The sequence below is a fragment of the Hypomesus transpacificus genome, unplaced genomic scaffold (assembly GCF_021917145.1).
Source record: "Hypomesus transpacificus isolate Combined female unplaced genomic scaffold, fHypTra1 scaffold_111, whole genome shotgun sequence".
Classification (NCBI taxonomy): Eukaryota; Metazoa; Chordata; class Actinopteri; order Osmeriformes; family Osmeridae; genus Hypomesus; species Hypomesus transpacificus.
The window spans coordinates 237497-381675 of NW_025813699.1; the positions used below are offsets into that span (position 1 = coordinate 237497).

Sequence of the window (144179 nt, forward strand, 5' to 3'; positions counted from 1 at the left end):
ATATGCTGTTCTATTTACCAAACTCCTTTCTTGTCTTAAATTGAGCAGTTGCTGGTGTGCTTGCTATGTAGATTAGATTCAACTTGCATCAAGTAGGCTACTACAAATATAAATGCTCAAGTTCAAGTCTTTTATTGTCAGGTGCACAGAACAACATAGGGTCCGACTGGGCATGGACATTTTTAGGACAAGATTCAAAGCAACACATGTTGTTAACGTGGTAAATTGCAAGTGGGCTGATGTATAAAAAACGTGTTCAACAAGTCCCATTTACTTCAATAGTCGAAAGTTAAATGTTCAGTAGAACAATAGTCCTCAATCATTAGGCTACAGTACGCAGCTAGCATACCCTTACAAAAAAGAAGTATATTAAAGTATACTATAAGTATACTAAAATATGGATAGTACACTTTTAGTTCACTTTTGATATACTTTTAAGAAGTATACTTAGAAAATAGTTCACTTTTAATATACTTTTAAGTATGCTTGGAAAATAGTTCACTTTTAATATACTTTTAAGAAGTATACTTAGAAAATAGTTCACTTTTAATATACTTTTAAGTATGCTTGGAAAATAGTTCACTTTTAATGTACTTTTAAGAAGTATACTTAAAAAATAGTTCACTTTTGATATACTTTCAAGAAGTATGCATAGAAACAGAAAATTGTATACATTTCTTCTGGAGTAAGATGTACGTTTTTTTGCTATTATACAGCAAAAGCAGTCAAAATAATTTTAAAGTACATTACAGGTTACATGTTTTAGATCCATCTCATTCTAATTATTCATGTCTATGAAAATCTATTATGCATTGCACATTGAATCTTTTTCTGTTACTGAAGCTGTAACCTTAATTACTGCCAAAACATTCTGAAGCCCTATACTCTTATACTAATAATTATCTATTGGAGTATTAATGGAAAAAAAACGAAAAAGCTACTTGAGAATTTGAAGGTTATACTGTCAAACTGACTGAAGAACGAAATGACGACGTGAAATAATGAAGATCGTGTGGCTCATTGGCTAGTCAATTCCCATGATGCAAGGCAGTAAATAGTGTAAAAAATTGCTGATAAGTTTGCTGTTTGTGTGAAATACAAATGTAAATTCATGAATTTCGTTTTTAAAATGTGTCTGCTTAGAATGTAGTGTTTTGTTGCGTGGTAATTGTCATTGTTGTGCTGCTTTACCATTATAACCATGAGTTAAATGACTGTTACGTCTCATGAGAACAACTGGATTCATAAGACATTGATGCCTATGCAGTAAGTAGCGTTGTGTAGCGTAGTTGTGTTTTCCTATTTGCCGTTGGTGTGTCACCAACCAGTGCTTGTTTAAAGCTGTCATATTTTGTGTGGACACTACACTAACAGTGGGTTCACACTGCAGCGATGCGATGCGTGCGATAACATGTTTTCGATTCATTCTCTATGGAGCCAGGTGAATCACTTGCGTGGTGTATTGTGGGTAGCGACGCGATCGAGTTGAGATTTTCTCAACTTTATGCAAATGAGGAGCGATTTTCGCTAGCGATGGCCAATCGCAGTGTTCTCTTGTTTCTCGTAACGTAGCAACCATGGTAAACATTTCTAGCTTTCAGTTTTTAAGATGGAGGAGAAGCTAATCGCCTGTGTGGCTGCATATCCAGTCCTGTACGATACGTCCCTGTATTTGTACAAAGATATTAATAAAAAGAATGAGGCCTGGCGCAGGTTTGCCGACGTTGTCATGCTCCTGGTGGGTTTTTTGTACTTTCAAATTCAGTCTCTCGTCACATTACGTAACTTTGATCTAGCTAGTTACAGTAGTAGCCCGGCTGGAACTCCCTGGTCGTATCGACACGATTAGCAGAGACTTAATATATAATAAACATTTTTACACGTGTCAACGTGTATGTTTATTAAACAGTTTAGTATTTTGTATATAAGTTGTATTTTGATCGATGTTGCGAGTACGTAAACCCAAGTCTGCACACTTGGCCATGACAACTACAACAGTGACTTAAGAGAACTACATTCTACATAATCTGTTTGAAACGCCCCCCAGTGTGGTGAACTGTGGGAAGGCGAGCGATGGCAATACATTTGCGTCGCTGCAGTGTGAACTACGGTGGCCCTGAAGTGCAAAACACATCGGCAAATAGCAAAACACAACGGCGAGTAGGAAAACACAACTGCAAATAGGAAAATCCTCATGTCGGACAGATGTGTATATTGGCACTTTAAAGGTTTGAAATGTTATTTCCACATATCAATGTAAAATTGTTAAATCCACTGCAACAATAGGACAAAGGAACACCAACAAAATGTAAATAGCCTTCAAACAATTAGCATACAACAGGCTAGAGGCGATTCTAGGTTTTAAAACTGGGGGTGCAAAAACATGCTAAAAATCAACACTGTATCTTAAAATGTTGGTTAATCATTAGAGTACAACAAACCATGATAGAGCATACAACTCTGACTGACATCACTTTAACATCTTCTAAAAACATTTAATAGTTTTTTTACATTCATTTGAAAAAAAAAAAAAAATCCTTTATGCTACAGATTGTGCACAGTTGGCTACTGTTACAAATTTTCACATATGAAACAGGGCCGGTCCTTTTACAGTCGACATAGGCAGTCGCCTAGGGCTGCATGAAGAGGGGGGCAGCATTTTCCCAAGTGCATCCATTAATTAACCCTCCCGCAAAACCAGCAGAGGGTGCCAACCGCCCCACGTCATATCTCCATGTTGCGTTTGGGGGGGGGGGGGGCGGCACTACTATTTGCCTTTACTGATATGAATCATGTAGCCTATGGGGCCATTATCGTAGCAAAACAATTCACAAATGCACTGCACGATCCACAAATGCTCAGCACGATTCAGGGGCCCGGGAGTTATACTGTCAGAACGGCCCACTCAATACAACGGCGCGTTGCCCAATCAAAGCATCGCACACATTTACCAGTCATTGGCCTAAATACCCATACACTTAACATTATTTTGGATGATTACAAAGAAATGACATCATATATGTTTCATTTCTTACGTTGGAATTCCGAAGTCCGTAACAACTCATTTCAGAGGACAGAATATTTTCAAAAAATATGCACCATTAGTGTGAATACAGATCGCGAGGATGAGTATAAATCTCAGTCAGTGATTGGAGCCTACTAAAGGTCTTAGAGCAATTTATAAGTTAACAAGTTGTGTAGTATGGCATAGAGAGTCAGATGGCTGAGCGGTTAGGAAGTTGGGCTATTAATCATAAGGTTGTTGGTTCGATTCCTGGCTCTGCTAAATGACGTTGTATCCTTGGGTAAGGCACTTCACCCTACTTGCCTTGGGGGGAATGTCCCTGTAGTTACTTTAAGTCGCTCTGGATAAGAGCGTCTACTAAATGTAAATGTATGAGATGCTAGCGATGTCAGAGGGAAGGCCGGTTGGTGATGGCAGTGGGCTGATATTTTGGACCATCCCAACCCCGTCGGCCCACCGGGGATTCCCCTGGTATCCCCGATGGCCAGTCCGCCCCTGCACACAGGTTGTGGATTTGTGCCACGGCAGAAGTGTAGCAAAAGTCACCTGTAAAAACACAGCCAAGTGAAAGGCCAACCTTTTTGACATATTTGAACAATGTTTTACACAAACACAAATCTCAGTGCGCATTTGTAGATTGTGGTACGCATTTGTAGCCTGGCTCTGCCCTCCTACATAGTTCCGCTCAATTTTGATTTTGCTTCTGTACTGCGACTGGGCATGAGGTACATAAGTCAGCTGTCTCAGGTTAACTTTCTACCTGTCCAATCAGCGAACAGAGGGAGTGGCAGAGAACAATGATGTTGAGGTTGTGAGCTAGTTTGTGTTGTAGTTCCGTAATGGTGGCAGAGAACGATGTAAGTGAAGCCACATTCTGTCCGTTGTGGCAACGCTGCCGAATATGCATAAGTTAAAGCCGGAGCAAGAACAAGTTTTGCTGAGTTTTATTGGTGGCCATGATGTTGTGGCCCTCCTCCCCACGGGGTTCGGGAACAGTTAGATTTTCCAGCTACGGCAGCTAGTTCTGTTAGCCACCAGGGGGGTATTCCAGGTAGCGGGTTTAACAAACTCTGAGCCTAAACCTGAACTCTGAGTTGAGTTACTCTAAAATGGGAATTTCCGAAAACTCAGTTCCAGAAAAGATGATTTGAATTTGTTAACTCAACTCAGAGTACGTCAACTCTGTACACAGTAGTGGTGAAGGAATTGGCTAGGGCGAACGCTAGCGATTGGTTATGGCAGATTAGAGTGGCTCTAGGCAGATCCGATAGTTTTAAACTTCAACAGCAGTGTTTCCCACAGATTAGAAATCTAATTGTGGCGGGGAGGGGTGGGAGTTGTCAGACCGGGGGGGTCGTAATAATTCCTTCGTTAATAATTCGTTACATAGTTAATTTAATAATTTGTTACATTACATATTAATCCAAAATGATTCACACCTTCACAAAATTAACAACAACTAACATATCATTTCTGCATTATGCATGTAGCAACGCTAGTGCTAAACAACTATTAAACTGGTCGGCTCCATGACGCCGGGTAAGTAGCTAGCTCTTGAGACTTCTCACCAAAAGAACGAAGGGGAAACTTCGAGTACTGTAAGTCGCTCTGGATAAGAGCGTCTGCTAAATGACTAAATGTAAATGTGAGTAAGGTATCTAGCGAAAAGTAGCCTCAACTTTCCTCGACTTTTAGCTACGGCACTAATGATGAAGGCTCGCTGATATAGCTGTCGGTCTTAATAGAACGACATATGTATGCATTGTTGCTAACGTGTGCTGACGTTGTGACTGTGTGCATATGTGAGAAAGACGCATGAGTGACAGAGAGACGGAGGGAGAGCAGGGGAAAGGAAATGCAGCTGAACGAATACGCTGCGTGTTTTAACCTAAATAGCAAAAAAAAAAAAAAAAAGAATTACGAAACGCAATGTGTGGCGGCCGGTGTTGATTCTGTGGCGCACCGCCACAAATTAGTCTATGTGTGGGAAACACTGAACAGAGTACCCACCTACAAGGAAGTCAACGCTTGTCAATGGAGCAAGCCCAGACTCTGTACAAATGAAATGTATGAGAGTAAGTAAGTAAGTAAGACTTTATTTATATAGCACATTTCATACAGGAATTGCAGCTCAAGGTGCTTTACATAAAATCAACAAAAACAATAATACAAGTGATAAAAGCAATAGATCTAAAACATATAACAAACCAGACTAGCTGCACTCTATCTGCGGTCTCTCGAATCCGTCTTGAATCCGAGCTGCCTCGTGCAGTTTCCACACATATAACAACCCAGACAAGCCGCACTCTTTCTGCGGTCTCTCGAATCCGTCTTGGATCCGAGCTGCCTCGTGCAGTTTCCAAACATATAACAAACCAGTCAAGCCGCACTCTATCTGCGGTCTCTCGAATCCGTCTTGGATCCGAGCTGCCACTTGCAGTTTCCACACATAAAACAACCCAGACAAGCCGAGAGTCTGGTTAGGACCAGGTTAACGCATTTGTGGATTTCGGTACGCATTTGTGGATCATACACATTTGTGGATCGTACACATTTGTGGATCGTGCTGTGCATTTGTGGATCGTGCTGTGGATTTGTAGATCGTGCTGTGCATTTGTGGATCGGGCTGTGCATTTGTGAATAGTTTTGCTACAATAATGGCCCATAGTAGCCTATTGCACGACTTGATTTCACTCAATAAGGTTTGAAAAAACAAGTCAGTGACTTTTATACTTTCGAACATGCGTCGCCGCAACGTTGCCGCCGGTAGACGTTCCTTACATGCCGTCACCGTCACGTCGCAGTCAGTCTCTAGTTTTGCAGTCCCATCCAGTCCCATTCAAATAATCCACACGGTCAGGCGGCAACGTATGGTTAGGCTGCTCCTTCTCCTGGTAAGCCTAGGAATGTCCCTTTCCGCTCGCCATATACAGGCCAACTGCGCCATCGAATTCCTAGCTTTTCGTTGGCGTAGCTGTTAGTGGTCAGACTTGGGTTGTCGGCCACGTCTGTTACTACATATGTACCTATGTTTTATTTTTCAAGCTCAACTGGAGGCAGACATTTTGTTGATTTGATTTTGTGACAGCTATGTGCCTTTGTATGATTGTAAATTTTGGTAACATTCTAAATAAAAAAGGAAATATAATTTCAAATTTGACAGGTTTTGTCATTTTAGCATTTCAGTCATCTTTTGAGTTTATTTTTACAGGGACAGTGCACATTAATCAACATTTCAGTCAAAGTGCCGGTTTTAGCCAGCCGGCTAATTTTCTGCAGTCCCTGGGCAGGTTATTAAAAACATTTAAATACAGACAATCATTGAGCAGTGAGCACACAAGCAAGACGTAGCATACAGATAGAGCAACATAGAACAAAAATCAACAAGACACAATCCATAAAAGCAACAAAGTGCTTTTACACCTCACAAGCTACAGACAACATGGAAAGCGGCAATATACAGCTAGGGATTATTTTCACAAATCTGATTGACCTTTAGCCATTACTTGATGTTTTTTGTGAAAGTGTGATAGGTGATGAAGTTATGTGTGTTTGATGGCAGTGTATTCCAGACATGGGAAGCTCTCACAGAGAAAGCGGATTGACTAAAGGTGCTTTTCCTTAGGGGAACTATACAGTCACCTCTCATGGCAGACCTTGTGGATCTGCTGCCATATGTTTGGGTTTTCTGTTTAACAAAAATACTGAGTGGAGGCGGAGCCAGGCCATGTAGGATCTTGAATACAAGACATGCGTCGGTGTATTGCACAAGATTTTCCCAACTCAGGAACTCATGCTTTCTGAGCAGTAATTTTAAGCATTTTATATATGGCCAATCCTTTGAACTTTTTCTTTTTAAAATTGACATAGTGCGTCGACTATTCGGTCATGGAAATAATGTAGACCATACATGCTACGACTTATGTATAACCAGGACTACTGAAAAAGGACTACAACAATATTTATTCATCATTTGATCATTTCATTTATTGTTTGAGCATTTCATTTCTCATTTGAAGGACGAAAACTTCCATACTGGTCTCTCCTAAAATGTTGTTATTTTATGGCGTATTACCCCATATCCATACATAACATATAATAATGTGTAGGCTACCCATCTTTTACACCAACTATTGCACAGTGCCTGGGATGCAGCCAGTGATTAATATGTCAGTGAAACACACATATGGGCAATTCCAGCGTTATGGATGTGACATTTGTACTCAAAATGACAAGAAGAATTTCTCAGTAAAACAAAACTTCTTACAATATTTAAATCAGTCATGCATGTTCTGAAAGTACGACACAAAATTATTACAAAAACACCTGCGTTATGGATGTGACGAGAAATGACAGTCATTTTCTGAACACTATACTTTTTTCTGTAACTCTGTGAACCCTTAAGTCTAATGTAGAAAGTTTGATATTGACACGATCATGGAGTCTTTGGTGAACATTTTTTAATTTTTTTAAAACATGTAGTCTTTTATGCAGAATTTTATGAGGAAAAACCTCATGGATGTGACATTATTCTGTTATGGATGTGGAGTGTCTGAAATACACACAGAATCTGTTGGGAAATCAAGAATCAAACTTTCACAGCGCTTTTCTCAACATCTAAAATAACTTGTGAATTAGTTTTAACATTAAGAAAACCATCTGAAATGTCACTGGAGATTTTCAAGATGGCCACCAAAATAGCATTGATAATGGCATTTTGGGCACTATTTTAACAATCTGAAACGTAAGTATCAAAAATTGAAACGCAAGTGACTTTGTGGGCGGGACTCTGGCGCTGTTGCTATTATACCGGCGGGATAAATGACTCTTCGTCTGGTGCAAATCTAAAATGGGTTGGTCTAAAGTAGCTACATTACTCATAGGTGTGGTTTGGGCGTAACGTGCAATAAACCAATCAGAGCAACATCTCACATTCCCTTTAAGAGCAGGCGCGATTGCGGATCCGCAATCTTGCGGATTGCTATTACAACGGAATTTGCCACAATTGTTACAAATCAAGTTCCCATACAGAGACTCATGAAACTCTTTTCAATCATTGACATGGAAGAAATGTAACGTAGCTTGCAGGAAAAGGAGCCTGGCCTCGCCAGTAGTGCGCACAGGCTAAGCATGCACCCTTAAAATAGCATCTGAATAACGCGCCATTGACTTAAGACTAACTTTTTACTGGTCTGTGGCGGAATTGTTTTTTGCAAACTGCAAAATAACACCAAGGAACATTTGCGCCGGAACACGCCCCCTCTTTTCGCTGAACTGCCCTGGGAGCGCAAGTTCATTCCCTAATTTACCGACGTGCGTCTGTGAAGGGAAAGGTCTGCTTTCCATTCGTGCAAAATAGGAATGATACTTGCGTCAGTGTACAAAGTCAATTGCGCTGGGTACAAGAAAAGGACCCCTTATCTTTTTTTAGATGGAGTTGTTGCCAAATTACTATTATAAAAGTTCAGAATGGTCACCAATCATCTTTAGCTGTGAATACTCTCACACAGTCCATTCTTCTCCTCCCCGCATATGAACAAAAGCTCAAACAGGTCAGACCGGTTGAGAGGTCAGTTCACCTATGGAGTGACGAGTGTGTGGCGACCCTCCAGGACTGCTTTGACACAACTGACTGGCTGATGTTTAAGGAGGCAGCAAATGGGGACATTAATGAATACTCAGACACTGTTTCCAGCTACATCCAGCACTGCATTGACGATGTTGTCCCCAAGAAGGTTGTCCGGTCTTTCCCAAATCAGAAGCCCTGGGTTGATGCCGCGGTCCGGGCCAAGCTGAGAGCCCGTACTGTCGCCTTTAATTCTGGGGACCCTGATGAGTACAGGAAGGCCAGATACGACCTTCTGAAGGCCATCAAAGCAGCGAAAAGGGCTTACAGGACCAAGGTGGAGTCCAGCTACCATGGCTCTGACCCGAGGTGCATGTGGAGTGGACTTAAAGCCATTACAGACTACAAAGGGAGAGGCTACAATGAGACCCAGTCCTCTGTCCTACTGCCAGACGAGCTGAACTCCTTCTACGCTCGCTTTGAGAGGGACAGTGACCCCCCTGCAGTGGAGCTACCTGAAGGCCAAGCCAGTGGTGTGCCTACACTAACTGTAGCCGAGGTGAGGCTATGCTTTAAGAAGATCAACCCTCACAAGGCACCTGGCCCAGACCGCATATCAGGTGGGGCCCTTAGGGGCTGCGCTGACCAGCTGGCAGGGGTCTTCAGTGACATCTTCAACCTCTCCCTTAACCTGTCTGTACTCCCCACCTGCTTCAAGAGGACCACTATCATCCCTGTGCCCAAGAACACCAAGGTCACATGTCTGAACGACTATCGCCCGATAGCACTGACCTCTGTCATCATGAAGTGCTTCGAGCGGCTAGTCAAATCATTCATCTGCTCCTCGCTGCCCCCCACACTGGACCCTATGCAGTTTGCATACCGGTCCAACAGGTCTACAGACGATGCCATCGCTCTGACTATGCACACCACTCTCTCCCACCTGGACAAGGGGAATACATATGTGAGGATGCTGTTCATTGACTACAGCTCTGCATTCAACACCATCATCCCCTCCAGACTGGTCTCCAAGCTTGTTGACCTGGGACTAAGCACCTCCCTCTGCAAGTGGATCTTCCACTTCCTGACGGGGAGGCCACAGGTGGTGAGAATCGGTGACCGCACCTCATCTGTACTGTACTGATTACCAACACAGGCACCCCCCAGGGCTGTGTGCTCAGCCCTCTCCTGTTCTCCTTGTTCACCCACGACTGTGCGGCAACGCACAGTTCCAACCTCCTCGTTAAGTTTGCTGACGACACAACCATCGTGGGCCTCATCTCTGACAGTGACGACTCAGCCTACAGAGAGGAGGTTGACACCCTGACATCATGGTGTCAGGACAACAACCTCTCTCTTAACATCAGCAAGACCAAGGAGATGATTGTGGACTATAGGAGGCGGCGGGAGGAGGAGCATGCACCCCTATTCATCAATGGATCGGAAGTGGAGAAGGTCAGCTGCTTCAAGTTCCTCGGGGTGAACATCAGCAATGACCTCACCTGGTCTGTTCACACGGACAAGGTGGTCAAAGCGGCCCGTAAGCGCCTCTTCTTCCTGAGGAGACTGAAGAAGTTTGGTATGGACTCATCATCCTCACTAACTTTTACAGATGCACTATAGAGAGCATTCTGACTGGTTGTATCACAGTGTGGTATGGGAGCTGCACAGACTGAGACCGCAAGGCCCTACGAAGTGTGGTCCGTTCTGCTGAGTTCATCATCGGCAGGAAGCTCCCAGCCCTACAGGACACCTACCACACACGTTGCCTAAGGAAAGCCAGCAGGATTCTAAGAGACTGTTCCCACCCATCCTTCAGTCTCTTTACCCCGTTGCCTTCTGGCAGGCGTTACCGCAGCATCCGGTCGCGCACACGCAGACTGGACAACAGTTTCTACCCAAGGGTCATCAGGCTTCTCAATGGACACTGATATGGACTTTTTTACTGCACACTAGTCACTTATACACCAGTGTTTCCCACACATAGACTAATTTGTGGCGGTGCGCCACAGAATCAACACCGGCCGCCACATATTGTGTTTCGTGAAACATTTTTTTTATCGCTATTTAGGTTAAAACACGCAGCGTATTCGTTCAGCTGCATTTCCTTTCCCTTGCCCTCCCTCCGTCTCTCTGTCACTCATGCGTCTTTCTCACATATGCACAGTCACGTCAGCACACGTGAGCAACAATGCATACATACGCCGTTCTAGTAAGACCGACAGCTATATCAGCGAGCTTTCAGCATTAGTGCCGTAGCTAAAAGTCGAGGAAAGTTGAGGCTACTTTTCGCTAGGGACCTTACTCGAAGGTTCCCCTTCGTTCTTTTGGTGTGAAGTCTCAGGAGTTAGCTACTCAGAGTCTCAGAAGTCTCAGGAGTTAGCTACTTACCCGGCGTCCTGGAGCCGACCAGTTAGGTTAAATAGTTGTTTAGCACTAGCGTGGCTACATGCATAATGCAGAAATGATATATTAGTTGTTGTTAATTTTGTGAAGGTGTGAATCATTTAGGATTAATGTTTAATGTAACAAATTATTAACAAATTAACTGTGTAACGAATTATTAACGAAGGAATTATTACGACTCCCCCCCCCCCCCGGTCTGACAGCCCCCACCCCCCTCCCCGCCACAACTAGATTTCTAATCTGTGGGAAACACTGTACACTGTCACTTTCAGCTACTGGTTGCTCTTCAGTAACATTGCACTACTGTACCTCACTGTACCTCGCCACCAGGCTCCTGTTTGGTCATTGACATAGTCACTGATCTGCAAATTTGCACTATTGCACTGTACTCCACTTAGGTTAGAATAGGTTATAGGGTTGAAACAGGTTTTTTGTGCATTAGGGTTAGTATAGCGTACTATTTATTGTTATCTGTAATTTAGGAAGTTTTAGTGTTAGGGTTAGTATAGTCGTTTATTTATTGCTATCTGTATATTTAGGAAGTTCACTTATCTAAGCTCAGCATAGATGTAAATTTGTTCTGTGTACTTATATGTTATGTTATGCCAGGTGCTTGCGTTGTCTTGTCTTAAGAATTTCAGTGCCCAGTCTAACCTTGTGTTGTTCTGTGCATCTGACAAATAAAATACTTGAAATTGAACAATCTTACAAATGATTGGGTAATGAACACAAAGTTTTTTTAAATATTTGTCTTGTTTGGGAAGCCAGCATTTCGGATATGACGTTTGAACGTCATGGATGTGACGCGTCTGGACCAGTCTTCTGCAAATAACATAAAACGCCTACATGAATAGTGATTATCAACATTAAACTATTAATCAAGTACTGAAATTAAAAACATTGAGTTACAAATAAACTGTGTGAAATACCCCCAAAACACAGTCAATGACCCCTTTAAGACATTCTTTATCGAAGCTGTCAACTCTACCTCAGCTTGATCCGACAGGTAGTGCGAGCAAATTACAGAGCGCCGCCTTAAATGCACTTTCGTGTTGCCTCTCTAGTAGGAAGTAAATATTACAAACATGGAGCGGGGATCGAGGTTTTGGCAAAGACAGTTACGGCAAGACAATTAGGCCACTTGAAATTTCAGTATCACTGTAGAAGATGTCGATCGTTGAAGATGTTTAGGCTATATCATGTTACCCATGATTCCGACTATAATCATGACTGGAATGTCTGTTTCACTGAAACACGTCGGTGAAAGGGGTTATAACAGCCGAAAACACAATTGTCAGCTTTGCCGTTTCATTCAAGAACATTTCCATTGTGTTGTGAACAGTGTATTGTGAAGATTTACATTGTGTAGCGTCCTATAACGTCACGTCCATAACACATCATTTAAGTTTTTAAAAGTAACAAAGGGGCAAGATTTGTTAATTAAACTAACCATTGGTATAAATAAGCTTTGCACAGAAACTTTGGATGTTGTAGCATCGGCACTGTTTGATAGGCATTTGATAGACTTATTCTACAAAACGTTACGGAACTCACTGACTCATAAACAAGAGGCTTAATGCATTTAAGGAGTTGTGCTTTTAACTCAAGCTGAGCATACACAATGCTCTATCATTCCCTTGTCAATCAGGAAAATGCTAAATGGTAACATTTTCAGAGTCCTTCTTGAAATGGTACAAAACGGCCATTTGACAAATGTTTTTTTGCACGAGTGCATAACTTGTATATTATGTAAAAGAGTGCAATTATCTATAAATTTAGATCAGAGTGGTTACATACAACAAAATATAGACCTATGTGAAAATTTTAACAACAGTTATATTTGTGTGGGCACAACTTTCTTTTTCCATGGTAAGGGTGACCTTTGCATGGAATTGCCCATATACAGATTCCTTGAACTATAGATAGTGCACAGTGGCCATGATAAAATTGGTGGCACACTGATTCCTGGAATAATAAATAGTGCAGAGCTTGAGATGCAGCTGGTGATGACAATTCTTCTAAGTGGTTTAGGTACCTATATTTCTCAGGTCACAATTGAAATTATCTGTGATCTCTGAAGTATTTGTTCAACCTCCACATCTTTTCTGGTCAAATTGCCAATGCTGTGGTAGCCTGCATTCATGCAAATGATTATGTAGCCTTCATTTGTCTGCTGTTTCCTATGTTATAAATTGCTTATGTTATGTTGATCCGAATGTTACATTTTGTTCTCTGTTAAATTGTCATTACATGCACAATGGTTGAGCCAGTTGCAACATAATTGTAGGCCTAATTCACAATACAGTGCTTGCACATTTGCAATGTGCAGGCAGTTTTAACATCAGTAAACACATTCATTTATGTAACAAAACATACTGATCCATACTGAAAGTATATCCACTTTATATTGTCGTTCTGTGCTAGCCAGCCCCTTTGAAAGAAGTTGATTATCGGTTGTAAAAGCAAATTCAATACTGAATAACAAAACAGAATTTTCCTATTTTCCTTACTAAGCTTAGTTTAATTTCATTGCAAATGCCTTTGTTAATCGCATTAGTTTAATCGCGGTAGGCTACTTAGGCAGTTTTGACATCAGTAAACACATTCATTTATGTAACAAATTCACTGATCTATACTGAAAGTATATCCACTTTATATTGTTAATCTGTTAGCTAGCCAGCCCCTTTGAAATCAGCTGAATATTGGTTGTAAAAGCGAATGCGCTTATAATTATTTTTATAATCACATGACACCTGCAAAATATTAAAGGGGTTCTTGAATGGGTTTTTGAAAAAAGAAATTGAGTTCCTTAGAACTCTGAATAGGGTATGTAACATTGGTTGGGCTGAAAATGGCCCGGGTGCTTTTCTATGAGCCCTGATGCATCCTGTGAAATAACCCCAGAATGAAACAAGAGGTTTTCTCCCTTTTATGGTATGCTCATGAATATATAGATGAGCTGCGCGCTGCTTGGTTGGTTTACAACGAGTGAACCTGCGGAGCAAAAACGCAACACAACCAACAGCACTCATTGAAACATCGAAGGTGGAGACTAGAAATAAAAACGTACAAATAAATCTATTGTGTGTACACAACTGTTTTCAACTGATTGACAACATATCATTTGAAATGATAACGTTAGTAGTTTCCACTTCTGTTGTCGAAGCAAACGGGATCGACTTAGGTGGCTAACGTTAGCACTACAGCTTAACAAACAAACTATCGTGATTCAACTCAGCTTCAGTTAGCTCTACCTATCTTGCTGAAAAATAGATCTGGACAAGAATGCATCTTCAATTGTAGATTTACATGACAACACAGGTTATTTATTTGAATCAGAATCAGAATCACAAGGGATTTTATTGGCCATGAATGTTTGCACAGACAAGGAATTTACTTAAACACAGTCATGAACATGAAATAACGTTAGCCCTATTGCCAATAAACTAAATCATCACACATTCTACCGATGCTAGATACAGGCAGGATACGTTAGCATTGCTAATAACTGTTAGCGACAACATCATACTACAGCTTGCGGTTGTGATGAACATAAGGTCGGAACAGCACCTCTTTTCAGCAACAGCTTCGTAGCAAATCCTGCTTTACATTGTCCCAGATTTTGAAAACCTTGTCCTCGGTGAAATGGTTTGAGCAAATGTGTAATTGAGGGTCGACCTGCACAGGGATCTTCTCATAGACAAACATCACAGCCCATCAGAGTGTTTGGTTCCTTAGGAAGACTCTGAAAAGTGTCAGCATTCCCTGTACAGCCTGGAACCATGCGCGCAGACGGCACTGGGGACGGGGGGACCCCGATCCGTCCCTACCACTCTTCATACGTAAGGCGACAAGCATCAGTTATAACAGCTGATTATATGCACAGCTGATGTTGGCGTGTGTAACGTTGGCCACACAAAAGTACTACAACACTTGAAAAGAAAAAGTGTATTATGCTTATTTAAAGTATTTTTGGGGCCGAAGTTTGTGCTTTTAGGCTTGGCGTTCCTGGTTGTCATGGAGATCACGTTAGTAGGCCCGTTCGTTTGGCTGCTTAAAATTGTAATGTTTGGCTCGCTATCTTTCATTCAGTGCTCGAATTACGTGGGAGCCAGAGGGAGCCAAGCTACCATAGAGTGGGGACTGGCTCCAGGGCCGGATTTTGAGGCCTGGGGCTAATTACCAGGATGAGGCCCCTATATCGCCCCAACGCACATCATGACACGCACACAAACCCACACCAGGTGCACTGACACATCAGTGCTTTAAAGTCCACAGAGCCACTCTATAAATATGATCAGTTTAAACATGTGACTCACCATCATCACATCAGTGATATTTAAAGGTCAGTTTTCTGCTCTTTCTCAATGCAAACTCATCAATGAGCTCTTCAAAGGAGAGAACAAGTTGAAAGAAAAGAAAGAAGTTGGCGCAGTATGTCATGCTCTATTGACTAGGGATGCACCGAATCCAGGATTCGGATTCGGTCGAATATTGGGCTTTCGGATGGGATTCGGTTTCGGCCGAACCTTACATTTTTTCCCACCGAACCCAAACCCTACGCTTGGGTTACGCCGGTTAAGCTGATCGAAATAATGACACCGCCGTTGAATTCGGGAATGTGTTACGTAGCTAGGTGGTCCGTTCAAGGTAGTAGGCTGAGAGAAAGTGAAAATGGAACTCAAAAGCAGAAAAAGTGTTGTGTGCAGTGGCGATTTCTTAATCACTGCAATGGAAGCTCAGCTTCCCTTAAAATATAAAAAAAACTGATTTACATTTGGTGCTTAACCCGAACCTAATAGCCTACCTAGTAGAAATTTTTACATACATTTCTGTGCAAAATAGTTTTTTTTAGCTTTATGTAGCCTTGCCTAATATGAACATTACGTTGGAGTGATATTCTTAGTTATATTTTCCGGAAATTACAACCCAAATGTTTACCTGAAAGATTCAGGGCTTTTGAGAAAACATATTGTTCCCACCCTTGCAGAAACCTAGATTTTTCAAGTGACATCTTTCTTTTTTTACCTGGCTTTTTCAGTTCCTCCTGGCATCTTTTTCCCTTCCATTTTATTCTTCTCTGGACGCTCACCGTCTCTGGGAGTGAATGGAGGAGTGGGCTGACCTGGACGCTGGGCTTCTGCTTGATGATTGGAGGGTGTGTCGAAAGACTGCATCTCCTTTTGATTGACAACGATTTTGTACTATAAAAAGTTGCCGAAGCTATTCGAGTTTAGTCCCATCACGAATTTTGCCACACTCTGCTTTCCTTGACCGGACATTTTCGCACATTTTGTTTTTGTTTTCACTCTGAATTTTTCTAATGTTATGCGCGGTGCCGTTGACTCGACATCGGGCAACCCAAGGCCCCCCTGGTGGCGAGGCCCGGGGCTGCAGCCCCTAAAGCCCATTGTCTTAATCCGGCCCTGACTGGCTCCCATGAAAGCAACAAAGTCAAAAATCTGAGGGGGTCTCTCATATCTAAGGTGTCTGCCATTTGTTGCATTGTAATTTTGATCAATGCTCATTATCCATCCCTGTGCGCCACGGTCTCTTGCCATTAAAATATAGGCTACTACGGGACGTACTAGACCTGAGCCTACGTTCATGAACGCAGCATGACTGCAGTTCACCACCCCACCACTAGGCTCTGTGTGAGCAAACCGCATGCGTCAGCTATGCCACCGAAAAAAGGCCACCTGCGTCAAATTCATATTCGGCCCTTAGAGGTTTTGGTTTTACCACCAAAAAACTACAAATAGTTGGAGATTTAGAATCAGAAAATACGGGACTTGCAACAGCTATTTCTATCCAGGCGACTAGCTCTACCGAGGCAGAGGAAGTGAAGAAGAATTTATGAAGGTAAATATCGCTGGTCTGGTTCAAATGAGTTACTTTATATTTCTATTAGAAATTGAGAATGTGTACTTTTTTGTTTTGCGAAATTGAAATTAAATATGGACTATTGCTATACTATATATCAATAATATGTTGCATGCATGCAAACTCCTCAGCTTTGGAGGGGGGACCAATCGTCACTCCTAATGCCTAAACCTCACAGCCAATCAGGGGCTGGTTAAAATAACATGATATTGCTTAGAAGAGCACAGATTCTACATTGATCTAGCCTCTTAATTTTGCTCTCAAAGTGCACTAGATTGATGCATTTAACTTTACATTTTAAGAAATGTTCTTCCAGGGGACCTACATGGTCTGGGGTTCGCCTTATCGTTCTCACTTTTGTTACCTCAGTATATATTTATTGCACTTCAGTAGGCTTATATATACTGAAGCTGCGATAAACATTGCATATATATTACACAAAATAACTAATGGAGTTGGAATCATTTGCTGACAGCTTGGTCGCCCCCAGTTCAAAAATTCCATCTGCACGCCTGCCTGGAACACTGTATTTACGACCGTAGTCCATTTTCAATGCCTTCAAAAACGTTCTTCTTTGTAATTCCGTGGATGTACACACAGAGCAGCGCGCAGCAGATTTTGGGGCGTGACAAAGGTACAGACCAGAGCCAAAAAACGTTTTACAGCTACATTTTTTTATTGTGAGATTTGCATAGGAAAGAGGTGTCAATGGCCTTTGAGGTTCACTGTATGTCCATTTTACCCACTGAACTGTCATTATTCAACTGTGACAAGGTAAATTCGGTTCTGCAATCAATGACCCCTTTAACTTTGCAGAGTGCCCGGTTCTCGAGGACCAGAGTGAAGGGGCTGGGACGGAAGAGAGCAAGCCAATGCTTATCCAAACAACATCAATCGTGGCACTACACTCTGGATTATAAAGTGGATATATGCAGAATATGAATTTTGCAGACTGCCCGGCTATTTTTATGATCATGGGAAACTAAACCCATTCTAATTTGTACACACACATACAGATTCCTGTCATTATTATAGAGAATAGCAATACACAAGAAAATACATGTAACATAGGCCTATGGCCAACCCAGGCCTTTATGGGGCCTTAAGCAGAATTGATTTGGGGGCCCCTCCCAATTTGTATAATTACCATTAACATAATATATATAATTTTTTAATTAATCTGTAATTTAATGTGCTCTTGGGGCCAAGGGGGCCACCAGAGGCCTGCTTAGTTCGCTTATGCCTTGGGCCGGCTCTGCCTATTACCATACTTGCATTAGACAAAAAAATAAAGCCAAATAATCATTGGCCTACATTATTAACGTTTATATTTACCAACAACAATATGGGGTAAATATGTGTTTGTCAGAAAAACGTCATTTGAGGTGAAGAAGACAAGAACATTTCATTTCGCACTGTCAACAACGCAAGGTGGGGTGTGGCTGCAGACATTTTGCAGTGACGTACGGTTCAACGTGTTTCTGACAATCTGCTCCATCTTTAGTTTTCTAAGCTTGGAGTTGAATGGGTGTCGCAGTTCCGTTGTCAACTTCATAGTTTAATAGAATTATATAGGACGAAACAGCAACCATGGCACATGGGTTAAAAGAAAGATTTGATACGTTTTTGCACGAAAAGAATTTTCTGACAGATACCTTGGCAAAGATCGAGGTAAAAACCGGAGTAAACAGGTCGTATATCGCAATTGGTAAGAATGTGTTTGTCCATTGGAAAAACTAAGAACGCACAAGGTTCCTTTTTTATTGAGAATGCTGACGGAATGGTGTTAACAGCCAGTTTCGGCCAGTGGTATATAATGTTTGATCTCAATTAAAAAGTTAAAGGTCTATAGGCCTACATGTGTTTAATTGGATCTGTCTGAATAAATGTGATTCGATGTGATCGTGATCTGTGACTCTATTTTGATTTGAAAACATTAATCTATAGGTTTCTTATTCGCAGTTATCATTGCCATCATCGCACTTTATCTGGTTATTGGCTATGGAGCCTCCCTATTGTGCAACCTTATTGGATTCGTCTATCCAGCCTACATATCGTGAGTTGGTCTATATTCTTGTGAAGCTATCGTGTTGTAGGGGCCTAGCGTATAATATTTTTTCTAAATCCAATATCGGACAAAGACGTACGTCATCCCAACCCACAGCTACCCTCTATTATCCAGTAGAGTTATTTATTGCAATTACTTAGGCAATTTGTAACATTGTAGCCTAGATATTAACCAATTTTATTACACATTTCTAAGCAGTTTTGTATGATGCACTGTCAGGTTTGTATAGGGCTACATTTCATGTTATATTGCAAAAGGAATGAAAAAGTAAAAGGTTGTTTATGTAACTATAGTGTAAACTAGTCGTTCTTACGAGTCGGAGGTCTTGGGATCGAGTAGGATAGTGAGGGGGAAGATCGGGAAGACTGATGAGCTGCGAGACTTGTCAGTCAACCTAGTAGGCTACATTATGCAGAATATGAGAAAGTCACTCATGTTACAGCATGTTACCATGGCGATAAATACTGACAAACGGAGCATTTGACTGTGGTTAATCATGTGATCCTGTTATGAGTCATGGCTTGCGTGTGGAGTGTTCTAGCGTCACTGCCCAAGTTAAAACAGTGTCACATATAGAGGATATCAAATTACCCTCTCTAATTTCTCCAAGTTTCTACCGAACACATTACAGCTCTGCAGATAAGAGTGCTTATATATTGATTTGAAACTTGTATGAATGGATGTTTCAACTTGAAACTACTCTTGCAGTGTCTGTTACAAGAAACTGAGCACGGATAAGAAAATGCTAATCAGACCATAGTCTACCCATGCCTAACCACAAAACCTTAAGTGACTTATTTTAATTGGAATTGTGGAGATGTGAAATATTTAAATTATCTGTAGAATTGTAACCAACAGAATACATTTCTGTTATTAATTAATTGATCAAATTAGTTCAGTTTTGGACTAGTTTGGACTAGTTCAGTCATGGACTTTTTGAGGACATTCTTATTACTGTTATTTTACCTTCAAAACATTGGCACTTTGCACCAGCATTTCCACAGATTTTCTTTTGCTTGGTTGGTCAAGGAATGTGGAAATTCTTTGTAACATAACTGTAGTAGTTTAATAGTGAAATAAATGTGTGTGTGTTTTGCTTGTGTTTCAAACTGAGGTTGATGTGTGACATGCTTATAAAGCATGTGGTTTTCTGTGTAATTGTGACAAACTTATATTTCAGGATCAAAGCCATCGAGAGTGCAACCAAAGACGACGACACAAAATGGCTGACTTACTGGGTGGTGTATGGAGTCTTCAGTGTGGCAGAGTTTTTTGCTGACATCTTCCTGTCCTGGTTCCCATTCTATTACATTGGAAAGGTAATGCAGGTGTTCAAACAAACTTGCAAAGTATCGCTGTCCCTTAATTCTTGATTATTTGATGCGTTAGCTTGGCCACACTCTTAAAATGTACTATTTATTTGTGTCTAAAGATGAGGTCAGCTTGAGTAATTTGTAGAGGAAAGTACCTGTTGCTGTCTATAAAGCTACTTTTACCACCCTTTACATAACATTCTGCTTAATAATTATAAAGCTGATTTTGCTTAAATTGTAGACGGCCACTGGAGAAAATATATAAATAAATAATCATGTTCCAGTACTTATAGTAGAAGCATACATAAAGCAATCACAGAATTACAGAGTACCTAGAATATATCAGTCACCTTGTTTCATATCTTGTGTTGGCATATCATCATTACATGTTGTTTAATTGTAACGTGTTTAACTGCATGCTCTTATGGTTCTTCCCTTTGGCACTTATTTGGTTTTCACAATGTATGCTTCATGTTTTGGCTGCTCGCAATGTTCGGGGCTATCTCGTTGTTATAATTAGTGACCTATGCACTTGTGTAAAGCTCTCTCTTGGAAGTCGCATTGGATAAAAGCGTCTGCTAAATGCATGAATGTAAATGTAAATATCAGCATCTCCTTAATCAGCCACATTAAATAATTAAATGGAGCTCTCACAGTCACAGTATTTTATGCTTAACTGCATTTCTGGAAAGGCAGGGTTGTTTTACTGGTTTTTGGTTCCCTTGCCTAGAGTGCTTTCCTGGTTTGGTGTATGGCCCCCACTCCCTCCAATGGGTCCATTCAGATCTACACACGGATCATACGCCCTGTCTTCCTCAAGAATGAGGCCAAGATTGACAACGTGGTGAAGGACCTCAAGGACAAGGCATCAGAGGCAGCTGATAAGTTCAAAGATGAAGGTAAAACCAACTGCCAGCATATGTTTTGACGAGTCTCAGAGACTTAACTGTATACAAATGTTTTTGAGTAACTTTGAATTACATACAAATATAACCTTTTTTGGAGGGGAAAAGCAATCTTCACACAATATATTCTGCATTCTGTCAGATAGAGAAAGGAAGAAGCTGATCTTGTTCTTTGCTTAACCTTATAAATATGCTGTATCTTCTATCACAAACTAGATAACATTTGCATAATGTTGGAGCTACTACTCCAAGTGTGTAAGATATACCAGGAAGGTTTTGATACTTACATACAGTATGTCCTGTCAAGTAATCCTGCCAAATCGGGATAAGAAGTGTTCTACCAACAAAACTGTTAAAAATTAATTTAAATTCATGGTTAGGTTGGCCTGTAGCATCTAAGTGTTATATTTTTGCCCTACAGCAAAGAAAGCTACAGCAAACATCATTTTTGAGGAGAAAAAGAGCTCCTAGATTCAACCGAAGGATAAAAGTAATCTTTTAACAGCACCATCTCTGAAGTGGACTGTGAAACAACCGAATAAATGTTGCCTTGGATTTTTTTAAATTATTTTATAAATTATATCAGAACGGAAGTATATTGATCTTGCACACTCTGTCTGTAAAAGCTTAAAACAATGGTAATGTTATTCTCAAGTGAACTATGCCATTTTCCTGACACAACTGAAAAGCCTTTAACTTCAAGTACCTTTAATCTAATCGAAGCCTGCAATGTGTTCCCTCCCTGCAATGCTTTATGTAACCAAATAAAGAAATGTGCTGTTACCTTGTCATTGTTCATGTCCATCCTTGGTAGGATGTAGCGCAAAGGCATTGTGAAAATTTGGTGACATTCTTTCTGTAGTTCCTTTAAAGGCAGGGTTGGTAAATTTTGCGAACCTAGCAATTTTTACTTGAGTTGGAAAGGATTCAAACCAAAATATCCACCCGTCAAAACCACTGCGCGAATACACATGCACGCGCTGCATGGCTACTGCAGGGAGACAGCCTGTCTAATTGTTTGATTCGGTCTGAATGTCGTCCAATCATTAATTTTGGTCTGAACTAAATGATTGGTCGTGTTTATTACAGTCCTGTAATGCCCACAGATAATGGATTTATTTAATTTTACTGGGAAACCTTTTGAGTTATTGGTTATTTGGATGTGAAGTTAATTTCAGCAAATATGACAAAAGGTAATCTCAGCAACATTACCTACCCTGCCTTTGAGGTGTGAGCTGATAGCTATATTATAAACACATGTTTTAGCCTCAGATTGGGCCCAGCCCCCATCCCTAGCTCCTCAACTTGAGGCTAAGGCCCTGGTGGTATTGCATTTCCCATTAGGTCCCCGACTTGTTCAGGCAATATTATTCTATTTGCTCCAGTCAAAATTACAATGCCGTATTATAAGGCCATTGTAGGTTAGAAAAAGATCTGACTTTATTCTCAAAAGTATGAGAAGTATTGTTCCTATCAAAGCTGAAATCAAACCTATGGCCTTGTCCACAAATATCACTCGAACCATGCCAAAATACAACAAATATACATTATTATATGAATGTGTTGTGGCCCTTGTGCTAATTACAGACGCATAAGCTTTTTTAGTTTGACGTAGCTTTAATTGTCCCCCCCCAAAATGCAGATTTTTCATAATCAATAAAGAACCCTTCCCCTCTGGCCCATCAGTAATTTGGCATGGCCCACATTACTACAAATTGCTGGAGCCTGGCCTCCCTCTGATGGCCCTATTGGCAAAAATGCTGTTGTACAAAATATCTACGATCATCTCCCCCAGTTTTTTTGTTCTGCTCTCAAATTACTAGCTTTTCAATAGAAGAATTTGTCGAGTTTGAAACTAATTCGAAATGGTTAAACTAGCTCCCCATTTGTGCTCAAATAAAATATCCATAGATTCAATTTACATTTATTCATTTAGCAGACGCTTTCATCCAAAGCGACTTCCAAGAGAGAGCTTTACAAAGTGCATAGGTCACTGATCAGCACACCGAGATATCCACAAACATCGTGGGCCGCCAAACATGAACCATACATTGTGAAAAACCTAAAATAAGTGCCAAAGGGAAGAACCGTAAGAGCATGTAGTCAAACAAGTTACAATTAAACAACATGAACCTAAAAAAAAAAGTGCAGGGGTGTACCTGTAGAAAAGCAAGCAAGAGTTTTAAATCAGTTACAGCTAACCAACAAGAGCAACAAGTCTCTAAGTAAGAGTCATTGTGATCCTGGAGGAAACTAATAACAGGTCCAGCAAATCATTCCTAGGTGCCGTTGTATTCCCGAAACAAGTGAGTCTTGAGCCTTTTCTTGAAGGTGGGGAGACTGTCAGTGTCTCTGATGGAGGTGGGGAGTTGATTCCACCACTGGGGGGTCAGACAGCAGAAGAGCTTGTGTTGGGACCATACCATTTTTAGACACTTTGCGAGCTTATATTCATTTAACTTGTTATTGTTATATCAATTTCATCTAGCCTATCCAAAGAACATGTAAATTAGGTTTTGTAGATTGAACATAAATATACAATATACAAGCCACATTTCTACACTTCCAAAAGCACCTATCAATGGGCATGTGAGCATCAGAACTGGACCATGGAGCAATGGAAGGTAGCCATGTCTGATGAATCACATTCTCTTTTACATCACGTGGATAATTTGGCATGTCGCTTATATGGCAAGAAGGCAAGCTGGTGGAAGCAGTGATGGTGTACTTAAACTTTGTTGCAGACCATGTACACCCTTTTCATGGAAACTGTCATCCCTGATAGCAGTGGCATCTTTCAGCAAGCTAATGTATCCTTCCACAAAGAAAGAAATGTTTCAGGAATGGTATGAGGAACACAACTAGTTCACGATTTTTACTTGGCCTTCAAATTCCCCAATCCAATCGAGCTTCTGTGGGATGTGCTGGACAAACAAGTCCAAAACCATGGAGGCTCCACCTCACAATTTACAGAACTTCAAGGATCTGCTGCTAACATATTGGTGCCAGATACCACAGCACACCTTTAGAGGTCAAGTGGAGTCCATATCTCGACAGGTCAGGGATGTTTTGATGGTAAAAAGGGAACCTACACAAGTCAGGTGGTCATAATGTTATAGCTGATCGGTGTATATATATAAAGATGGGTATGCAGCCATATTAAAAACCTGCAGATATGAGGACGTTGTGCATTCTGGGTCATCAGTTACTTCATTGTTAAAGTGTAAGGCCACATTTACAATTACCTTGGAAAGTTCTTTATACAACTTTATACAGCTTTTCCTTGAAAGCAAACTTACCTAAAAATGTAGACCAGTTACAAGTGAGTACAGTGATTGAGTTTAATGACTTTATAAACAACTATATAAAACAATTATTTAAAAATCCATGCATTTTCAGTGTAAATTCATTTTGAAATATAGAGGAAATCTATTTACAACAGTGTGAACTGTAACAGCATCATCACTCACTTGGGCTGTTTGCTAGACATACACTTGGCTGCATAGAAGATTTGACATTATTGCCTACATAGAAACAAGAATAATAATAAAAAAAGATTTCTGTAAAAGACTTGTTTATTAGACATCTATCAGGCGGCTCTATTGTATAGACCTTTCTCATGTCTACTTCATGATGTAGTAATGTGAGTGTTTTGTGACATCCCCCACTCCCCCAAAATTAAGAAAGAGACAGAAATCAAAGTACTACAAGTCCTGCTAGAGGAATAGACAAATGGAATTATCCCCCTCCCCCCCCCCCCCCCCCCAAGTATACCAAAAGTTACATTCTGAATAGCATTTGTTAAAACTAAGATACTGTTGTATGAAAACGAATTCATTTATTTATACCACTGACAAAAAAAGCCTGAGTTGATGGGGAAAGGTAGATTCACAATATAGCAAACCCAACAAAGCCTGAGAAGAAAAGCCCATTCATTTACTATTTTACAATAATTTACAGTAGTAATATGTGAAAACAATACATTTTCAGTTGCTCTCAAATGTCCAGGTTATTTTACAGCTGGGACAGAAATTAAATAATTCAAGCATGATGCAAAAAAAGAAAAAATAAATTGTCAAAGAAAAGAAACATGGCCATGAAGATGACCATGGGAAACACTGTAAACGAGGTACTTTGGAAGGTGAGCCCAAGACCTTCAGACTGCTTTAGACAAGACCCTTTTATAATGTCCACTCTTATTACATGATCACGAGACAAAATACTAACATGTTACTTTTCTTCTTGATTTAACACTTAAATACGTTTGAGGACCTCAGTAAGCTTGTGAGAGTGATGGAGAGACAACAGTCAATAGTTGGATCCAGTGTCATGGGTCGGTTAGTGAAAACACAGGGCAGCACTCAAGGTCATTCTGGGTCCAATTCAGTAAAAAAAAAAAAAAGGAAAAAAAAGAAAAATATTTTTATAAAAATAATCAAAACCTATGCTGCTCCACCTATGGTACAATGCAGCTTTTAACTCTTAAATACAAAAATATGTCATTTGTATGCACCCCCTCCTCACCACTAGTTCCTGGGATATGTGGTGCACCTTTGGGGAGTGGAGACCACAGTCGCACTGAGAAATCAGATGAACAGTGCGTAGTACAGCTTTTATTGTTATATCCAGTCCCCTATAAGGCATTTCCTGTGTTCATTGTGAGTCTATGGCTGATACCCTTGCCTCAGGTCTAGGCTAGACTAGTCTTAACCAGGCCAGTCCATGTTAGGCCAGACTAGGGTAGCCCAGCCTCCCGTTATGTCTTGCGGCTGCTCCAGATCTGCTCTGGCGTGCTCTTGTGGTCGGACGAGTACTCAAAGGGTGACCGGTGGCCCATGGGTGACCGTGAGTCGTAAGGGGAGCGCTGGTCTCTGGGTGAACGTGGCCCACTGGCCGACGCCCGGTGCTCCGACTGCCAGTCTGAGTGGTAGCGGTAGGAGTCCCGTGACGACGACTTGTGGTAGTCTGAGCCCGAACGGTGGTCAGAATGGGCGCGGTGGTCCGAGTGAGAACGCTCCTTGCTGTCCATCCGGTGCTCTCTGCTGGAGCGGTGCTCGTCCATCTTCCTGTGCTTGCTGTCACTGTAGTATCTGTCGGGGATTGGGAGGAACACAGTCAGAACACTGGGGATAAGAATGTTCATAACACTGATCCATTAAGATTTTTTGGATGTATAATCCCAAGAGTGAACTTGCATCTCTTGATGCTAGTATGTAACCTTAGTTGATATGTCATCATTCCGTACTGCCCAACAGTAATTAGGAACAATCTGGTTCACAGCTGAATTTGTATAAAAGATAGGGCTGTCAAGCCCTATCAAGTGATCAAAATATTTAATTGCAATTAATCACATTATTTCATATAGTTGATCGCGATTGATCGCAAATGTATTACATTTATTTAATGTTTAAATTTTACCCCAATAAAATATTTATTTGTGAAATAACATTAAAATGTAGCCTGACTTTGTCATACTCATAATTCTAGTCAGAATATGAGTCTGAAAACTCTCCGTTGGGCTGTGACTATGGGGCGTGTTTCAACCGAACTCGTAAAACAAATGCCTCTTCGCTCAATTGGATAGACCTACAACCAATCAGAGCAACGTAATATGTTGTTTGTTGAAAAAAATTCAACCCAAGTGCTCTTTGGTGACGTTGTTGATTACGTTACTGTTGATCATCTGTCCATCATCGTATAAAGCCCGCCCTGACAATTTAATTGCTCCGAACAGCTCCTGTTCGGACATAGTTGTTCCCCAAACGTGCCCCCCAGACCCAACTTCCCGACCAAATTTTTTTGTGGGCGGGGATAAGTTGGGCTGGCAGCCAAGCTAATTAAAATGGTGTACTTAACTCAAATAACTGGAGGATAAGAGGAAATTGTGAAGAGTTTTATTCACTCACACATAGGCTGTACAATATTGAACATACACACTGTTATTAGTGCTGTCAAACGATTAAAATATTTAATCGCGATTACTCGCATTAATGTCATAGTTAACTCGCGATTAATCGCACATTTTTATCTATTCTTCATGTCCCTTGATTTCCTTTTGTCCAATTATTTTTTCTCATTTTAATGCTCTTATCAACATGGAAAAGTGGATCGGATTGTTTGGTGTTAATGTTAATTGTTTTAATTGAAAACGACATCGCAATCGCCTGGCTTTGACGAGGGGGCGGATGATTCGCATCAGCTGTGTGCTTGGCCATCAAGTAGTATTTCAGACTGGAAGTGCTACGATGATAGCTCAGTACAACAACGACAACAACAACAACAAAACACACAGATTACTTTGATCTTGTCAATGGAACAATTTGGCAACTTTTTTAAAGTAAACTTTACATTCAGAATCTTATTGGCATCCATTTCGGCATCTCGCGCTCGCCATCCACTCAAAACGTAACGTTAGCCTACTACTCTTTAGCCGGCTCGCAAGCCCAAACAAGTGTGTGGCTGTTGTTTTGTTTACGGTGTAGCTAGATCCGGTGTGGTGTTGTAGTTTTTCTAACGTCATTAGTTTTTGCAACAGCATGTGGGAAAAAAACTACAACGTTTGCTAGGCCAAAAAGAACGTTAATCGTGCGATACAAAAATGTACGCTGTTAAAATGGGTTTGTGTTAACGCCGTTAATAACGCGTTAAACTGACAGCACTACTTGTTATATATTTAGGAAATGTAATTTCAAATTTAACATTGTCGAGTATTGTCTGCCGTATATTACCGGAGCTACCACTACCGCTGTTGCTGCTACTGCCGTTGCCGCTACCGCTGCCGCCGCCGCTAGCTGTGTGCTTTGTTTGCATGTGATATTTTAGGCTGGAAGTAGGCCTACTCCGGTGATAACTAAACTCAGCCTGACAATCAGTACACACAGCCTTGGTTTTGTCAACCGAGCCGTCTGGCCACTTTTTTAAATGGAACTTCCCATCTAAAAGGAGTCAGATGGCTGAGCGGTTAGGGAATTGGGCTATTAATCAGAAGGTTGCTGGTTCAATTCCCGGCCGTGCAAATGACGTTGTGTCCTTGGGCAAAGCACTTCACCCTACTTGCCTCGGGGGAATGTCCCTGTACTTACTGTAAGTCGCTCTGGATGAGAGCGTCGGCTGAATTACTCAATGTAATGTAACGTAATAGCCCTCTCTCATTCAGCTACCGTCGGCTGTCTAAATCATGTGACGACAGGTGATTCCCAGGGTCAAAAAGAAACCTGCGTTAACGGCACATTAAAGTGACATAACGTGTTACATAACGTAACACGTTATTATCGCGTTAACTTTGACAGCCTTAATAAAAGAACGTTAAAATGCTATGTGTTAGAAGTTTCCGCTTGAAAGAGAGGCAGCTGGTGGCCCAGCTCCGGGTATCTTATGATGATGGGTCACAGACTAGGTAGTACCTGACAACTCTATCGTATATTTAAGTATAGTGCATATTTGTGCATTTTATTTTGGATTTGGTTCAAATATACAAACGTTACAAAAAACTAATTGACACCAGTGTTTCCCATACATTGATTTATTTGTGGCAGCCCACCACAATAAAACCTGTTAACCTTTGTTTAGCATAGCAAAAAATATATATAATTTAGATTTGCGCGCAGCACATTGATTTTTTAGCCCCTTCTTGACCTGCTCGTATTCTCTCTCACTACAACAGACAAGTCTGTAAATAGCTCCCTGTCTCCGTCCACGCTCTGAATCTACCGTTTTTTTATTTTTTATAAGCCGCATTTTCTATAAACTGCACCCCACTAGAATGGGCGCTTTGGGTTTGTAAATCAGACTATAAGCCGCACTGGAATATATATTGCACTTGATATGGGAACACTGATACCAAGCAATGCACGAGTATTGCCCAGTGTCAACTGCCGTTCGTGGCTGCCATAACAGCTGGAGAAAACGGAATCAGACCCTGTATTATCATTGTTTTGACCATGGAAAGAAGAGGTCCGAGTGTTGTGGGCCGACATACTTTGCATCGACCTCCAACCAAAGTTGAGGATCCGCGTCCCTGGCTGAAGGCGCTGAATTTAAAAGACCCACCGAAGTTTCCTTTTGTCTGCTAGTATCACTTGCAACATCAAGTGTGTAATAAGAGAAACTAGCTAGGCAGGGCTCTACGCTAATGTTTCCACCAAGGAGTACATGTGCTCCTAAATGATTTTTTTTTGGAGCACACAGAAATTTAAGAGCACATTTTTTTTCTTTTTTTTGTATTTGTTTATTAAACATAACTTAACACAGGGGTGTTGTTAGACCCTTTTTACAGGGGCACGTGCCCAGTATATATCTGCTGTGCCCCAGTAAAATCTAAAGTTTGAGTTTTAACAAACTGAAAACACAAAGCTTGCATTAACTACAGATGTCCCTGCCAAAGCTGATATCAAACTTACGTCCCTAAACTGTTATATTGTGGGTTAAGCGAGGGGAGTTTCTATAGCCTAATTGTGCGCAACAAGCTTGTAAGAAGGGATATGAATAGGGGCCTCTGCCCCAGAGTTTTATGTCTAACAATGCCACTGACTTAACAGTTAATGCTAGACTTTCACTAGCAACTTTCACTCTGATTGAACTAGAACACTTAGTTTAAGAAACATGTATAGAGTTATAGTTATTATTTTCTTAAAATACTGGGACATTATAGACTATGAAAGCACACCACGGATTAAAAGGCTTAGTAGTCAAAGCTAGATAGACCCAGAGCCATATAAAAAGAGAGTTGGGACACTTCCATAGACTTCCATTGTAATCGAAGAGGGCAGAAGTGAAGCGTGTCATTTGCGACCTATAGTCCCCAACATTGTATTTTGCAACGTTCAACCCCATTCACGTTCAGTGTTACATATAAAGATAGCTGATTTTGAAAATAGTTTTAAAATAATGCAGGAATTTGATTAATTTACCAGCTAACTTGCTTCATAACACTGAACATGAATGGCATAATAGTTTGTGAAAGACCCAGAGAAACACATTTCCGACGAGGCATAATCCCGGACAATTTTAGAATCCCTGCCGGACTAATTTTTTGGGTTTCGAAAAGAGGACATGTCCGGGTAAAAGAGGATGTCTGGTTACCCACATTTTATATAGCCAGCTTTACTTCAAGTTTATTGTAAGATAAAGCTTGTTAGATTCTAAATGCACATCTGATTAGAGCTAGCAACAATGAATTGCAGATTAAGGGGTCCCCTATCGTCCAGCTAGCTGTCGACGCTCGGCAGGAATTTCAGGTCCACTCACTAAAAACAAACGACCCTCTCACTGGACATATTGCATAATAAAATGTTTTATTGAATGCAATTGGTTGCCTTGTATATTCTGTTTTATTTACCAAACTCCTTTCTTGTCTTAAATTGATCTAGTGTGAGCTACAGTATGGCAACTAGCATAGCCATTTCCAGCTCTGCTTGACAATATTTCTGCCAAGTGTTATAAGTTAATGTAATACATAAATGTTAATTAAGTATCAGACATATACATAATACAACCCGCCAGTAACCAATTGATATGTGTTAATATACTTAAAATGTCAGTAAATCGAGATGCTGCTACTGTCTGTCCCGTTGAAAACCGGTGTTTTTTTTGTGAGCTACTTGAACCAAGTGATCACGTGTCGGCGAGATCAGAGAGTGTCGTAACTCTTTTTATATGGCTCTGGCCCATTGGTTGAGAATCGTCGCTCGCGCGTCATTATGTTCACATCGTGCAGTCGCGACTGTCACTTGCTTTCCAAGTGAAATCAATGGTCAACTTCATCTCGCTGTTGTTCCGTGTATTGACAACAGCCCGTCACCCGCGCGCTGTGCTCGTAAATTATTCGCACGTACATATTTTTAGGCGCAAATGCGAGTGAAATACTCGCACTGTAGAGCCCTACTAGGTTATATTTAGTATGTTTTAGTATTCTCGATTCATGATATTAGTAGATACAAGATTATAACCAAATGTATGGGCATGGCTGTAAGCAAAACAACTGCTGCAGTGTATCTAAATGTAATGTAAAGCTTTTGAAACAACGCAGCATTAAAATGATTTAATAGTCTTTCTAATTGCCATTAGATAGGAGGGAATATTACTAGTGCACACCCCATATCGTGTAAGTTTTAACACGTTGCATAAAGCTTGTACCAAAGACCCTCGATGAAAAAGTTGCTACTATTTATTATTACAGCATCATTTGTGTAATTTGTCACTCATACATTTGCAGATTATGGCTCATAGCAGAGACATGATGAAAAAACTAGAGCCTCAAGTAGATAAACAAGAAGCTATCGTTCTACTGCTAACAATGTTAGCTGGTCGGTTTTAAGGGGAATCTCAAATACATGTACTGACTGTAAAATTAATCAAACGACTGAATTCTAGAGGACCTAAGCTTTCAAAAAAGTATAGCAAATGCATATGCCCTGCAGTGAAATTGCTAGAAAATCTTATGTTTGTGGCTGATGTAACTTATCACAGCACAGCAGAGCGCAGGGCAGCGATCTGACCAGCAAACAAATTATATAAACACTTAAAAGTTGTTTTCAAGCCATCCAATGAAAGGGTGTATTGCTGAATTGTTGTAGCACACAAACATAGCACATCTGGCATAAATCGACCTAATTATTAAATATTTTGCAGCGGGACTTCTCGGCAGTTCTCCATTAAACTGAATGATATCCCCGGTAAACAGGAAGTGCCAATACAACGGCAGTGCAAAAAGATGAAAAAAGTGAGCGGGGCAGAATAAGGTAAATAAGGCAGTACAGCATGCCGTAAGAGAATGTCTAATAAAGAGAGAACTCCCACTCTCGGGAAACTTCCGGGTTCTGAACCGGTTGCAGTTCCACTCAAGTTCCATATGAGGGCGCTAACGGTCGAGTGCAGAATGAATGGAGGTCTATGGAGCTATACCCCTCAAAATCCACTTTTCTCAGGATATTATTTTTTGTCCAGTAATTTGAATTCTGAATTCGAAAGGGGAGGCAAAAAAATACACACCGCTGGGTGTTAGATTTTTTTTAAGTCGCCTTTCCGTTCTAAAAAGCCTTTAAATGTCATTGACGTCATACACATCGTACGAACAGAGCTACTGCTTGATGGCAAGCTCTGGTTGCTTCCACTTTTCTCTTGAGGCATCGACAACACAGCTGACAGGTTAGGCTCTCCCAGTCAATACACATGCTAGAACGAGTTTTGGCTTGCTAGTGTTGCTAATGCTCTGACATTGTGCTCTGACATGCTAGCGTGTTAAGGGGCAACAACGACTTACCCTGTAAGAAATCGAAAGGACATAAGTACTCGTTTATTCAACTTTTGACCTGTAATCCATGTTGAACATGCAAAAACTACCATCATTTATCAACGACAATCAGGCGAAAGAGAAATTTAGGCAAATTTAGCCGTTTAGCTCCATAGACTCCCATTCATTTTGCACTCGACCGCAACCACTCCCATACCCCCTTTCCACCAAAGTGAACCGGGAGCTAGTTCGGAGCTGGTGCTAGAGCCAGTTCAGAGCTGGTTCAAGAACGGAGCTTACTAAGAACCGGTTTGCTTTTCCACGGGCGAGAGCCACCACAGAGCCACGTAATTACGTCACTGTATATGTCTCATATTTCCAAGCAACGCTAGCGCGGTAGCGCCAAACAACACCAACAATGGCGGACGTTTCGTTGCTGTTGTTGCTCATGGTTTTGCGAACCTATATCGGCATCCAAACACGGAGCATCCGACGTGTTTGTTCAATTCGCCATTTGTATAGACCAATTATTACCCTACGTCACACAACTGTCAAGCAGTCTCAACTGCACATTTCGGTTGTAAAAGACAAACTTCTCCCCGGTCTATTACACTTGGGAGTGTCGATCAGGTCATCATATATCTCTGGCCACTGGATTGCAGGGCTTGATATTAACTTTGAGGCTCTTGGCCTTTGGACAAATACATTTACGTTTCACTTGTCTATGCACAAAATTCACTTGACCCCGATACCCTTAAATAGCCTGACCAAGTGATCGGGCAAAACTAGCCAGGCTAACGAAGGTCGCTTTCTCAGGCAAATGACGAATTAAAAAGGCTTGGTTAAAGAAATCCGAGAAGCTGGCTATCTTCATCAGGCTCGTATCTACATTAGGCAGTCCGCCCTAACGTTTCTGGTGTAAAATTGAGTGAATCACAACATTGTGCACACTGCCAGTGAGCGAGTCTGACTGAGGCTAACGTCAAAACAGTGTAACGGGGACGCAGTCTCACTCTTGCATGGCCAGTTTGAACAAATCAGAAAAACAATCGGACCAGCTGGCTAAAAGCAGAATTCCCATATCTCTTGAAAGCTGTCCTTCACGACTTTTAAAATGTAATATTGACTGTTAAACTTTAAACTTAAGAACTGTTAAATTATGAACTTAGTGACATGACGAAGACATGGTTGCCACTCGACTATGCGGTCTGTACCGGGCAACATTCAAACTCAAATTTCAAGACTTTCGTGACCCAAATCAAAATTCTGATGCGACAGATCAATGGGTAATCGCTTTCTCTTTTAAAGACTGTCCTCCTAGACCTTTTTGGTATTTTAAAATTTAACTATTTGTATTATCTGTGTGGTCCTTTTGCCATAAAAAATTCTATCCTTTGCCGGTTTTCTGCAGCCACATTGCGCGCCCATCCCGAATGTTTACATTACAATCGAGAATAATAAAAGTCGGAGCAAATTTACAAATTAGCAGTTTCATCAATAAAATAAGCACATTTTCAGCAACTACACTGCCCACTTCTCGATACATTTTCATTCAGATTCTGATTTACAAGTACCGTTTAGCTGAAATATGAATTGTAAAAACTTTGCAATGGCGGCCAAAGCGTTTTGTTGGTCATGGTAACCCCGCCCCAAGCGGTTCTTTGTTGGTTCGTAAACTAGACCAGCTCCGAAGTGGTGCTCGTTGCGAACCACGTTTGAACCACGTACAAACCACTTTTCCGGTTCCCAGTCTGTCGAAAGAGGAAGAACTGGTTCGCGATTTGGCACCGGCTCCGAACCGGCTCCCAAAATGCGTTGGTGGAAAAGGGGTACCAGTGGAACTCTGGAACTGCAACAAAATTCTGTACAATGGGGCTTAATAGGGAGTGGGCAGGCTCTCCTTAAACAGGCTCTGATGCCGTTGTGCAACACACTTCGAAATCGAAAGTAAGTAAGTGCGTAATGTATGTTTTCTATTAACTAATATTAACTTAACCTCTAGTAAATTCTAAATTCTAAACCTCTAGTGAGTTCTAAATATTTCAGACGGTCCCCCAAAGCATGAGTTATCTTTCCGAAACGGTAGCTAGCTTCCGGGCTAAGTTAGCTAGCATAATACTATTAGCAATGCTACTACCATGTTAGCAGACATCCCAACCTGAAAAAACTAATTTCAGGGAAGTGGCTTCATTGGCTACGCTACACCTTAACGGGTTAAATAGCATTCACGAAAAAATTGTTTCTACTGTTTGTTATCAAAACATTCTATCGTCAAGTGCGCAAGGACTTTCACAGACATTTTGAGTCCTTTATGCACCCTTTTCATTAGTCTGCATTTTTGCAGACTTAAGCTTAGGGAAATGCCCACAATTCACAGCGTTGTGACATGAAACACAAGGGTTACCAGGGGAGCCCAGATGCGAGAAAAAAATCCCAGCAAACCCGCTTCATAAGACAAGAAAGAAGTAAACAAACAAGCATGCATGGAAGGAGCAACAAACGCTGACAAACATAGTTAGAAATAAAAGTTTACATTAGAGTTCACTAATGGTTAATATAACTAGAACTGTGTGTGGTTTGTCTTTTGATGATCAATTCCAAATATGCTTTCTAGGGCTGTCCCCGCTTGGTCGACTAGTCGATTTTCTGGTCGATATGCTCTTGGTCGACTAAGATTGTTTTAAGATTGTTTTAGTCAATCTTAGTGAGATCTGAGTCCCACTGATGTAATCATTGATGAATTAACGAAATGTTCAACAGAAATTGTAGATTATATTATTTAAGACAAATAAACCAAAAAATATATAATTTAAAAGAAAAGGTGTTACTGTTTTCCCTTTAGTTAATCTGCGCTTTGTTTTGGTATTTTGCACACGGCACAAGCACAATTGGCTGCAGAACTACAAGCTCTGCCATAGCCTACTTTGTCCGTGTTATCAGTCAAAAAGGCAAAGACATCTGTGGTATGGCGGCATTTCATTAAAGTAGAAAGAGGAAGAACAACATTACCATTTTGCAGATAATGCAGCCAAGTGCAGTACCATTACAATTTATAGCATTTTGAGCCCTTGCAGCCTCTTGCACTCAGTCACTTAGTAGGCAACGTCAAGTAAATCTGTGAGGGTTTAAGGGAATGGGGCCCTACATAGAGAAAAGTTTGCGCTTTAACCATGGGGGAAGTGCAAATTTAATGAAAACTGGTTGCATAGGCCTGGCCTAAGTTCCGGTGTCAATTCTGTAAGAACATTTTAAAACTGAACGATGGGGATCATAGCTTTCAGTGCAGTCACTGCTTAATGTTTAGTCAGTTTCTCAAAGGCTTATGTTGCAATTTATTTTTGTATATATATCAATAAACAATGTTCATACAGATGCAGTGTTTCCCACACATAGACTAATGTGTGGCGGTGCGCCACAGAATCAACACCGGCCGCCACACATTGCGTTTCGTAAAACATTTTTTTTTATCGCTATTTAGGTTAAAACACGCAGCGTATTCGTTCAACTGCATTTCCTTTCCCCTGCTCTCCCTCCGTCTCTCTGTCACTCATGCGTCTTTCTCACATATGCACAGTCACAACTTCAACACACGTTAGCAACAATGCATACATATGCCGTTCTAGTAAGACCGACAGCTATATCAGCTAGCCTTCAGCATTAGTGCCGTAGCTATAAGTCGAGGAAAGTTGAGGCTACTTTTCGCTAGGTACCTTACTCACATTTACATTTAGTCATTTAGCAGACGCTCTTATCCAGAGCGACTTGCAGTAGGCTACTCGAGGTTTCCCCTTCGGTCTTTTGGTGAGAAGTCTCAAGAGCTAGCTACTTACCCGGCGTCATGGAGCCGACCAGTTAAATAGTTGTTTAGCACTAGCGTTGCTACATGCATAATGCAGAAATTATATGTTAGTTGTTGTAAATTTTGTTAAGGTGTGAATCATTTTGGAGTAATATTTAATGTAACAAATTATTAACAAATTAACTGTGTAACGAATTGTTAACGAAGGAATTATTAAGCCCCCCCCCCCCCCCCCCCCCCCCCCCGGTCTGACAACCCCCACCCCTCCCCGCCACAATTAGATTTCTAATCTGTGGGAAACACTGAGATGGTAATTGGTGGTATTGTGTGCTCTTTGCTCTTTACAAACATTTTACAACTAAACTGGTCTCAAATTTCATTATGCGTAGTATTAAAAAGGTCTTCAAGTCTTAAAACCAACTGTCCTAAGCCTAACGACACCATAATGCATACAGTATTCACATAAAATTGGTTTTTATTACTAGTCTTCTCTCTCACCTGCTATCCTGTCGGTCGCTCCTGTAGTGGTCTCTGTCTCGGTGGTCTTTACCGTTGCTGAAGGAGGAGTAGGGCCTCTTCCTAGACTCTGACTTCCTGTAGGGGTCAGATGGTGTGTGTCGGTCCTTGCTGCTGCTGTGTTCACGCTCATGGTAGCGTGATGGGGGGTGGTGCCTCTCCGAGCTGTAGCTGTCTCTGCTGCTGTCGTCATGGTGAGAGTTGTCCTTAAGCCTCTCAATGTCTTGAGGCGACGAAGAGGAAGGACAAGAGTAGGTGATATGTACATGAAGACTTGGGGGTTTAGAATTATTATCTTTAACACTCATGGCCATACACACAAAAAAAGGAGTGAGCTGGCAAACAAACTAGTCGTACACAAAGTGATGGAAATTTACCTGAATGTTTAAAGCCGTGGGTATTTACAGTGCTAGTGTTCTGGTCAGCTGCCTACAAAATAGTATCTTGTCAGAAACCACAACAACAATAACCTCTTAGAGACATATGAAGAACTTAATTGTTTATAACTTGATTATATAAAAAAAAAAAGGAGTTTCCCATACCTGCGCATTTTCTTGCCTCTTCTTGATGGCGTGTTTATACAATTTATGCAATTTCCTCGCATCGAATTCCGTGAATTTTGAAACAAATATCCAAAGGTTTCTGTAAAGAAGTTTAAAATTTTGTGACACTATTTCACCTAAACATGTTTATGTTTGAAAACATACTTTTACTCAGGGTTCGTACAGATACTGTATTATGGAAAACAGGACTTTCAAGGACTTTTCAAGCCCTATTTGGGGGGTTTTCAAGGACTACAATAAGATATCTCATTTATCAAACATGTACTTTATTTACTTTAAATTAATTATTATTAAAGCTACAAATGCTATTCAATCAGTTTCTCTTTTTTTTTTTGTTCTTTGATTAACATTAATGAGACGGACAGCAGTGGGTTTAATAGACGGCAGTCTCTTTAAGACCTGACGCACCTGATGCACCATTAGCAGGAGGGGGGATGGGCTGAAGCAAATTTGAGCTAAAAGACTGTATTTATGTTTTATAGAAAAAGAATGAACACTTAAATTCACATATATTGTCTAAATAATTCAAGCACTTTTCAAGTACCTCGTCATTATATGACTGTTTTCAAGGGTTTTCCAGGAATTCAATTTCAAAAAGTCAAATTCAAGTACTTTAAGCACCTTGTACGAACCCTGTTTACTTCTCTACATGACAAATTAAATGTGCAAGAATTTGTGTAGGAGTGCAAAAACCCAAGTTACTCAAATACAATTATCTTAATTGACACTGACGCATTCTGGTCACCCCCACACAAGACTCATACTTTCCCCTTAGTGATGTTACCCTAATCTAGTTGAATCAAACAGGAGAATATATGCCTTGTAATAAAAAGTCAAGTGGGGATGGATACTTACTTCCTCCACTGTTTGATCTGCTCTGGGTTGGAGTACTCCTTCAGACACTCAGTGATGTGGTCGCCTATCTTGATGAGGCACTGGCGTGTGTGCTCCAGCTGCTCACGTTCCGACAGGCCCTTCTCTGGCCTGTCCAGCTGTTTCAGCGCTGCCTTCACTGGCCTCATCCTTTCCTTGCACTAGGAGAAGGACCACTGTCAGATATGGGTCTGAAACTGAGATATACAGTCCTTTCCGGGATTAAGGGTGTGACATTGCACTGTGCCTGGAAACCGTATTCACATTACAACTACAAAGGTTTTGAATATGGAGAGTGGGGTAGGGTTAAGAAAGCCTAATGACCAGGGCTGCATTTCCCGTTAACGATGGATTGTAGCAACGACCGAGCAAAAAAACGAAACCATCGATATTTCTTATGTGCGTTTCCCAAACATGCTCGTAAGGAGTAGGCTAATCTATGCGCTTTCAAGAGGTCCAAATTTTCAAGAGACACTTTAGCTACGATGTCTTTGGGAACGGCCCGTAAAACTAAGATTCGTCGTACGATGGATTCTACAATCAACTTAGGCTTACCATGCTTTCCGGAAACGCAGGCCTGGTTGAATACTACCACAACACTGGGATTTGAACTCTGACAGAACTCTTGCTAGACTAAATGCCTTCTCAAGACATATTGTAACAGTTTTAATTGTACTAGTGCCCGTGATTCAGTTGGTGATTAAGATGTCGGTGAGAGACAAATAGATTCCTGGAAACATAGACATAGTGCACGGTGCCTGTGATGATGTAGGTGACACACACGTAATTATAGCACAGTGCCCATGATGCAGTCGGTAAGCAAGATGACGGTGACACACACAGACTTCTGGAATTATAGATGTTGCATTGCCCCTGATAACTGCTGATGCCAGTTGTTCTCTGTGGCTTTGGTACCTACATTTCTCTGATCACAATTGAAATTCTCAACAGTACTTGTTCAACCTCCACATCATCTGGTTACTTATGCACATCATACAAGCAATTTCTCATTTTAAACAAACTGCCACTAAGTGACCCCAGTTGGATGAGTCTGCCATTTCTAAACATTCATTATGTCATTTTGGAATTCAACACTAGCCTGGGTACCAGACCAATCTACAAGCTCATGATTGATTTGCTCTGGCAGATGGGTCTGGCCACCCTCCCATTCAAACAATTATATTCCGGCATGAAAAGTGTTGGGCCAATCACAAAAATAATTTGTATATAGGGCAAGTTAAACCTTTCCTGCCGGACCATTCAAATATGGGTCGAAAAAGACCAATGGATCCCGCCTTAACTTTGCCAGATTTTTTGCCAGAACCAGATTTCTAAAAAACTTTGAAAAACAACATTAACTAGCTAGATTATGTACACTGTAAGCTAAATGTACATGCCTTGGTTGGCCAATTTGGTCGAGGAAATTCTGACGCTTTTTAGTTATCAAGAGGAGTATCCAGCCAAATCGCTAGCTACTTTTGGGGGAGGAGAATTCCGGTTTCCCCTATGTCTCCACTAGTCACTAGAATGGTCCTAACTTTTAATCAAAATATGATATTTCTAATCGGTCTTCTGTTTTACATAACCCACAGATTTGTGGATATTCCACCTACTCAAAGTATTTCTCCATCTTGTAATTAAAGTGGTTAAAAATTAAGTTGTCTGATGAGGTATGATGGATGAAGAAGTTTTTGTAAAAAATGGCTGCCTGAAACCAACTTGATAAAATATGATTTGCCTTAAGTATTCATATATTTATTCACATCATAAAAAATCCCCTAGTTCTCCTCTTCAATATGGTATAAACAGTTAAGGTGTATGATTTCATATGAAAATTCATAAAAGAGGAATATTAATAGGAATATCATATTTCAACAGCATATGGAGTGTTCAGAATTTTGGCTCAGGCAGTAAAGGGTGAAACATAAATAAAAATGCTAAAAAAAATATATCGACATCAAGGACACGGCACCCATGATCATCACCCTATGAATCCCATATCATTTTATACTTTCTTCCATTAAACTAAACATCAGCAACAACAAGCTTTTCAGTGTCAATGCAAAGACAAATGTTCAAGGATTAGAGGCCAACTGAGAACCTTTGAAGGACCTACCACACTGAAGGTCTTCTGGTCAAGTTCCTCCGATTCCTCTGTGATGAGCACAGTCTCCACCCCCCCAGGAGTGATGTGGACAGGAGTGTCTGAGGATTTCTTGGCCTTCTCTCGCACCTCCGCTTTTACTTCACTCAGCTGCAAGGAAAGGCACAGGAAGGATTACATAAGAACAGCTAAATGGACATGTTTAAATAGAAAAATGTATTTAAACCCAGATAAAAAGTGACAATTTGTAAACATTTCTCAACCATCTCCCCTTTTCACTGACCTCTTCCTGTATATTTACAGTCTCCACAGGCTTGATATCTTTTTTCTCTTTTAACTCCTTTTTCTCTTTTACATCCTGGTTCTCCTCTTTTTTCTCCTTTTTCACCTCTTTCTTGTTCTCCCTTTCTGTGGACTCCTTCTCCTCTAACGGTGAAGGCACGTCCTCTGCCTCGGGCTCCTCTTCCTGCTTCACCACCACTCGTTCGGCCCTGCCCCTTCTAGGTGGTGGCTTTACAGGGACCATCTCCTAGGATGGGACAGAAGAAAATAATTACACATATTAAAACATTCATATATCCATTTTAAGCCTATTGGTGAAAGCAGCTAACCTACTGGCATTCAACATGCATAGGAGGCAGGAAGAGAAACAACGTAGGTGTAAAGGACACAAGTCTGTATAGGTTCCCTTTTGTTGTATTCATTGAAGAGGCAGGCAACATGTTTTAAAGTTTTCAAATACCTTTTCCTCTATCTCCTCGTCCTCAGAGGTCTTGTCCGTAGGGGGTTCTGAGGATGGGCTCTTCACCACTTGGTCCACCTTGGCCGGTTTCACAGCTTTGTTTTTCTTATTCCTGGGTTTCCTCTTCCGCGAGTTTGCCTGCAATACACAACATTTCAGAAACTTCTGGAGTGAATAGTCTTTCTTTTGCTTAAAGCCATTAGAACAGAGCTACTGGATTGTAAATGTCCAGGCTACATCAAGTTTAGATTTCTGAAAGAGGTTTGTGTAGAAATAACTATTTTGATAAATCACCATAATACAACAAAAGTAGGTATTATAGCTATGTAAGCTCTGCTAATCTAACTTCAAAAAGGCAGAGCATGGCATTGTTCACAACCATACAAACGTGTGACAGTGTTTATTTTGCGAGGGTAAAGTGTTTACTTTGCAGGTGTAAACTTTTCAACTGCAGTTTCTTGTCCAAAAGCACAAACAAGTACACTACCTAAACTAAAAGTGGTTTGCAAATTCAGATTTGCAATCATGTTGTTTTTTAATGTGTAAGTGTAGTTTAAAAAAGGTATTCAAATCCAACAGCCAAACTCACCGTCCCCGCTTGCCTCTGCGCCTCTTTTTTGGCCAGGTCCTTGCTCAGTAATTTGATGAGGTAGTCGGCTCTTGTCTGCAGTTGTTTGGCCTGAGGCTTCTTATCTGGGTCGTCTGGTAAGAGCTGATTGACACGAATACGCCAAATAAACTAGCACCCACAACAAGAAATCTTTCCCCAATAATCTCATGTTTTCCTTCATAGAAAAACAAAGTAAGACAAAGGAACAATCATTTGGACTGACCTTGTGTGTGAGGTTGAGGTCGGGGTCCATCTTGATCATTTCCCAGCTGCCATACCCGTACTCGTAGATTCCAATAAGGAGGCTTGAGTCGTCGTCCTTCCCCCAATCTATGTCAAAGTGCGCTGCCTTTGAGTGGCATGGAATTGTATATCTGTGGTGAGAAAGGTTTGTCAAATAAATAGGCAGTTTATATCACATTCTGCCAGCTGGCTATACTTGTAGCAATAAAGTGATAATTATAAAATAGGTGATCTATGAAATCATCTCTTCTTACATGCTTACAAACTATTACAAATTAATCTTTGTGCTACTATTGGGCAACCATGTGACATGACTTGTTCACAATGTTTCCACAACATAACCGAGAGCAGCCTATTCAAAATACTTTCATCCATAAACTATGTGAACGTTAATATGATCCTGAACATAACAGCCTTTTCAGATTGCTAAGTTATCCATTTTGGGGATCTCTGAAAGAGGAAAACAGGAGAATGTTGAAATAGAATTCTGGGACATTTTACTTTTTCCATGTGTTTTCAATTACTAGGAAATGTGTCAACTGTTTTCCAGGATCCGTGGGACCTTGATTATGTAGGCTGGTGAGTTGGGTAAGAATACAGCCTCTAAAAGGTTTTGTATTTTGTTACATTACATTTTAATTGTGAACTGTACATGACACAATCCCGAGAAAACAGACAAAAAGAGAGGTGAAAGGAGCATTTGACACAAACCAGCTAATGGCCATACCTTTTCCTTTCCTCTGGGTCAGCGGGAATGGCCTTGTGGAGCGGCGCCAGCTCCTCCTCATGGGAGATGACCAGCTTGGCGTTCACCTGGACGCCGGAAATTCGGAACGTGGGTCCTTTCACTTTGCCTCTCCTACCCCCTGGTGGCAAGAACAGAGAATAGCATAGGGGTTTTACCTACTGTTATCTAATTGTACCATTAGTAAGCAGTCTCTCACTATTGAAACTGCAGTAAGGAGCTGCTGGCTGACGATGTGTATTTTCATGGCTGTCTGGAGAATGTATAAATGTGTGAGTAGTACTGATACTACTAGTTAGTAGGGGATGAAGACTTGTGTCCTACCTGAGGTTTTCTCCGGTCCACAGGGGTTCTCCTTGAGGGTCTTCAGACAGCCATTATGAACAGTCTCCGCCAGGCGCTTCAGGTCATACTCCGACTTGTCTACCAACTCTGCATCTCGGGCGATAGCATCCAACCTGAGAGAAGAAAGTGAGAGACCATTCAGAGGAGATGACACATTCAAACTGCCACATTCAATCCATTTCCATCCAGGACATTTTTGTAATTTCTTACCTTTCCAATGGTCCACCAAACTTCTTGTAGCTCTTGATAAATCTGTAAAAAAAATTATTGTGCATTGACAAATTGCTCATTACAAACTACCCCCCGCCCCCCCCCCCCCCCTCTTTCTGTAGAGAAAAAACTGATGTGTGGAGGTAACCTTCGGATTTCTGCATCGCTGAACCCCTTGATGTTCTCGCGCGGGATAGTCCGTGGTCGCCCTCTCTTTTTGGGCCTCTTGCGATCTGACACAGAATCGCTGTCCGACCCGGAGTACCTCCGGTTCCTGCTCCTCCGACCTTCGTTGCCGTTAAAGCTGATCTGTGAACACAGAGTAATAAAATAATCAACCGTGACTGCTTAGGTCGCTGCCCCCGCGACCCGATACCCGGACAAGCGGCAGATGACGGACGGACGGTGACTGATTTCGGGGTGGGGGGGGGCTGCAGAAGTTAACATGGGGCAGTCAAAGAAATTAAATGAGATTCATGACTATTCAAAAGAAACACAAAGGCTTTTTTGGGGGGGGGATCTTTTAATTCAGCTCTTGAAACACTGGACCACTGTTTTATTTATTTTTAGTGTATGCACACATTTCCAGAGTGTGTGAGTGAGTAAAGACACATAATTCCCTTACCTGTTTGGCACAGTTCCTCATGCGTGGCAGCAGGTAGATCTCCTGCAGCTCCTTCTGCCTCTCCTCCTCCTCCATCCTCCTCCGCTGTTCCTCAGGGATGATGTCATCCCAGCCCCGTGGATTTCGATCAGAGTCCATCTCGATTCCATCCTCCTCCATTACAGTGAAGTTAGCAACCTGAGAAAGTGTTTGTGAGAAAGAGATACAGAGGTGAATAAAGATGAGGCTTTAATTTAGGTCATACACAGGGCACACTGTTGGTCTGGACAAATATCTCCTTTTGCACGTTTTAAGAATGGAGGAAGAGATTGTAGAGAGATGGAGATGGGTACCTTGAACTGAGAGAGCAGCTCTTCACCCACTGTAGAGGGGCCTGGGTCGTTCTCTCGAGTCTCTGCTCTTTTTAGAATCTCGTCGATGTCCATCTCCTGTAGGTGGATGGGTAGATACGAGCAATGAGTTAAATATGTATTGTCAAATAACACAAGAGATGTGTACATTGATCTCACAAACCTGAGGTTCCTGCTCCTCTCCTTCTTGCTCTTTGAAAAGCTCTTCAGCACCAAACTTTAAGATGGCAGACAGCTCTTCCTTGTTGAATGGAGTGGAACTACAGGAGGGAAAATGCCAACGGTTAGATGATGAGTCTGTTTGTAAAAAAGTGCGTACCTGTGAACAGCGCTTATTGAACAAATCAATGTATGTTTGTATTGGTTAAAGAGTAAAAAAGGAAGATGAATGATGTCTTACCTTGAAGGTGCTGCGCCAGTGTGAAGGACAGTCTTTCCAGTAGTGTCCATCCTCTGGATGACCAGGTGGTCCAGCACCATTTTCTTTTTGGCCCTCTCTATGATCTCCTCCTCCACCGAGCTCTTTGTCACCAGACGATAGATATTCACCTGGAGCCCGCACATGGGCACACATGCACAACCAAGTTAAACTCTTAAGGATACCACACTGGCACTTAACACTAGAATTGCCAAGCAGGGGTAATTTGAAAAAAAAATCTCTCTTTGCACTCAAATTCCATGACCATGCTTTCTTGACTTTTCCTTGATGTGTTTTATCACTTAGTATTTTTACATTTTCAAAATCACACCGGGGAAATCTCAATTAAGGCTATTTTGCTCGTTTCATTTTAATTGCGCATTCTGGCGAGAGCTGTTATGATTCATATGATCAACAATAGTGTAACATGAAGGCTTGAAGTGTTCTTGAAGGCTTATTTTGCTCATGTTTTGTTTTAATTGTGCATTCTGCAATCTTTTTCCCTGCCATTCACGGATGGAATTTGCCTTTATCAGCAGATGTCACAAGGGTTTCCTTGCACAATTCTATCATTCAGACAAAGGTTATATAGCCTAAATAAGATATGTCTAGAAAAATATTTATAGTTTATATAGTCTATAAATTAAGTGCAAAATTATGAAAAGAAATTATGTGAATTCTATGAAGTGCATTAGCTTCACATGGGCTTTTGTGTGTTGACTGGTGAGCACAATTCTTAAGGCCGATTTATACTTCTGCGTCTCCGTTAACGGACAGACGCACGCACGGAGTCGGACGGATTGGTTGAATTTATTCTACTCCGACGGCTCTGCGTGCTGAAAGCAATTCACCGCCAGAACAGTAGATGGCTCTGCACTGCGATGCTAGCTAGGTTTTCGAAAAGTCGGAGCAAATTTACAAATGAACCGTTTCAATAAAATAAGCACATTTTCAGCAACTACACTGTCCATTTCTCGTCACATTTTAATTCAGATGCTGATTTACATGTACTGTTTAGCTGAAATATGAATTGTAAAAACTTACAACGGCGGTCAAAGGATTCTGTTCTCTTGTTGGTCACGGCAACCCCGCCCCCACCCCTGACGCAAGCGGTTCTTAATACGGACCAATCACAGCCAAGGGGTATCCGTAAAATGACGGACGGACAGACGGATAGTCAGGAAAATCAGGAGGTGCACGCAGAGCTCTGCGAGGGGCTCGGAGAGGACACGCAGAGGGCGTTTCTTGACGGAGAGGGCGTTCCCCGTGTGCGTAAAAACGCAGAAGTATAAATCGGCCTTTATGTCATGACATCGCAGAAACTATAATTTTAGTGATCGTAAAATGCAAGTATGTTTTGTATAGCGGATAAACACAACTAATAAATGAATTTTGCAAATTCAGACATGAGCGAAACAAATCCAATTATATGACTGATCATATGGTAAGCTAAACCATTGATTAATATAATAAGGCAGGCCTAATAAAAGGATATGACAGCATTGGCGAGAGCCGTTATGATTCATATGATCAACAATAGTGTAAGATGAAGGCTTGAAGTGTTCTTGAAGGCTTTATAATTTATAATAGAGACACGGATAGACTACAGGGCTCCGTGAGTCCTCGATTCGGCCAGCCACACTTTGTCTCCACTCGCTTCTCAAACAAATTCCTCCTTCACAAAAGTGCCCCTTTTCAAATTCCCGCCGAACATTATAACAGCCCACAAAATAAAATATTTTACAATAGCATTTCTGAAATATCAAGAGGTAAAAATGCGTGAGTGAGCATTTTACATCCTCTTACATTTGGTTGCAATTAATGCCCATATTTTGCACAAAGTACGTGAACAATACACTAACCTAAATTACATTTATTCTTGAGCTGTAAGTAGGCCTATCAGAATGGAATGCTTGGAATGTTGGGTAACTGGATTTGAGTAAGCAAGACAACATTGAAAAAACCTGTTGAGACCAAATCCGTTGATACATTATGCGATCGATCATTAGAGGGAGGGATATCGTACCTTTCAAAACAACCTGAAAGATTAGCCTGTTTATTCTATTTAGTCCATAGATGTTAAGTGAAACAAAACGTAGGCTATTCCAAATTGTCTGTTAGGCTAGTTGTAGTAGATAGGCCACCTACTTGATTAATCAAATGCAACTTTCGTTTTATATGCCTTTGCCCGCCATCCACACTTGAAACTGAAGTCCCAAATGTTACAGTAATAGCCTACATAAAACCAAAATACACATTCTCAACCAGTATGATATTATCCACTGCCTGTATAAGGTTACACTGCCTGTCTTTTCATTTTGAAAGTTGTTAAATTAGGCTAAGCATCAACATGTAGGCTAACATCAAATAAGTCTATAGCCTAGAATTTCCAAACAAATTACATTCACTTTTGTAATACTTGGACCGTGTCCAGAAAATAAATGAAGAACATTACTTGTTTTGCCAGTATAACTGGATCTAATTAGACCATTGAATGTTTATGATGTCCCAGGTGTGTTTATACTTTTGACGGGACAACAACCTGATCTTGTTGTCGACTATAAAATGTTGACAATGTAGGGCTACTATCAACCAACTGCAGTCAAACCCGCAACGCATTTAACATCCTTTAGCCTATAAATTACATTAGAGCTAGCAGGCATGCATCATGTCAGGGGTAAAAAAGCTGAGAAGGATACGGCGAACGCCCGACCCTCTAGGGGGGTCTGGGGGCATCCTCCCTGTTTCAAAAAGATGAGTGTCACCTAAAGGTGAGGAATTTGCATGCCTGAGCTAGACAACAAACGCTCTAATGAATTAATCACCGACTTTACACAGAAATAAATGACAGATTGAAAAAGGCAGGGCCATCTAGAGACCATTACGTGTCAGTAACAACATCCCTGTCTGAAGACCCTTAACCTCGCTTCTAGTAAGCACTCTGCACATCTAGTGTTAAGAGATCAGTTATCAGTTCATGAGAATGGACTTTTGCTGGAGCGATTACATATGAAAAGTAGCTTTCAATGGTTATGGAAAATCTGATAAAACGTACAAATCTTTAAACGTTTTTGGTTGCAATGCTTTTGACTTTGCAGTCGCATGATGTGAATATGTAAAAACTAAGGCTGTCAAGCGATTAAAATACCTGGATAAATAAAGGTCAAATAAAATAAATAAAATATTTAATTGCGATTAATTGCATTATTTCATATGATTATTCGCGATTAATCGCAAAATTATTCAATCTATTTAATTTGTTAATTTTACCCCAATAAATATTTTTTTTTGTGGAAATAACATTAAAAGGGTGCATTTAACTTCAGATAGGCCTAACTGGATAATAATGTCCATATAACAAGTTCAAATGGAACAACTTAAATTGTGAGGGAGTTTTATTCACTCACAAACTATACTGCTGTATAATAAACATCCACAAAATTAGACTTATTCTGGAATATAAAATTCATTAAAGAGATGTTGTCTCATAGCCTGCTATGATATCCTGCTCAATAATATTCAAATCTCACTCAAACATACTTCATATACTTAAGCAACCACAATTGTACCTTAATATTGAACAATTCAGTTTCAATCTTGTTGAACCCTGCTGCTCAAACCCAGCTGCTCGCTTCTATTGCGAGTGTTGTCTGCCATATATTACCGAAGCAAACGCTGCTGCTACTACCGCTAACGCTGCTAACAGCTGTGTGCTTTGCTTGCATGTGATAGTTTAGGCTGAGAGTACTCCGGTGATAACTAAACTCAGCCTGACAATCAGTGCACACAGCCTTAGTTTTGTCAACAGAGCCATCTCGCAACTTTTTAAAATGGAACTTCCCATCTAAAATCCCTCTCTCCGTCATTCAGCTACCGTCGGCAGTCAAAATCATGTGACGACAGGTGATTCCCAGGGTCAAAAAGAAACCTGCGTTAACGGCACCATTTTTTTGGTCGCGTTAAAGTGAGATTGTGTTAACGCGTTATTGACTTTGACAGCCCTAGTATAAACATAGCTGGGCAAGTGGTCATATTACCTGTCTCTTCTGGCCAATCCTGTGAGCCCTGGCCTGTGCCTGCAGATCGTTCTGGGGGTTCCAGTCAGAATCAAAAATAACTACCGTGTCGGCAGATGCCAAGTTGATGCCAAGACCTCCCGCTCGAGTTGACAACAGGAAGCAGAAGTCCTTAAAGACGAAGCAGGGTGGTTAATTATGTTTTTGTTTCATGATTCAACCATTGGTCCACAGAGGTATTTAAAACATGCAGCTAAAACCTACCTCAGAGCCTTCTGCATTGAAATGGTCCAGAGCCTGCTTTCTCATTTCTCCCTTGATGGAGCCGTCCAATCTCTACACCACAGTAAAATACAGTCATAACTAAATCAATAAAAACATTCCAAGGTCCAGTAAATACCAATGTTGATAGATGTAACATATGACTTGTTTATATTAATAAATACATGTGCATCGTAAGTTAAGAAACTAGATTGAGATAATAAGCGTAATTTTGGACATAACATTTGAGAGAGGGTGGGAATTGGAGTCTGCCTGTGGAATTGTGGGTAGTGTAGTGTGGACAATGACCTGGAAGAGGAACTGGCGGCTCTTCAGGTATTCAGCCAAGATGTCCAGCATCCGGACCATCTGGGAGAAGATGAGGACGCGGTGGCCACGCTCTCTCAGACGCAGCAGCAGCTTGTCCAGCAGCAGCAACTTCCCGCTGCTACGGATGAGGTGCTGTAAAGGAGGGATAGCAAGGGAAGAGTTTGAAGTCGGGAGAGAAAGAAGCAATGGCAAGAGGGGTGAGACAGAAGGAAAGAGTAAGAGTAGAACAGAAAGAAGGGGATTTAAGAGGAAAGAAAGAGTAGCAAGTATTCCTGTCAAATCACATGTATCAACAGAGTTCCTGGTGATAACATTTAGTTTGATGTTTTGTAAAACTTCCCCACACTGCTAGTTCGGCTTTGTTTGCACTCCAACATTCTCATAAGCACTGTGTCGAGTCTTCTATTGGATGGCATACGGGAGCGAGTCTAGCGCAAAATCGCCGCACTGATCAAATCGCGTTATTGAAGGCCCTTAAAATGGATCATGAGATTAAACGACTTGTCTACAACAGAAACATTGTTGACAATCGAGCCCTAGTCAAAACTGGAGCTTTTTGGGCAGTCACATCAGCAGTGAGTCATTGTGCAGGCCACAAAAAAATCTACTATCGATATCACACATATAAATATCATGCAGACTACATTTCAGGCATAATGGAGATAAATGTACTGCCCTGCGTCAAGGATGAAATATGCTACTCTGACTCCGTTTACGGATGGGCGGGCGGATGGAAAAACTGTGTTTATGGGTCTCCGTAGGCTCTGGGTGCTGAAAACAACTTACGACCTAAGAGAAACAGTCTGTGTGGAAATCGACATCGTCGAGTGTTTATTTACCTATGTTATTGAGAAGTCGGAGCAAATTTACAAATGAGCCGTTTCATCAATAAAATACGCACATTTTCAGCAACTACACTGCCCATTTGGTCACATTTTTATTCAGATGCTGATTTACATGTACTGTTTAGCTGAAATATGATTTGTAAAAAACTTACAGCAATGGCATCAAAGGATTCTGTTCGTCTTGTTCGTCACGGCAACCCCGCCCCCGCCCCTGACGCAAGCGGTTCTTAATAAGGACCAATCACAGCCAAGGGTATCCGTAACTATCCGAAATTACGACGGATAGTTAAGAAATTCAGGAGGTGCACGCTGAGCTCTCCGGGGCTCTCCGAGGGCGTTCCACGTAGACAAGGGCGTTTCCATGTGTCAGTTTTTTTTTTAAACAGAGAACCCTAAATCGGCCTTCAGAAAGCTCGGTCTCAGTCACAGGCCATGGGTCCTCTAACACAGTAGTTCTCAATCCTGGTCCTCGGGACCCCCTGCCCTGCATGTTTTAGATATTTCCTTGCTCCAACACACCTGATTCAAATAAATGGGCCCGATAACGACGCATTAATTTGAATCAGGTGTGTTTGAGGAGGGAAACGTCTAAAACATGCAAAAATACGAGTAAGACTTTTCTATTTGTCGAGTATGTGATCATTTTTGTTTTAAGAAATTGGCCTCTCCATGTGGTCATTTTATATGAACTATTTATTCATTGAATTGAAAGAAAATGTGCCATATCGTGATAAGTATAGTTATTGGGATATGGAAGGATATATATATCAAGATAGGAAATTTTGGTAATATCGCACAAGCCCTACTGTGAACAAAAATAAAATGGCACATTATCAGTAATACATAAAAAAAATTGAAAATGTGAACAATTTTGTTGAAGGTCGATTTAAGGTGTGCGCTCCTAAATCTTTAACCCGTTCCCCTTGAAGGGGCTTTTACCAGGGGCTACAGTGCCCCTGGTAAAAACATAAGTAGTTAGTCTGAAGCCCTGGTAGGGGTATCAACAAATTTGAGCATGTCTGTAGACTGACTCGTGAGAAAGAGAAGAAGCCGATTGCTCTTTGTAGCAACTTGCCCACTACGACGTCTGTTCTAGTGTTGTCACAATACCAAAATGTTTACTTTGATACTGATACCAAATGTAGTATCCCGGTACTCGATACTGAAACAATACTAATTAGGGTTCCTCAGGTAGGAAGAAACCTATTGTTATCGTTGATATTATTATTATTTTTCTTCTCCTTGCGCCCCAATATCTCAAAAAGTCCCCAGTCATACATTTTCTAATTTGGCACATTGATATTAAGTCCAAGTGGGTACCCCCACACCAAATATGGGCCACATCGGACCATAGGGGGCACCACAGGCCACGCCCAAAAGTCCAATTTTCAAAGTGATGGCATTTCCACCCCATTGCTCCAATTCTTCTGAAACTTGGTGTACATGCGTCATTTCTCATGAGGAACAAAAAAGCCTCAAAGACCCATGAGGTCCGCCATGATGGATTTTCCTGTACAGTGATAATTTTGGAAAACATTCAAAATTCCTTTCCTCTTGAACCAAAGGTCTAATTGACTTAGTTTTGTACAGATTTGTATCATTGCCATATTTAAAAATATTACTTAAGGCAATTTAATAAAATATAAAATGGCTGAAAGGGGTGTATTTATGTAAATGTCAACATTGCCTCAATATGTTTGTGTCACTAAATCCAATATATTTTTGAAGGATGGTTCAAACCTGATAGGCTTTAAGATGACACGCCTCTGTAGTATCATGCAAAGTTTCACCTTGATGTCAAAATATGACTGAATTACAGCTGTTTGAATTTGGACCAAATCTGACAATACTCGCCATTGGAGAAACAGCTTTTTAATTATCCAGTTATTGAACTTTGTGTATTCCATGCCTGGGAATGGCTCAATTGGCTGAGATGTTGTGCTGGTAAGCAAAGGGTTGTAGTCAGAGGAATAGTTTTTTAATTTTTTATTCTGACAAAACGGTTTCTAGTCTTCCGATCAATCCTCCGGTTCTAAAACATAGCAACACTCCAATCATCTGTTTAGCGAGACTGTGTAAACCACTGCAAAACAAGCCAGGTTCACCACAGTAGCTAGCTACTTGTAGTCTACGCATGGTAGAGATAACGTTAATAGTTATCTCTAATGAAGTAAATTGATTGTTCAGAAGGATCCCTTGTCTGTTGCACAAATTCATTTCAGGAACCTAAGACAAATCGCCACTGATGCAAGGCATGATTTGAAATTCCCTTACATGACAAGTTATGGCACCCCAAGCAACCTTTTTAAACCACTACGAGTAAACTATTCTTTACAGCAGCAACCCAGTCATCGGGTTTAGGGTTAGTCCCGTTTTTATGTCCCATATGTAAATAAGACTAAATTACAGCTGTTTGAATTTAAAACAAATCTGACAATGGGTGCCATTGGAGAAATGTCTTATTTTCCGAATAAAAATGAATAAACTGAATCAAAAACTTAATAATCTAATGTCTAAGGCCGTGTTCACACATGATTTCTTTTTTAAGAAAAAAGCGCTGCCTTCAGCGGTTTTTTTCCATGCAACCCTATGGGAAAAGGAAAAAGGTGGACGGCTTTTTTTTTTTTTTTTTTAAGCAGCCGCCTTGTAAAAACTTCTAAAAAAGCGCTCAGCCCAACGCCTTTGAGTTCAATTTTCTCAACTTTTCAGAAAAGCGCTGGGTGACGTCAAGCGCCTTTTTGACAGCTGACCAATCAGGACGTGGAGAGTAGGTACGAGTGTACCTTTCCTAATAACCTACCTTAGTTACCAGGCTATGGCCATGGCTTCTCAAATGCCAAAGCTAAAGCAAGTAATTGCATTTTATTGGCCATAGTAGCTAGCTGTTGATAAGTATCTCTAGACTATATGATTCCCATTCAGGTTACAGAATTCTCGTCAGAAAGGCGCTTGACGTCACCCAGCGCTTTTCTGAAAAGGCGCTCAACAGGCAGCGCTTTTTTCTGAAAAAAAAGTCAAGTGTGAAAGCGGCCGACGTCTGTAAATGGCTTAGTAAGATGAGGCGCACTACTAATGCGAAAAGGGTGGTGGGTTCGAATCCAGTCAAAGGTACAAAGATTATTTTTTTATTCTGACAGAAATTACAGTTTCAAGTCTTTAATCCCAGTGTAACTATCTTTTATGTCAATTTGACAACATTTTGAAGGAGGAATCCGCCATTGCTGCTTGCAGCTATATTTCTTATTATTTTCTAAAACTGGTTGTTCCCATCCTTGATTGTGATTGGCTATATCGCATTCCATGCCATTGTAAAATCCAGCATAACCTCACAGGTTGTCCTCATAACATTCTTTAACATTCCACATTACTGCGCATCGAATATTTCAACTTGAAATAGACGGCAAAGATGTCCATCTGGCTGTTGCGTGGCAACGATTTATGTAGGAACTATACTTTGTAGTAGCGTAAGAATGACGGTTTATTATTTAACTATTTTGTTTTTCATGGTTTTTATTGATGAAACCATATCAAATATTTTTTGTAACAGTTATAGAAAAGCAATAAGCCCCGCGAGTCCGTGGTTTACGGACTCGCGATTTTACGATTTTAGAACAGGTAAGGGGGTTTTCGGGGGATTTTCCTAACAACTCCCCTTACCTATTCTAAAATCAGCGTAAACCACGGCCTCTTGGGGCTTATTGCTTAAATATTTCTCTGCTAAATGGACGATTTTTTTATATTTGGCCCAATGATACAACAGGTCCCATGGGCCATAAGCCCATAGGTGACGCTATAAAACACACCCAAAGTCTATGTGATTTAAATTGGTATACATTCCTTATTTCTCATGGGAAACAAAAAAGCCTCAAGGACCCACATAGGTCAGACTTTTTTTCTTGTACTTTCCAAATTTGGTACAACCTTCAAAACCCTTCTCCTCATGAACCATAGATCCAATTGACTTAAAATTTGTTCCAGATGTGTAGAATACATGTTTTAATAAAGGTTCAAATTGAATAAGACATGCTATACAAAATGGCTGTAAGAAGCGTATTTATGTAAATGTCCACGTTGCCTCAATATCTGTGTTCATATATCAAATATAATTTTGACTGACTGTTTTTCAAAACTAATAGGGTTCAAGACGACATCACTCTGAGGTACCATAAACAATTTCACCTTGGTATGTCAATATATGATTGAATTCAAGTGAATTGCTCCACAGCGCGCACGCTCCATATTCTTACAGGCTCAACCTGCCCATTGACACTTGGGTGACTACCTGTCCCGCTTTGCGTTGTGTCGCACAGCATTTTCACCCCTTGTCCCGCACGTCGCATATTGAAAATGCAGTGCGATACAGTGCAAAGAGGGACAGGTGGTCAACCTACTTGACACACGTGCGAGCTTGGCGAGACGCACACACATCCTTTCTGGAAATGGTGTGATGACCAAGCCCCCACCCTTGGTCTTTAGCTCCTGTTTCATTAAGCTTCGAATCGCAGCTCGCCGTTGCGAATATAAAAAAAAAACTTCTGCGACCATTGTTGTTTTCAACTGGAATCGCCTGATAGCCGTGTTGGAGGCAGCCACGTTCGGTAAGTCCTATTTTTACACATTTTAAGCTAGAATCAATGATTGGGTTCGTGAAAGTACACTACTCTTGAATTATGGTGAAGGTTTGAGCACTTTGAGACCTTTAGATCGTGAGTTTTAAGTGACAGAAAACCAAACTCGAAAAGTAGCTCGCTTTTTCCCTCTGTAATTAGTGAATCATGTAGCATCTCGGGCAAATTCATCAAAAAGGTAGAGGAGGGCAGCTCAACAAGCGATTCCCCACAGACCTGTCGGCTCAGAATTTTGATTTGGCTTGTGAAAGTCTTTGTAATAAGCCTATGCGCCAGGGAGACCGCATAGACTTAGGCGGCAGCCATGTTTTGGTAGCGTCTTGTTCATAAGTTCACCATTTTACAGTTCGGTCGACACCAAAAATGTTGAGGAGGGCAGCCTTTAGGAGATGTGGGAATTGTGCTTTTAGCCAGATGCTCCGATTATTTTTTGTGATATGTGGATAAGTGATACTGCATTCCGGGGGTACATTGTTTTGACTTAGCCTCAGAGACAGACTCGGCTCGCTCACTGGCAGTGTGTAAACAATATTGTCTTTCACTCAATTCTACTTCTATACTGTCAGGGAGGGCTGCTTTTTGTAGACAAGAGCCTGCTGAAGATAGCCAGTATACAGGATCTTTCAAAACAAGCCTATTTCATTCGTCATTTGCCTGAGAAAGCGACCACGTTAACCAGGCTAGTTTCACTCGGTCAGCCTATTTAAAGGTCTCTGACAGTCAGAATCACTGTTTACAGGCAAAGGTCGAGCTGGTCTTTTGTCAGATGTGTATATATTGACCAGTTTAGAGCTTAATACTCTCGCCAGAGCCTGGAATCGAACCAAATGTTTTGAGTGACTTTGCATGGCCGGGTCTCCATCAGGTCAACACATTTGGATTCAAGTTCAAGTAATGCTACTGCATTTCACAGTCAAAACTGTAGTTTATGTCAAGTGTAGATGTAAAAAGCTTCATTTTTCACAACTGACATGGATCCTTTCTTCACTTTTACAGGTCTGGAGGGTCATGCAGAGGCCTGCTCAACAGAGGATGCTGAACTACCTGAACTTGCTGGACTACCCCCCTCTAGCCGGACAGCTTCTCTTCAGCCCTGACCCCAGGACAGCTTCAGCTTCCTGCAGGCCCTGCTTGCCCCTGCCTGCCAGCCCTCCAGAGACAGACAGTCACCCCTCAGACACAGTAGTTCTACAGACTGCTTTTTTGAAGACATTGATGAAAAAGGACAAACCAGCATTTTTTTGCTTTGATGAAAGTCTAAATGTTTAATCCTTTCCATGTCCCAGCATGCCAAACTTCTGACTTTTAGTGTCTTAAGTAATGAAACCAGTTCAAGTTCTGCTTCTTGGATGATTTGAGCTCCACATCAGTTCATCTCACACATTTCCCTTTGTTTCCATGGGATTCATGGAATTGCGTTTCTGCTCCACCAAAAATATAATTTATTACAGCAATTCCATTTTTGTGTTATCCTTTCGCATTACACACATTTAGTCAATGTTCTTAAACTCAACCGATTGTTGTCATTTTACCATACTGTCCATATTGAACAGACATCGGTGTTTGGGAAGATTACTGTATATTTCCACTTTTGATTTGTATTACCATCGTAAATTTGGTCTTTAATTTCATTTGGAAGTGATATTAAAAAGGTCTTAAAAAGTCTTAAATTTAACTTGTTTACACCTGTAGACACCCTGTGAAGCCCCCACCCCAGAGACAGTTGGTGACGGAGAGGTGCAGACATTAAGTTAAACATAGTTATGCCTTAAGATTAGAGTATAAAAGAGACTAAATGTGTAAATGGATGTTGAAACTCAGTTCTCAGAGTTGGTGCATGTCAGTTTAGGCAAAGGTTGTCTTTTAAACCTTTAAGTTTAAAAAGAATTCAGATTTGATTGGAACTCTCTCTTTTATACATTTATAGTTGGATTTGACATTTAACAGACATTTAATTCATTAAGCAAGTTTAACTCAAACAACCATAACACAGCACTTATGGTATACAAAGCTGCAGTCAGATTTGGCGAAATTGTTAGCTTGCATGTTATCTTGACATTTACATGAGGTCTTCATGATGATGCGCACGCAGCTTCAAGGCAGAAAGACATGTTCCATTTCACTTTTACTCTACACTACACTTTTAATGTTCCCGCTATCCCCCCCTTTCTGAATAAAGTTTGACTGATCTGATTTGTTGATTTCTGTTGCTATGAAAACCAGTTTAGCCAAGCTAACCAACATTGTTTTAGCTAGCTTGCATTACCATTCAATCGCTAACAAAACATTCAAAAAATAGCTTGCTAATCGGGCAAAAGTTAAATGCAGGAGACTCCGAGACCTTAGCGCGTCACTAGCATCTCGTCATATCACGCAGTCGGAGCACAGCTAGATAATCAGCGTCAGCGCTCTTGGGTACCCAGCATGCAGTGCGGCATGTCAAAAAACGCAAAGACTTTTACAACAGTCATGCAAGGGTTTTCGTTCAGTTAGATGTTTGTAATGTTAATTTTTTATCAGTTAATATGATCTTGTTGGTCAACTTGAGTGTGCATGTTGTGTAGTTTAATAGGAACAGAGTCTGCCATCTTATTGTCATAAGCCACACTTGCATGCAGTTGAATATGGTTTGTCCTAGCCCAGTTTCCCACGGGCTGTCCGTGATAGTGGATTGTCGGAGGTCCTGGAAAGAGATTCTCAGGGCCGGTCACTAAATATGGTTATCAAGCCATGTAGACGGTGTTGCGGTCAATGTTTTGATTGTGGGAGGCTTTTTTTGGACGACATGAGGCCACCAAGCATTTCTGCCTTGGCATGACCTGCGCTGGGAGAGGGAAACAGCATTCATGGAAGTTTCATGTAGGGTGAAATGGAAATGACATTGAAATGTCAACCGTTTCTTAACCTTTGTCCCAAAGCTGACCAAAGGTAATACTCTGCCATTTCTATTCATAAAATCTCAACCGTTGGTGTGTAGCAGAGAGGTTAGAGAGACTGACTTGTAACATTTCAAATCCCCATTCAGCCTTTTGTTGTTGGCCAAACATGAAGCTGATTTGCTCTCGTTGTCCAACTCTGACCTTCTACATTGTACATCTTTATAATATTTTGCCATTTTGCGGAGGAACCCCCATCGCTGCTTGCAGCTATATTTATTTAATTGAAATTGAGTAATTTGAAAATGGTTGTCTTTTATTTTCTACTGGAACTTTTTACAATTTATGTAGAAATGTAAGCATAAATAAAATTGTATAAAATTATATAAATCACATACAGCTCAACCTAGCGACAGGAGAAAACATCATGGTTTCACGCACTTGCGCAGAAGGGGGAACAGGGGAACTGAATTCTCCAAACACCGGCCGCATGCAGCAGGGCACAGGCGTGACATCACACGCATGTCTGCTTTTCTTGAAGACACATTAGCCTACAGTTTTTATCGCGTAGGTTCAACTGTTTTGGCACATAAAAGTACCGTATTTTCTGGACTACTAAGTCACACTTCCTTTCATAGTTTGGCTGGTTCTGCGACTTATATATATATATCAAAATATATATAATTAAACATGTTTTTAAAACCTGGTTTTGAAATACATTTAGAAGTAAATGCGACTTCTAGTCCAGTGCAACTTGAATATGTTTTTTCCTCTTCATGTCGCATTTTTGAACTAATGCGACTTATACTCCGGAGCGATTACCTGTTTTTCTTGGTATAGTACCGTTGCTAAAAAGCCAGTATTACACGCACCTGTAAGGCCTCAGCTTTGTTGTAGCACTCATTGTCCTCTGGGGGCTTGATGAGGTAGCAGTGATTGCAGCACTTCTTAAGTTCCATCATGATGTTGAGAAAGCCAGAAGTGCTGCCCTTGGTGCCTTTACTGAGGGCCTTGTAGTTCCTCGTCAAGATCCACCTGGTAGGACACACACAAGTAAAACCAGGTTAGAAGTGAGGATAAGGAAAATTGGGTTTTTCCATTTAGTAGATAAGCAACAATGTTCTTTGTAAATGTTAAAGAACAGAGTCCATTCAGGTCTTTGTTCCCATCAAAACTGTGCCTATCTGCTCAGTAGAGCAGAATGTTTATTTCAGTGTACCATAGTTTCTAGATCAATAGAGTTTTTTATTTAGCAGTGGTGTTCTTACTTGTAGTATTGTTTCTGGATGGCGCTCATTTCCACTCGAAGGATCTGCTCCACCTTAGCAGGGAGAGACTTCTCCACATCCTTCTTGACTCGTCGCAGCAAGAAGGGCTCAAGCTCCTTATGCAGACTGGTGTAGCCCGAGTCCCTGCCTTTCCCATGCTCTTCCTCAAACAGCTCCCATGAGTGGAACCTGGGCACATGAAAAAACGATCATGCACACAACATGAGCATGCAGTGCCAGCAACTTTGAAAGAGACACACACAGGCAGACGTGCACATGGCAAGTGTAGACATCCACACACAAGCATACTGGGACAAGATGTCATCTGACCTCTACAAAAGATTAGAAACCTACTTAGCAACAGGGACAGCCCACTAAACCGAGCATCTAGATAAGACTATAAAATGGCATGCCCCTCAAACACACAAGCACAAAAACAAATGACCTACTTCTCTGGCATGATGAAGTGCAGCAAGGACCAGAGCTCTTTGAGAGAGTTCTGCAGCGGTGTTCCTGTGATCAGAAGCCGGTGGTTGGACTTGAAGTCAATCATGGTCTTGTAGAGGAGAGAGTCATCGTTCTTTAGACGGTGGGCCTCGTCCACTCCAATAAAGGCCCAGTTCACGTTACCCAGGAATGACTGTAGGCAAACAAATAAATATATTAGGCAGTGTAAACTAGGGATAGGCATTCGACTAAATTGTACTAGAAGCGGAGCCGACAGCTGGAAGCCTGTGCTTAAACACAACTCACCCTCTTTTTTTTCCGGATAATTAACAAAGCTTCATAAAACCTTCGCACTCAACAACTTAAGGCTAGCATATCCATCTCGATGGACTTGCAGATCCGTTGGGTAATTTTCTCTGCTCGTTGTGCATTGCAGCTCCTCCGTGCTAACACCGAGAGCAGGATGCACCGCCACTAACCAGGGTCGGATGTACGTTCTTCAAGTGGTACATCATTTGAGTCGTGGAGGAGTTGTATTTATACTCTTTGCAGTGTTGGTGTAGCCGGTGTGTGGTGAAACTCACTCCTCAAGTATGTAACAAGCCACCCGCATCAACGAATTGCTAGCTTTTCGTTGGCGTAGTTGGTAGTGGTGGCGCTTGGTAAGTCAGAGGTGGTGAGTTCGACTCCCGCTCGGAGCGGACAGTGGCCCATATACCTCTGACGGAACTTGCAATACCACGTCTGTTACATTGGCAGTGAACAAAGTCATTTTTAAGTCAAAATGGTCTCACGCTACACTTCGCCGTGACCTCTTCATGTTTACTTTTGAAATACATGGAAACTCGCCGGTAACTGATTAGGCCTGTGGCGTTTTTTTCCAAACATTGGCTTCATTTGGTAAAATGTTTAATTGCTGCCACATAGCAAAATCCATTGCATTCCTTCAAGACTCACACTACGCAACAGAACACGCATTAGTTTTATCGATGAACAAATAATGTCATTGACTAAATTCTTAATGATTGATAATCGATCAATTATGCCCATCCCTAGTGTAAACCGGAATATATTTTGAGAATATAGATGCGTGACACTACAGATGTATTACATTTGTATTACATTACATTTTAAGTAACTAAAGTTATTTCAAAACTTTTACATACAAAAGAAGCTCAATTATTAAAAGCGGAGCTCACTTAAAATACATTCTCTCAATACACTATGCATTAGGGTTGGGTACCGGAATCCAGTGCCAATATGGCCAGGATGTACTGGACCCAATAAGAATGAAGATTTCAGTACCTCATATTGATGCCACTTAAATGCCTGAGCTGTCGATTTAAATATTTCACATTCATCTAGTGTCAAATTCCAGATTGAGAAAATTCACATGAATGCAAGTCGAAACAACAACACGTAAAGTTGAATAACATGGCAGACAACAGTGAATTTTTTTTCCAATAAATAAATGTTATTTAATGTCATCCACCGTTGTTTTATGGCTCCAGAACCATTTTAAAAGTATTGATTTTCCACCTGTATCGTAAAGACCCAAACGATACCCAACCCATATATCATGCATATGATAAAAACATTTGGTGGGTATTCACTTGATAAACGTTCTGTTTTGTAAACAGAAATGTATGATTTAATGTAATTTTCATCCAGTTCTGTTCTGTTTTAGGACTAGGTCTTACAATCCCTGGTTGATTTGCACTCCTGAGATGTGAAGTGGGTTGACGCAGACATTCGAGGTGTTTCCGGTTAAAAGTCGTGGTGCTGTCTGTGGGACAAAAGGGTTGAAAAGCCTCATTGGAGTCATCAGGTGGGCACCCTCCTTCCCCGGTGTTTCGATGATAGGCCCACAACACCTCCAGAGGGCTCATCGGCAACACCTGGCGTCCCAGATGTGCCCCCCTCTGCTTTAACCCTTCTGCTCCACAGATGCTATTTTGGGGTCCAGGTGGCATCTTTCCTCTTCACCCACAGCCACCGGCTTGCCCATTCAGCAGCGCTTGAGAGGGCTTTGATGGCTTGGCGTTGGGCTTGGCCTCGAATTCCCAAATCCCTAAGCAGCCTGGTAGTTGTCTTACCCACAAAGCCTCTGCAGCCGACTTCCACTGGGCAAACTTTGGCTTTCCAGCCACGTTGCTCAGCATCAGCTGCCAGCTCAGCATACTTAAGGCTCTTTCGTTCGTAGGCCTCCTCTACAGCGTCCTCCCAGGGCACAGTCAGCTCTATGATGTACACCTTCTTAGTTGAGGAGGACCAGAGCACGAGGTCTGGTCTGAGGTTCGTAGTGGCGATCTCTGGTGGAAAGTAGAGCCTTTGACTCAGATCCACCACGAGCCTCCAGTCTCGCGCTCCTCCCAGCTGACTGAGGTCTGATGTTGTACTGGCCTTGGTCTTAGTTGGCTTTGCACCTTCACAGACGAAACCTCTTGCAGATGTAGGATGGGATGATGGGGGTAGGGCATTGATGGTCGTTCTTCTGGTCTCCAGCATAGCAGCAAGGCACTTCAGTACTTGGTTGTGCCGCCAGGTGTAACGGCCTTGAGTCAGGCCTGTCTTGCAGCCAACCAGGATGTGTTTAAGGTTTGCTGAAGATGGGCAGAGTGGGCACGTTGGATCTTCTCCGTACCATTGTTGAAGGTTACTGAGAGATGGCAAGACATCATACGTTGCTCGTAAGATGAAGCTGGTGTGAAATGCTTCCATACTCCACAGTTCCTTCCAAGAGAACTTCCTTCTCTCAACTCCCTCCCACCTCATCCACTGTCCCTGTTTAGATTGGGAGACAGCCTTTGCGCACCTTGTTGCCTGCTCTTGCCGGCGCACCTCCTCAACGACCAGACCTCTGCGCTGAGATGGAGCTGCCTTGTGCCAAGATGGTCCGCTCTCTCCGAGGCCAAAGCCTCCTCTCCCCTGTTGTACAAGGCCAATGATGTCACGGTGCCTTAGGTCTGCCTTTGCCTGCTGTGTAGCTGCGCTTGGAATCCATTTCCTTCCGGTCGCCAGAGTAGGAGCTGTTTGGGCTACACATGGGTCACGGGATTCCGTTAGTGTCATTTCCAGCCTTACTTTGGAGCACTTGAATTCCTCTGTGAGACTGGACACAGGCAGCTCCAGAATACCTCTTTCATACAACCCTATGTTGCTGAAGCACCTGGGAAGACCCAGCCACTTTTTGGCAAACGAGCTGATCAACCTCTCCAGTTTTTCAACCTTTGAGATAGGGACCTCATAGATGGTAAGAGGCCACATCAGCCGGGGTAGAAGACCGAATTGAAAGCACCAGAGCTTTAACCTGCCAGAAAGCAAGGACTTGTCGATTTTCTCAAGGCCGCAGATTGTGTCGTGGCTAAGCTGGTCCACTTGAACTTTGTCCTTGAGGTTGGCATCGTACCAGCGCCCTAAGCTCTTCACTGGGTTCTCTGACACTGTTGGTATGGGTTCCTCGCCGATGTAAAAGCGCTGCTCTGACAGCTTACCCTTGACAACTGATATGCTCCTGGATTTGCTTGGCTTTATCTTCATCCGGGCTCACTCAATGTTCTCCTGGAGCTTTTTCAGCAGTCATCTAGTGCATGGCATGGTTGTTGTGAGTGTGGTCATGTCATCCATGTATGCTCTGATGGGAGGGAGACGAAGACCAGCTTTGAGCTGCTGACCTCCTACCACCCATCGGGAGGCTCGGATGATGACCTCGATTGCCATGGTGAAGGCCAGAGGGGAGATGGTGCATCCTGCCATGATACCCCTATATCCAAACGCTGCCATGCTGTGGTGTACTCCTCAGTTGTGAGGCATAGCTGGACGTCCTGGAAATAGGATTTGACAAGAGTGGTAATAGCCTGTGGGATGCTGAACAGGTCAACTGCAGAGATTATGAGGAACTGAACCAAAGGCGTTGGCGAGGTCCAAGAACACGACATGGAGATCTTTTCCCTCCTTTTTGGCAGCTTGGATTTGATGCCATATCATGTTTGTATGCTCCAAGCAACCAGAAAAGCCTGGTATCCCTGCTTTCTGCACTGTGTCAATGTATTTGTTTCTGTCTAGGTACGCAGCTAGCCTGTGAGCTACAATGCTGAAGAAGATCTTGCCTTCAACGTTTAGGAGGCTGATGTGTCGAAACTGGCTGATGTCAGCAGGGTCCTTCTCCTTAGGGATTAGGACGCCTCCGGCCCTTCGCCAAGCTGTTGGTATCGTTTGTTTCCGCCACACCACCTTCATTAGCCTCCAGAGAAAGCGCAACACATCTGGTGCATTTTTATAAAACCGGTAAGGGACTCCGTTATGCCCAGGAGAGGATGCAGCTCTTGCTGGACGAACAGTTCTTTCCACTTCACTCCACTTGGGAGGACATACGTCTAGCTGGTGCTCTGGAGGATGTATTGGTGGCATGTCCGGTGGAAGGGTGATCTGTTTGCACCAGTGGCTGTCAGTGTGGATTCTTTTCAGATGAGCTTCAAGATCTTTCCCTGTTGTTATGAGTTTGCCGCTTTTCTCTTTCGTGAAAAGACTCTTTACAAACTTGAAGGGGTCTTTGAAGAAGCCCGATCTTGCATGCTCCTTCCTTTTACATCTCCTTCTAAGATTCTCAGCTTTCCTCAAAGTTGACAGCCTGTTCTTGATTTCTGCCTGCAGCAGGTTTATTCCCTCCTTCTCCTCCTCTGGGGCTTTCCTCCACTGCTTCTTCAGCTGTCTTCTCTCCTTGACCAGTCGCTCAATCTCCTTTTGTCTCCTGGACTTTGTTGGGATGATTGATGTTTTTTTCCTTTTCTCTGTGATTCCAAAGCGCTCAGCACCATAGCTGTAAATCAGCTCTCCCATCTTCTCCAGCTTTTTAATTGCAGTTCCCTTCAGTTGTTCAAAGAGCTTGCTGATGTCTGTGTTGATTGCTTCCCACTCCTTTTTCTCACAGGACTTGGGCCACTTGATAAGTGGCTTACGCCCTGGAATCTTTGTTTCTGTTGCGAGCTGAGGTAGGCGGGGCTCAAGGGGCTCTGCTGTGCTTGGCTCCTGTTCCTCTGGACCCAGGGGATTGATGTCCTGCAGACTTTGGTTTTGGTCCTGCTGCTGAACTTCACTTGACTGACTCGACTAGCTACGTAAGAAGTAGGGGTCGATGCAAGGTCCACATAAGAGACAAGATCTATGTCTATACAAACATGGTCATTGATGGAGGTGAAAAGCATTACCAGTGTTTCCCATACATGGATTTATTTTTGGCGGCCCGCCACAATAAAATATTTACAGCCACAAATGTTTTTTCATTTTTTTACTGTTTAACATGGCAAAAAAAGTATTTCATTGTAGAGCTGCGCGCAGCGCATTGATGCGCTCAGCCCCTTCTAGTCCCGCTTGCTTTCTGTCCGTCTCACAACAACGGACCCGTCTGTGAATCAATGCGAGGGACGAACAGCTTTTTTGCACCCTTCTATTACTTGTTGAAAAACCTTATCTACACATCTAACTGATACTAGGACATAACTATGACCGAGCACGTAATTTTGACCAATACTGGCTTCGCCCCTGCCTAACGCCACAAATATAATCACATTCTGTGGGAAACATGACCTTACCTTGTCTTTCAAGAGAATTTCATACGTTGTGAGAAGGATGTTTAGCTTCAGTCTCTTGTTCTGGACGTGCATCCATTCATGTGTTCTGATCTAATAGGGTGTGAAAGAGAACAGGTATAGTGTCTACACCTCTCAAGTTCCATTTTCAAGCTCCCTTAAGGTGACCACCAATTATACACGACAAAAGGAAAAAAATACTCAAACAAAACAATTACAAGCAAACACAAAAAGAAACGAAACACGGGGGTTGTTCCATACCATGCCTCTGCTGCGAATGTCACCCAGGTAGACAACAATGTTCATGAGGGGGGCCCAGAGCTGCACCTCTCTCTGCCAGGACGTGAGAGTGGAAAGGGGCACCACCAGCAGAAAAGGCCCATATAGTTGGTGCTCATGAAACAGGTAGTTAAGAAAGCTGATGGTCTGGATGGTCTTGCCCAGGCCCATCTCGTCAGCCAGGATACAGCTGTTCCCTCTGGAGGGAGGAAGACAACAGGAATACAAACTTCTATAAACCTTTTTTAAGCTTTAAAACTGGATGTTTAATCAATTGAAGAGATATATATTTAGAAGTTTAGAAAAACTATACAAAGGAAAGGAAGAATAAGGAGGAGAGGACGTACTTGCACCAGGAGTGGGCCATCCAATTTAAACTGTCTAGCTGGTAATCTCGGAGCTCCAGTCCATCACCTCCAATGTAAGACGGCTGTTTCTTCATGGGTACAAACCTGGGTCTCTGCTTCAGCACCTGTGGAAAGGACAGATGACAGGGAGTCACATGACACTGAAAGCATTTTCTAAGATTAAAATAATAATATCTGGCATTGTGGTATAAATGGTTTTGATATGGTTACCATACAGTTCGGTCCGGAAATATTTGGTCGTGACACGATTATCATTTTGGCTCTGTACATCACCACATTGGATTTGAAATTAAACAACTGAGATGCAATTCAAGTGCACACTTTCAGCTTTAAATTAAGGGGTTGAACACAAATATTGTACGAAACATTTTGGAATCGCAACCATTTTTATACAGTCTCCTTATTCCAGGGACTCACATGGAATGACAAATTAATAAAATAATTTAAAAAATCATTTTTTATAATTTGTCGAGGAACTTTTGCAGGCAATGACTGTTTGAAAGCTGGAATCCATGGACATCACCTACATTGGATTTCCTCCTTTGTGATGCTTTGCCAGGCCTTTACTGCAACTGTCTTTAGTTGTTGTTGTTTGTTTGTGGGTCTTAGTGCCTTAAGTTTTGTCTTCAGCAAGTGAAATGCATGCTCGATTGGGTTGAGATCAGGTGATTGACTTGGCCAATGCAAAATATTGCACCTTTTTGCCTTAAACTCCTTGGTTGCTTTCGCCGAACGTTTTAGGTCATTGTCCATCGGTCAAGTGAAGCGTTGTCCAATCAACTTTGCTGAATTGGTTTGAATCTGGGCAGACAATATATCCTTATACACTTTAGAATTAATCCGGCTGATTCTGTCTTCTCTCCCATCATCAAAAAACACTAGGACAATTGGAAGCCATGCCATCAAACTAGACTCGACCAATAAAGGATTTTTAAGGCCGATATCGATACAAATACTTGGTGATTTAAGATAAACTATGCAACGCCAAAACACTCATAACATGGTTGAAGGGTGTTTTGTCCGTTTCTTTAAAAATAAAAAAATTATATTCATTTAGCGGCCATTATGAGCCTTGATTTTTTTTACCTTGTTTGTATTGTGAAGGCATAATACATAAAAAAATGTATATCGTCCATTATAAATGCTGATACCCATAGTTTGGCAAATCAGCCAACAATATTGGCTCGCCGATAAATCCGTCTGGCTCTACATCAAACAGCCCCCGTGTTTTATAGATGTAGAATGCTTTGGATCATGAGCACTTCCAAGCCTTCTCCATATTTCTACCCATCATTCTGGTACAGGTTGATCTTAGTTCCATCTGTCCAAAGAATGCTGTTCCAAAACTGGGATATTTTTTTTTAAAATGTTTTTTGACAAATCTGGCCTTTCAATTCTGAAGACTTATAAATGGTTTGCACCTTGTGGTGAACCCTCTGTATTTGCTCTTGCTCTTCTCAGGTGTTTATGTTAGATTTGGATAATGATATGACTACCTCCTGGAGTGTTCTTTCTGGATGTTGTGAAGGGGTTCCTGCAATCATTCACCAATGTTTTTTTCCTTGGACGTCCAGGCCTTTTTATGTTGCCGAGTTCACCAGTTTTTTATCTCACTGTTGATTTGGCCACTTTTTTGTCCTATTTCTCTAAGCAAAAGCTTCCAAATGCAAATTCCACACCGATAATCAACTCCAGACCTTTTACCTGCTTAATTTATTAATAAATAATGAAAAGCCCACACCTGTCCATAAAACAGCTTTTGAGTCAATTGTCCAATTACTTTTGGTCCCTTGTAAAAAAACATTTCAAAAAAGGCTCTACATATTACGGAACTGTAATTCTTAAACCCCCCGTCTATTTGGATGTGAATACCCTGAAATTGAAGTTGAGAAACTAACTCTCCTACGTAATTCCATTCAATTTAGATTTTGCTTCTGTAATAGGTCTGGCCATGAGGTACGTAAGTCAGATGTCTTTGGTTAATTTTCTACCGGCCAATCAGCGAACAGAGGGAGTGGCGCTAGTTTGTGTTGTAATTCCGTAATGGCGGCGGAGATAGATGCGAGCGAAGCCATTCGGCCCGTTGTAGCAACGCTGCCGAATATCCATAAGCTTAAGCTGGAGAAAGGACAAGTTTTGGTGAGTTTTGTTGGTGGCCATGATATTGTGGCCCTCCTCCCCACGGGGTTCAGGAACAGTTTGATTTTCCAGCTACGGCAGCTAGCTCTGTTACAGTAGTGGTGAAGGAATTGGCTAAGGCGAATGCTAGCGATTGGTTATGGCAGATCAGCATGGCTCTGGGCAGATCCAATAGTTTTAAACTTCAACAGAGTACCCGCCTACAAGGAAGTCAACGCTTGTCAATGGAGCGAGGTAAGACTCTCTGTACAAATAAAATGTACTAGTCTGGTTAGGACCAGGCTTGAGAAACTGCACTTAAAACCCATATTCATTATTTAACTGTAACTTGAATATATTTTGGTAATAAGCCAAAATAGCAAAACTTGTGTGCAAATATTTACAGACCTAAATGTATGCACACAGGTCTGTCTAACTTTGTTACCACAGTCCTTATAATAATATTTAAATACTTATAAAATACTTATTTAGTCCTAAAATTACACCAAAACATTACTTCTAACCCCCCATTTCCTGTCAGTAAAAACATAACATACCCCAATGACAGTAATCCTGCAAACAATATACCTTGCAATCTCTGTAGGGAATGGTCTTGGACTGGTTCCGGCTCATGTAGTCGTCAATGCACTTCTGGAACTTTCTGCCTATAAGGGCTCCATCTTCCCAGCTGCACTCTGAGTAAGGCAGACCCTGCCACTTGCACAGGTAGTCTGGGTAGCCTGCTGCTGACTTCTGATTGGAATGCCCTGTGTGGACAACAAAATAGGTTTTTGAAGTAATTTGTCTGTGGACATGTGTAGTGGATGTTTATCTGTCAGTTGGGTATACAATTTGTTTTCTATACTGAATCAAACATAAGATACATCATTTTATATTTTTTTCATTTACCAATGATTCTCTCTACTAGCTGATACTGTGAATGCAAGTCGTCCATGAGCTCCTCTTGGCAATTGAAGTACTCCACATCTTCTGGCGAAGCCGCCTTGAGCCTGAAAGATAACAGTATACCATCATGTCAAAAGCTTTGCAATGTTGGTTGGGTTGAATGATGGTTAACATCTCCCAAGAAAGCTCTTACTGTTATCTAAACAGAGAATTCAAGTAGACATTTTCAGTCTATGTTCATAATCCCACTAGTCCCCTGCCACACACACTTACCATTTCCTCTTCTCCTGATCCTTCTTCTTGAAGTTGTCCAGCTTCTTCATGCCCTTGACATTCTGCAGTTTGAGAGTGTCTTCCGTCTCCCAGGTGTTGTGGATGTGTGACCAGTTCTTCCACTTGATCAGGTATTGCGTCTCCCCGGCCTCCTTGTTTGGATTGAAATTCCCGTTGGGGTCCGCGTCGGCCTCCACCGCGTACACTGTTGTGGTGCCACCCGTTGCTGCAAGAGAAAAAAATTACTTAGGCCGAATAGCTCATTAGGGTTGTGATACCAACAGTGCTGTCTCCGCCTCCTCCAGTTGACACACAACTTCACACACAGCAGCGCTGCAGAGGCAGGTCACACGCGCATAGTTTCTTTCACATGCACAGATACTGACTTTGGACTCACTAGAAATTAGTACTTGCGCACAAATTCAACAACAGAGTTGCACAGGTAGCTGCGAGCGAGCCCCTGGACGCTCTCATTGGTTAAATCTGCTTGCGTAGTGAAATTCTGCTCGCGCGCAGTAAAATTCTGCAAGCATAGAATTTAGGTTCTACTCGCGTAGTGGAATATTGCTTCCAGTGAATTTCTGCTTAAGCGAGTCTAAATTATTTTTAGTTTGGGGGCGGAAACCTCTGGAGGCACTGACACTAGGGATAGGCATCGAGAACAAATTTCTCAAGGTCCAAGCTTATCGATACCGCTATCGAGAACAAGTAATATAATGTAACGTTGACTTATGTCTCAAGAAATAAGTAATGTTATTTAAATCAAATCACTGGTGCACAAACATACAATGTTTGACTAATAAAATGACTAAATTCAATTGAATGGCCTGCCAACTGCCTTTAAACTAAACAAAGAAGAATTGAATTGCCTCATGCGCTACTTCACTTAATTTATCATTTTGTTGCTACCTACAATGGCAGAATGTACGAAACGGTCAAAGGCTTGGCTAAATGTTATTAAAGCCAAAGATAAAGACGAAACAAAGTGCAATTTATGTTCTAAATTAATTTTTTGTAACAACAACGTTGTGCATCAGATAAAGATAAAATGCAGTACTTCGACTGTCTCCGAGTCGCAACGGTGCCAACTCCAGCTGCCTTTGCAGGACAATCCTCTGGTGAGCGCACCCCAACTTCGCAGGAGTCTCCATCGTTGACAATAATAGGCCAATTCAGGGCTCAACAGTGCAACTATTTCACTCACATATGCCCCTAAAATTTGATGTGTGCGCGAACTGCAAACATTATTTACGAGCACAGTGTGTGAGGAAAGACAAGCCTCCCCCCCTCACTGCTGATCATTCAAAACATAGTCACCGCGAGCATGGCACTGTGGGATGCTTAAGCATCGTGTTAAACAAAAACAGAGACAGAAGACAATAGGGATAAGATAAGGAAGGTTTGGTTAGCTTGTCATTTAGCTATATCAGGTGCCTTTTGTTGAAACGTGTTCAACATTTCATAAAGTCGATGAACTTTTCGTCAACCCACCAATCACAGTCTAGTTACTCATCCAGGTTGTGGATAGTACATCTGTAGTGGACAGATTTGGATTTAGCCAGAGTCAGGATCCATTGTGCCTATATATGCTCTTTTTAGCTAGCCTCTTCCTGAGAGCAACACGTTCCCCTTGTTCTATATGTTTTACTTAAGAAATAAAAAAGTATCGATAGTGGTATCGATAAAGACTCGAATTGTTAAGCAGTCTCGAAAATTGTATCAATAAAAATTAACGATACCCATCCCTAACTTATGATTTGACGCTTTCAACGCGACCACAGCGATATCCTTGTACCATGACAGCTTACGTTACAGGAAGCACAGTGATAATATAGGCTACTACACCAGACAGTGGATGGAACAATGGTAGACAATGGTGGACACCTGAATATTTACATGTAGGGCCTAGGTGATATTGATAAATGGGGCAAATAATCCAAAAATGAACATTAGCTAATAAAAGTTAAATGTAGTATCTCTCTGTGCTTCTTACAAGTGGTAGGAATATTGTACCGATCGGAATCGATTCTTGGGGTCACGATTCAATTAAAAAAACAAACAAAAATTATCACAAAAAAAGTATATATATCCAAGGTGAGAACTTTTCTGTGTGTTCATATTGCAAGAATAGTGAAAAGGAGCTATTGCTGACATAAATACAGTGTTGTTGTGATAATCTAACATGTAGGTAGTAGACTGGCTTGCATTTCCTTAATTTGTCTAAATGTGCTGTAAATTGGGAGAATTCTGAGGCCAATACTATGACTAATCAAAACAAGAGACAAGTATAACCTACAAAATGCATATATAGAAAATGTCTTATAATGTCTTATTTTCGAGAATATGGCAACTGTAACTGAACCAAATTTCCCCTCTCGGATCAATAAAATAAATTCTGATTCATTTTTTTGTTGTTGCTATGAATAATGTTTTGTTTCTCTTGTTAATAAAAAGATATAATGGCAGATATTTCCCCAACACACTCAAGCCCAAGATACGTGGGATGCTTTTTGATGTCCAGGCTGGACTGGAGCAGCAGAATTGTGAGGCGAGTTCAGAAGCGAGCGGCTCTGAGCCCCCAGACAAGGTTCCACGAACTGGCTCCTTGAAATTTATTTTAAATAGCAAAAATCGAAATATTTTTATAGGGGGATATCATTATAATACACACCTCGATAATTCAAGCATCCACCAGCAGTAGTTCCTGAATTGCTCCTCCCAAGGTTTCTTCCATTTTTTCTCCCGGTGGGAGTTTTTCTGGGAGTTTTTCCTTGTCTTCCTTGAGGGTTTAGGTTGGTTGAGGGGCAGTTCTATGGGCGCATGTGAAGCCCTCTGTGACATGCTTGCGTGTAAAAAGGGCTATACAAATAAATTTGATTTGATTTGATTTGATTTGAGTTCCAGCAACCCATCTGCCATCATGGACAGAACACCCCCAGTGACATGATGCATTTCCTGTCTCCTTGCAAGCTATGTATGCTGAGATGAAGATGGGGAACATGGTGGCGGTGACATCAGCAGCTCAACATCATTGCAGATGAACCTCTACCTATCGGAGCCAGTTATCCCATGGGGCAGTTTTTTGTTTGCCGCTCTGACACAAGCAGCACGAGCCTACCTAATGTAGATAGCGAGTGACTTTTTAGCACAGCAGGGAATATTGTAGATGAGAAGAGGAACAAGATGTCTGGCAAAAATGCAGAGATGCTTGTATTTATAAAGAAAAAACCTGCCAATGATGCTTAAGAATTAAGCTTATTTCGTCTACTCATCTCTAAAAGTGGCATTGGCATTATCCATATAGATATGTAAAGATATTAAGTCAACTTTTTATTTTCTTGAGGTGCACTTTTCCCTTTTTTTCTCAGAAATTCTGAGAAAATTTAAGGGGTTAACTTATTTTAACTACAGCCTTTTTTATGTTGCTTTTTCACAGGAAAGTTATATTTGTTAAACTCTAAGCTGTTTCTTAATAACCAACAATAGGTTTAAGTTGTCTCTAAGAGTGTCACTGAGATGTTGCTTCCTGAAAAAAAGGCTGGGCGGTATGGTCTAAAATGTTTATCACGGTATAATTCGTAAGTACTGACGGTAGAAGTATATCACGATATTTTAGCTATCCTTAAAATGTCATGACAATGCAATCCGTACCGTAGCGGCTAATCTACTGCAGTCGGCAGATTTGGATTGGGTAACTTTGCATGTTGCATGAGTTGAATTTTCCAACTTTTGCAGTGCTTTGCCACGGAAGAGCGACTTGAATTTCCAAACGATAGATGAGGCCATATTTTTTACCAATTCATCTTCCTCTGGCAAATCAACCCCACTGGCGTTAATATTTTCACACGTCATTAACGCTTGCTTACACTTGGACTTATAAGTATAACGTATACGTTATACCCAATGTTGGGTGTAGTGCGTTATGTAATATAACGTGTTACATAAGTGAGTAACAAAGTAATATAACACGTTACTCTTTGACATTGAGTAATATTATTACAGTTACTTATTTAAGTAACAAGTTACTTGTCTAAGTTACTGCATTAATTCAACAAATGACTTAGATAGCCTTATAAATACAGATTGTTGCCTAAACGACACTCCCTGGGCACAGTAGCCTGACAGTTTGCCTTTGATTCACGCTGCAGGCAAACAGCAATCATGGCTGCAGAACGCGTTACGTTTCGACAAGGAAATATTCACACCATTTTGCTTTCATTGAAGATATTGGAAGAAACATTCAAGTTAAATGCAAACTATGCCCCAACAAAATATTATCTACTGCCAAAAATAGCACTTCAAACTTCTCGAAAGAGTCCAAAGAGAAATGAAGCTGGAAGCTAGAAAAATCCACTTTAAACCATAAGAGAGATGGCGACCCGTTTCCACAACTCGCTACTCAAAGTAATAGTAAAATCAGAGTGCGAATTATACAATGACAATCGGGGGGTCAACTTCTTCTCCAGGGCGTAAAGTAATATTTACGATTACAGGTAAGCACGATGTATAAATGTATCGACCCAACACGACCTGTTGTGTTTACCTCTTTTGGGGGGGGTCCAAGTCTTAATTAGGGGTTCAAACCCCCCCGTCATTTTCACAATGAGTAAAAGTAATATAATAAGTAATACTAGAGGAGGTACAATTTCTGGGGAAATTGTAGGGTGTGCTTGCTTACTTGCAGGGGTCCGTATTTAAATTACATTTTACAACTGATATTTCTGTATATTTTATATAAAAATGCATAGCCTTTTTATTATTTATTAAGATTACATAGATTTAAAAGCATATTTTTTTTCTGCTCATTTACAACTCAAAATACTAAGAGTGAAGAGTAGAATTAAATAGTCTTGTCATTTCCCCCGCAAGAGGGAATGGTGATCAGCAACCTCATAGTTGAAACAAAACGTATATATTTGGCAGACCGGTGTAAAAATTGACCTAATCTCTATGATTTAAACGTCATTGTAAGTTTTTCCCTTCTCGTGATATTTTCAGGCATTTAGCCTACTCATATTGCATTCATTTATAAAGAACCCCCTTTGAAATTTATTTTAACAACGACGTTACCAGCAGCTATCTCAGATGGAATCGCGATTCAAATAGTATCATCTGCTAACTGAAAATATGCCCCCAAAAACGTAAATAAGCTCGACATTTACTAAGGGGAAAATCACTTATTCATAAAAATGTCAGTGTCAGTAACAAGGCAAAATGCGATATAGCCCTGCTGTGTGGAGAAGCTGCCCCGGTAAATTGTAGGCTACAACTACTACTAGACTGTCTTGGTAGCGATTGCGTTGGTTGAATTCGATTTAACGTTACTTCCGTTGTACGGTCTAGGCCGAAATGAATTATTTTCATGAACAGATTGAAGTTTAGGCTGTGGCAATGGAGTTCAGGTTAGTAGTCACTAGTCAGATAGTTTCACCTGTTTCACCTATTGAAAGACTTTTGATTTAAGGTAGGGTAGTGCCGAACATCATTGACTTCCACGTAGGCTACTGTAAACAGCTGTGGATGTTTTTTTTAGCTACTAACAGTACAGTACAGCGTTGCAGTGAGCTACACTGGTTTGAAACCACAGGTAATGATAATTTCACCAACAAATCGTTTACTTGTAATCTAATGTCATAATAAATCCTACAACGAAAATGTAATTGTGAGGAAACTTTATTTTAACGATTGAAAACAGATGCATCATAGACCGCTGTAGTATGTGTTGCCCGGACAACAGAGGCTAATGTCATGATGCTAATGCTTCAGTGAAATAGTAGACTAATGTTTTCGAAAGTAGATGTAACTACTTTTCAGCCTATATTGTTTTTCAAATCACAAAGTAAAATGAGTAAATAGTTATCACCCTGGCCTATTTGCTTGTGGCGTTTCTGCAGCTCCCTTGCAGTAAAGCAGTTAGCCTAGCTGTCTCCCAGAAGTTAACGAGCTGCTAAACTAATGTTCTGCTAGAGGTAGTCACGCGATATTTTGTGACGTAAGTGACGTCAGTAGCGTCAGTGACTGTGGCTAGCAAGTTGGCCACCGTTAGCTTCACTTTTGCCACAAAAACTTAATTAAAACCTAAACCGTGCAACGGAACATAAATCCCAATAGAACCAACGCAATCGCGACCAAGACGAACCTTTTGACATCGACGTTGTCTATGTAGTCCAAATATTGACTGAGCCTTAGGGGCACGAAAAACAGTAATAATAATAATATATATGTGAGATTACAATGGTTTTTGCTCGCCGAAAGGCAAGCACACCCCAAATATTACTTTGTACAGAAAGTAATAATGTAACTTAATCATACTACTTTTACTGAACAGTAATAACTAGTGGTGTCAAACCATTAAAGGTCACATGACATGAAAAACATTAATATGAGTTCCCCTAGCCTGCCTTTGGTCTCCCAGTGGCTTGAATTTTCAATAGGTGTGAACCTAGGCTCAATTGCTCTGTTGGAAAATCTCCCCCTAGTGACGTAGATAGGAGCAAGGTTAGCTCCCCTCTCTCTGCTTTGCCCACCCAGATCATCTGGCCCGCCCATGAGAAACTGAGCTACCACCGTGCAAGGGCGAGTGCGATATTGGTTTTTCCATAATGGCGAGCAAACAAACGAAGCATAACAGTTGCTCAGTGCTTGGATGTACAAATGCAAGCACAAATCTTTTTTTAGTTCCTTCATCCGAGCCTCTGCACGACCAGTATCTTAATTGTATTTTCGCTGGAAATGCGCCGACACAACTTCCCAAAGTTTTGTATGTCTGCGCCAAACATTTCAGCCACTACTGTTTCCTCAACTTGAGCCAACACAAAGCTGGCCTTAAATTCTGGATCATTACTAAATCTCCTTGGTCAAGCTACAAACCTTGGACAAGTAAGTTAACTAGCGTTATATCATTTTGTTGCTTTACTGTATATGGTTACCTAGCTTGCTACCCTTAGAATGTGGCTGTAACATTAGCTCTGCAGCTAACAGCTGAGTTACTGTTGCTAATGTAAAGATAAATGGCATAAAGTGTGTGTGTGAATGCAAACGCTGTAACGCCAGTGTAGACTTCTTTGTTATTTGGATAACCGTTATGCTGTTGGTGTTATGGCGCGCATAATATCCGCCTTTCCCCTCATTGAAATTATTATGAGTGTGCACCTCTGCAAACCAGGGTGATCAGATGAGAATGGGCAAATTCAAAGCATCTTACAGCAACGGGGCTACGAGCCAGCTGATTTAGTGTCGCCAATGTAAAGGTAGATGGCATCAAGTGTGTGTGTGAATACAAACGCTATAACGCAAGTGTTCAGTAGGAGCTAAATCCCTGAGAGCATTGTGGCCGTCCATATGGCCGTCCATATGGCCGTCCATAGACTGACAGCGATGGCTGCTGATTTTGAATGGATGGACGGCGATGCTGTTCAGAGTGCCGTCCCTGATTAGGGACGTCCAGCGATGGAGGGGGCATAGATCATGGACGGCAATGGATTAGCGGGGATGTCCAGCGATAAAGGGAGCATAGAGCATGGACGGCGATGGACAGCAATGCTATGACGATGCTGTAGCAGGGACGTCCGTTGCTAGAGGGAGCATGGTAGCCTGGACGGCGATGGACAGCGATGCTATTCAGAGTGCCGTCCCTGATTAGCATGGACAGCGCTAGCACTTGAATGGTTGAGAAAGGCGGCCATGTTTAGCAGGCTGTTGAGCATAACCAGAACTGTCGAAGGCTATAATAGCATGTAGATAGCTACAGCAACTTTGAATGACTCAATAACTTTTGTCACGTTATTTTATATGAATTGTTAAGTGTAGGATATGTATATACGCCTTTATTTTTTACATTTGTTTTACATGGGCTACAAAAGTGGTCCAATCAACAATAAAATCTCATGACAATATAGACTTTAAAAACTATATATTATGGTTAGGGTTTGCCTAGATATAGGCTACATATATGTTGGTGTGTTTTATGGGTGGATTTGGAGCCGCCAGTCAGTCGCTCCAATTTTGCGCACGAACCACTAGAGCAGAGGCAAATGTAAACGTTACAATACAATGCTATCCAACAAGTCAAGTTTAGAAAAATATGCATTTAGTCTTGTAACACCAGCATCGTTTTTGACTATGGATCCGATGACGATGATGATGTTATCTTACATGGTAAAGTTAGTATTGAGCCAGAAGGTCTAAAGTTATTAAAAGATCATAAATTGACATGGCTGTTCAATTATGATAGTGTAACATCCGAAGTGTAAGGCCTGAATATCTCATAGCAATAGACAAAAACGATATCCGCCTTTCCCCTCATTGAAATTATTATGAGTGTGCAGCTCCGCAAACCAGGGTGATCAGATGAGAATTGGCAAATTCGAAGTATCTTACAGTAACGGGGCTACGAGCCAGCTGAGTTACTGTCGCTAATGTAAAGGTAGATGGCATCAAGTGTGTGTGAATACAAACGCTGTAACGCGAGTGTTGTACACTTCTTTGTCATTTGATAACCGTTCTGCTGTTGGTGTTATGGTGCGCAATATCCGCCTTTCTCCTCATTGAAATGACTGAGTGTGCACCTCTGCAAACCAGATTGATCAAAAGACAATGGCTAAATTCGTGGCATCTTGCAGCAACGGGGGCTACGAGCCATTGCGATACATACGTTGTAAACATTAGCGCATGTTGCTGCCCCTCTCCTCCTCATTAGCATTTAAAGCTACAGACACAGAAACAGCGCGTTTTGAGGAAAGCTCATTGAGGTACTGCTCGTAGTGGCTGTAACTATGCGCCAAGGCTGAATTTCGGGAAAGATACTTCAGATACAGTAATAGGGAACCACTAAGGCCTATATAAAAGCATCCAAAAACAGCATTTCATGTGACCTTTAAAATATTTAATCGCGATTAATCGCACATTTTTATCTATTGTAAATGTCCATTGATTTGTTTTTGTCCCGTTATTTTTTCTCATTTTGATGCTCATATCATGTATCGGAATGGAAATGCTTAGTGCAAAGTTTTTTTTTTTATTGAAAACAACATTGCACTCGCCTGGCTTTGACGAGGGGGCAGAGAATTCGCGTCAGCTGTGTGCCTGGCCATCAAGTGTTATTTCAGACTGGACGTGCTGCGATGATAGCTCAGTTCACAACGACAAAACACACAGATCACTTTGGTCTTGTCAATGGAACCATTTGGCAACTTTTTCAGAATTTTGTTGGCATCCATTTCGGCGTCTCGCGCTCGCCATCCACTCAAATGTAACGTCAGTGTTGCTGCAACAGTATGTGAAAAAAACGAAAGTTTGTTTGGCCAAAAATAATGTTAATCGCGCGATAAAAGAAAATTACGCCAATAAAATGGGTTTGCGTTAACGCTGTTAATAACGCGTTAAACTGACACCACTAGTAATAACTAATATGTGACTTTGAGTAACTTCCCCCAACACTGGTTATACGAAACAGAAACAATTAATACATTTATTAATATTGTGATATCCATGATATGGCAAAATCCATATCATGGCACGTCATACCGGTATTCGCATTCATACCGGTATACCAGGGGGGTTAGCCTGATGAAGGGAGACTGGAGTTTTGGAATGTAAGGGAGAAAATAGGACAGAGTAACATGGCGGATATCGCTTTAAATCCTGAGGATAGCCTACTTTAGCAGACCTTTCTATGTTCAACGAAAAAGGGTGTTTTGTCCCTCGGGAGGTTCCATAGGCATGATGTTGACATAAGCATTTTGTGGAGTCAGTGAGGGCTGTTCGAATGGCGATGTCAAGAAGAGAAGTGTGAAAATACAAGTTGTGAAAAGAGACCGCGTCCATGTCTTATTGTCCACAAGACCATATCAAATGATAGAACGAACCTACCCATAGTCGAATTAGCCAATGTCGTTACTAATGCAGTGTTAATTTTGGCAGCTATTTTTGATTTAGTCTTAGTCTTAAGACGAAAATGCTTATTAGTTTTAGTCACATTTAGTCATTTTAATCCTTCTTAGTTTAAGTCTAGTTTTCGTTGATGAAAACTCAAAACATTTTAGTCTAGTTTTAGTCGACGAAAACTTATTACATTTTTAGTCTAGTTTTAGTCTAGTTTTAGTCACATTTAATAGCCATATTAGACTCCTTTTTTTCCCTTCTCAGTAGAGATGTGCATCTCCATCACTGAGGACGATGAAATACACATCTCAATGCACTGCCCACAATCCGATACATTAAAGATACATAAAAGCAACTACTAATGCGATACGATTTACCCCTATTGCGATGCAGTGCGATTTGACAAGATGTGATTCAATCAGATGCGATGCAAAAGAATATGATGATGCTATGCAATTTAATATGGTAGCCTACATAATGATGTATTTCTCTGTCAGACAGCAAATAATCAATTAACAAGTGAAAGTTTTACTTCACATATTAAACAAAGTCTCTGAAGACATAACATCAGGCCTGGACCTTGCTGTCCAAATTAGTCCTTTTTTCCTGTTGTAGGCTATGTGTTACTCTGAAAGTAAAAAATGGTAAACTATATTAGGCTACTGGCAGTCACAAGTTGCTGTAAACACTCATTTAACACCACACACTAAATTGAACTCATGTCCTTCTTTAAGGTTTTTCTCAATGACTCAGCTATCTCTCGTCTTTGTTGTACACAACAGGGATTTGTTTCTCGGAGAATATAGAATTCCTATTCTTACTAGAGGTACCGGTGGAGATAGCCACTGACTGTAGCCATAGCTGAATTCGAGGAGGAGGCAGACGTCTCCACACAAATACCATGTAGCCTCTTCAGATGACAACCTAAATTAGCCGTGCTAGTGCTGCCTGTGTACGTTATAGCAGCACCAGCGCGACATATCTTGCCAATTGCATGGGTTGATAACACTCGCCCGAACACGCCTCTAACTCGTGCGAAACTTGGCCGAGAGACTTGACGAGAATCGGCCACTTACAGCAGTAGAGATGAGAGTGCGCTTAGTAAACAGAGAGGATCTATCTAAATATAAAATTCTTGGGAAAAAAAGTATTGTGACTTTGTCAACCACCAACATGTTCGTGTCGTCTCGTCTCGTTAACGAAAGTTATAATATATTTAGTCATAGTTTTTATTTTCAAAGATCCGTTTTCGTCACGTCTTAGTCTCGTTTTAGTCATGGGGAAAAGGTCGTTAACGAACATTTTTCGTCATAGTTTTCGTCGACGAAATTAACACTGTAGCAATGCTAGCTAACCATAGTTTGCTAGCTGCCTATATAACATTTCACTGGGTCTTGCAGCTGTTTTGATTTACTGAAATTATGAAATGTTATGTACTACTAGCCATTTGCCTGCTTTAGCAAGTCACCGTATTTACAAGTCCTGATAGTTTAACTGAGACAACACAGTAAATAATTCCTCTTTCAAGTAATAAGCCCCCGTTCAAGTGTTGAGCATTAAATTAGCTGCACGGTCTGTAGAGATCTTAGGACAAAGCCACTTTTTTGTTCTATAACCGGGTCGCTTCGAAATATAAGCCGTACAACCACAAGAAAACTGGAACAGCTTTATTTCCGAAAAATACGGTAATCGGTTCCCAAGCTTACCTCCTTTCCTCCCTATCCGTGACTCCATCACTTTTTCCAAGGTCTCAAACTCGTCCTCCTCGGGCTGGGGCACATCCTCACCCACTACCTCCACCAGGTCGTCCGAGTCAGTCTTTAGTTCGTCGTCCTCCTTGTAGCTTACATTGACAGTGGCCTGTCGTCTGGGCCCCCCTGGCACTGCCTTCTTGTCGTAGTCACCCTCTGAGGATGAACCGCCCTGGTGGGGCTTCTTTTTCTGAACACTGCTCTTCTTCCCATTTCTGGCATTCGCCCTTCAAAGGAGGAAGGGAAGGAAGTCATTAATAGTGAGTTACTGTGCCTTGTGAAGACCTTGACGGTCAAAATGTAGCGTGTAACTGAACGGGAACATTGTTTCAATTGTGCTGGAAAATCTTTATTTCCTTAAAGAGAATATAGATGGGAAAGAAGTTTAGAATCAATGGATGACAAACAATTAACCACTTAGCTGGCCTGCCGCCACCAGGCTATAGGATTGTTGAGTAATAAACAATGTGATGCACAAAACTATTGTATTTGCATTGGTACACATACATGGCCGTATATTTTCGGAAAGCTACGATTCTTATGGTTTACATCAATAGAATCCTGTCAAGTTACGAGTCGCAAAAGCAGATACAATCAACATCTGTGTCTGACCACCAACATAAAAACAAATAGTAACAAAACGAAGACGACATCTATCAAGCCTCAAAGTAGTCCAAATATACAAACAAACGTAACATACATAACAAAAACGGTCATTACAGTCCAAATGATCCAATCAAGTAAAATATTTTGTCCAAAACAATGTATTACATCTATAAAAAGTAGGGGTGCAAAACCGAACCGGTAAAAAAAGAATTGTTCAACACACAAACCACGGCCCTGTTATTACATGTAAGCTGCTTTTTGGGGGGTCTACGAGAAAACACAATCTAACGCCCTTTGTCCTTCCCCTTTCCTGATGAGTACCTGTCCAATGAACGGTCAGTATATCAATGACGAGTCACGTACTGGAAGGAACTGGAGAAGCAAATCATAAGAAGCTAGGCAAGATAATAATGTGTGGAGAATGGAGATGGCATGTGGAGGCAAAAGGTTAACGAAAGGAAAAACAAAGATTGAATAATTTTTATGTTTGCTTTAAATGGCCTGAGTAACATGTGCTTTAGAAATAACGTTGATTTCATATGTTATCAAATCTCTGGATGTAAGACAATGTTATTCATGCAGAGAAAACACAGAGAACACAAAAGGTAACCAAAACTGAAACCGTGACCCAAAAACCGCAATACAAACCGAACCGTGGGCTTGTTGAATTGTTGCACCCCTGATAAATAGCATTGGACTCATGATGCATCATTCTACATTTGCAGACTGACTTGTTCCGTCATTCACATAAACTATGTTCTAACTTCTGTTCCAGGGCTTGACAATAACGATGGCCCGGGGACATTTAAACTAGCAACTCACTGTCCCAATCTGGCCACTGAAAAGAATTGATTGAAAAAAATTAAATAAATTGCTTTGTAAAACTTAACATCCTGCATGTTTTGCAATCTGCTAAATTACTTTGCAGCTTGTGGGGCACACTGTTGGCCAATCAAGAGTTGAGTATTGAGTGACGAGTGGTTGTCAAATTGTAATTCTCTAATCTCAATAAAAATTTTAACAACTGCCACGAGACACTGAAGTGAAAATGGCAGCAAAGGAGAGCTACAAGCTCAAACGGAAGCAACTTTTTTATGGAACTAAGATGCACTGTGTCGTCTGTCATATGTGCCCGTCTAAAGCTTTTTACAAAGGCACCGACAATTTTCGAAAACAATCCCTGACCAGCCATGCTAATAGCAGACAACACTTGGTTTGCATAACAGCTAGCCAGGTAGTTGACAATCCATCTTCCTGGCCGTTGACCATGCTGGTCAGGAATTTAAATGCAGATGCCAATCTTGTTATTGCATAACTTATAACAATGGCATATCACATAACACGGACCAGCTGTTCGCCTCGTTCCCCTGGGCTATATAACGGCAGCAGAAGAATAGTGTCAACTTGGGTACTCAGTATCATACTGATGAAATGCTATGGAAGCTTTATATTTTATCACTAGAAATTTTATTTTATTTTAGTTCTTTTTATATCCAGGTGTCATGTGTTTGATAAATGGTTAAACATGTTAACAGAATAACATAACTTAAGTCTATGGTTTTGTTGTAACAATTATAAATTATAGTGTCGATCTAAGACGGCGCCGATCATGGCTGCCTCGGTTGCTAGGTGCGCCCTGTTTTGTCTTTTAATTCAGTGTTCTGACAATATATCTGGGGTTCTCTTACAAGAGAAGGACTTCTAAACATCAGGTCTACAATTCCTGTGGATTTGTTTCCCACTTTTCTGTTTACAGCGGCAGATTTTGTGGGAATTATAGTCAAAGCCACCCTCGGCTTTGTGCTAGCAGCGAAGCGTCGTAGGAGAAGTAAACGGGCCGGTGCTTTGGTGCGACTTCGTCGGCACGGAGCGCGCACACTATTACCGGGGATATTTCTCTCCAACGTGAGTTCGCTGAGCAACAAACTGGATGAACTTCAGCTACTGGTGTGGAAGAACAGAGACTTTCGTTCATCTTCCGTTTTGTGCTTTACGGAGACATGGCTGAGTGAACTGATCCCGGACTCTGTGCTACAGCTAGCAGGTTTCAAACTGCTGAGAGCGGATCGTGCCTCCCTGCCTTCTGGCAGGACGAAAGGTGGTGGTATTAGGGCAATTCCATGCAAAGGTCACCCTTACCATAGAAAAAAAGTTGTGCCCACACAAATATAACTGTTGTTAAAATATTCACTTGGGTCTATATTTTGTTGCATGTAACCACTCTGATCTAAATTTATTGACAATTGCACTCTTTTACATAATATACAAGTTGTGCACTCATGCAAAAAAACATTTGTCAAATGGCCATTTTGTACCATTTCAAGAACGGGGTAAATGGACTCGTAAAATGTTACCATTTCGCATTTTCCTGATTGACAAGGGAATGATAGAGCTTCGTTATGGAGGATCAAAAGTGCCACAATGAATTAAATAAATACACCATTAAATAAATGTACCATTAAATAATTACTTAAATGTGTCATTAATTAATTAAAATAGACATTAAATACATAAATGTGTTCTTAATTGTGTCATTAATTAATTAAATACCAATTAATTTAATGTTTTTATATATAATTATTTCACTATTTAAGTATTTCATGCTACATTTCATGCTACATTTCACAACGAGTTGTGTTGCAGTGCTTCATTAATTGTGTTATCTGTCAAACTCGCCCATCAAAGTCAATGGGATGGGGACCTAGTAACCCCTTAACCAATGTGCTTAGAGCGTAAGTATCTGGCAGTTTTCAGAAATACAATCGGTGATTGGACGGCAAAGATATTAAGGTGGGAACCATGGGAATTGTATTTCCCATATTTGAATGGTCCGGCAGGAAAGGGTTTGATACAAGGGGAAGACTCGCTCCTGCTAGCCCTGATGCCATTTGAGTTGCAGGATAAAATGGCAAAAATATCCGGAGCTGCTTAGAGAAGCAGCACATTTGATAGAGGAAGCTCTGACCAGACATCCTCCGGCTCCGGCGGCTCAGTCACAGACGATACCTGCCGCTCCATCACAGCAGATACCTTTTACTGACTACACGCTCTGGGTCAGCAGATCTTGCTTCCACATCCTCTGCTAAATCTAAAATTTCTCTCACCAACTCCCTAGAAAGTTCAAGAAGATCCTCCATTGTCACTATCCAGGCACTCTACTTCAGATCAAAGTAATGGATCAGACTAGATTTGCGCTAGCCCCACCCCACTGACTTTGATGGGCGAGTTTGACAGATAACACAATTAATGAAGCACTACAACACAACTCGTTGTGAAATGTAGCATGAAATGTAGCATGAAATGTAGCATGAAATACTTAAATAGTGAAATAATTATATATACAAACATGAAATGAATTGGTATTTAATTTATTCATGACACATTTAAGAACACATTTATGTATTTAATGTCTATTTTAATTAATTAAAGACACATTTAAGTAATTATTTAATGGTGTATTTATTTATTTAATGGTGTATTTATTTAATTCATTGTGGCACTTTTAGTCCTCCATACTTCGTGAATGCTCAGCTTGAGTTAAAAGCACAACTCCTTAAATGCATTAAGCCTCTTGTTTATGAGTCAGTGAGTTCCATGACCAAGTCACGTCCGTAACATTTGGTAGAATAAGTTTATGCCTATCAAACAGTGCAAATGCTATAACAATAACGTTACGGACGCTAGACAATGTAAATCTTCACAATACACTGTTCACAACACAATGGAAATGTTCTCAAAGGAAACGGCAAAGCTAACAATCGTGTTTTCGGCTGTTATAACTCCTTTCACCGACGTGTTTCAGTGAAACAGACATTCCAGTCATGATTATAGTCGGAATCATGGGTAACATGATATAGCCTAAACATCTTCAACGATGATACTGAAAATTCAAGTGGCCTAATTGTCTTGCCGTAACTGTCTTTGCCATAACCTCGATCCCCGCTCCATGTTTGTAATATTTACTTCCTACTAGAGAGGCAACACGAAACTGCATTTAAGGCGGCGCTCTGTAATTTGCTCGCACTACCTGTCGGATCAAGCTGAGGTAGAGTTGACAGCTTCAATAAAGAATGTCTTAAAGGGGTAATTGACTGTGTTTTGGGGGTATTTCACACAGTTTATTTGTAACTCAATGTTTTTAATTTCAGTGCTTAATTAATATAATAGTGAAAATCACTATTCATGTAGGCGTTTTGTGTAATTTGCAGAAGACTGGTCCAGACGCGTCATATCCGAAATGCTGGTTTTCCAAAAAAGACAAATATAAATTTGAAAAAATGGTAAGACTGTGTGAGAGTATTCACAGCTAAAGATGATTGGTGACCATTCTGAACTTTTATAATAGTAATTTGACAACAACTCCATCCAAAAAAAGATAAGGGGTCCTTTTCTTGTACCCAGCGCAATTGACTTTGTACGCTGGCGCAAGTATCATTCCTATTTTGCACTCAACGGAAAGCGGACTTTTCCCTTCACAGACGCACGTCGGTAAATTAGGGAATGAACTTGCGCTCCCAGGGCAGTTCAGCGAAAGGAGGGGGCGTGCAAACCAGGAAAAAGTTAGTCTAAAGTCAATGGCGCGTTATTCAAATGCTATTTTAAGGGTGCGTGCTTGCCCCGTGCGCACTACTGGTGAGGCCAGGCTCCTTTTCCTGCAAGCTACGTTACATTTCTTCCATGTCAATGATTGAAAAGAGTCTCATGAGTCTCTGTATGTGAACTTGATTTGTAACAATTGTGGCAAATTCCGTTATAATAGCAATCCGCAAGATAACAAGTGCGCCTGCTCTTACAAGGAATGTGAGATGTTGCTCTGATTGGTTTATTGCATGTTACACCTAAACCACACCTATGAGTAATGTAGCTACTTCAGACCAACCCATTTTAGATTTGTGCCAGGCGCAGAGTCATTTATCCCGCCGGTATAATAGCAACAGCGCCCGAGTCCTGCCCACAGTCACTTGCTTTTCACTTTTTGATACTTACTATGGCTGTGAAATGATTAAAAATTGTAATCAAATTAATCACAGGTTTCTGTGGATTAATCATGATTAATTACAAATTACCGATTTTCCGAATTTTTGTCATTAGTGTGCGTCTTTGATTTTGCGGTACTTTGATGCTCGAGTCACCCGTTGCCACTCGCACACACAATTGGTGAACCCCTCGTACTCAACAATATCAATCGGTTTACAGCATTTTGCAATACATTTGGCAACTGTGCTAGTCACCTTGTCACAGGCAGACTGTTCAGTGAGGGTGGTTTGGCGCAATCTACTTGAACTCCACTCGCCGACCAACGCATGCTTCGCGTTGAGGTGGTAAAGGTTACTTTAGGCTGGTATTGCTTCGGTGCAACGATAACATTCAGTCATTTAGCATTCAGTCATTTAGCAGACGCTCTTATCCAGAGCGATAACGTCTTCCCGCAGGGTGTGCACTTTGATTTTATTGGATGTTCCATCTTAGTTTATTTGGAACACAAACTTCTCATCCAGTAGTTGCAGAGTGGGTGGAATTGTGGGTATATTACGTTAAATGCGTTAAACAAAAACAACAAATTAATCCTGCAATTTAATCATAACACGTTAACGCGTTATTTTTCACAGCCCTAATACTTAGGTTTCAGATTGTTAAAATAAGGCCCAAAATGTCATTATCAATGCTATTTTGGTGGCCATCTTGAAAATCTCCAGTGACATTTCAGATTGCTTAATGTTAAAACTAATTCACAAGTTATTTTAGATGTTGAGAAAAGCACTGTGAAAGTTTGATTCTTGATTTCCCAACAGATTCTGTGTGTATTTCAGACACGTCACATCCATAACAGAATAATGTCACATCCATAACGCAGGTTTTTCCTCATAAAATTCTGCATAAAAGACTACATGTTTTAAAAATTGCTATCTTTATGTTCACCTAAGACTCCATGATCATGTCAATATCAAACTTTCTACATTAGACTTAATGGTTCACAGAGTTACAGAAAAAAGTATAGTCTCCAGAAAATAACTCATTTCTTGTCACATCCATAACGCAGGTGTTTTTGTAATAATTGTGTCTGAAAAATATTTTTTGCAAAAAATTGTTTTCCTCCTCTATTCTACCCATTGAGTACTTTCAGAATATGCATGACTAATTTAAATATTGTAAGAAGTTTTGTTTTACTGAGAAATATTTCTTGTCATTTTGAGTACAAATGTCACATCCATAACGCTGGAATTGCCCATTAGTTTTTTTTATTAACAGTGGCTGGTGTGAAGACAGTAATTCTGCAGCACTGTACTCCTGATCTGGATTTTTTAATAATGAACTGTAAACCTTTATACTCGCCACATGAGTTTGCTTCATTCATACTGGTCGGCGTCTACATGCCCCCCCCCCAGGCTAGCGCCAACTAGGCTCAACGTGATCTCGTCAGCCAGATATTGAGTGTGGAGCATGAAAACCAGATTCCTTGGTTATTGTGCTAGGCGACTTTAACAAAGGCAATCTTACTCAAGAACTCCCCAAATACAGACAATTCATCAAATGCCCTACCAGAGAAGGGAACACTTTGGATCACTGCTACTCTACAATCAGTAAAGCATACCATGCGGTTCCCCAAGCAGCACTGGGTCACTCAGACCACGCCATGGTCCACTTGATTACGGCATACAGGCAGTACCTAAAGTACTGTAAGCATGTTGTGGGGACACCAAAACAGTGGGCCAATGAAGCTATGAAGGATCTGTGGGCGTGCTTGGACTCTACTGACTGGGACATGTTCATGACTACCTCCAATAGTCTGGATGAGCTCACGGAGGCTGTGACATCATACATCAGCTTCTGTGAGGACTGCTGTATACCAACACGGACCAGGGTGAGCTTCAACAACGACAAACCCTGGTTTACATCTAAAGACTGAGGCTGGACAAAGAGGCCGCGTTTAGGAGTGGGAACAGGGAAAGATTCAAGGAGTCGAAGAACAGGTTTAGCAAGGCTGTTAGGGAGGCTAAACGACTGTACTCGGAGAGACTGAAGCGCCAGTTCTCTGCTAACGACTCTGCCTCTGTCTGGAGAGGGCTCAGGCAGATCACCAACTTCAAGCCCAGAGCCCCCCCAGCTCACACTGACTTTTTATGTCTAAATGTCCTTTAAACACAATGCTGATTTGCACTGCATCTCACAATTGCATCTTGCACCATTAGTATTTTTTGTACTTTTGTATTTCTATATTGTAAAAACTTAATTTTATTTTATTGTACATTTTACTTAATTCTTATTCCACGTAGTTACTGCTAGTTATGTACCCTTAGAAATAGTTAGTCCTTATATTTAAATGTAAGATTCCTATATGTTTAATGTATGCACCTTCCTACCAAAGCAAATTCCTTGTCTGTGCAATCTTTCATGGCGAATAAAACCCAATTCTGATTCCAATTCCAACTTTAGGAGGGGTGGCCAGTAAACATTGTCTTGGGGGCCAGTAAGTTTCAAACCCACTGGCAAAAAAAAAATATGTTGAGCCCTGAGTTCAGATGTACATATTCCCAAAATTTCTTTCAAAATGGCCACTGCATTGAGCTTTCGATTGACACCTCACTTGACCCAATAGGAGCTTACATGACCTGTCCATAGCCTTCAATAGCCAATGAGTGCCTCATCGAAAGTGGTGCGCCATACCCCTCCCCCCCTTTGTATGAAGATTGAGCCAGCTCCATTGGTTGAGCACAAGTGAAATAGGTGTAGGGGATTGTTTTGAACCTTCAACTTAGGGGTTTGTGTATAGCTTGCTCCCTATTGCCACAAGTTGTGTGTACATGCGCAAAAGGGTTAACTGAGTAGTTTTGGTAATTGTTGACACTTTTGGATCTCGAATCATGGCAGGGCTCCAGACTGCGACCAAATGGTTGCATTTTGCGACCAGTTTTTTAGACAATGCAAGCATTTTTTACAAACACTCGCGCATGTGCGACCGCCAAATGAAATTTGAATTAATTGAGTGTGCACAATGTCAGCACATGTTAGCAACGACACAGATACGACGTTCTAGTATGACAACGATATCAGTGTTTCTTCTGCATTAGTACCGTAGCTAAAAGTCTAGGAAAGTTTAGGCTATTTTTCGCTAGGTACCTATTAACCTAGCTTAAAGTCTTGGAAAGTTTAGGCTATTTTTCACTAGGTTCCTACGAACGTCTTAATCTGCCAGACAAATGGGTTCCCCTTCGTTCTTTTGATGAGCAGTTTCACGAGCCCTTCTTACCCGGCGTCATGGAGCCTAGCAGCTAAATACTTATTTAGCTCTAGCATTGCTACTCCATCCCTGCCTGTTTTTGAGCTGTTGCGCTGTTATACTCAGCAAGTATTGTGTTGTAGCCTAGTGTCGGAGGACAGATCGAAAAGTGCATCATACATTTAAGTCATTTAGCTAAGACTTGCATGTACAGTACGTACGTAATGTCACATTAAATAATGTATTTAAACTCAAGCTTATATGGTGCGTCGCTGTATATCAGTTGTAAAAATGACAGTTTAAAAAACTGATCCATCTGCAACCGACACAGGCACACCCCACAGTTTCCCCAGAAATTGTCCCAGGGGCGATTCTAGGATCAGACCTTTAGGGGTGCTCAGCCCCCAATGAGAATGTGACATGAATAGGCTACAGTGCCTTGCAAAAGTGCTAAACGCAAACCCCCTTGCTAATATAAATCCCTCATTTCACTGGATAACAATTAATACATTTATGTATTATTATGCAAAATATTGAATGAAAAAACTAAGGATGTCCCGTTCTTCATGAACTACCAGCATCAAATGATAATGAACAATATATTTAAAATATATTATTTTTAGGGGTGCTGAGAATACATTTAGGGGTGCTTGAGCACTCCTAAAAAGGGTCTAAAATTGCCACTGAATTGTACCCTCTCTAGTTACATTAATAAATGCATTGCAGGTCAATATAAGGTGTGCCCCTAAATTTTCTGCTTGCGCTCCTAACATTTTCAGTCAGGGGCTACTGTGCTCCTAGTAAAAAAAGTTAGTCTGGAGCCCTGTATGGCAAAACAGACTATTACTGCACTCGTTAATCTTCAAATAACAAAAAAACTATATCAGTATCAGAAATAAATACTGATGAATCAGGCATCTGTATGCAAAACTAAATTCAGGTGGAAATAAAAACGTTCCATTTTAGTGTGTCTATTACCCAAACCCAGTAGCACTAAGGGATTAAGGTAAAGAACTTCAGGGTGTCACCTTTCAAAAGAGACAACCATGATGTACTACAAATTGTTCAAGCTTTCAATTTACTTTGGCTATGCCTTGTTTAGGGGTTTTAGACCAATTTTACAGGATTGTTCAGAGGCTAAAGCCTTGCCATTTCTGGGGGGAAAAGACTTTCAACTTTGGCCATTCTCCTCTATTAGTAAAGAAATTACATCTGTGGCGTCAGGGTGGACAGAGAACATACATAAATGGGAGACGTGTACCTGAGGGACTGTATGCAGACAGAAGCTTAAAGGGCAACAGAAACACTTACTTCGTCAGAGGCTTTCTGCTTTTGACTTTGTGGCTGGGCTCGTAGTCGGACACCGTCTCATCACTGCGCTCCTCTTCCTGTACGGACGAGTCTGACCCGGAACCACTACCAGACACGGATTCAGAATCTGAACTAGATTCTGATCTGGAAATCAAGGAAAAGGTTGCATCAATAAATGTGCCTAGAATGTATGCAATGCATATTTTTGTGTGATGCCGAGGTGCTGAACAAGTGTGAACTCACTTTCTTTTCTTTCTGGATCCACTCGAGTCATCAGAATCATCACTGCTGGATGAATCCTTTGAATCCACCAAGGTATTATTGGATTAGAGGAGAATGACATTGTTATGTGCATGTCATCCTTCCCAACATCCATGAAAACCACTTCAAATGTAAAGCAATGTTTACACAACACAAATGATAATCAAAGGCTAGCCACAAGTTAATAAAATTATGACTTTAATTATGAAGTTTAGTACAGTGTTTCCCACAGAATTCGATTTAATTTGTGGTGGTAGGCGGGGGCAGAGCCAGACATTGTAAACATTGGGGGCTTAACCGAAACCTAGGTCCAAGTATTGGTTTGATTTGAGTGTACATAGACTTCAACAAGTAATGTGAGCGTGCAGAGCGCTTTTTGTTGTTGTTGAGCTTTGTGTATAAACATTTTGTTGGACTCCTATTGTAATATTTGCCGAATGTATTAAACTATGAATATTATTATATTTAACTTGAATGTATCAGTTGTGGGCAAATTTGTGCAGAGAATTATGATACTAAGGCCCAATCCCAATGTCCCTCCTCAACCCTGAACCCTCAAGACTTACTTTACATCCCCTAGTAAGTGATTGAGCACAGGAGGCTGCAAGGGCTCAAAATACTATAACTTGGAATGGGACAGCAATTTGCTGCATTATCGGCAAAACGGTTGTTGTTGGATCAAATCTGTTGAAAGCATATTTGGAATTTATCATCAAAAGGACAAACTACACACAGTTCTGGCTATATTAACCATCAGTGAGCTTTGTGTTGAAATGTACATGTTAACTTTTATTTCTAAGTGTGTTTATGTCGAGAGTTGGTTGCTCCTTCCATGTATGTTTGCGTCCCGTTTTTCTTCCTTGTTTTATGAGGCGGGTTTGCCGTGACTTTTCTCTCACTAGCAGGCTTTCCCTGGTAACCCTCGTGTTTCACGTCACAACGCTGTGAGTTGTGGCCAATTCCCTTACCCAAAGTCTTCAAAAATGCAGACTTACAAAAAGTGTGTATAAGGGGCTCAAAATGTCTACGAAAGACCCCTTGCGCACTCGACGATTTGACAGTGGGACAGCCCTAAGCCCTTACAGACTTAGCGAGAACGCACCTCAAAGTCTGTGAGTCTGCGAGGGTGGACATTGGGATCAGGCCTAACCGTTCGTAAACTCCAAATTGATTCTCCTAACGTCTCCTCTGAGGGAAAAAGCAGTGTCCCGCGCATTGATTCAGAGCGTGCGCGGAGAGAGGGGGATATTCACAGACAGGTCCGTTGTAGTGAGAGAGAACGCAGGCGGGGCAAGAAGGGGCTGAGCGAATCAATGGTGGTGCACACTGCTCTACAATGAAATATTTTTTTGCTATGGTAAACAGTAAAGTTAAGAAAAAAATCTATTTGTAGCAGTCAATATTTCCCCAGAAATATATCAATGTATGGGAAACACTGTAGTATACTGCAAATTTAGCATATTGAAGAAGGTGAAATGTCAACCCACCTCATCTGATCCACTGTTTGAGGAGCTCTGTTGTTGTTGTTGTTGTTGCTGCTGCTGGAGTTGCTGTTTCCTGAGCATGGCTGACCGTTGCACTGCTAGGATGCTGGGGTTGGACTTCCAAAACTGAATAATAAAGGTTGGAGCACAAATCAAAGTGCATGTTACATGCTACAACATCTTTAAATGGTAAAAAAAATATACAGTACCAGTCAAGAATGGGGAAAATGTGTCCAAACTTTGACTGGTACTGTGTATATATATATATATATATATATATATATATATTTTTTTTTTTTTTTTTTTTTTTTTTTGTATCCATACCTCCGCCCCATCAATGTTGGCCTTGTTTTGTGGTTCATTCTTCTCCTTAGATTTTTCAGAGTCAGAATCTGACTGGCTGCCTGAATCTGAGCCACTTCCTGAGTCACTGCTCCCTGATTGGCTACTGCTGCTGCTGGAACTGGAACTGGAGCCTGAGCCAGAACCAGACCCCGATCCAGACCCCGATTCATCATCAGAATTACTGTAAAACAAACAACACACCCCTTTCATTCAAATACCGGATCGCCCATTGAGACTTTCTCCTAGTCTCTTGAAGGACATTATGTTTTACACAGACTTTTGAATGGGGCATTATGTTTTACACAGACTTTTGAATGGGGCAGACACAAATCAAAAGAACAGCACTACACAAAATATTAGAGATAAATATTATGTACTGGTAACTTGTAGTGGTAACCTGTTTTGGATTTTCTATTTCTTCTCTTTATTTAGCTTCTTGCACCACAGCAATTTACCCTTGGGATGAATAAACGGTAAACTGTTTCTACAACTACTACTACTCCTACATAAGGACTGGAGGCTGAAATACTACCACCATGTGTAGGCTAAGCATTTGTGATTGTTTGTGTGTATTTGATGGCTTTGGCACGAACACACATGGCTGTTGCTGCTATTTTAGAATTTGTTAACTTCAAGTGGCTTCATAAAACACCAAAATGCCTCCAAATCTGAATCAGCTTTATTCGCCAAGTAAGTTTGCACAAATATGGAATTTACTATGGTAGGAAGCTACATATGGTAAACAGAGTTTAACATATAAAATGTACAACAGTATCTGTTCAGACCTCCCACACAAAGCAACAATAAAGCTACAAAAAACACTGGTCAGTCCTTTACAAGGTGCAACAGGCTAGACCCTTTTTCAGTCGTATTCAGACACTTTCCCTTAATCACATTGTTTAGTCTTAATTCATCAGGAAGAACAGCGCCCCAAAGAAACAATCAATCACCCAGTGTCAGTGAAATAACAAAACCTATAAGAGTAAGTTTTCACAACTTAGATCTAAGTAAAATAAATGACAATTCAAACAGCAATAATTTATGGTACCACTGTCCTCACTGTTCAGAACAGTCAAGGCATCTAAACTCAAAAAAGTTCATCTATACAAACGATAGCATCACTTGCCAGGGTTCAGTTTCACCTAGTTGGCACTTAAACATCAATCATGGGCACTTCTAACATAATAGCACTGTTTCTTATTGTCAAACAGATAAAACCTTACCTTGATTCTCCACTGCTGTTGCTCACACTTTCATCATCACTTCGTCCAGCCATGTTCAGGTCAGAATTAGAAAGTCTTCTGAAAAATCCAATAATCCAACTTCAGACTTTATTTAATGGTGAATGCAGCTCTCCTGTACAACAACAAGGAATGCATTGCTACAGTTAGTCTTGGTGTGAATTACTCAGGAAGTTCAGATGCACATGTTCCTTGAAAAAAAAGTACAATTTAACTTGGTTAACAAGTCATTCACTGTTGCTATCATTTAAAATATAATAATTAAGATATAATAAATGAATATAGCTATTGTGATCAGATGTTGAGATTAAGTTTATAGGGTCTGGGGACCAGCAGAGTATAACAGGCCGAGGAAGGCAATTCCAAACACAATTCTGTATGACATTTTTGACAAATCTTCGGTAAAACTAGCTTTAGATTGAGGCGCCTGTATTGTTTAACTTGTATAATGTCCAGACTGAGGATGAACCATGCCAGCCTGAGATGGCTCGGTAGAGGCGGTTAAGGTACAAAATCTACGTAATTCATCAAACAAAAAAGTACAATGTTTTTTGGGGGAAAACCGCACACAAAAAAACAAGCATCATGTATTGCTTGCCAAGTTGTTCGCTAGGGAGCCCTCTCCAACCAAAGGACAGTGCTTTTACACGTTAGCATGTCAAGCTAGCTAGCTTGTACAGAAGCGGCGCAATCATGACTGCATAGGCCTGTTGTGAGGCCTGCACAGCATGTGTTTTTCACGCGCACTGTCTTGGACAATGCTCCGCACACAGAGCGCTTTCTGTGGGAGGCTTGAGCAATGGCACCACGCCTACACATGTATTCTCCTCCCTTCTCCCCTTAGTAGCACATGAGTAGTAAAACACATATCAATTCACAGTCAGTCTACTAGGAGAAAGCGGCTAGATCTACATATAACTATTTGGGAACTCATGTTGCTAGCTAGCTTTCGTTACAGTAGTCCTACAAGCCTCTTTGACATTTCTTATTTGCGCGGTTGTAGTTGTCAAGACCTTAGCTATGAACGGCTGAGTGAATCAATACAGCATTTTTAACTATACGCTTCTGACTCCGAAGTTGTTCTGACATCAAACCGATGTGCCACTGATGCTGGTATCTTAGCCAGTAGCCAATAAATTATACAGGCAATATACTACCTAGGCTAAAGTGGATGGAGAGCTAAGTATATAGGTTGCTAGCTAGCAAGCTAGTAGCTTCAAACTCGCAAGCTACATTTGTAGTGTTTTTTTTTTTTTGGGGGGGGGGGGGGGGGGGGGGGGGGGGGTATTGTAACTAGAATATTGTACAGGTAAACAATGCATAATAGTTAGAGCTACATTTTTCTTTTCAAATGGTCACCAAAACTAACTACTTACACTTGCTGCGAAGATAGCCTAGCGAATTTAGCAGACGCATTTGCAGTTTACCTTAGCTTGGCTAATCCAGCCAAATTAAAATATTTCTAGGGTTAAACTATTATTCCAATCTTAAATCTTGCGTGTGTTCGCGTAAATCATCATTTAGATTACCTTAAACAAATCCAGATAGCCAACTACACATGCTTTGCAATTACCCTTTTCCCGCACTCCTAAACCAAAGTCTAGCCAAGTACCTTGTTGCTAATGTTTTAGCTATGTAATCGCAACGATAGCTCCTGTATTTAGCTTCAAGCGTTGTATTCACGATCATATGCTACTAGGCACGTCATACCACTACTTCCCCCATTCAAATGTACTTAAAACAGTTAGCTGTTTTCCAAATGAAAAAAATCCAACAGGTTTTGTTGAGCTTTTGTGTTTACCTGAATAGCCACGGCAAACTGGTACTGCCTTTTCTTATTTTCTGTGGCTAGGAGCTAACTATATAGGCTAGCCAGTTAGCCTAGCTGGCTGGCTCCCGGGGAGAGCAGCCCCGGCCAATCTTGCTTGAATTTGTGCCAAGTTTCTTGATTTCTTCCTCCAGGTGTGCAAAATAGTTTTCCTTCTTTATTTTTCAGCGAATATACGACAGAAAGTGCTGTTTATTCACCTGCGAATGCGGAGTGACAGCATTTCAGCTGAGGGTCCTACAACAACCGGCCTCCGCCATGACGCCGTCGAGCTCACACTAGTGATTTCGAGTGTGGAAACCCCGGGTAGTGACGTAACAGAGATGCTTCCCAGTCTCCCTCTAAAACTACATAAACAATTTGACATATATTTTTTAAACAGGACATGTGCACAGATGTAAGGTAAAGGCAAATGTAATGTAGGCAAAGGCCTGCAATCACACTTTGGAATTTTATTGAAAGCTGTCGATGAAAAGTATTTACATCTGACATTCAGCTAGGAAAGGTCTTAAAATTATTTTCAGGTGCCTAAACACAAAAAGTAACTACCCCTCAATACGTTTCTGGATTTTGCTTCTGTGTGTAACTTTTTAATACCAGTAAACTTGCAATGCAATGTACTTTGTCAACACACTCAACTGTATTGCTTTCAAAACATCAAAAATATTTCAGATTTGTAATTGTTCACATAACAGAAACCCTTGAGACAGATGGTGGAAACAACTGGTGTTACTGCGCTTTTGTAAAGCAAAAGGTTCAGCCAAACGTCTGTCCAACCTAATTTGGGTCTGATGGTAAAGAAAATCATTAAGGAAAAGTCAAACAAAGGTGATCCGCACAACTGTGAGGCTTGTTGTCTTCGGGCCTCCATACACTATTGTTATTCAAACAACAAGTCACATGACATGACCTAGATTTCGACTCCCTCAGCTACTCGGGTTGAATGTCTGAAGCAGCTTTTGTCTATTGCCCTCTTGGGGAAACCTTTGAAAGTCAATTTAGCATGTCAATTTAGCATTGCGTGTTGACTTGAATCCTGACTGGCTTCAGTATATCAATATTCAAGTTCACACTCATTTAGGATTTTATTAAGATGCCCATTAGGCTCCAGAACACTGACCCAGATCAGCTACTCTTCCTGGGGTCCACAAGACACAGACAAAACAACCAAATGAAACATATTACTATGCATATTCTTATACATATGCACTTACAGTATAGTATATGAATACATTTACATTCATTAGCACTGAATATACATGTATACAAACAAAATCTTAAGACATTTATATTCCTATACCATAAAATACTGTGCCTTGCTTTGATTGTGTTAAAGATTCACTAATTTGACTGTTGCAACTCAATTAAACATACAATGTGTTCAAAACACAAGGCTCAAATCATGAAATCAAAATGTATTTGTATAGCCCTTTTTACAAGCAATGTCACAGAGGGCTTCACATACGCCCACAGAACTGACCCTCAACCAACCTAAACTCTCAAGGAAGACAAGGAAAAACTCACAGAAAAACCCACTACAGGAGAAAAAGTGGAAGAAACCTTCAGAGGAGCTATTCAGTGAGGGATCTCCTCCCCCAGATATTACATAGTAATACAACAGGGAAGTGTCAATGGGTGTTGACACACCGAAATCCAGTGTTCAACTTGGGTCAGAGTTGATAAATGTCCGGCTAAGGAGAGGTAGCCACAGGGCTAATAAAGGCTCTCACACCTTTTCAGAAATCTGTGGCATTTTTTGTTGTTGCAACTTTTAGGATCATCACCCTTCTGAATATGTCACAAGTGATGTAAAAGCAATCACACCAATAGTGTTACTGATATACAGTGTACTACTATGCAGTTGCTAAACGTATGCCCCACCACTGCAAAATCTTTGCAATCAGTACTTGACTTGACAGTATTAGGCTATCTAAATTCATAACTCTTACTGTATTGGTAGATTCATATGTTATGAGCAGGAAATCATTTAGCTCGTTTTAGACACCCTACACTTAATCTTTATTAAAATCGTACAAAAAATGTTACTGAATGAGTTTTCCAATGAGAAGTTTATTATGAGAGATGGAGGATACTTCAAATATGTTTTTTTTTATTACGATCTGTGAGTGTAAGTATGCTGTTATGAGGATCCTATTTCCATATTTCCATGAATGAGGACACCTGTCAGAATAAAATAAAATGTAAATAAGGCTGACGAAATTAGTAACATTTGTAACCACTGTAACAAGTCATTTCTTATTGTGTTCTGTGTTGGTGTTCATATATATTTTTTCAGCTCACCATTTTAAACACCACCATCAAAGGATTTTAATTTCAGATGGGGTGCTATCTCATCTTCAGTCAGCGAATTGCACCATCGAGCCCCAGGAATCCGCTTCTCAATATACATCTCCAGTCCATGTGTTATTACAAAGGACAGCCAGAAGGAGTCTCCCACAAACCTGCACGTTATCCCAAACCAGGACAGTGAACTCAGTGGAACCAGCCCCTTTGCCAATTTCTCTACCTGCAGTAAGGAAGTGACTACCACCAGGACTACATCAAACAGTGTCAACCACACTGCAAATCCTAGTATACCCATGGGCTTCTGGGCCCATATAGATCCCCACAGACACAAGCACAGAAAGAGGGTGAGGATTTCCATAACCAGCAGAAAGTAGTAGTATGGAGGACATCTCTCAGGAAGGTGTAGCAAAACTGTTGTGTTCATGTCTTCCTTGGCTGCACGGAGATGGCCAAACTCGAAGACAACTTGCATCAAGCCCTCAATAAGGAAGTATGATCCTCCTGCTATGGAGCCCTGAAGAGGGGACATGCCACAAAAGCCAGAGGACAGGAGCAGTCTCATGGTGACCTTTCAAGATAGAAACAATACAGGATGCTCTAGATGTAAGGAATATTCACTGCCAGATTATACAGTTCACAACCCAAGTGTCAAAACAGCACCTGATGGGGAAAAAAAGAGTAGAGAGTAGCCAGATAGCTGTCTGTATCTATGCACTGTGACTGTCTGTAGATAGGCTTTTCATATCTGGCTATATCACTTGGCTAGGTTAAGTTTTGAAAACTGAGCCAACCTTAAATATACCTAGCAACCATGTACTGCACTGATGAAAATTAATTGGTCTGGACAAAATTGGAACAGACTATTTTATAGATCCAGCCAGAGCAATCTGAAATAGCCAACTAGCTTGCCATCAAATTTAATACTGCTCTGCAGTCAGCTAATTCATGATAAAATTTGTTTTCTATCTCAACTTTAACTAGTAACTACACTACCATACAACATCTTGCTAGATTGCTATGAGGGGTGGAAGTAACAACAATTGCTAAATATGGAGGTGATGAAAATAGGCCAACGTGTGAATTTGAAAATGAGGGATACAAATGGATATGAATTGAATAATCCACTTTTTTGAGGTTCATGTTGTTTAATTGTAACCTGTTTACCTACATGCTCTTATGGTTCTTCCCTTTGGCCCTTATTTGGTTTTTCACAATGTATACTTCATGTTTTGGCTACCCGCACTGTTTGGGGCTATCTTGTTGTTATGATCAGTGACCTATACGTCAGGAGGATATGCACTTTTGTAAAGCTCTCTCTTGGAAGCCGCTTTGGATAAAAGCGTCTGCTAAATAAATAAATGTAAACTAACCAGCCTAAGGCTAATCTCAAATGAACTAGGCTACTACAGCAGTACAGTAAATGGTTAAAAGGAAAATGGACAGCTTTTATATTACCTTGCGACCCTTTCTACCCCCTGAGCCACGGCCGCCCCAGTACTTACTGTAGAAGGTTACTGTAGGTTAGCTCTCTACCCGTTAGTGCCCCATTCAGTACTGTAGCTAGTACTGTAGAACGTTAGCAGCTCTCGCTAAATAGTCAACCATTCAAATCCTCGTCCAATTAAATGAAAATCGGCATAACATACTCACATGCAGGGATGAAGCTTCGCAAGTTAAATTGTTAGCTCATTGGTACTTTAGTTAATTTAAGATGCAACTGTAACCCACTTTCAAATAGCTACTTTACACTAGCTAGCTAGCAGTCAGTTAACAACCGTTGTTGAGTACGAAATTGCGCGTCACTGTCATTATTTCACAGGCAAATGTTCTTTGCGCAAAAGTTTACAATATACAAACTTTATTATGTTTTTCTAAAACAACCTTTCACAAAAAGAAATTTTACATTGTACAAAAAGAAAGTGAAAATAATAAGCTGTAAAGTTTGCAAAGTAATTGGTATAAATTTCTTAATGAAAACTCCACATTCAACATCTGTAACGACTGACACTAAAGGACAGCGCTTACATATCGCTAGAAAAAATCGTCAGTGTATAAAACACAAACGTTTGAACAATTAAAAACAATTGAAGAATATGAAAACAAACCTCCATATTTCTTACAGGAAAAATAAATAAGGCTTTTATGTCCATCTGCGACCTTTGGTGATTCAATAAATTAAGAAGTGAGATACACAAGAGCCGCTGTTCAATGAGAGAATGTATTCAAATCAAATATAGGTCACATTGTTTTAATTGCCTACAGTAATTAATCAACATTCATATTGGATTTCATATTCAATACCATGTATTTACATTTTCACATTCTATGGCCTATATTACAATAAAAAAAATGTAGACATATATCCAATTAGATCAAATGTACAAATTGTAAAACTAACTTTATTTTCAGAAATTCTTGCCATTACTTAGCAGAAGTGCACTGCCTTCATAATGCACTAGGGCCCGGACATAATCAATCTCAGGTGCTAGCAACCAGATTTGTAAAATTAATTATATTCCTGAATCTGTTAAAACTTGGCAGGCAATAAGAATTGAAGAGCATACTCAGCTCTTCAAGAGAACATAGGCTATCAAACATTAATTTGAATCAACGTTAGGAGGACAAATGCATTACATTCAAGCCGATTCAAGAAATCTGTAAATGTCTTACACACACACACTGCATTTAATTCGTAATGAGCATACACTAGTCCAAACATTGTATCAAACCCTTAATGGGTGCTTCTGTGTGAAATATGACTGACATGGAAGTACCGTATTTCTTCCACGCCGCCCTCAAATAAACGCCGCCCTCAAATAAATGCAGCACCAAAAATGAACATTGTGTAATAAACACCGCCGTCGATTAATAGGCGCACCAAAAAACAAACAGAAAACGGTTATTTAATTGATTAAATTAAAACACAGTAGCCTATTTATTACACAGGTAAATCACAAGTGTACAATATAAAATTGAATTTGACACTTGCTAATTTGCCTTTCATCAACCCCAAGTTTGCGTGCTACAGATCTGTTGCTGTTGGTAAGTGCTTTCTGCACAGCTTTCTGTTTGAAAGCTAAAATGTAAGAACGTTTCAACATGCTGCTTCAGATTTCGACACAGTAGGCTATAGACACAATCGCGGCTTCCATTTTACACTTGGCTTTGGGTATTACCTTGTCTATTCTCTGTTTGTCTATGGCTGCACTGCAGCTACAATTCACTAAATCTCTCTAACTAATTAAATGCCGCCCTCGAATAAACGCAGCACCAAAAATAAACATTTTTATAAACGCTGCAGCGTTTAAATTGAAGCAATACGGTATGTTTCAGATATGTATTATTTTCCTAATAAGGTATAACTTTATGATTTGCAATTGCTACATATGACAATTCATCCCAAAGGTTTGGGCAAATATACATTCAGTTAAGTTTAACATTGGAGTTTTTTGAAAAGGTGTGTCCAGGCAATCACACATGTGAAAGAGCCATGACTTACAAACTGTATCCATGTTTAAAATTTAAGATGACATTTAGACAAAAAAAAAGAAAAAAGAATTGCCCTGATGCTTCTAAATCCTATGTTTCCAGTTCAAGAAGAACAACGCAATCCATCTTTGGAATTACATTTGTGGGCACGTTTTTTTGTCCCCAAATCCAAAAGGTAATAACTGAACAAACTTAGTCATATGCTGTCTCTTAGACACCTACTGAGATGACCCATGAATTAATAGGTGTGATCAATTTAATAACTCTTAACACTTAACTTTAAGTGGTTGGTTTCCTGGTTTAAATCTTATAATACCAAACCAGACATTCACACATTCTGAACAAACCCAATTACATTCTGTTAAGTACCTTAGCATTGTTCATTAAAAAGGCACACTCACTTTTTTTTTTACATGAAGTCTGAGCACTTTAAGGTGTGCACTTAGAAGTTGTTAACTTCAGGGCGCCTTTGCTGTGTAGCATTTTCAGTGTTTTGAACTCAAGAGGCATCCTGTGAGGACCTGCATTGGAGAAGTATCGATATTTCAGCATATCGTAGTAGTGGTACTTCACCATATTTCCATTTGCGTCCCTTGGAAAAGGCCAAAATCCGTATAGGTGAATCTCATTGCAGAAGCGAGTGGCCAATGTGTACATTAACAGTCCAGTACTGGGTCGTTTTATATTGATCTTATTAGTCAACCAGTACCTAGAAAACAAGAACGAATAGTTATGCTTTGCAGAGGTTTCACAAGATACGCTCAACAATACAAAATGCATACACACACATGCACACTATCATACAAAGTATGTACGTAGTACATTCATCCATCAACTTATTAGTTGCAGGGGCGTGTTTTTTTTTGTTTGTTGCTTTTTTCTAACTACTTAGGATGCCGTTTTCAAAAATTGGATGTTAAATGAAGTGAATGTATAATAAAAACCAACACCCCTGATTTGTAGTGGCAATAAAACAAAACAACAAAATCACATGTGGATAATACGGAGGGTCTTATTTTGGGATGGAACAGAAAATCAGACTGGCAATTCAATGGACAGTTTTTTGTGCTCAAGGTTTAGATTCAAGTTTAAGGCTGATATTCTGTGTTCTCTGAGGACTGACATCAAGAACAAATGGAAAATTTAAGTGAGCCTCATAGCAATTCATTAATTAAAGAACGATAGTATTCAGATGGTGACGAGACTAGTTGAGGGGGACTTACACCAACATGGAATACACTTATTTCCTGTGCACGTTACTATGAAAGAACATTTAGTTATGTAATGGGAAATCCCAAAAAACAGGGAAATAAAGATGTGTATATATAGTGACTGTAAACCTGCAAGCCATATCACACTTCAACCAAACTATATTTAGCACTGTGGCTGGGAGGCAGTTAAATGTTATTGAAAAAGCATGGTGATTGGCTGCTATGGCAACCAACAAGGACATTGAAGGTGCCCGGGAAAGACAGACCAGTGCCCAAGGGTGCCATAGCTGGGCTAAAGATTAACTAATGCCAATGAACTAATCAATCAAAACAATTCTTGAGCTAAATGTAGGCTATATTAGAAGCAACCTCCAAAATGATCATGACATCATGCTCAATCTGTGTTCAGTACAATCATGACAGCAATTCAAAGTCAGGGTCTTTGATGACTTGGACTATCACAGCACGAGTGCTAGGATCAGCCCTCATCCCCCCATGTAATCTCATTTATACAGCTGATCCCAGATCAACAGTACAATACATTATGTAAGTATAGACTCATTTGAAAGACATTACCATCTCTTAACGTTATTTTATATTTTCATACTAGCTTCTTCAGAGGAATTTTGTATACTTTATGTATACTGCTAAACTTGTGTGAGCGTACTCCAACAGAAATGGTGCACATTGGGCAAGCACAGGGAACAGCTGGCTAAATGCGGGAGATATAATCACAGGGTTGTCCTCTCTCCCATGCTGGGCTGGTGCCATTGTGGAGGAACACAGCAGGTAGCTAGTGACCCTCCACGCACAAACTCCTACCCATTTGATTGGAGTGCAATAACCCTCTCCCCTGGCTACCCCAAATTCAGTATGTATGCACATTGGTTTGACTCTCCATAACACTCCCTTTGAGTGTTCATACTTTATTTGCAGGGTTGTGCAAAATGTTTCTTTACATGAACAAAACAGAGGTCATGTTCGTAGTTTTTCAACTTGATATAAACGCTGTTTAGAAAGTCTTTATGCCACTTTCATACTGTGCTCTAGAACCAACCTTGTTTGGGTATTGATAGTGTACGTATGTTTTCAAATCCATAGGATTTTTTCATACGTGTACACAGTACTGTGAAGTAACATGCACACCTCAGAACTCACCCGCGGACTGCATGTACCAGTCTGAGGGACGGGTAAGCCGTCTTCACCCTCAGCTTGCGCTTGACGATAAGCTCATTGACGCACTCCACATGCTTCTCACCGCCCTTCACCATGAAGGCGGGAATCCAGAGAACACTGTTGTTAAGCATCCCCAGGCGCTGGACGAAGCGTTCAGCATCACTGACATTCTTCAGGCCACCATAGGCCCGCTGGATGACCGATGGATTCATAGTGGTGAAATCAGACCTCACGCCCACGTCGTCAGCATACTCAGTCAACGGCGCAAGGTTGCATCTAAAGCCAGTTGAGCAGGCAGAAGAGATAGATTAAAAGGATTATAGGGAAATGGCAAGAAAGCAAAAAGCTGCCAATTACTAGGGTGTACAGCATAATCTTGAAACCTTTGCTGCATCTCATAGCAAGTAAGCAAACTCAATTTACAGTGAGTCTACAAAGTTACTTCAACATAAATATAGTAAAATTGCATACATGAAGAACGTCTTTTTTATCCGTGACCGATTAACCCATTAAATCTACAATTATCCATTGCTTTCCTTCCATTCGGTCTCGGACACGCAAAAGACTACAGTTTCTTTCTAAGGGCCGTCAGGCTTCTGAATGGGACATAGATATGGACATTGATACACTGTCGACACTCACACTAGTCACTTACAGCTACCGGTTGCACTATCAGCAATATTGCACTAATTGTACCCTACTTGTCTTTAGATTAGTATAGGTTATTATGTGTATTAGAGGTTGAGCATATTTTGTACATTTAGGAGGTCTATTATATTATGTTTTAGCTCATCATAGGTGTAACCTATTTTCTGAGTACTTGTATGTCGTGTTATGGCCAGCTGCTTTGCGATGTCTTGTCCTAAGAATTTCAGTCCCCAGTCTGACCTTGTGTTGTTCTGTGCATCTGACAATAAAAGATTTGGACTTAAACTTCCTGCCACTGACTTTTGGTGTGTGGTTCATAACAGTTGTGATTCTGCTTTACATTTGTTCAACGAATGAACATTATGACATTTATATTTGAGATCCTGTTGTAACACCTTTGTAAGAGACATAAACCCATAAAATTGTGTAGCACTTAAGATTACAACCAAACCAATTCTGCACTGAACTATGTAATATTGTAGTTGAAATATTATTCTTATTATTGTTGCACAACGCCTGGTAGCTGTGACGTAGTTACTTTGCACTGTGCCTGGATATCAATCCTTGACTCTGAACACCAAAATACTTTGAGAGCTATGCACTTCTGAACCTTGATTTTCTGCCGTAATTTCTATATGCTCTATTTGTATGTTGGTCTGAATAAAAGTCTGATAAAATCACTAAACGTAAATACAGCAACTAAATACAGTAATAGTTGAAAAAGAAGAAGTACCGTATGACAAAATCATGGCTGTCAATTTCCTTCCCGCAACTGCTGTTGAGAAGAACACCAGAGTTGCCTACCACGGCACAAGTATTAAATCGCTTGTTTTTGAGCGGTGAGACTTCGGGTAGCAAGCTGTGCAGTGTTTGTGAGACGTTCAGCGTCCGACGTCTGTCAAGGACATAATGTATGGTGTCCCCAGGTTTGAAACTGCTCTTCACTACAGAAACATCCCTCTCTGCATCCAGGAAACGAAGAATATCCTTCCTGTAAAAATTGCACAAAAAGCAGATTCGTGACCAGAGTTATCTTCTACATCTTTTGATCTTCATGTTTTACCAATGCAGGGTTTCCCACAGAAAATGTTAGTCAAGGTGGTAGGGTGAGGTTTGCTGGCGGACCGGGTGGGGGGGGGTGGGGTAATAGTTAGGGTCAAAAAACAAAGTTCTGCAGAGAAGGGAGACTGCCGTTGGAATGAAAGGGAGAGAACTGGATAGAGTAATACGGCGGATAAATACAAGATGTTTACAACGTATTTAAAGTGGCAGGCGCGTGTTGTCAAGGCGGCCGCCTTGACTGCAAAGTGCTGCGGGAAACCCTGTAATGCATATCTTAACAAAATATTCCACATTTAACAGCTAAACTATGTTTATTCATTATACATTATACCCTTAAAGTAGGCTATTCAAGTCTTGCTTTTCACATTTAGTTTGTGGTAAATCTAATTTAAATATTTAGATCAATCTACATACAATACCTTATAACGGCACATGAAAAAAGAAAAGGTTTTCAGAGCCTTTGCTATGACACTCCAAGTTGAGCTCAGTTACTTGTCCTAGAGACATTTCAAAGATGATCAAAGGAAACGTACACATGTGGCACTCACTGGCATGAAAGTCAAGCGTTACGCCTACCAGAACCCAGGTACCTTTTATCAGCTGGTCAATACCATCCCTATTGTGAGGCACATGTGGGTATGTTTCTCAGTGGCAGGTACTGGTCAGGATTGAATACGTTATTAGTGGAGCTAAATATAGAGAAATCATTGAAGAAAACCTGTTCCAAAACACCTCAAACCTCAAAAGATTAAACTGTCAGCATGACAAAAATCTGATGCACACAGCCGAGATAACAGAGTAGTTTTGAGACAACCCTCTCAATCTTGTTGTGTAGTCCAGTCAAAGCCCTATAGTGTCTCCCAGCAACAAAACTCATCAAACCGAGGAGAAGGCGCAGAGCCAGACGTTTAAACATTCGGGGCTTAGCCCCAACCTAGGACGTGATACTAGATATAGAATTCCACAATTAATGTGAGTGCGGTAAGCGCAAAGATCATATTTTGACATTACTTTTTGCACAAAATCGTTTATTGAGCTTTATGTAAAATAAACATTACCTTGGACACATTTTTTTGCTGAAAATGACAACGCTCATTTTCACCCAAAATATTCCGGAGCTTTTGAGAAAACATTCAGGGCCTCATTTACTAACATCGTGACCGCAGCTTAATCTGTGCCTTTGCCCAACCGTAAATAGCGCACGGTGTATTTCCGCATTTTGCGTGGTATTTATCAAACCAGATACTCGTCGGGCAATCAGTGCCTTACTCCGCCCTTTAGTGTCAATTAGAGCGCCGTTAAAAGACGGGAGAAATTGCTTATTTGCGCCTGCAATGGGCGCAATCCTGTTAGTAAATGAGGCCCCTCAGGGCTGAAGCCACAGAAGCCACTCCGCCCATGCTGAGGAGAGCAAATCTCTGATGTATCAGCACACAATCAACAGATGAGCTGACACAGCAGCAGAAATGACATCGGATAGCTGTCATGGACATGTCATGTGTCAACCAGAAGATAAAAATGTACCTACGCACAGAAATATTCACATGTATAAAACCGGTCGTTCGCCAGATCCCGCGCACCTTTCCTTTATAAATCACAATCAATGTGGGATTGACTGCACGTGAACGAGTCATTGACCCCGCCTTGCCTCTTACCATAAATAAATATGCAGATGGACTATAAATGCGCTCCTGAGTCAATTTCTTTGTCTGAATTACCTTATTTCTTCGAATAAAAACTGCCCTCGAATAAACGCTGCACCAAAAATGAACGTTATTTAATAAGGGACGCAGCGTTTATTCGAAGAAACACAGTGACTGAGATCGAGGTTCTGACAACAGAAGTGGAGGCGAGAAAATGTGTCCTGTTTGGCGGCCTGTCATCAGGTATTAGCGACAAAAGAAAGTCTACGGCGGAGTGGAAAACTGTTACTATTTGCGCCCTTTCTTGTTTTTAACCAGTAGCACTTTGAGATTTAGCTAAATGTAAAGTGCATTACAAATACAGTTATTATTATTATAGGGCCATAAATGCAGTGGGTTCAGAGAACCAGACCATGGCAGAAATTAAGAAAAAATGGTCTGATGTAAAACTTTAAATCAGAGGTTTTCAACCCTGGTCCTCATAACGGGGGACTGGCTGTTTTCATCCTTATTCGTATAAGTATAACCTACTTTAGAGTTCTTTCCCCTGGAACAGATTTCATGTTCCAACTGAGGGGGGCTGTCGTTGTTTTGGTGTGTGGGGCTGCATCAAATACCCTTTTTGCTCTGTTAAATTGCTGCACTAGTCCAAACTTGACCGGTGGGGATCTCATTCTATTTTGACTGTAACTGTTAGCTGCTCCTGGCATTCTCTAATCCCTGCTCTCCTCTCTGTCCCCCCCCCCCACACATTCCCTGTGGTGTGGGGGGTTTGAGCTGTCAGGACCTGCTTGGTCGTCGGTCTGCCAACGCTGAACCAGGTCGTCACCCGGAATCCAGTCTCCATGACGGCCAACAGCGAGTTTCCCGGTCCCATCCAACGTCTATAAAGCCGAACAATGGATTTTGGTGTTTCAAAACCCATTGACACTGTATGACTATGTTTAGCTTGTGTTCTGCTCCTCTCTCTTACCAACCGTCTCTGGAGGAGGGGATCCCTCTCTGAATTGCTCCTCCCAAGGTTTCTTCCATTTTTTCTCCCGGTGGGAGTTTTTCTGGGAGTTTTTCCTTGTCTTCCTTGAGGGTTTAGGTTGGTTGAGGGGCAGTTCTATGGGCGCATGTGAAGCCCTCTGTGACATGCTTGCGTGTAAAAAGGGCTATACAAATAAATTTGATTTGATTTGATTTGATAACGACCCATTCATTTGAATCGGGTATGTTGGAGCAGGGAAACATCTCAAACTTGCAGGACAGGGGGTCCCTGAAGACCAGGGTTGAAGACCTCTGCTTTAAATGAAGAAACAAGTGGTGGCACATCGTAACAGCATGGCAGCTATAGGGTTAGGGTGACATGCATTTCCTAAGTGATTTTGTCTTTCGTTTGATACCCTCAAGTTTAACAGAAGTTATTAAGGGGTGGCGGATTAAACAGAAGGCTATATAGCATTTCCCGTTTTGGGTTTTGGCATTTTGATGTGATCATCCACGTTAATGATCAAACATTTATTTTTATGTTTTTTGAATAGTCAACATCATAAACGTAGTAGTGGAAACTTTATTTTGTAATGTTTGGTGAGTTTTGCCACTTTTCAGTTAGAATACGCCATGTTACAGAGCCAGACAAGACTTTGAGGACGGTCCGCACATTCTCACGTCTGCTCAAAATTTTCCGTGACGGCCCGAACATTCTCACCTCAAGTAAATCTTTATACATCACAAAGTGTGCGTGAAAACCAGCGTACGCAAGCTTTTTGTGCGTACGCAACGTTTATACATGAGGCCCCTGAAGATCGGAGTTTAGCAATGGTCCCCTATGTAATCTTGATTCCGGAACTGAAACTTCCCAAAACCAAATGTGCAGGTGGAAGAGGCATAGTGCTTTTACAAAGTACTGACAAGAGGGTTTGAATACCTAAATACATTTTATATTTACAGATTAAAACATATTTTCAAGTCATCATTATGAGGTGTATCTTAATAAAGAAAAAAATAAACATGTATAATACATTTTGTTTACAACAACAAAATATAAAAATATGGGGGCACTTTAAGCATTGTAGCTTGTTTAGAGTAAAATCCCTTTAGTATATGTTAATTTTTGAGCCCTGAGAACTTTTAAAGGAAAGTAAAGACAATTGTTTCTAGTGCTCAGAAGAAGAAGAGGATTTGAAAGTCTTTTTGATGCAGGATTGATAGAACCTCTCATCCTTTCTCAAAATGCTAACACATTGGATTCTAAATCTGCAGTCAAATTTAATAGTAATTAGTTTCATTCAAACTCTCCTGTTAAAACATTCAAATACGCTGAGAAAAACAACATTTGCAGCATCAATGCTAAGCAGAAGTCTAAAGCGAGATTACACTGATTATTCAAAGAACCTGTCGCCATGGTATTTGAAACAGAATAAATGCTGTATCAGTGCTTCACCATGTCGCGTACATTACTCAAAGTGAGTCAAATAGCAATTTTTGTATTGGTTCTGTCAGTATGACAAACAAAACTGCATCAAAACAAATTCCTGAAAAGGCTAAATTAGCAAAAGGTTTGTGTAATGACGTTTGGCTGTTTGAGCATTCTGACATCTTTCTCCAAGGAGTATTATACTGCAGCCCTACTTAGAAAATTCCCTAGACAAGAGAGGAACGAAGGGGCAGGCTGCTATTCTTAGCATACAGAGCACATTTCCTCAACCAAAAATGAAGTCTCCTCACTACAAAACGAGGCACACCAGTATGAGCTGTAATGTCAAGACCCTATTAGGTGTGTCCCTGATAGAGGTCAGTGGAGTGACCTCACCAGAGACACACACTTGTCTGTGTAATTGGACAGGATCGAGAGAAACAGAGGAACTATATCTTTGGGCTGAAGTGAAAATTATGAATTGCACTTTGATTTAGAAGTAGAGCGTATAGCGTCATACTGAATAGAACTTCGAGAGCGCTGCATTGACTGCGAGTAATCAAGACTAGTATATTATTGAGTTTAGCTAAAAGTTAGTCTCTTGGGCAGAGCAGAAGGGTCAGTAGTTAGATAACCAGTTGAAACTGGTCAAGGAGTAGCTAGCCAGTGAGTCATTTTCGGTTTCAGGGTACTCAGGATATTCTTTTGTTTGGCAGTAATTGGGGGCGTTGTAGAATTTGGTTTAAAAGCCGAAGTTGCCTGGAATCAGCTGAGAGCGTATAGCGTCATACTGAAGAGAACTTCGAGAGCGCTGCATTGACTGCGAGTGATCAAGACTAGTATATTATTGAGTTTAGCTAAAAGTTAGTCTCTTGGGCAGAGCAGAAGGGTCAGCAGTTAGATAACCAGTTGAAACTGGTCAAGGAGTAGCTAGCCAGTGAGTCATTTTCGGTTTCAGGGTACTCAGGATATTCTTTTGTTTGGCAGTAATTGGGGGCGTTGTAGAATTTGGTTTAAAAGCCGAAGTCGCCTGGAATCAGCTGAGAGCGTATAGCGTCATACTGAAGAGAACTTCGAGAGCGCCGCACTGACTGCGAGTGATCAAGACTAGTATATTATTGAGTTTAGCTAAAAGTTAGTCTCTTGGGCAGAGCCGAAGGGTCAGCAGTTAGATAACCAGTTGAAATTTGTCAAGGAGTAGCTAGCCAGTGAGTCATTTTCGGTTTCAGGGTACTCAGGGTATTCTTTTGTTTGGCAGTAATTGGGGGCGTTGTAGAATTTGGTTTAAAGCCGAAGCCGCCTGGAATCAGCTGAGAGCGTATAGCGTCATACTGAAGAGAACTTCGAGAGCGCTGCACTGACTGCGAGTGATCAAGACTAGTATATTATTGAGTTTAGCTAAAAGTTAGTCTCTTGGGCAGAGCCGAAGGGTCAGCAGTTAGATAACCAGTTGAAATTTGTCAAGGAGTAGCTAGCCAGTGAGTCATTTTCGGTTTCAGGGTACTCAGGGTATTCTTTTGTTTGGCAGTAATTGGGGGCGTTGTAGAATTTGGTTTAAAGCCGAAGCCGCCTGGAATCAGCTGAGAGCGTATAGCGTCATTCTGAAGAGAACTTCGAGAGCGCCGCACTGACTGCGAGTGATCAAGACTAGTATATTATTGAGTTTAGCTAAAAGTTAGTCTCTTGGGCAGAGCCGAAGGGTCAGCAGTTAGATAACCAGTTGAAACTGGTCAAGGAGTAGCTACCCAGTGAGTCATTTTTGGTTTCAGGGTACTCAGGGTATTCTTTTGTTTGGCAGTAATTGGGGGCGTTGTATCTGTGCATTAGCATATTTAAGGCGGTTAGCATTACAGAGGCAGCCTCGTCTGCCAGCCTTGTCGCACGAAGACTCAGTCGAACAAAGACAAAGGAGTCTACCTGCGGAGTCCACCGAGGAAGGCCGACGAGGCGGATCACCTCTTCTGATAAGTATCAACCTATTTATATTCATATTTAGATTATATTCTACCTAGTATCTGTTCATAGCTAGCTTGTGTTTCCTTAGCATTCCTGTTCATTACACTACCCGTAGACGTAGATATGTCACAAAGTATATTCGGTCAACTTCTAACCTTCACTACCTATCCAGTTCTTCTCCACCTGCCCCCACTCTTTCCTTAGGGCTCTGGAACTGCCAGTCTGCTGTGAACAAGGCAGACTTCATCCCGGCGTTTGCATCCCATGCTTCTCTTCATGCCCTTGCACTGACTGAGACATGGATCCGCCCAGAGAACACTGCAACTCCAGCTGCTCTCTCCGTCAACCACTCCTTCACTCACTCACCCCGCTCAACCGGGCGGGGTGGTGGGACAGGCTTGCTTCTTTCCCCACATATTAAATACACATCCACACCACTCTCTGTTACTGCCAAATAATTTGAACACCATTATGTGATGCTAACTAATCCTATCAAAGCATGCTTAATTGTTCTTTATCGCCCACCAGGACCGCTAGCCGACTTTGTGGAGGAGCTGGACATGCTCCTCAGCGTCCTCCCGGATGATGGAACCCCCCTGATAGTCCTGGGGGACTTCAACATCCACCTCCAAGGAACGCAGGCTGTCGACTTCTTGTCTCTCCTGACCTCCTTCGACCTGACGCTGCTGAGCACACCGGCGACCCACAAGGCAGGCAAACAGCTAGACCTCGTCCTGACACGTAACTGTATCACTGACTTAACCTCTGTAACCCCACTGCACATCTCTGATCACTACTTTATCCAATTCTCTGTCTCTCTCCCTCCAACCCCTCCTCTCTCCCCTCCCCCCGTAACTTTCCGGCGCAACCTCCGCTCCCTATCCCCCTCCCACTTCTCCTCTATTGTAACATCCTCCCTCCCTCCCATTGACGAGTTCTCGTCCCACCCCACTAACACTGCCACCGACACCTTGCAAACCACTTTAACTGCATCACTTGACTCTCTCTGTCCCCTGTCTACCAGGCCTGCACGATCTTCTCCCCCCTGCCCGTGGCTTACGGATGTTATTCGTGAAGAACGGTCCACCCTTCGAGCAGCTGAGAGGAGATGGCGCAAGTCCAAAGACGGTCTGGACCTTGATAAGTATCACTCCCTCCTCAAATCCTTCTCTTCTCACATAACTGGTGCCAAAACCCTCTACTTCCTTAACAAATTTAACTCCGCTTCAAACCCCCACAAACTTTTCTCTACCTTCTCCACCCTTCTTAACCCACCTCCCCCACCCCCTCCCTCCACCCTGACAGCAGACGACTTCTCCTCCTTCTTTGAGAAAAAAGTCGCCGACATTAGCAGTCGGTTCCCTAAACCCACCCTTCCTACCCCCTCACCCTCCATTACTGACCCAACTAAATGTCTAAACTCCTTCTCTCCCCTGTCCGAGGCAGAGCTCTCTGACCTCATTCTCTCTCATCGCCCCACCTCCTGTCCCCTTGATCCTGTCCCCTCCCCTCTCTTTCAAACCATCTCCCCCTCTATCATAACTTTTCTGCTCCATGTTCTAAACTCCTCTTACCTCTGGCACCTTCCCCTCTGCCTTCAAACAGGCCAGAGTTACCCCTTTACTCAAAAAACCCTCCCTTAACCCTGCCGTCCTCCAGAACTACAGACCGGTATCATTGTTGCCCTTCTTTTCTAAAACAATTGAACGTGTTGTATCTAACCAACTGTCTAACTTCCTTTCTCAGAACAACCTGCTCGACCCCAACCAATCGGGCTTCAAGACCGGCCACTCCACAGAGACTGCCCTCCTTTCAGTCACCACTGCCCTCCAGTCTGCCAGAGCGGCTTCCAGGTCATCCGTCATCATTCTGCTGGACCTTTCTGCGGCGTTTGATACGGTTAACCACCAGATCCTGCTCTCCAGACTTTCTGAGATGGGCATCACTGGCACTGCACTCCAGTGGATCTCATCCTACCTGTCGGGAAGATCCTACCAGGTCTCCTGGGGAGGCAAACTGTCAGGCCCCTCCAGCTCTCCACTGGTGTCCCACAGGGCTCCGTCCTTGGTCCCCTCCTCTTCTCTCTGTACACCACCTCACTTGGACCAATCATCACCTCCCATGGCTTCTCCTACCACTGCTACGCTGACGACACGCAGCTGTACCTGTCATTCCCTCCGACCGATCCGGGGATCTCAGCTAGGATTGAGGCCTGCCTCGCAGACATCTCCGCCTGGATGACTGAGCACCACCTCCAGCTGAACCTTGCCAAAACGGAACTTCTCATCATCCCGGCCAAACCCTCCATCTCCCATGACTTCTCAATCACCCTGGAATCTGCGACGGTGACCCCCTCATCCTCTGCCAGGAACCTTGGGGTTACCATGGATGACGAGCTCTCCCTCACGGCCCACATTGCTGCGGTCTCCCGGTCGTGTAGATTCACCCTCTACAACATCCGGAAGATCAGGAGATACCTGTCTGAGCACTCCACCCAGCTGCTTGTCCAAGCACTTGTCCTCTCCAAGTTGGACTACTGCAACTCGCTGCTCGCCGGTCTCCCATCATGCGCAACCCGCCCTCTTCAGAGGATTCAGAACGCAGCGGCCCGTCTGGTCTACAATCTACCCAGACGCTCCCACGTTACCCCGCTCCTCATCTCCCTCCACTGGCTACCCATAACGGCCCGCATCAGATTCAAGACCCTGGTACTGACCTTCCGAGCAGTGAACGGGACTGCGCCCGACTACATCAAGTCTCTCCTGCAGCCTTACACCCCCACCCGCCACCTACGGTCTTCTTCAGACAACCGCCTGGTGGTCCCACCTCTCAAGACCGCCCGGTCCTAGCACAAGCTCTTCTCCTGCCTGGCACCCCAGTGGTGGAATCAACTCCCCACCTCCATCAGAGACACGGACTGTCTCTCCACCTTCAAGAGAAGGCTCAAGACACACTTGTTCCGGGAGTACAATGGTACTTAGGAATGGTTTGCTGAACCCAACGCTAGTTTCCTCAAGGTTCACAATGACTCTTGCTTAGACTGTTGCTCTTGTTGGTTAGTGGTAGCTGATTTAAACTGTTGTATTCTTTTTCTAGTTAATCCTATTTTTATTGCTTTCCTACAGGTACACCTGCACTTACACAGATTAATGTTGTGTAATTTTTAACTTGTTTAACTACATGCTCTTATGGTTTCTTCCCTTTAGCACTATTTTTTGGTTGTTCACAATATGTACTTCTTGTTTTTGACTACCCGCAATGCTGTGGGGCTATCTTGTTGTTATTATCAGTGACCTATGCACTTTGTGAAGCTCTCTCTTGGAAGTCGCTTTGGATAAAAGCGTCTGCTAAATGAATAAATGTACATGTAAATGTAAGTATTGTGGAGTATGCCAGTGTGACTTTCCATTTGTGATTTACATCAAATGGTACTCACTCTTCACACTATTAACATATGGCTTATAGGTTTGTGAGACCCCCCCCACGATTGTTTTAATCAAGCCCATTGACTTGTCTCAATATTTTGCTGATGTATTATTAAATGTAACAAAAAAGCCTATGTTTAGTCAAGGTTGTACATGTGTACTTTCAGTGGTTCAGTGCCTAATCTACATAATATTGTGTATATGAAAGCAAAAAAGTATTAAATTGACCCTGGCAATGTGTCATCCCACTCACCTCAAGAGATCCCGGCTATGTACAGTTTATGACAAGTATTGCTATAGACAGGGTTAATGAATGAGGTGGGTTATTTTAGGCCCATGGGGTTGGGAACACACTGCTCTCCAACCTGCTACAAAAGGCATTTACCTTTGCCAATGCGACCCACTCAAATCCAACATCAATTACACCAAAGGGGCATACTCACCTTATCATGACGACTAGCGATGAATTGACTCGCCATCCTTCAACGGAGTGCTGGGGAAAGGAAGGCACTCTCCTGTTGAAGCCTTTCTCTGAGCCGTTAACCATCAGTCTGAAAGTGCTAAATTCACTCTCCCTGAGAATTGTGGGAGGAGAAAAGAAGAGTTGTCAAGTCTGTGTTATTTAGCAAAACCTTATCTGAAACACTTTGACCTTTTTGAAATATAAACCGTTTTTAAGTGTACTCAATACAAATTACATAAACGGTCCAGTCCCAAGCAACTCTTGAGGCAAGTTCAACACAGCTCATTTTCAACAATAACCGTATTTTTGTATGCAATTTCACATGCGTTAGTAGTGCTAAAATAAGCACTTCTCAAACAATCTAATTCCATTAATTTTTATGGTTTGATGATCATTATTAAGGTATTGGTTATGACAGAATTTACTAGCATCAAATGAGTAGTACCCTCATTCTATGTCAAAATTGGTTCTGTGGAATCTTTCGTCCTGCTTCATCGTTTAATTGTTTTTGTGTATTCTTTAAAAGACTGCCACAGTTGATTTCAACTGCTTTTATTCCACTGGTGTCTTGCGGTCTTTTGTCCTTGTTTGAGCTACACTTGGAGTCTTGGCATGCTCAGTTGTAATTCAAATGCTTAATTTTCACATGAACATTCTGGAGAGGGGAATTCAATTCCTTACATAGTCACCCAGTATAACAAAACTTTTAACATATGTATTTGGTAGTTGGAGTTGTTAATGGACACCATTAACCTAACTTTTGTGTTTTTCTTCAACTCCTCATCCTTGTCCCGACACGCCAACCAATGCTTTGCCTCTGCCTCAGCCTGTCTGTTCTAAGTGTTATCACAAAGATTAAACATGTGATCCATAGCTTCTGCAGCTTGATAGCAAATGTCAGAAGACATTTGGTGAGCAATAATTATTTTTAGGTAAAAATCTCTTGTGAAGTACTTCAGCAGATGTGTACAGTTCATGAGAGGAAATACCCCATTGTCTGAACAACACAAATACTGGAGGTCTTGTTCTGCTTTATTAAACTTGCTAAACGTCTGACGGAATAAAACTGTCTTTTAGATTAAAACATTGTATGGACTACTTTAAGTGAAATATATTTATATTATTGTAATGGAAGAATTTCATATGTCTAGATAATGCAAGCCAGAACTACTCTGCTTAAAAATGATTTCTTCCTGTTTGTTTTACCTACTTTGCTAAAATGCTGATGAGTGCTAAAGGGGAAACCACAGGCCTTAAGTCTCAAAATGCTACTTTGACTGTTACCAGACAGATACATAGACACATGCCTCAACACCTTCCTGTCTTTCATCCCCTAGTGCAAAAACAACCAAATGTTTGAGCAATTGTCACCATCACAACTGGCACCTAATGCAAAAAATCTAACTTTTTACACTGATACTGCATTTCATTCATGGGAACCTCTCAACTGGAACATCAGTTTGAATGTTCTGGAGGATCTCATTCAACTTGTTCATACAAGATCTCTTTTAGATGTTCCTTGAAAGTGTGACGCGGGACAGAAATTCTAGTCTTTGGATCTCACGTGTTCTAATTGTAGCTACAAACTATTTTAACAAATCAGCTATTTAGAATTTGCAATTACTTGACTATTGAACTTTAAGTACTGTCTCTTAAATTGTATATAGCTAGTAGGCCTGTGGATGTAGAAAACAGTACGCTGAGACCAATTTTTCCATGTGGTTTTGACTAAGATATAGCCCCAGTTTGTATGCCTGGCGGCTCTTGAAGGAGACACGGTCTCATTGACATAGAAGCACATTCAGGGAGGGAGATAATTTCGAAACTCCCCCACAAAAATGCACATACCAACATTTAATGTGTGATTATGTAGCTAACACGCACCTGGCAAAAAATTAACTATTAATACCGCCAATTGCGACTAAATATCAATGTGACAGTGATTGCCTGTTCTGTCCAAACAAAGGAAAATAAGCACCCATCTCAATACAATTGCCATGTACTTACTGGACCATAACAGAAAAGTAAAAGTAAGACATTACAAGCAAGACATTACATAGATACAAAGTAATTCTTAAAAACAAAAACAGTAAATTGGTTGTCTTCGAGATGTCTATGGTAGACTAGAGAGGTACTGCCGCATGGTGGAATAATAGGCTACCTGTGTGTGTTCTATTGGCCGTATAATGGCAAAAGAACGTATCGTACCCATTGAGTGGAGCTTCCTGGTGTTCTTCACTTCTAGTTATTTCTTTCGTCTTGTAGAAAATCAGAAGGATGCTTATAGTGCATATAGTCCAACGTTTCCGCGTGAGACGCAACATCTCGGTATAAAAATCTTAACGATAGGTTAATTTAATAATTTCTTCATTGGCAAAACTGTATTCCCCTCCGATGCCCGGGCCAGTTCCTTCTGTTGCACGTATTTCCATTTCTTGCTCAAATGCTCAGCAGCTGCACGCCATGCCCATCCTACAGAGCCCCATTTGTGATGGAAAAGCAGACTATCCAATCCCTTCACGCGCTTTTTTACATACAACTATCCATGGCTGTCTGAACCAATGGTGTTAAGATGGGGCGTCATCATTGACTTTTAGTTATGTTTGAGATCAGTAGCAGCTTGAGTGCGGCCAGACGGGAAACGTAACAGATACTATTTTTTTTTCGATTTACTAAACCGACGGTAGTAGAGAGATGGAAAAGGAACTGCACAACTGCTGCTGTGATGTAGGCTACAACAGCAGGACTTGAGTTTGGGACCGAATTTCTCATGGTCCTTTTAACACAATTACTACACAAAAAAGGATTGACTTGGGATATGTTATTTCAATATGGTTGCTAGTGATGTGTCGTTCGTGAACGATTCGTTCATTTTTAACGAATCATTAGTATGACTTGGGAGTAACGAGTAGTCTAAGAGCGATTCGTTCATTTTCTCGTAGCCGAGAAAAAAAAAAGTTACATTTATAAAACCTATAATTACAGGGCTGCCAATTTTTTCCAAAACCTTGGCGTGAGATTTGGTGCGAGGGGCGAGCTTTCGCGAGCTTCACCACAACCCCCCCTGCTGTGATGTAGGCTACAACAGGACTTGAGTTTGGGACCGAATTTCTCATGGTCCTCTAAACACAATTACTACACAAAAAAGGATTGACTTGGGATATGTTATTTCAATATGGTTGCTAGTGATGTGTCGTTCGCGAACGATTCGTTCATTTTTAACGAATCATTAGTATGACTTGGGAGTAACGAGTAGTCTAAGAGCGATTCGTTCATTTTCTCGTAGCCGAGAAAAAAAAAAGTAACAATAATAAAACCTATAATTACAGGGCTGCCAACTTTTTCCAAAACCTTGGCGTGAGATTTGGTCCGAGGGGCGAGCTTTCGCGAGCTTCACCACCACCCCCCCTCCCCGAGGCGAGCTTTCGCTAGCTTCACTCCCCCCCCCCCTCCCCCCCTCAATGTAACTCTCGCCATGGAGTGGGGGGAGAGACAATGCGAGTTTACACGGCTGTTTGCGCGTCAATGTTGCTTCACTCCGTAACCTGCGCTTCGTCCGTTAATGTTTACAACATTGGATTGGCTACTTGTTTGGCATTGCCTTTTCAGCGTGAGATATACAAGGTGTGGCGTGAGAGCGTAAGTAATGGTTGAAATGCGTGTGTCACACGGCGAAACCGTGAGAGTTAGCAGCTCTGTAATTATCACTTGTGAACAAATATCATTCACGTCTTATTAAACCTAGTCACGCAAAAGTGAATGAAGTAAACAAATACGTTCTTTTTGCTCTTCTGAGCCTATGCAAGTCACATGAAAAATGATCCAAAGACTCATACCCGAAGACCCAGTCGAAATGAACGAATCATTTCTGTTTCCTCTAGCTAGGCAGTATAGCCTATGCAGGTCACATGAAAAATGATCCAAAGACTCATACCCGGCAGATATTTAAGGTCTGGAGACCTTAATGTTCTTCTTCTTGAGCCACTACTTTATTGTCTTGGCTGTGTGTTTTGGGTCACTGTCATGCTGGAATACCCATCCACGACCCATTTTCAATACCCTGGCTGAGGGAAGGTATCCTGGCTCTGCCGACCTACGTACTTCCGCTCAATTTGGATTTTGCTTCTGTACTCGGTCTGGCCGTTCAGTAGGTAAGTCAGATTTTGCTTTGGTTACTTTTTAACCGGCCAATCAGCGAACAGAGGGAGTGGCTGAGAACGATGACGATGATGTTGTGCGCTAGTTTGTGTTGTAGTTCCGTAATGGCGGCGGAGAAAGATGCGAGCGAAGCCATTCGGTCCATTGTGGCAACGCTGCCGAATATCCAACAGCTAAAGCCGGAGCAAGAACAAGTTTTGCTGAGTTTTGTTGGTGGCCATGATGTTATGGCCCTCCTCCCCACAAGGTTCGGGAAAAGTTAGATTTTCCAGCTACGGCAGCTAGCTCTGTTACAGTAGTGGTGAAGGAATTGGCTAAGGCGAACGCTAGCGATTGGTTATGGCAGATCAGAGTGGCTTTGGGCAGATCCAATAGTTTTAAACTTCAACAGAGTACCTCAGAGTGCCTACAAGGAAGTCAACGCTTCTCAATGGAGTGAGGCCAGACTCTCTGTACAAATGAAATGTACGAGAGTCTGGTTAGGACCAGGCTAGAGGGAAGGATATTCTCACCTGAGATTTGATGGTACATGGCCCCGTCCATCGTCCCTTTGATGTGGTGAAGTTGTCCTGTCCCCTTAGCTGAAAACCCCCCCCCAAGAATAATGGGCCTCATTCTCGAACATTTTCTTAAGTTTCTTCTGAAATGTTTCTTACGGGCTTCGGAAAAATAACGTAAGAAAAAGACATCCGCCAAATTCATGAACGCTTGAAAATGTGTTCCTACGCATCAGAAGTTTTCTGAGCAGTGCTCCCCGGTATGAGTTTTCTTAGGTTGAAAGCTCGTCCTCGTACCTCCTGAATTTGCATACTTACACGCCCCAACAGCTCCTTATAAGGGCACGCAACAGCAGTGACGTGTGCAGTCAAAATCGACACAATTAGGAAAGCAACAGAAACGCAAGTTTCCACATGTACCTAAAGAACGACAGAACAACAGAACGACATGTACCTAAACATTTGAGACAGGTATTGGTGCATTAGTATACTCAAGTGTGAATGTAGACCATGAAATATGGTGCATTTGTAGAAAATATGCTTAAACTTTATGGATTGGCACCAAGCAAAATTAAACATACACATTGTAAATTTAGCAAAACTGTGATATTTTATACATCAAAATGTTCAGTAGGCACAGTGTAATCACAGAAAAATTCAAAGAAAGAAGCACACTGGCCCAATTTGGCTGAAATGACTCAAAATACTACCCCGTCACTTAATTCTGAATAATGCCAAACATTTCAAAATTCTACAATAGATTAATTACAGCTCAAAAACAACCTAAAATACAACACAGTGCATCTTTACTCAGCAGTATTATCCCTACTCGTCAGAATCATACTCATCAGAATCATCTTTACTAATCAGAATCAGCTTTACTAATCAGAATCATCCCTACACAGAAGTATTATCCCTACTCATCGGTATCATCCCTAATCATCAGCATCATCCTTAATCATCAGTATCATCCCTACTCATCAGTATCATCTTTCCACATCAGTATCATCCCTAATCATCCCTATCATCTTTAAGCGTCAGTATCATCCCTATCGCTATAGTCCGAGCTGTGATCCCATGTAGCCCTTTCCTCTGTTTCCTAGGTAACATTTGCACAATTTTGGCACCGACAAATCAATACAAGAAAGTCTTGCAGACATACAGGAACATCTTCCAGACTCACATTTGCCTTGCTTGCAACTGCAGTGGACTACCTGCAACACACTTTCAGGGGCAGGATTTCTAGTATTTAAGTTTTTTTTTGTCAGATGCACAGAACAACACAAGGTCAGACTGGTCACTGAAAAATTCTTAGGACAAGACATCGCAAAGCAACCTGGCATGACATAACACATAAGTACACAGAACATAGATTACATCTATGATAAGCAAAAATATAATAAACCTCCTAATATATAATAATATACAATATTCAATACAGTATATTAAACCTCTAAATACACAATACACATAATAACCTATACTAACCTTATAAACCTAAGCTAACCTAAGACAAGTGAAGTACAATAGTGCAATATACAGTGCCCTCCAAAAGTATTGGAACAGTGAGGCCAATTCCTTTATTTTTGCTGTAGACTGAAAACATTTGGGCTTGACATCAAACGATGAATGTGAAACCAGAGATCAACGTTTCAGCTTTTATTTCCAGGTATTTACATCAGGATCTGATGCACAAATTAGAAAATATCACCTTTTTGTTCGAACCCACCCATTTGTCACGTGAGCAAAAGTATTGGAACATATGACTGACAGGTGTGTTTTGTTGCCCAGGTGTGTCCTATTTCATACATTATTCAATCAATAAATACCACTGAATGTCTACACTCAGGTTCAGATTGGGTAAGATAGGTTTTGTCTATGCAGACTGTATTCAGAGGTGAAAACAACATGAAAACCGGAGCGCTGTCTTTGGGTGAAAAACAAGCAATTGTGAGTCTTAGAGAAGATGGAAAATCAATCAGAGCCATTGCAGAAACATTGGCCATAGCCAGTACAACCATTTGGAATGTCCTGAAGAAGAAGAAAACTACTGGTGTACTAAGTAACAGACGTCGAACAGGTAGACCAAGGAAAACATCAGCAGTTGATGACAGAAACATTGTGAGAGCTGTAAAGAAAGACCCTAAAACAACTGTTAGTGAGATCAGCAACAACCTCCAGATGGCAGGAGTGAAGGTATCACTATCTACTGTTCGCAGAAGACTTCATGAACAAAAGTACAAGGGCTACACCAGAAGATGCAAACCACTCATTAGCAAGAAGAATAGGAAGGCCAGGCTGGAATTTGCCAAAAAGTACAGAGATGAACCTCAAAAATTCTGGGACAAAGTTTTATGGACTGATGAGACAAAGATTAACTTTTACCAAAGTGATGGAAAGGCTAAAGTTTGGAGAAAGAAAGGAACTGCTCATGATCCCAAACACACAAGCTCATCTGTGAAACACGGTGGAGGTAATGTCATGGCTTGGGCTTGCATGGCTTCTTCTAGGACGGGCTCATTAATCTTCATTGAGGATGTAACACATGATGGCAGCAGCAAAATGAACTCGGAAGTCTACAGAAACATTTTGTCTGCCAATTTAAGGAAAGATGCAACCAAACTGATTGGCAGAGCCTTCATCATGCAGCAAGATAACGACCCAAAACACACTGCCAAAACAACAAAGGAGTTCATCAGGGGCAAGAAATGGAAGGTATTAGACTGGCCAAGTCAATCTCCAGACTTAAACCCTATAGAGCATGCATTTTACCTGCTTAAGAGGAGACTGAAGGGAGGAACCCCACAAAACAAACAACAACTGAAAGAGGCTGCAGTGAAAGCCTGGGAAAGCATCAAAAAGGAAGAATGCAAAAGTTTGGTGACGTCAATGGGTCACAGACTTGCTGCAGTTATTGAAAGCAAAGGATTTGCAACTAAATATTAAGTCTTATTCACTTAAATATGTTTTAAGTATATCTGTTCCAATACTTTTGCTCACATGACAAATGGGTGGATTCAAACAAAATGTGATATTTTCTTAGTTGTGCATCAGATCCTGATGTAAATACCTGGAAATAAAAGCTGAAACGTTGATCTCTGGTCTCACGTTCATTATTTGATGTCAAGCCCAAATGTTTTCAGTCTACAGCAAAAATAAAGGAATTCGCCTCACTGTTCCAATACTTTTGGAGGGCACTTTGTTCATATTCCCCGCATATGAACAAAAGCTCAAACAGGTCAGACCGGTTGAGAGGTCAGTTCACCTATGGAGTGACGAGTGTGTGGCGACCCTCCAGGACTGCTTTGACACCACTGACTGGCTGATGTTCAGGGACGCAGCAGATGGGGACATTAACGAATACTCAGACACTGTCTCCAGCTACATCCAGCACTGCATTGATGACGTTGTCCCCAAGAAGGTTGTCCGGTCTTTCCCAAATCAGAAGCCCTGGGTTGATGCCGCGGTCCGGGCCAAGCTGAGAGCCCGTACTGTCGCCTTTAATTCTGGGGACCCTGATGAGTACAGGAAGGCCAGATACGACCTTCTGAAGGCCATCAAAGCAGCGAAAAGGGCCTACAGGACCAAGGTGGAGTCCAGCTACCATGGCTCTGACCCCAGGCGCATGTGGAGTGGACTTAAAGCCATTACAGAATACAAAGGGAGAGGCTACAATGAGACCCAGTCTTCTGTCCTACTGCCAGACGAGCTGAACTCCTTCTACGCTCGCTTTGAGAGGGACAGTGAACCCCCTGCAGTGGAGCTACCTGAAGGCCAAGCCAGTGGTGTGCCTACACTAACTGTAGCTGAGGTGAGGCTATGCTTTAAGAAGATCAACCCTCGCAAGGCACCTGGCCCAGACGGCATATCAGGTAGGGCCCTTAGGGGCTGCGCTGACCAGCTGGCAGGGGTCTTCAGTGACATCTTCAACCTCTCCCTTAACCTGTCTGTACTCCCCACCTGCTTCAAGAGGACCACCATCATCCCTGTGCCCAAGAACACCAAGGTCACATGTCTGAATGACTATCGCCCAATAGCACTGACCTCTATCATCATGAAGTGCTTCGAGCGGCTAGTCAAATCATTCATCTGCTCCTCGCTGCCCCCCACACTGGACCCTATGCAGTTTGCATACCGGTCCAATAGGTCTACAGACGATGCCATCGCTCTGACCATGCACACCGCTCTCTCCCACCTGGACAAGGGGAATACATATGTGAGGATGCTGTTCATTGACTACAGCTCTGCATTCAACACCATCATCCCCTCCAGACTGGTCTCCAAGCTTGTGGACCTGGGACTAAGCACCTCCCTCTGCAAGTGGATCTTCCACTTCCTGACGGGGAGGCCACAGGTGGTGAGAATCGGTGACCGCACTTCATTTGTACTGATCACCAACACAGGCACCCCCCAGGGCTGTGTGCTCAGCCCTCTCCTGTTCTCCTTGTTCACCCACGACTGTGCGGCTACGCACAGCTCCAACCTCCTCGTTAAGTTTGCTGACGACACAACCATCGTGGGCCTCATCTCTGACAGTGACGAGTCAGCCTACAGAGAGGAGGTTGACACCCTGACATCATGGTGTCAGGACAACAACCTCTCTCTTAACATCAGCAAGACCAAGGAGATGATTGTGGACTTTAGGAGGCGGCAGGAGGAGGAGCATGCACCCCTATTCATCAATGGATCGGAAGTGGAGAAGGTCAGCTGCTTCAAGTTCCTCGGGGTGAACATCAGCAATGACCTCACCTGGTCTGTTCACACGGACAAGGTGGTCAAAACGGCCCGTAAGCGCCTCTTCTTCCTGAGGAGACTGAAGAAGTTTGGTATGGACTCAGTCATCCTTACTAACTTTTACAGATGCACTATAGAAAGCATTCTGACTGGTTGTATCACAGTGTGGTATGGGAGCTGCACAGACCGGGACCGCAAGGCCCTACAAAGTGTGGTCCGTTCTGCTGAGTTCATCATCGGCAGGAAGCTCCCAGCCCTACAGGACACCTACCACACACGTTGCCTTAGGAAAGCCAGCAGGATTCTAAGAGACTGTTCCCACCCATCCTTCAGTCTCTTTACCCCGTTGCCTTCTGGCAGGCGTTACCGCAGCATCCGGTCGCGCACACGCAGACTGGACAACAGTTTCTACCCAAGGGTCATCAGGCTTCTCAATGGACACTGATATGGACATTTTTACTGCACACTAGTCACTTATACACTGTCACTTTCAGCTACTGGTTGCTCTTTCAGTAACATTGCACTACTGTACCTCGCCACCAGGCTCCTGTTTGGTCATTGACAAAGTCACTGATCTGTAAATTTGCACTACTGCACTGTACTCCATTTAGGTTAGATTAGTTTATAGGGTTGTAACAGGTTTTTTTTTTTTTTTTTTTTTTTTTTGTGTATTAGGGTTAGTATAGCGTACTATTTATTGTTATCTGTAATTTAGGAAGTTTTAGTGTTAGGGTTAGTATAGTCGTTTATTTATTGCTATCTGTATATTTAGGAAGTTCACTTATCTAAGCTCAGCATAGATGTAAATTTGTTCTGTGTACTTATATGTTATGTTATGCCAAGTGCTTGCGTTGTCTTGTCTTAAGAATTTCAGTGCCCAGTCTAACCTTGTGTTGCTCTGTGCACCTGACAAATAAAAGACTTGAACTTGAACTTGAACACTGTAGCTGAAAGTGGCAGTGTGTAAAGTGACTAGTGAGAAGTGTATCAGTGACCATATCAATGTTCATTCAGAAGCCTGATGGCCCTTGGAAAGAAACTGTTGTCCAGTCTGCATGTGTGAGACCAAATGCTACGGTATGGCCTGCCAGAAGGCAACAGGGTAAAAAGACTGAATAATGGGTGGTAACAGTCTCTTAGCGTCACTTGTCGGGGGCATGGATAGTTCTGGCAAAGCTGACGATGCCATGCAGAATGCTTTGTATCTTGCATCGTTCACGGTTTTGGCAGATGAGTGGCCATACAGGTGGGACACATATTTGCAAAGTAGTTGCAAAGTAGTTCATCATGGAGTCAGGACAATAACCTCTCTCTCTCAACGTCAGCAAGACCAAGGAGATGATTGTGGACTAAAGGAGGCGGCAAGAGGAGGAGCATGCACACCTACACATCAACGGATCCGAAGTGGAGAAGGTCAGCTGCTTCAATTTCCTTGGGGATGAACATCAGCAATGATCTCACCTGGTCTGTTCACAAGGTGGTCAAAGCGGCCCGTAAACGCCTCTTTTTCCTGAGGAGACTGAAGAAGTTCAGCATGGACTCAGTCATCCTCACTAACTTTTACAGATACACCATAGAGAGCATTCTGACCGGTTGCATCAGAGTGCGGTATGGGAGTTGCACAGACAGGGATCGAAAGGCCCTACGAAGTGTCGTCCGTTCTGCTGAGTTCATCATCGGCAGGAAGCTCTCAGCCCTACAGGACACCTACCACACACGATGCCTCAGGAAAGCTGGCAGGATTCTAAGAGACTGTTACCACCCATACTTCAGTCGCTTTACCCCATTGCCTTCTAGCAGGCGTTACAGCAGAATTCGGTTGCGCATACGCAGACTGGACAACAGTTTCTATCCAAGGGCCATCCGGCTTCTGATTGGACATTGATGTAGACATTGATTCACTTCATACTAGTCACTTTACACACTGTCACTTCAGCTACTGGTTGCACTATTAGTAACATTGCACTAATGTGTTTCACTGTACTTCGCCATCAGGCTCCTGAACGGACATTGACATGGTCATTGATTCACTTCTTACTAGCTACTTACACACTGTCACTTTCAGCTACTGGTTGCACTATCAGTAATATTGCACTATTGCACTTCACTGTACTTCACTTAGTTTAGAATACGTTTATAGGGTTAGCAATAGGGTATTATGTGTATTTAGGGTTTAGTATATTGTATTTTTATATTTATTTGTATATTTAGGAGGTTTACTTATTTAAGCTTAGCATAGATGTAATTTATGTTCTGTGTACTTACATTTACATTTATGCATTTATCAGACGCTTTTATCCAAAGCGACTTCCAAGAGAGAGCGTTACAAAAGAGCATAGGTCACCGATCATAACAACGAGGTAGTCCCAAACATTGCAAGCAGCCAAAACATGAAGCATACATTGTGAAAAAACTAAACAAGTGCCAAAAAGGAAGACCCCTAAGAGCATGCAGTTATACAAGTTACAAATTAAAAACAACATGAATCACAAAAAGTGCAGGACTTAACCTGTAGAAGAACAATCAGCAGTAAAATATTTCACAGCGAGTACAAGACTTAACTTCCTTATAACTAACCTACAAGAGCAACAAGTCACTCAATAAGAGTCATTGTGATCCTGGAGGAAACTAACATCAGATGGGAGTGGGAGGTGGGAGTCAGGTGGCTGAACGGTGAGGGAGTCGGGCTAGTAATCAGAAGGTTGCCGGATTGATTCCCCACTGTGCCAAATTACGTTGTGTCCTTGGGCAAGGCACTTCACCCTACTTGCCTCGGGGGGAATGTCCCTGTACTTACTGTAAGTCGCTCTGGATAAGAGCGTCTGCTAAAATGACTAAATGTAAATGTAAATCAGGTCCAGCCAAGCATTCCTAAGTGCCGTTGTACTCCCGGAACAAGTGCGTCGTGAGCCTTTTCTTGAAAGTGGGGAGACAGTCAGTGTCCCTGATGGAGGTGGGGAGCTGGTTCCACCATTGGGGGGCCAGGCAGGAGAAGAGCTTGTGTTAGGACCGGGTGGTCTTAAGCGGTGGGACCACCAGGCGGTTGTCTGAAGAAGACCGTAGGTGACGGGTGGGGGTGTAAGGTTGCAGGAGAGACTTGATGTAGTCGGGTGCAGTCCCGTTCACTGCTCGGGAGGTCAGTACCAGGGTCTTAAATATGATACGGGCGTTGATGGGTAGCCAGTGGAGAGAGATGAGGAGCGGGGTAACGTGGGAGCGTCTGGGTAGATTGTAGACCAGGCGGGCCGCTGCGTTCTGAATCCTCTGAAGAGGGTGGGTTACACATGCTGGGAGACCAGCGAGCAACGAGTTGCAGTAGTCCAACTTGGAGAGGACCAGTGCTTGGACTAGCAGCTGGGTGGAGTGCTCAGACAGGTATCTCCTGATCTTCCGGATGTTGTAGAGGGTGAATCTACAAGACCAGGAGACTGCGGCAATGTGGGCTGTGAGGGAGAGCTCATCATCCATGGTAACCCCAAGGTTTCTGGCAGAGGATGAAGGGGTCACCGTCGCAGATCCCAGGGTGATTGACAGATTGTGGGAGATGGAGGGTTTAGCCGGGATGATGAGAAGTTCTGTTTTGGCAAGGTTCAGCTGGAGGTGGTGCTCGGTCATCCAGGCGGAGATGTCTGTGAGGCAGGCCTTAATCCTAGCTGGGATCCCCGGATCAGTTGGGGGGAACGACAGGTACAGCTGCGTGTTGTCAGTGTAGCAGTGGTAGGAGAAGCCATGGGAGGTGATGATTGGTCCAAGTGAGGTGGTGTACAGAGAGAAGAGGAGGGGTCCAAGGACGGAGCCCTGTGGGACACCAGTGGAGAGCTGCCGAGGGCCTGACAGTTTGCCTCCCCAGGAGACCTGGTAGGATCCTCCTGACAGGTAGGATGAGATCCACTAGAGTGCAGTGCCAGTGATGCCCATCTCAGAAAGTCTGGAGAGCAGGATCTGGTGGTTAACCGTGTCAAACGCTGCAGAAAGGTCCAGCAGAATGATGGTACATACTTATATGTTATGTTATGCCAGGTGCTTACGTTGTCTTGTCTTAAAATGTTAGTGCCTAGTCTGACCTTGTGTTGTTCTGTGCATCTGACAGTAAAAGACTTGAACATGAACAAAGTTAGACTGGTCCAGGTTAAAACTGCTACCCATATTTGTAAATGCAGTCAGGTATTCATCTTTCTCACAAGCAACAGAAAATGCCTTTCTTTTGCCTTTGCCATAAATGTCAATGAAAAGCCTGTAGCAAGTGGAGTGAAACCCAGTGTCTTCGGGAACATTGTCAACTTCTAGACAATGTTTGTAAGTTTCCGCTATTTTCTGATTCTCACCCTGCAAGCCAAGCCACCGTTTGGCCCGGTTTCTGAATGTATCCCACCGTGTGCAGGTAAAATACTTTTCTTTCTTTATGGACGTGAGATGCATAAAGCATTGTTTAAAATCCTTACCACGTAGTTTTGAAAGTCTGGCCTTAATTTCCTTGTTTTTGCTACTTGATATTTACAAGATTGATGGAGAAAACATCTTGGACTCTTTAAATGTTGTTACAAAATGTATTGGTCTAGCAGTAAGCACAAGATGATATCCTCATCACTCATGATCAAAATATAATTACGCAATGAAAGAACTAGTGCTGACTTTAAACAGTAATAAAAAAAATAACTGCAGGATTCCACATGGAGATCTTTTCTCTTGCTCAAAACCAATAGGTGTTTTTATCAGAATCAAAGGAATGTAGTGCCCCTTATATGGGAACGGGATGAAACGAAAAACGGCTTCACCTTACGGCCTAAGAGATTTCTTTTTTTAAAAGCTTGTGCGGCCCCCACATGACATGAAAAAATGCCGCTCCGGCGGCTGCCCGGTCTGCCCGTGCCTATAACCGCCCCTGTGTATCGGAGGCTGTATGATAACTTCAGTGAACTTTGTTTAGTTAATGAACTAATGCAATTAACAAAGGCATTCGCAAATAAATGAAACTAAGCACTTAAAGCCAGGGGCAGATCTAGAAAAATATTCATGGGGTGGCAAGAGGGTGGCAGGAGATTTTGAGGGGTGGCACCCCCCTGGCAGAAGTATATATGCTGATTTAATCTCAGTCATATTAATCAGTGTTTATTTGGAATCAAGGTCTATTCAAATGGCTGCTAGGTTTTTCGGCATTCAGGCTGTCTACTCTTTAACCCCGGTCCCTAAATATGACACGTAGCCTGAACGGAGGTACGAATATGAATGTCTGTTGAATCTCGAATATAAAACTGATTTCACCTCAGTCTCAGTCGGCGCAGTGGAGACGGTGGGTTGGAGTCATCTAGTGCTGCATTCAGGAGCGGATTAATGCACAGGCTTGCCTAGGCTGCAGCCTAGGGGCCCCACGTGTGCAGGGCCCCCGGATTGGCCAGATAGTTTTTTTATATTTTACACACAAACAAAACAAAGACCTTAATTGGCCCATAAGAAACGTTTTTATATTTTATAAGCAAGTGGTTGGGTAGATGTGACTTGGGTCACATCTCTCCAATCAGCTGCTGCTGGTAAAATCATGTCAATCATGTTCATTACTCACTGCTATTGCTAGATGGCATAGTGGCAGAATGACCGAAAGAAAGTATTAAAGTGAAGCACAAAAACGCAAAATACAAAGGTTAAAAGAAAACGTGACCAAGATATCCTGAAACATCCCGAAATTGAATGGATACTTCAAGGCTGCTGAATCTTCATCCAGTCGAAGACAAGATCCACAGTAGGACTGCCAGCTAGCATCGGCCATCGGTAATATTTCAGCGAATTTGGGAGAGTTAGTGGTATTGGTACTAGTGTGTGGTATTCAGAGGTGTCAAAAGTATTCACATTCATTATTCAAGTAGAAGTATAGATACGAGGGTTTAAAAATACTTCTGTAGAAGTTGAAGTACCAATTCAAGCTTTTTACTTAAGTAAAAGTATAAAAGTACTGGTTTCAAAACTACTTAAAGAATACAAGTAAAAGTAGCAATGTAAGGGGAAAAAATTCCATTAAAGGTCACATGACATGAAAACTTCACTTTAAGAGGTTATTAAACATTATTATGAGTTCCCGTAGACGGCCTTTGGTCCCCCAGTGGCTAGAATTTTCAATAGGTGTAAACCAAGCCCTGGGTGTTCTTCTCCGACTCTGAGAAAATAAAGGCTGAAACGCTCTGTTTGAAAATGACGGAGAGCCGACAGCAGGGATGTTGAGGGCTCCCTTTACTTAAGTAAATAAAACTGCCACTGTCATTTGGCCTCGCATCGTCTTGTGTTTTGCATTTGTCTCCGCTCAAAGTGGTTTGTGCGCAAATTGACTGACTGACGGCTCCAAATCCACCCATTAAACACTTTAAACTATGTATGAGCAATTTATAAGGGTCATAACACAATGTTTACATCTTTAAACAAGTCCTAATTAACAATTCACTAAATAAAAAAAATATATGTAGCCTATATCTAGGCAAACCCTAACCATAATATAGGCTTACTGTTTTTCAAGTCTATATTGTCATGAGATTTCATTGTTGACTGGCCTACTTTTGTATGTAAAAAAATTGCAGTAAATATAAAGCCTACACTTAAATGCAATTAATACAAAATAATGTCCGTCCGTCCGTCATCTGCAGCTTGTCCGGGGATCGGGTCGCGGGGGCAGCAACCTAAGCAGGGAGGCCCAGACTTCCCTCTCCCCGGCCACTTCCACCAGCTCTTCCTGGGGGACCCCGAGGCGTTCCCAGGCCAGCCGAGAGACATAGTCCCTCCAGCGTGTCCTGGGTCTTCCCTGGGGCCTCTTCCCAGTGGGACGTGCCTGGAACACCTCACCAGGGAGGCGTCCAGGAGGCATCCTAATCAGATGCCCGAGCCACCTCAGCTGGCTCCTCTCGACGCGGAGGAGCAGCGGTTCTACTCTGAGCCCCTCCCGGATGACCGAGCTTCTCACCTTATCTCTAAGGGAGAGCCCGGACACCCTGCGGAGAAAGCTCACAAAATAATGTGACGAAAGTTATTGAGTCATCCAAAGTTGCTGTAGGGCAATTCCAGCGTTATGGATGTGACATTTGTACTCAAAATGACAAGAAAGATTTCTCAGTAAAACAAAAATTCTTACAATATTTAAATTAGTCATGCATATTCTGAAAGTACTCAATGGGTAGGATACAGGAGGAAAACAATTCTTTGCAACAAAGAAATTCAGAAACAAAATTATAACAAAAACACCTGCGTTATGGATGTGACGAGAAATTACAGTAATTTTCTGTAGACTACTTTTTTCTGTAACTCTGTGAACCCTTAAGTCTAATGTAGAAAGTTTGATATTGACATGATCATGGAGTCTTAGGTGAACATAAAAATAGCAATTATTAAAACATGTAGTCTTTTATGCAGAATTTTATGAGGAAAAACCTGCTTTATGGATGTGACATTATTCTGTTATGGATGTGGAGTGTCTGAAATACACACAGAATCTGTTGGGAAATCAAGAATCAAACTTTCACAGCGCTTTTCTCAACATCTAAAATAACTTGTGAATTAGTTTTAACTAGTGCTGTCAGTTTAACGCGTTATTAACGGCAATAACGCAAACCCAAATTAACGGCGTCAATTTTTTTATCGCGCGATTAACGCTATTTTTGGCCTAGCAAACTTTGTAGTTTTTTTTCACATGCTGTTGCAACAACTACCGAAGTTAGAAAAACCACAACACCACACCGGATCTAGCTAGACCGGAAACAAAAAACAGGCACGCCACACACTTGTTTGGCTTGCGATCCGGCTAAAGCGTAGTAGCAGAGCCCGTTTACGGATATGAGACATTCTCTGGTAGTAGGTTAACTTTATGTTTTGAGTGGATGGCGAGCGCGAGACGCCGAAATGGATGCCAATAAGATTCTGAATGGAAAGTTTACTTTTAAAAAGTTGCCAAATGGTTCCATTGACAAGACCAAAGTGATCTGTGTGTTTTGTCGTTGTAAAATGAGCTATCATTGCAGCACGTCCAGTCTGAAATACCACTTGATGGCCAAGCACACAGATGATGCAAATTCTCCGCCCCCTCGTCAAAGCCAGGCGATTGCAATGTTGTTTTCAATAACAAAAAATATTTGCACGAAGCAATCCGAACCACTTTTCCATGTTGATAAGAGCATTAAAATTTGAAAAAAGAATGGGACAAAGAGAAATCAAGGGACATTTAGAATAGATAGAAATAGAAATGTGCGATTAATTGTGATTAATCGCGAGTTAACTATGGCATTAATGCGATTAATCGCGATTAAATATTTTAATCGTTTGACAGCACTAGTTTTAACATAAAAAAAAACATCTGAAATGTCACTGGAGATTTTCAAGATGGCCACCAAAATAGCATTGATAATGGCATTTTGGGCCTTATTTTAACAATCTGAAACGTAAGTATCAAAAAGTGAAAGGCAAGTGACTTTGTGGGCGGGACTCCGGCGCTGTTGCTATTATACCGGCGGGATAAATGACTCTGCGCCTGGCGCAAATCAAAAATGGGTTGGTCTGAAGTAGCTACATTACTCATAGGTGTGGTTTGGGTGTAACGTGCAATAAACCAATCAAAGCAACATCTCACATTCCCTTTAAGAGCAGGCGCGCTTGTTATCTTGAGGATTGCTATTTATAACGGAATTTGCCACAATTGTTACAAATCAAGTTCACATACAGAGACTCATGAAACTCTTTTAAATCATTGACATGGAAGAAATGTAACGTAGCTTGCAGGAAAAGGAGCCTGGCCTCGCCAGTAGTGCGCACGGGCCAAGCATGCACCCTTAAAATAGCATCTGAATAACGCGCCATTGACTTTAGACTAACTTTTTCCTGGTCTGTGGCGGAATTGTTTTTTGCAAACTGCAAAATAACACCAAGGAACGTTTGCGCCGGAACACGCCCCCTTTTTTCGCTGAACTGCCCTGGGAGCGCAAGTTCATTCCCACCTACGGTCTTCTTCAGACAACCGCCTTGTGGTCCCACCGCTCAAGACCGCCCGGTCCCAACACAAGCTCTTCGCCTGCCTGGACCCCCCGGTGGTGGAATCAACTCCCCACCTCCATCAGAGACACAGACTGTCTCTCCACCTTCAAGAGAAGGCTCAAGACGCACTTGTTCCGGGAGTACAACGGTACTTAGGAATGGTTTGTTGAACCCAACGCTAGTTTCCTCAAGGATCACAATGACTCTTGCTTAGACTGTTGCTCTTGTTGGTTAGTGGTAGCTGATTTAAACTGTTGTATTATATTTAATCCAATTTGTATTGCTTTCCTACAGGTACACTTGCACTTAGAGATTCATGTTGTGTGATTGTAATTTGCTTAACTACATGCTCTTATGGTTTCTTCCTTTTAGCACTTATTTTTGGTTGTTCACAATGTGTACTTCTGTTTTTGGCTACCTGCAATGCTTTGGGGCTATCTTGTTGTTATTATCAGTGACCTATGCACTTTGTAAAGCTCTCTCTTGGAAGTCGATTTGGATAAAAGCGTCTGCTAAATGAATAAATGTAAAAGTAAATGTAAATTTACCGACATGCGTCTGTGAAGGGAAAAGCCCGCTTTCCGTTGAGTGCAAAATAGGAATGATACTTGTGTCAGTGTACAAAGTCAATTGCGCTGGGTACAAGAAAAGGACCCCTTATCTTTTTTAGATGGAGTTGTTGTCAAATTACTATTATAAAAGTTCAGAATGGTCACCGCCCCTCCTTGAGTCACCACCTTAACGCGGTGGAGGGGTTTGCGTGTCCTAGTGATCCTGGAAGCTATGTTGTCGGGGGCTTCATGCCCCTGGTAGGGTCACCCAAGGCAAACAGGTTCCAGGTGAAAGACCAGACAAAGAGTGGCTCAAAAAACCAACCATGAAGAAATACAACAATGGTTCTCAGTTGCCCCTGCCCGGAAGCGGGTCACCGGGGCCCCCCCCTGGAGCCAGGCCCGGGGGTGGGGCTCGATGGCGAGCGCCTGGTGGCCGGGCCTTTTCCCATGGGGCCCGGTCGGGCACAGCCCGAAGAGACAACGTGGGACCCTCTTCCAGTGGGCTCACCATCCGCAGGAGGGGTCATGGGGGTCGGGTGCAGTGTGAGACGGGCGGCGGCCGAAGGCGGGGGCCTTGGCGGTCCGATCCTCGGCTGCAAAAGTTAGCTTTAGGGACGTGGAACGTCACCTCGCTGGCGGGAAAGGAGCCTGAGCTGGTGCGCGAGGTAGAGAGTTTCCGGCTAGATATAGTCGGCCTCGCCTCGACGCACAGCGTGGGCTCCGGAACCAGTCTCCTTGAGAGGGGCTGGACTCTCTTCCACTCTGGAGTTGCCCTTGGTGAGAGGCGTCGAGCTGGGGTGGGAATACTGGTTTCCCCTCGGTTCGGCGCCTGTACATTGGGGTTCACCCCGGTGGACGAGAGGGTAGCCTCCCTCCGCCTTCGGGTGGGGGGACGGGTCCTCACTGTCGTTTGTGCTTATGCACCAAACGGCAGCTCAGAGTACCCACCCTTTTTGGAGTCTCTGGGGGGGGTGCTGGAAAGCGCTCCTCCTGGGGATTCCCTCGTCCTCCTGGGGGACTTCAATGCTCATGTGGGCAATGACAGTGAGACCTGGAGGGGCGTGATTGGGAGGAACGGCCCCCCCGATCTGAACCCGAGTGGTGTTTTGTTGTTGGACTTCTGTGCTAGACACGGTTTGTCCATAACGAACACCATGTTCAAGCATAAGGGTGTCCATATGTGCACCTGGCACCAGGACACCCGAGGTCTCAGTTCGATGATCGACTTTGTAGTCGTGTCGTCGGACTTGGGGCCGCATGTCTTGGACACTCGGGTGAGGAGAGGGGCGGAGCTGTCAACTGATCACCACCTGGTGGTGAGTTGGCTTCGATGGTGGGGGAGGACGCCGGTCAGGCCTGGCAGGCCCAAACGTAATGTGAGGGTCTGCTGGGAACGTCTGGCGGAACCCTCTGTCAGAAGGAGCTTCAACTCCCACCTCCGGGAGAGCTTCGATCATGTCTCGGGGGGGGCCGGGGACATTGAGTCCGAATGGGCCATGTTCCGGGCCTCCATTGTTGAAGCGGCTGACCGGAGCTGCGGCCGCAGGGCGGTCGGTGCATGTCGCGGCGGTAACCCTCGGACCCGGTGGTGGACTCCGGAGGTGAGGGATGCCGTCAAGCTGAAGAAGGAGGCCTATCGGACTTTATTGGCTGGTAGGACTCCAGAGGCAGCTGATGTGTACCGGCAGGCCAAGCGGAACGCGGCTTTGGCGGTCGCGGAGGCAAAAACCCGGGCATGGGAGGAGTTCGGCGAGGCCATGGAGAATGACTTCCGAACGGCTTCAAAAAGGTTCTGGACCACCATCCGGCGGCTCAGGAGGGGGAAGCAGTGCTCTGTCAACACTGTATACGGTGGGGATGGTGCGCTGCTGACCTCGACGGGGGACGTCCTGGATCGGTGGAAGGAATACTTCGAAGACCTCCTTAATTCCACCAACACGCTTTCCGACGTGGAGGCAGAGTCTGGGGACATCGGGGGGGGCCCTTCTATCTCTGGGGCTGAGGTCGCCGAGGTGGTTGAAAAGCTCCGCGGTGGCAGGGCCCCTGGGGTGGATGAGGTCCGCCCGGAGTTCCTTAAGGCTCTGGATGTTGTAGGGCTGTCTTGGTTGACACGACTCTGCAACATCGCGTGGACATCGGGGACAGTGCCTCTGGACTGGCAGACCGGGGTGGTGGTTCCCCTCTTTAAAAAGGGGGACCGGAGGGTGTGCTCCAACTTTAGGGGGATCACACTCCTCAGCCTCCCTGGGAAAGTCTATTCAGGGGTCCTGGAGAGGAGGGTCCGTCGGATTGTCGAACCTCGGATTCAGGAGGAGCAATGTGGTTTTCGTCCTGGCCGTGGAACAGTGGACCAGCTTTATACCCTCCGCGGAGTCCTGGAGGGTACATGGGAGTTCGCCCAACCAGTCTACACATGTTTTGTGGATTTGGAAAAGGCGTTCGACCGTGTCCCTCGGGGGGCTCATGTGGGGGGTGCTCCGAGAGTACGGGGTACCGGATTTCCTGATCGGGGCTGTCCGGTCCCTGTACGACCGGTGCCAGAGTTTGGTCCGCATTGCCGGTAGTAAGTCGAACTTGTTTCCGGTGAGGGTTGGACTCCGCCAGGGCTGCCCTATGTCACCGATTCTGTTCATTACCTATATGGACAGAATTTCTAGGCGCAGCCAGGGGTGTTGAGGGGGTCCGGTTTGGTGACCTCAGGATCGGGTCGCTGCTTTTTGCGGATGATGTGGTCCTGTTGGCTTCATCGGGCCGTGACCTTCAGCTCTCACTGGAGCGGTTCGCAACCGAATGTGAAGCGGCTGGGATGCGAATCAGCACCTCCAAATCTGAGGCCATGGTAATCGACCGGAAAAGGGTGGAGTGCCATCTTCGGGTCGGGGAGGAGATCCTGAACCAAGCGGAGGAGTTCAAGTATCTCGGGGTCTTGTTCACGAGTGAGGGAAGAATGGAGCGCGAGGTCGACAGGCGGATCGGTGCGGCGTCCGCAGTGATGCGGGCTCTGCATCGGTCCGTCGTGGTGAAGAAGGAGCTGAGTCGAAAGGCGAGGCTCTCTATTTACCAGTCGATCTACGTTCCTACCCTCACCTATGGTCACGAACTATGGTAGTGACCGAAAGAACGAGATCGCGAATACAAGCGGCCGAAATGAGCTTTCTCCGTAGGGTGTCCGGGCTCTCCCTTAGAGATAGGGTGAGAAGCTCGGTCATCCGGGAGGGGCTCAGAGTAGAACCGCTGCTCCTCCGCGTCGAGAGGAGCCAGCTGAGGTGGCTCGGGCATCTGATTAGGATGCCTCCTGGACGCCTCCCTGGTGAGGTATTATCAGTGACCTATGCACTTTGTAAAGCTCTCTCTTGGAAGTCGATTTGGATAAAAGCGTCTGCTAAATGAATAAATGTAAAAGTAAATGTAAATTTACCGACATGCGTCTGTGAAGGGAAAAGCCCGCTTTCCGTTGAGTGCAAAATAGGAATGATACTTGTGTCAGTGTACAAAGTCAATTGCGCTGGGTACAAGAAAAGGACCCCTTATCTTTTTTAGATGGAGTTGTTGCAGAATGGTCACCAATCATCTTTAGCTGTGAATACTCTCACACAGTCTTACAAATGATTTTGAGTAATGAACACAAAAAAAGTATTTTTTTTATATTTGTCTTTTTTGGAAAACCAGCATTTCGGATATGACGCGTCTGGACCAGTCTTCTGCAAATTACATAAAACGCCTACATGAATAGTGATTTTCAACATTAAACTATTAATTAAGCACTGAAATTAAAACCATTGAGTCACAAATAAACTGTGAAATACCCCCAAAACACAGTCAATGACCCCTTTAAGACATCTTTGATCGAAGCTGTCAACTCTACCTCAGCTTGATCCGACAGGTAGCGCGAGCCAATTACAGAGCCTTAAATACGGTGGCCCTGAAGTGCAACCCACACCCCCTAATATGAGTACATCCCCCAAATCAAAATACTCCCCCCCAATACGAGTCAACTCCCCCCAAAACGGATGACTTGTTCACCTCCCCCCAATACAAAAACCTGCTCCCCCCCAATAGAGTCAACTCCCCCCAAATCGGATGACTTGTTCACCTCCCCCCAATACAAAAACGCTCTCCCCCCAAAAATACGAGTCAACTCCCCCCAAATCGGATGATTTGTTCACCTCCCCCCAATACAAAAACGCGCCCCCCCAAATGGAAAATGACATTACATTAACTGAAAAACACATTACATTAACTCTGAACGGAAAGGGTAGGTACTACACTTTAGCGCTGATTGGATGCAGTAGGCTAACTAACAAGAAATAAGAAATTGATCGACAGAAGTACAAAATGCAATAGCCTGGCAGAGTTACGTGCACCAGAACATATGTTTGGCTATAGAAGAATGTAGCAAATAGTAGGCTACTTAGGCAAAAGTATTTCGAGTTAAATGTAAAAATCGATAGCCAAACAACTATCCTGGTCCTGGGGGAGTCAGGTGGCTGAGCGGTGAGGGAGTCGGGCTAGTAATCTAAAGGTCACCAGTTCGATTCCCGGCCACACCATGACGTTGTGTCCTTGGGCAAGGCACTTCACCCTACTTGCCTCGGGGGGAATGTCCCTGTACTTACTGTAAGTCGCTCTGGATAAGAGCGTCTGCTAAATGACTAAATGTAAATGTAAATGTGGTCCACGTTACTCTGTCATTGTGTTATTTCATTCTTCTGTAGTGGACTATTAGTTTTTTCTTCTGAAAAGTCCTGCTTCATTTAACTGCGTTTTTAGCGTGCGCATAGGCTACATATTGTGAAACGTTAACAGCAGATCTAAGATTATTTCATAGGAATTACCCTGATTAAAATAAAGAGTAGTGTAATGACTCTGAATTGTAAACATTAATGTTTCCTCTTTCCTTCCAATCAAAACGATTAAGTTCATGATAATGACAGAGTTACTTGGACTAGTTGTTTGGCTATCGATGTTTACGTTTAACACTGCAATTTATGCTTTTGCATACATAGCCTATGCTACATGCTTCGATACCCAAATAAATGTTCTGGTGCACGTAACTCTGTCAGGCTATTGCATTTTGTACTTCTGTCAATCAATTTCTTGTCAGTTAGCCTACTGCATCCAATCAGCGCTAAAGTGTAGTACCTACCCTTTCCGTTCAGAGTTAATGTAATGTGTTTTTGAGTTAATGTAATGTCGTTTTCCATTTGGGGGAGCGCGTTTTTGTATTGGGGGGAGGTGAACAAGTCATCCGATTTGGGGGGAGTTGACTCGTATTGGGGGGGGAGCGCGTTTTTGTATTGGGGGGAGGTGAACAAGTCATCCGATTTGGGGGGAGTTGACTCGTATTGGGGGGGAGTATTTTCATTTGGGGGATGTACTCATATTAGGGGGTGTCATTTGCACTTCAGGGCCACCGTACTTAAATGCCTAAACCAATCGAGTCCCTCGAGCACTTTCGAGTTGCCTCTCTAGTAGGAAGTAAATATTACAAACATGGAGCGGGGATCGAGGTTATGGCAAAGATAGTTACGGCAACAGGCTACTCGAAATTTCAGTATCACTGGTGAAGATGTCGATCGTTTAAAATATGTTTAGGCTATATCATGTTACCCATGATTCCGACTATAATCATGACTGGAATGTCTGTTTCACTGAAACATGTCGGTGAAAGGGGTTATAACAGCCAAAAACACGATTCGCAGCTTTGCCGTTTCATTTGAGAACATTTCCATTGTGTTGCGCACAGTGTATTGTGAAGATTTACATTGTGTAGCGTCCGTAACGTCACGTGCATAACACATCATTAAAGTTTTTAAAAGTAACAAAGGGGCAAGAGGTTTTAATTAAACTAACCATTGGTATAAATACTTTGCACAGAAACTTTGGATGTTGTAGCATCGGCACTGTTTGATAGGCATAAACTTATTCTACAAAACGTTACGGACGTGACTTGGCCATGGAACTCACTGACTCAAGAGGCTTAAGCAGGGCTCTCAAGTGTCACGCATTGAGAGTGACAGTCACTCATTTCGGTCTTTAGTCACGCCCTCCCGCCACACATTGTATTTCTCACGCCGATTTTTTTTTAAAAATAATATATTTAATATGCCGCAGCATCCAACCAAAATTCCTCTGGCCGCCCCACTCTCACTATGGAACCGGCAGTCAAGGGCGTCTCCCCTGGAGTTTATTAGTCGAGCCTGCCACTTATCAGCCAATCAAAAAAAGAAAGGGTCTATACAATAGCCAATCGGAAAATAGCATCATTGTATCTGGGTAAGATTTAACGCAACAACCAATGGAAAAAAAGCATATCCTGTCATTTTTCGGGATTCTGCTACGTCTTCCGAAAGTTGTGTTCACCGACAAAGCAAACCGCTGGAGCTCGAGCTTCACTTATTTGAGCAGTCATGATCTCCCATTTTAATGTTACAACAAATTCATAACTTGCTTGACAAAAACAATGACAACTTGACTGCTGTTTGAAAATGTTTCCCAGATAATTAGCATCAGTTTTTCACGAGTCTCTTAACCAACAGTTTTACAGCCTGTTCACTGACAACACCTGCACATAACAAGTAGTTAATAGATGTAGCCGGTGCGTATCGGTGAAACTCACTCGTCATGTAAGTAACAGGCCACCCGCATCGGCATCTATACAACTTTTCGTTGGCGTAGTTGGTAGTGGCGGCGCTTGGGATGTGAGCGGTGGCACGATCGAACCTAGTGCGGGATGTAAATATGCCCGGTTCCTTTGACTTTTAAAATAATGTCATATGTTATTATTATCAGAATCAGAAATCAGAAAGGGATTTCTGATTCTGATAATAATAAAATATGACATTATTGGTTCTAAATGGTAAAATTTTATTGAAAACTGGAGTCCATTTACCCCGTTCTTTAAATGGTACACAACGGCCATTTGACAAATGTTTTTTTTGCATGAGTGCACAACTTGTATATTATGTAAAAGAGTGCAATTGTCTATACAATTAGATCAGAGTGCTTACATGCGACAAAATATAGACCTAAGTGAACATTTTAACAACAGTTATATTTGTGTGGGCACAACTTTTTTTTTTCTATGGTAAGGGTGACCTTTGCATGGAATTGCCCATAGTGAGTTCCATGCCAAGTCACGTCCGTAACGTTTTGTAGAATAAGTTTATGCCTATCAAACAGTGCCGATGCTACAACATCCAAAGTTTCTGTGCAAAGCTTACTCATACCAATGGTTAGTTTAATTAACAAATCTTGCCCTTTAGTTACTTTTAAAGACTAATGGGGCGTTAAGATCTGACACCCCAAAATTATTTTGGTGGCTCCTCATGCCCTGTAAAGTGTGCCATAAAAAGCTTTTGATACTAGTTGCAAAATGTAAAAGTTAGAAGGGGAGTAGGATTTTGGCGACACTGTTTTTCATACCTGCCAAAATCCTCCCTCCCCAAATAAAATCTCAGGTTGGCTGTGACAGCTGCATTAGAAGGTTCCATCACTGTTGTGCTAAAATCCAACTGAGAGGAATATGTCTGTGCTGCCTGCCGTATATCCCTGACCTGTTGTCACGGTCAAGCCTCAAACTTGTTAAAACTCTTATTTAAATGATCACAATTTCTTTCTTTTTTTCTACCTTTTGTTAAATATATCATTATGGTTTTTGTTTGGAAGCAATCAAAATGTCATCATTTATTAGATGTTTTTCACTAGCCATTCACAAAGGGAAGGTCCAGGCTTGTCTTATCAGGTACTATAACCAAGCACTGTACATTGCAAGTTAGACGATAGGCCTACTTACTAGGCTGTGGGAAGCAGGATCTATAAAATGGACATGATTGTAAACACAAAACAGTTGTGTGGCAAGTAGTTTACTGAGAGGGAAATATAAGTTGAATTCTGGTATGAGGGACCTGTGAGCAGGGGCCTTTTATATACACTTGTAAAATAATGTAGCTATACTCATGTAACAGACGATTATATTACGATTGGCATATAGTGCATTTAGTAAGTAGCCTATAACAGCAATTACAACGTAATCAAGAAATCTGAAGTGAAAAGTGATTTGTACAAATAAAGAAGGATGCTCGCTTTAACCAGACAGTGACATAACAGCAGTCGCAACTACAACATAATTCACATATTATCCTCATTCCGATAATAGGACAGTGTAGCACAACATCGACATCAACATCGTTTTTCAAGTGCAGCTCCAAATTACGTCTATTTTCGTGAGACAATCATTCGGATTTTAAGAGTAGAATCGGCTTTCAAGTGCATTACAACATAAACTTATATTTTGATGAAACATGAATTAAATATCCTACTGACAGTTTCCTCAAAGTCTAAGCCCAGGGAATTTAGGCTTGTAAAAATCGCCTCAGTTCGTCAAACTACAACTAGCAATACGCTAATAAGGCAGTGCGCGTTCACGCACTGGGGAGTGGGATTCTGCGGGGGAGTGAGAATTCGGTCCAACACCGGAATGAAAACAAGCCGAGCTGAAATGGGAGTAACAAGGCTATTTTTAAAATGTAAGGAGTAGAAAGTACAGATAATTGCGAAAATGTAAGGAGTAGAAGTAGAAAGTTGGCTGAAAAATAATTACTTCAGTAAAGTATAGATACCCAAAATTTCTACTAAAGTATTTGTACTTTGTTACTTGACACCTCTGGTGGTATTAGTACTTTTAAGGATCTGAATACTTCTTCCATCACTGATGTTGTGATTTTGCCTCAGTAAAACAAGGTGTTCTGCACTGAGGCAGATGCTGTAGCCGACCTTTTGGTTAAAAAAGCTAAAAGCGATTACCAGCTTGCAGTTGAACTGTGAATGCAGGGTATTCTGTTGCTTTGCTGTTCATAGTTACATTCCGTTCACAGCAATTGTTTTGAGGCTGTGGAGGCAAAGGGTTATATCTGGTATTCTTTGCTAAGGGTTAGATATAAGGGTTATATCTCGTTCTTTGCTAAAGCTAGCAAGCTTCCGTTTTGCAAAGATAACTCACTCTGGTGGAAACGTCGGAAATATTTAGAATTCACGCGTTAGGGCTGATTCTAGCACTGTAGGAATGTAAAGAAAACACTGTAGAGTTGGCTGTCTCAATGTGTGTGTATGTCAGTTCACCTTATTTGCATGTGGACCATTTCTAGTAAAGCACAATATTTAAGAGGGGGGGGCTCACACAAAGAGCATCCTAGGGGCCCCTGATCACCTTAATCCACCACTGGCTGCATTCATATGGAGTCAAATTAGGGTCAATAATAATTTGCAGTCGCAGACAACGATTCTTAGCTGAGAAAATGATTAGCAGGAGCAGAAAACGATTAGCAGGAGCAGAAAACGATTTACAGGAGCAGAAATGGTTTTGCATCTGTAAAAAAGTGTTGTATTATTGCGAATTACACTTTTTTTCGGATGCAAATCTTGTTCTGCTCCTGCAAATCTTGTTCTGCGAGTGTAAACACTTTTCTGCTCCTGCAAATCGTTTTCTGCTCCTGCAAAAAAAATTCTGCTCCTGCTAATTGTTTTCTGCTCCTGCTAATCATTTTTCTGCTCCTGCTAATCGTGTTCTGCTCCCGCAAATCTTTTGCCCTCAAAATCGGGTCAAAAAAGGTGTCCTATCAGCACGTTGCATGTTGAGTAGCCAATCAGAATGCTGCTCACCGACCATCCAATAATGGGGCAAAAGATTCTAGCGCGGCGCCAAGTTCTCTGGAGTCATTCAACATGGAGGAGCCTGAGGCGAATGCATTAGTGACACAGGTGGGTTAATTACAGGGTAATTACATC

The 144179-nt window shown here is 41.9% G+C and overlaps 3 protein-coding genes across 5 annotated transcripts; 1 reads left to right on the forward strand and 2 right to left on the reverse strand.

Moving 5' to 3' along the window:
- The first annotated feature begins 18353 nt into the window (after positions 1 to 18353).
- On the forward strand, positions 18354 to 21949 carry reep5 (receptor accessory protein 5). Its single transcript, XM_047050390.1, has 5 exons — positions 18354 to 18588; positions 18843 to 18936; positions 20129 to 20267; positions 20992 to 21160; positions 21588 to 21949. The coding sequence occupies exons 1-5, from the start codon at positions 18471 to 18473 to the stop codon at positions 21635 to 21637; spliced, it is 570 nt and encodes a 189-aa protein (XP_046906346.1). The 5' UTR covers positions 18354 to 18470; the 3' UTR covers positions 21638 to 21949.
- Positions 21950 to 24805: 2856 nt separating this feature from the next.
- Positions 24806 to 95970, reverse strand: chd1 (chromodomain helicase DNA binding protein 1). 2 transcript variants are annotated; one of them, XM_047050371.1, is made up of 37 exons: positions 95643 to 95970; positions 93824 to 93956; positions 92580 to 92781; positions 92259 to 92381; positions 90754 to 90809; positions 90511 to 90654; positions 80331 to 80602; positions 68743 to 68968; positions 68473 to 68573; positions 68152 to 68330; positions 65425 to 65549; positions 65060 to 65276; positions 64802 to 64891; positions 59213 to 59403; positions 58764 to 58952; positions 58368 to 58530; positions 49126 to 49278; positions 48820 to 48891; positions 48577 to 48726; positions 44522 to 44670; positions 44285 to 44381; positions 44104 to 44199; positions 43772 to 43948; positions 43295 to 43455; positions 43147 to 43188; positions 42916 to 43049; positions 42574 to 42712; positions 41827 to 41977; positions 41583 to 41705; positions 40994 to 41131; positions 40535 to 40780; positions 40264 to 40401; positions 38130 to 38308; positions 37254 to 37353; positions 37089 to 37140; positions 36694 to 36934; positions 24806 to 26256 (listed from the first exon to the last, which is right to left on the reverse strand). In XM_047050371.1, exons 2-37 carry the CDS (start codon positions 93874 to 93876, stop codon positions 25923 to 25925), a joined length of 5403 nt encoding a protein of 1800 aa, XP_046906327.1. In that variant the 5' UTR covers positions 93877 to 93956; positions 95643 to 95970; the 3' UTR covers positions 24806 to 25922. The 2 variants fall into 2 exon arrangements, with proteins under 2 accessions (XP_046906327.1, XP_046906328.1); XM_047050372.1 differs by having other exon boundaries at positions 95870 to 95967.
- Positions 95971 to 99817: 3847 nt separating this feature from the next.
- st8sia4 (ST8 alpha-N-acetyl-neuraminide alpha-2,8-sialyltransferase 4) lies at positions 99818 to 117928 on the reverse strand. Of its 2 annotated transcripts, none has more exons than XM_047050374.1 (5): positions 117659 to 117928; positions 115431 to 115562; positions 105234 to 105491; positions 103835 to 104128; positions 99818 to 102174 (listed from the first exon to the last, which is right to left on the reverse strand). In XM_047050374.1, exons 1-5 carry the CDS (start codon positions 117772 to 117774, stop codon positions 101895 to 101897), a joined length of 1080 nt encoding a protein of 359 aa, XP_046906330.1. In that variant the 5' UTR covers positions 117775 to 117928; the 3' UTR covers positions 99818 to 101894. The 2 variants fall into 2 exon arrangements, with proteins under 2 accessions (XP_046906330.1, XP_046906331.1); XM_047050375.1 differs by having other exon boundaries at positions 102099 to 102174; positions 103823 to 104128; positions 117659 to 117926.
- Positions 117929 to 144179: the final 26251 nt, after the last annotated feature.

Bases quoted from the DNA above. Each gene is read 5' to 3' on its own strand.
- reep5 (XM_047050390.1), top strand. From the start codon at position 18,471: ATGGCACATGGGTTAAAAGAAAGATTTGATACGTTTTTGCACGAAAAG. The intron at 18,589-18,842 runs GTAAGAATGTGT...TCTTATTCGCAG, and splicing joins CAGGTCGTATATCGCAATTG to TTATCATTGCCATCATCGCA. The intron at 20,268-20,991 runs GTAATGCAGGTG...TCCCTTGCCTAG, and splicing joins CATTCTATTACATTGGAAAG to AGTGCTTTCCTGGTTTGGTG.
- chd1 (XM_047050371.1), bottom strand. From the start codon at position 93,876: ATGGCTGGACGAAGTGATGATGAAAGTGTGAGCAACAGCAGTGGAGAA. The intron at 65,550-68,151 runs GTATATTGTTTG...TCCTTTCCACAG, and splicing joins TTCCCTACAGAGATTGCAAG to GTGCTGAAGCAGAGACCCAG. The intron at 44,671-48,576 runs GTAATATGACCA...TGCGGGCTCCAG, and splicing joins GGATTGGCCAGAAGAGACAG to GTGAATATCTATCGTCTGGT.
- st8sia4 (XM_047050374.1), bottom strand. From the start codon at position 117,774: ATGTTGCGTCTCACGCGGAAACGTTGGACTATATGCACTATAAGCATC. The intron at 115,563-117,658 runs GTACGATACGTT...CACAATTCTCAG, and splicing joins CAGGAAGCTCCACTCAATGG to GGAGAGTGAATTTAGCACTT. The intron at 102,175-103,834 runs GTGAGTTCTGAG...CTTGTTTTCTAG, and splicing joins CTGGTACATGCAGTCCGCGG to GTACTGGTTGACTAATAAGA.